The sequence below is a fragment of the Protomyctophum bolini genome, assembly GCF_963924005.1.
Source record: "Protomyctophum bolini genome assembly, chromosome: 6".
NCBI lineage: Eukaryota > Metazoa > Chordata > Actinopteri > Myctophiformes > Myctophidae > Protomyctophum > Protomyctophum bolini.
Window position 1 is genome coordinate 16,439,500 of NC_137867.1, and position 144,179 is coordinate 16,583,678.

Below are 144,179 nucleotides of genomic sequence, written 5' to 3' on the forward strand. Positions count from 1 at the left end.
TTTAGGATTTTCTTCTTTGAAAAAAATCTTGTTTCTGCTGTAAAATGTGTGCTCAGTCAATAAACTGATAATCTTGACAAATGCAAAATACAAAACTGATCTATGTAATTCACTCATCATTGTATTACTTCAGACAGAGATATAGGGCGCGTTCGGAAATGCGCCCTGAACGCACTGGTGTGCTCTCTTGTCGTTCGTTTATTCAGTGCACTCAGTGCGTTGTCGTTCGAAAATCCAGTGCGCTGCGCACCGGGTGTGCTGAGTGCACGCACCGGTGTGAATGGTGTGCTTACGTCACAGCTGTGTCTCTAGCGCTCCCAGGTGGCGTTCTGTACCTAGGTACAGAACGCACACAGTCAGTGGGCAGCGCTGTGATTAGCCCAAGGCTATAGTGCCTACTTTATACATTCTCAACTTCGCCGTCATCCTCGTCGCTGTCCACTATTGCAACAACAACAACGGCTGAACTTGCCAACAGAGAAACAACTGTAGCCATCGCTTCTGCCATGTTGCTCTTCTACAGTAGGCTAGGCTACTTGCTTGTGAAGTTGTACTTGTGCTGCGTTTCTCGTTGGCTGCAGAGACTCGAGTTTTAGTGCAGGCGTAGGATCAAAACAATCACAAACGTGCACGCCCCCTACAGGAAGGTGTGTTTGGTTGTAACTGGTCGTTCGTAAATAAGGCACACTGAACGCACTCTGTGACGTCACCGCCCACCACACTCAACAAACTGACCACATTCCCGGTGCGCATTTCCGAACGCGCCCGTGAATACATTAAAGACAAATCTGTATGATGACAAAAGTCTTTGGACCTTGAAACCATCTAAAAGCTGAACTAGCCTACCGATAGGCTATATATTTTTGGGGGGACTGAGGACTGCATACTGTTGTATTATAGTGTTCTGATACTTGGTACTGTGTTCGGATACTCGGTACTGATGCGTGCAATGTACTTGTATGTATGGTGTACTGCCTGCCTTAATGGTAACATAAGAGTGGAGCTGTGTTAGAGCACGCTGAAGGCCGCGGCTGGCAGGCAATGATTGTGATGTCTAGTCTGTGACGTCATTAGGACATGAAGTATCCAAGATATATGCTGCTGTAAGTGGAATAAACCTTGTGAACGTTTTGATGTGACCAAGTCTCGTGTCATGTTAATCTTCTCCCGGGCCGGCCTGTCTGTCTGTCCGCCGCCGAACCATGGAAATGCCAACCGGGTCGTCACACACCAGAACCAGACGAGGGTCCAATACGTAGAATACAGTATAACATAACAGTTGGTGTCAGAAACGGGACAGATAAGAGGTGAGTCACTTCATATTTTACTCTTCATTAGAGAAAAGTGTCTCTCCTCTTACCTGGTAATATATAGGTTATGATGCAAGGTTTACCTTAGTTAAACCTTGTCTTTTTGTAGTTCCCACATATGTAATACATGCTTCCAAATTTCACTGATTAAGACCCAGTTAATTTAACATTTAAGTGACTTATACAGTTTTTTTTGTTTTTTTTAGTGACGTGACAGAGTTAAGAGATAAGACTGTTTGGGTTCAAGCAGCAATATGGTTAGAGTCCATATATAAGCCTAATGAGGTTCATTAGCAAAAGACTGCGTAGTTAGATACGCGCAGCAATATGGTTAGAGTCCATATTTAGTCTGACGTTTGGTACGCCAGCAGAGATTATTACACTTTCCTTGTAGAGGTCAGTGGCCTCAGTGATGCATCGCAGCTGAGGTTATAAGCCGGATGAATAGCCTACTTTGTCCGCACAACAGCTGTGAGTATACGCTGCAGTCTGTTGTTTTTATAAATCTGTTAGATGTTGTCTAACAGGGTACGTCTGTGAGATAAGCGTACTAAGCCTGTGGTGTGTTTCCCACAGCAAACTTTAGTTACACTCTGGTCATAGTCAAAAGTCACTGCTAGATTTAGCTACCAATTTCAAGGTAGCAGAGATAAGGGCTGGTGTGTGAACAGACATCGTTTGAGCATTCCATGTGGTTGTCAATTCTTTTGTGTTTTATGTTTTGTGTCTTGTCGCAAATGGACAGTCAAAGTTAAGATACCCCCAGAAAGTGGGGTGGACATGTGCAAGTAAAGTGACGTTGTGTTTCCCTGTCACGCTTTAAGAATACACAGTAGTTGCTACATTCATCCAAATATGCCAAGGAAGTGGGCATATAAGAGTGGTTTAACGTGTTATCCCTGGGGTTTTCATATAACACTGGCATGCTGCTGAGCTACAATCTGTGTATTGAGTTGAATGTTGGCGATTAGGGAGGGGGATTGGGCTCCCCTGAACCTAGTTGTCAACAGGGGACGGTGGAATCGTGAGGTTCCGAGGGCACGTTAAAGATTTTCTATAGTGCTGGGGAGAGCTACTGAAGGCCTCCGTGTCTGATGAAGGGTGAGTACACCCTACCGTGGTATCCTCTAGTCAGCGCACTCGTCGGCAGTAACTCGCAGGCGATGCGTGGTACGTGGGCGACAGCCCACACCTAGCAGAGGGTTCGTACGAGACGGCCTCTGTGAATAGGCAAGGCCAGTGAAAACGGTCAAAGTTCGAATAACCCATAGCTACGTGGGCTTCGGATCAGACCGTCGGGTTCCTCCTGGGTTTCTAACCGTCACTACGGGATCAAGGAGCTCGCTATCGACTGCGTCTCTGGCCGGTGGGGTCACAATGGAATTAAGTCCAAGCCAGTTGCTTGAAAGATAGAACTGGTGGCTTCCGTGCTCCGCTCAATGTACAGTCAAGCCGTTGTTAGCCGAAAGCGAATGAGTTAGTAGGCGAGCAGCGCTCTTTGTGATCGGCTGCCTTTGAAAAGAAGGGGCCGGGAAGCAAGGAGGCTTGAGTTCTCTGTCCAGGGTTGCCTGGGGGGAGACCTCATGGCGGAAAGGGGTCCAGCCCTGGACAGCGCCCTTCATCAGGGAAGTCCGAAGGACCTAAGTGTACAAAGTTAAAACAACCCCTAACCTAAGGGGGCTGATGGTTTGAATAAGTGAAATATTAATCAGTATTCAGTGAGACAACGGCGCATTTCTGTTTCATTTCACTTAAATGAGTGTGTAAAATAGCCGATCTACCAGCGCTATAAATAGCCAAAAACTGAGTGTTAAGAAAGGTCTCCAGCCTATTAGTTAGAAGGCAGCAGAAGCTGCTATATATATATTGGTGTTTATATAAATCAAATATAAGCGCTGGAGAATCAAGTGTAAAATGTACCTTGTATGGCAGAAATATAGTAATCTAATGTTTGATTAGTGTAAAGTGTCTATTTAGCCTGCCCTGTGAGCTGGAAAAGTCATTACACCAAAACGTACTCGAAAGAAAAGGAAGGCCTTAAAGTAAGGACCAGAAGCGCATATAAAGTTCTGAGAAAGCTGTAAGCGTTTTGGTTGGTAGAGCCCTTTGAGACAAGGGTCATCTTTTCTGTTCAACATCGTGCCATGGACGGGAGAGCGCTGAGGCGTATCCATGGTAGCCTGTTGATACTTTTCGCCGGCACACAGGCCTTATCAGAAGAGGAGAAGCTATCTCTTTTCTCACTGGGCCAAGGGAGGAAAGCCGAAAGAGCAGTGTTGTGAACTTGTTTATAAACCTCCCCCACAGCAGTCAGCTAGTAAGAATCACTCCCTCACGAATCCAAGGTAATAGCAACAGGACGGGAGAGCGCAGAGGCTTGCGTAACCATAGCAATTTGGTGACCTGGCACCAGCACACTGAGGCCATAAGAGAGCTGTTGGTCTTATCTGTGGAATGCGTGGGGAGTACATCTCTGTACTCTGTTGGGGTGTGAGCGAGCCTATGTGTGTGCGTTTTTCTTCTCTGTTCCCCTGTCTGTCGGGGCTGTGATTTGGCTAGTGACAGGGGAGAGTGGGGGGGCGCGCGTGCGTGATTTCACCCCTGTGTGCGTATGGGAAAGCGTGAAGAATGACTGGTACAAGAGGGAAAGTTTGATCTGTCTGAGCGTTGGCGCTTCTCTCACACAGAAAAAGAGTCACTTCTCGGAGTATGTTATCTCTTATCTCATTAAGCCAAGGTCATATACATGTAGGCTCAGACAATAATAGACCCTTCATTATGCCAAGTTAGGAGACTGAATGGAATTCAGTCAAGATATTAAATGGGACAAATGAAAACATATTATGGCCATAAACATAATGCCACGACATTTAGGATCTAAATGTAGTATTCCCAAGAGCACTAAATGTACCTGCAGTAAAAGAAAGTTGGACTGGTAGTTCTGGTGACTTGACAGAGTTTGGAAAAAAGACTGTGCTTCACGCAGCAGTATGGTAACGCACAGCAGCTGAAAGTTGTCCCTGCTGTGTTTAGTTCATTTAATCTGTTAGATGTTTCTAACGGGGTACGTCTGTAATACAGGGATATTACAGAGTGTGTACTAAGCCTGTGGTGTGTTTTCTCACAGCAAACTTTGGTTACACTCTGATCATTTGTATTAAAAAGTCACGGTAGATAGAACATATTAGGGTCCCAACTGAGGTATCAGTAGAGAACTAGGAAGGGCAGTTCTAGAAGCTCGTAAAGGCCGGTAATGGCCTCATTTACTGTCGGAAAAATAGCAGATCTACAAGCTCGATAAATGGCCGTAGGGCCTCGTTCACTAAGTGTCATAGCTCAAAATTGGCCAGGTTAAGTACATTTAATTCAAGTTTAAGTAGTATGTATCAAGAAATGTAAGCAAATACAGGAAGGAAAATTAGTCATTATTCTGTTATAATGCAGTAATTTGGTGGAGTTCCAGTCAAAATACAATCATTAGACAGCTTTTTAGGTTGCACCAAATCCATGATCCCAGATTTAGTGTCCCATATGTAGGGGGGGTGTGTTGAATATGAATCAGACAGGCCTGAAGAATAGAGCCTAAGTGATTTTAGAACCTAAGTAGAGACCATAATGGAAATGACTCAGGGAGGTCAGGTCATATCTTATGTGTAGTTCAGCCTGTTAAGTGGATATTCGAGGCAACAGTCAGCCTTGGTAGGTCAGTTCATATTATAGGTGCAGTCAAAGCACGCCATGTGTGTACATTTCTCATACAACTACACACACAAACACACTAAAAGGAAGTGTAAGTTTAGTCAACATTTATGTTCAAAAAAAACATTTTAGTAAAACTGCCACATTCAAAAATATACCCAGTGTATTAAAAATATTTATTGTTCCCATTTTTTGTCACATCTAAAAGCTGAATCGTCATCTGCCCATGCAGCCAGCACCCACCCAGCCGAAGGGGGGGTGAACTTCAACCAGAAAGACAAATACAATGACTTTTTGTCCTAAGAGTGGATGCCGAAAGACATTTTGTGGAGTTTTACCACTGAACATGTGTTTTGCACTGAACTTTGGAGTGGTTTGTGTCGGGGGGCCACATTGATGTCATGCGGATTTTGTGTGTTGAGACCACACTAAATTGAACAATGAACATTTGGGGTTTTTGCATGTCACTTCTGCATGTCACTTCCATCACGTGACTACAGGAAGTGTTGGGGTCATATCTACAGCAACAGCGGAGTACGATGTGGAATGGGAATGCTAAATATTTATTTTACCAGTTTTATGGTGGAATTAGGAAAAGTGTGGCAAGTTATTTTTCACATTTAGAGGTGGAACAGCTCAGGGGCACATACTAATGTGCACACACGCACACACGCACGCACACACACAGAAAGATAGACAACAGGGTGTGTTTGGTCTAGGAAGAAGTGCCTGTTCAAAGGGAGGTACGCGCGTACGTGTGTGCATCAGGGTAGAATTGACATTTTCAGTATTAAAAGTCAATGAATCAAGCATATTATGACTCAAGTAAGGAAGGGCTAATTCATTCTTTAGCCCAGAAGAAGTTGGTGCAATTTATAAGCTCAGCTGTAGTCCATTTGGAGGGGAACTCCAATAATAAAATAAAATATAAAACCAATACTGCATAGATCCTAGGCCCAGTCAATAGTGAATTACAAGTAATTGAGTCCCATGGGGTTAGTCCAACGTTAGGCCTATAAAGTCCGGATAAGTAAGGGCAAATGTGGAGACTAGGGAGAATAGAAAAGTCTAAAATAATAACCACAGTGTATTAAATTAGTACAGGACTACAGCACATACACCCTATATAACATATACCGGTAGGTCCCATTCAGTAGATACACCTGTGAAGGAGCGGATATATGCTCACGAATAAATCGATCTTGAGACAGACGATTTTGTTTTGGTGTTTTGGGACAATGTTATGGTAAGGTTAGACAAAATAGTTGTGTAAGCGTTTGTGTAGTAAGATAGTCAGTGCACTAATCTAGTCAACAGGCCTGAAATAATTTGTATTAAACATTAAGTGTGGTTAGGAAAAAAAAACCAAGTCGAGTTTATTAATTACTAAGTTCAAGTTGTTAGGGTAACCCCAGAAGTGATGCTCAGCAGAGTAGGCAGCAGAGTAGGCTGTAGTGTAAGCTGAACGGGCGCTTCTTGTCAACCTACAACATGGACGCATGTTTTGTGGGAGGAGTGAGAGAAGGGTGCGTATTCAGTTCAAATAAATATTTAGAGATTTAAATGAAGTGTGATTCAGCATAGAAAAGGCCAAATTATGAAAGGTCCGTCAAGCTATAAAGGACCAGGGAAAGAATATGGTCAAAAGTGTCTGAGGTATGGACTGGTGTGTGTGAATTGTTCATTAGATATTTTAGGGGGGTCCACCATGTGTAGTCCATATAATATTCTGTGGTAAAACTCACGAGCGTGTTTAAGAGTGGACTGTCTAACCCCTAACCCTAATATATTTCTATTTTCACAGAAACACACAGGAATGCAGTCATGCTGAACCAGGATCTGCGTCAGGCTGAATAACTATCATTCATGTTTCTATCTCCCCAAACGCCATTTTTTGATGAAATGTGTCTGGTTAATTGTGTTTCAAGAGGGCAAATACAAATTGTATTTGCATGTGCAAGGGCAAATGGTCTGAAAGAATTAACAAATTAACCCATAACAATTGAGTGTCTGTGCTTGGTGTCTTGTTGTGGTAAAGCAAGGCCCTGTTAGCTTATCTTGTTTTGAGAACACAGAGAGCTCTGTAGAAATTGTTTTACACAGAGCAGGTGGGCAGACACGAAGCGGAGGTGTCAGGAAAGCACCAGTGTCAGGGGTCATTCATGTAAGTAGTAGACACGTCACATGCTCAAAAATACACATTTAGAAATTTTAATTGTATTATTATTCCCCTTGGATGGGTGATTGATTGATTGGCGGAATATTGATGAAGTAAAATCAATATAGTATGAGGATGGGATATGAAGCTCCCACGCACACAGTATGCGTGTGTATCTTTGTTCTGTTTGGGGGGGGGGAACCCAGTGCTTTTCAGTTTTGTCCACAGGAGACGGACAGCAGACGGGAAAATACAGAAATTGAGTGGGTTTCCGGCCCCAGTAGTGGGGTACACCAGGTCCAGAAGGCCTAAGCGTTCAGCCGGGGAAGGGAGATCGCCTCGGGCATAGACCAAGGGTCTGACAGCAGGGCCTGCGCACGGCCTACAGCAGGACCATCACATCGCCACTACGGGCCAGACCACGGCCTACAGCAGGACCATCACATCGCCACTACGGCCTACAGCAGACCAGCATGACGGTACTGCAGACCCCGGTAGGTCTGCAAGAGGGCCAGACCAGCCACCGGACGCAGGCCGCGTCCTGCAAGGGTCTGCATCTGACAGGTCACGGGCCAGGAGGGTCTGTGTCGGCCTAGACCGCAGTGACGCAAGTGTGCCATTTGAACAACGTCCTATGACCATTTTCCAGGTCTTGAACTCATGAAGGAAATAGGAAGTAGTCACATTGTGACGAAGACCTATTTTGCTCAGACTATATGAGACAAGCGTGGATACTGATCCTGGATCAGAATGAGCGCGAGATTTGTTTCGCGCGCGCGATGTTTATGGAGTAAGCGGGATGCTATATCATCAACAATGCACGGCCAGGTCTATATGACGCATGCTGGTGCGGCCAGGGCCATATGCATCTGCGCACTATCTGATGGATTCGGTACAGGACAATTGCGCGCGGTCGCCGGTATGGAGAACTGTTGCTTGGGCTCTGTGCCATATCGGTTCCAGTGGAGTAGGGTCGTAAGAGTGGACTGTTGGAGTAAGTGTTGGACATTTTCTGTTGAGTAAGCCAGTTCGGGAACATTTTCGGTTCCATTTTCTTTTGAGTAATGCCAGTTTCGGGAACATTTTCGGCTCTTGAACGGATGGAACATTTTGGAACATTTCCTTTTTATTATATTAATGACTGGTTTCTTGTGTCTCAATGTCAAATATGTGTTTATTTGCTGTCATTACACACTGTCCCTATACATGACACCCACACATTCCCCTGTAGGAATGAGGGCCTCCAGAGAGATGGTTGCCTTGTTCCAGTCCAGGTAAAGACAGGCTGTACTTCCGTCCCAGACAGATCAGCAACATGTGCTAGATAGGATATGACGAAGAAGGGAGAAATGCCAGTAAGCCTGCTAGACTGAGAGAATAGATTAGAATGGACTGATCCTGTGGTGTTGAAATTAAGTGTGATTATTCATTAGTTAGAAATGAACTAATTTAAACATAATCAGTGATTTCAGAGTGATTTCAGGATGATTTCAGGTTGAGTGTATATTTTAATGTACCCTTTCCTATCCCCACGTGTATATGTTGTATATTATATAGTTATATATTGTATTTATTGTTGATTTCTCCTCCTCTTTTCTTTCTGTTTCCTATTTATATCTCTCTCTCTCTCTCTCTCTCTCTCTCTCTCTCTACACCTATGTCTGTGTTTCAAGTGTACAATCAGGTGGCGTGCGCGTGCTTGCTCAGAGATTGATCAATGATTATTGATTAAGCAAAGAGATCACATAAACGAGAGGCTGGATACAATTTCCCTGGCGGAGTCCAGGTTTTTCGGTATCCATATTTGATTGTACACTTTTCCGCATTATAAATACAGTATCAGATGACGTTGTCCTTATAGGACAAAAGAGTGGGCTGTTGTATTATAGTGTTCTGATACTTGGTACTGTGTTCGGATACTCGGTACTGATGCGTGCAATGTACTTGTATGTATGGTGTACTGCCTGCCTTAATGGTAACATAAGAGTGGAGCTGTGTTAGAGCACGCTGAAGGCCGCGGCTGGCAGGCAATGATTGTGATGTCTAGTCTGTGACGTCATTAGGACATGAAGTATCCAAGATATATGCTGCTGTAAGTGGAATAAACCTTGTGAACGTTTTGATGTGACCAAGTCTCGTGTCATGTTAATCTTCTCCCGGGCCGGCCTGTCTGTCTGTCCGCCGCCGAACCATGGAAATGCCAACCGGGTCGTCACACACCAGAACCAGACGAGGGTCCAATACGTAGAATACAGTATAACATAACACATACGAATCCAGTTCACATTTCTGAAATACACAGGAACTATTCCTGTTCTTCTTGCTTGATTGATTGATTGAAATATGTATTAACAGTTTGCAGAATTACACTACATTTCAAGCACAAACTCAATACAAAGAGGGTCCATAGAATGGCTGGGTTCGGTTGGTTTTGAAGGGAGAGAAGATGTCTCCCTCCCAGCAGAAAGGACCACCCACTTTCACACAAGCGCTTTACAGACCATTGCTCCTCCACAGCACGAGGGGGAGCCAGCTTCTCCTCAGCGCCTCTCCATTGACAACAACAACAACAACAACCGGGTTGGCAGTTAGGAAACCAAGGGAACATCGTCAAAACAGTTCTAAAGATTCTAGGTGCTCTAGTCTATAACAGCAACAGGTAAGCAGTTTATGAAAGGATTATGGAGCCGTTAGAATACCATGCAACCACGCTACCCGGCGTTATTTGGGGGAGCTGGCTAGTATAGTTAGCCATTGAAGCGTAATCAGTTGACAGGTGTATTTATTTGTCAGTGTAACGTTAGTCCTATATTATCTCTCTCTAAACAGACAGGATCCTTATGTTTGTCTGCGGTGTGCCAGACGTTTTGTGTTCGTTAATATTAGCATAATAACAAATATATTATTATAAACCTTACTTGGGAATGGGATACTACTGTGATCATGTGATGGGATACTATGTGTGTGTGTGTGTGTGTGTGTGTTATAATATAATTATAGAAATAGAATAGAATTCAGCTCCTACTGCAAATATCAAGATTATAAAGAAAAGTAGTACATTGCTGTTTGTTCACGATTTGTGATATTGTCTATCTTTTTCTGCTAGATCTAAAATGATCCAAGACAGTGCACAGATTCGACGGCGTGGTGCCCAGGACTTCAAAGCGTATTATGACTACGCCTGTGCCAGACAGGACTCAGTACCGCTCCCAGCAGTAAATGTGAATCTGACTAAAGGCATACTGGACCTCAGTGCTGACAAAGTCAAAGTGACAGACTGGCTGCCCATACTCGGCTCTATCTCTATCAACAAACACCTGCACCACATTGCAATCCACAGCACATACCAAGCTGCTCTAAATGCTGGAGACGTAGGTAAGGTGGAGATGAAGGACAATAAACTAAACATTTATTTTGTTTTACGATTTATATTTATTATATCATAATTGCTATCAGCCGTGTTAAGTGGTCAGATGGGTGGTCGTGGTCCACGTGCATTTTCAGAGCATGTTTATTTTCAGTTGAAGGAAAATGGTTTGTGACTTACTTGGCCATCTCTTCCTCTCAGATAGCAGGTGCTACAAGTCCAGCTACAGGAAGAAGATACCTGCTATCTGCTGCAAGGACACGATACTGAAGTTGTGTAAGGCACTAAGAGATTGTCTTGCTGTCTCTCCCAGCCTTAAGACTCTGCAGCTTAATGGACTTCCACTGAGAGAAAGGGACCTCATCGCTTTAACAAAGGTACAACATAGGCTAAGTACTAAGTAGAGTACTGTAGCAATAAAGCTTGATTGACACTGCGCTGATTCATCACGGTCTCTTCTCTGTTCTATTCCTTTATATTCTGTCTAGGGTTTGGGGGAAAATAAATCCTTGGAAAACCTGTCTCTGGCTAACTGTCCAATTGGTGATGATGGGTTAGAGGGTATGTGTATTTAGTTTGTACCTTGTATAACTTTTCTCTTCATTGTAACAACTGTGAAAGTCTCTAAACAGTGAGTTATTGTTACACTACAGTATCCAAGTTTGTTCTCTGTCTAACTTTTAGTGATTTGCCAAAGTGTGAAGTACTCTGCAAGTATTAAGACAGTGGATTTTACGGGATGTAATCTCACCTGGAGAGGGGCTGAGCACATGGCCAACATAATCAAGGTATAATATCTTGCAACTAAAGCTAAAATGTGTATTTAAAAATGTATTACTTTTTGTATGAACAATTTCACAGTAGTTACATTTCTCCAAGGCAGCATAGTTTAAGCTGAGACTGGAAAGAAATCACAGCCTCTTTCTGCTCTTTCTGTGAATGCCATAGAGATGAGAATGGTACTGTCGCCATCTAGTGGCATGTTTGAATGTGGATACTTCATCTGAGTTCCCAGAAGCTGTCACCTAAAGGTGTTGTAAGCCTAAGTGTTTTGTTAAAATATTTAAATGTGTATTCTTATTGCTGTAGTGTTTGTTCAGTAAGTCTCTCCAGCTCTTTAGTAAACAGAAAATAAATTTTCTGGTGGGACACTTCACACTTATTTCATCCAGTCAGGAGAGAGAAACTCCTGTTACGGAACTAACACTATAGGGATGATTAGGAATATAGAGCTATTTAACAGGTATTTTAACAAACAAATATCATTTACAGCACCGTTAAAAACAGAAGAGACTATTAACCGTGGACTCATGCTGTTATGATGTTCACTGAACAATTTGATGATGATAATTTTTGATTAACATTGACACGTGTGGCATTATTCAAAACGTTTTGTGTACATGCATTTCCCCCCAGATTCCAGTCTCTTCATTCGATGTGGTGTTGTCCTGTTGTCCATAATGTTTCAGTCTCTTCATTCGATGTGGTGTTGTCCTGCTGTCCCTAATGTTTCTCCTCATTCGATGTGGTGTTGTCCTGCTGTCCCTAATGTTTCGGTCTCCTCATTCGATGTGGTGTTGTCCTGCTGTCCCTAATGTTTCAGTCTCTTCATTCGATGTGGTGTTGTCCTGCTGTCCATAATGTTTCAGTCTCCTCATTCGATGTGGTGTTGTCCTGCTGTCCCTAATGTTTCTCCTCATTCGATGTGGTGTTGTCCTGCTGTCCCTAATGTTTCTCCTCATTCGATGTGGTGTTGTCCTGCTGTCCCTAATGTTTCTCCTCATTCGATGTGGTGTTGTCCTGCTGTCCCTAATGTTTCAGTCTCTTCATTCGATGTGGTGTTGTCCTGCTGTCCATAATGTTTCAGTCTCCTCATTCGATGTGGTGTTGTCCTGCTGTCCCTAATGTTTCGGTCTCCTCATTCGATGTGGTGTTGTCCTGCTGTCCCTAATGTTTCTCCTCATTCGATGTGGTGTTGTCCTGCTGTCCCTAATGTTTCGGTCTCCTCATTCGATGTGGTGTTGTCCTGCTGTCCCTAATGTTTCGGTCTCCTCATTCGATGTGGTGTTGTCCTGCTGTCCCTAATGTTTCTCCTCATTCGATGTGGTGTTGTCCTGCTGTCCCTAATGTTTCTCCTCATTCGATGTGGTGTTGTCCTGCTGTCCCTAATGTTTCTCCTCATTCGATGTGGTGTTGTCCTGCTGTCCCTAATGTTTCTCCTCATTCGATGTGGTGTTGTCCTGCTGTCCCTAATGTTTCTGCAATCGCATTCCCACCTGCAGCACCAGGGAATGCGGCGGCATGGTGAAGGGTGGGCTCAGTCGCTGAGGTATCGCCAACCACAATTTGAGGGAATGGCAGGTCTCCGGCGAGTCACCCTCAACTGTAACCTTCTCATAGGGGACCGGGGGGCTGCAGCCCTTGCACACGAACTGGCTGAGGACCTTTGGGTTAAAGGTTAGTGTGTGTGTGTGTGTGTGTGTGTGTGTGTGTGTGTGCATTTTGCAGTTCCTTTCAGAGTCTAAATTTGCCACCAGTCTGTGTACATGGCTTATCATATATGATTATTTATCCAACAGCTGTGGACCTACAGAAGTGTGGTCTGTCCAACAAGGGAGCTCAGTGTCTATTGGAGTCCTTGAAGACTAACTCTACTCTGTGTGTGCTGGATATCAGAAGTAACCCTTTAGTCGGTGAGGAGCCACACGCCAGAATTCACTGGGGTTTCTTTTCTCAGGATGCTCAAGCTAATACAATATTACAATGTATCCAGTCCATATCAAATATTGGTCAACAAACCATTCCAGTAGATTGTTTGTCTATGTGTTGTTTTGTTCTCCTGCCTCCTACAGACAAGGTGCTCATAAAAACTATAATAGAGAAGATCCTGATGAACGCTGATGGACAGTCATCAGAGGTAATCTTTTGTGGTTAATGTTCAAGCAAACAATGTGTACGTGAATGAGGAGGTCTGTTCATGTAAATATGCTTTTTGTAGAAATACTGAATTAATGATTCACAGTTTTAGTTTTTTCTTTCTTTCTTTTTTTTTATTTTTCATAGCGTGAATGTTGACTGTTCTTTATTGCAGTACAACTGGATCAAACCACCCACCCACAAAGACTCACCGAAAACTGCTGGCCCTAAAAGAAGACCGTTGTCCAATTCAGCCAGAGGGAAAGCTGCATTCAGGATAGGTACATATTTATATTGTATATTCAATATACCTGTATATACCTGTACATAATTGTCAATTTTTATTCATAGGAACATCTTATACTTGTAGCAGTCATAATGCAAAATCAGAACACATAACTAATGTAATTACAGTTATAACTGCTGCATGATTTTAGCCATTTGTAGTGGTGTGCCCTTTTGCTAGAATTTGACAAAATGATAAGTACTAAAACCTTTTGGACAACTAATTATTGGGTCACATCCTCACTTGTTGAAAGAGTTGTGTGAATTATAAATTGGCCTTTAAACTCATGGTATAGTACTGGAGTGAAAGATTGTACATTCCAAGCTCTTTCTAGATTTAAAAAACAACAACATTTTGAAAAGATTTATAGCAAGATATTGTAATATCGGCTTCCAAGTGGACGTGCACCCTTAAATTGCAAACAACATTTGATCCAGTTTTGCCACTGACTAACTCCATAGCCTGCACGATTATAGCCGGGGTACAGAAGCTAGTACTCTGCAGGAAGGCAGCTGAGCCTCTGGCTTCAGCCGGAGTATTGAGGACGGCTACGATAGTAAGCCAGACCCAGGGCCTAAACACAGATTGGATAATTTAATTAGTGAGAGGAGAGACACTGAACTATTGTGGAAGGCATTGATAGTATAGGCTCAGTCTTATAGTTGGACTCAAAATACTTTTACAATTCTGTGTTAAATCCATGTTTATTTTCTCGCTGATTTCTGTTTTTAACCATCCATGGTCCTGTCCTAGCCACTCGGAGAGGGACCTCAGCTGGCAGGTGGAGTCCAGGAGTTGTCCAGCAACAGAGGCCCTCATGTCGCTCCAGAGGTGTGCCTTGGCGCACTGCTGCACGTTCCCAACGCCAGAGGTGAGGACATAGTCATACAAAGATCAGTTCAGTCAAAGGAATTCATATATTTGCAGCATAGTGTTCGATTCAGGCTGATCTAAATGAAGCAAAAACATAAAGAAAAGAAAAACACATCATTATAATTATTATATAATATGAATAAAAAACCAATATAATATATAAGTATACTATCAACATTTTATGATCAACTAAATGTTGATAAATGTGTTTATTTATTAAATGTACTAAAGTTACCTTTTAGGAACTCTAATCCTAGCCTTAAAAATGATTTACTAACCTTTTTGTTTTACTTAATTTGCAACTGTAATGTTGACATATGCAATGTATGGCAACATTCCCATGCCAGAAAAATACATTTGGCCCTGAGGCCTTTCATCAGGTCATCTAAACCTAAGACAACTCCATGAAGGTTTTCTTTGTGTAAAACAAATTATTGCATTTGAAGACTATGTGACTGAGTATTTTCTTTTAAGTTTGTCAACCCTAGCTTGGTGTTCTCTGATGTATTTTTTGTTTTATATTATGAAGGTGTGCAAAAGTCTTGCTTGTGAACATTCCAAATTCCCATGCCAAAACCCTGTCATAATTTAAATTGGGAAGACAATTAACTCTCAAATCTCCAGTGGAGTTTGTATGTGCTTAAGTAGAACAAAGTAGTCTGAAATGTAGTTTTGTTTCAGTGGTCTGTCTCCTGGTCTTACCATGGTGGAGCAGAGCTTTCAGGTATGGAAAAGCTTTTTGTTCTACTTATCTGAGTTGTGAACAGAATGTCCACCATTGCCTAATGCCTACACATGATGCACATTAATATGGTCTGACATCCAGATCTGCTGCCACTACTAATTGCATGGATCAACGTCGCCACGACTGATTTCAGTCATTTGGATTCCATAGAAGCCGGCATGTTTTCTATGAAAGCATGTTGTGCAGTGAAAATAGCCTATCAAGCTCTCAATGTGTCGCAGGTGCTTTGATAGCTTGTTGATAGGATATTTCATGTTAAAGCCTCAATCTGTGATTTCTTCACCTGATTGGTAGTATGCATACAGAACAGCAGAAACAGTATTACTAAAAATATCATAATTTAATTTTACATATTTTGTTAATTGGTTAGGACTCGGAGTCAATGCTAGTGTGGAGGGCTCCTTTCGTACTGTTTCACAAATCGCACAGTAGGACTTTATTTTTGCTTTAGTGAAATCCATGTAATTGTGTGTTGAGTTGAGTTATTTGTGTCATTCTCTATAGTGTTGAAGCATTCATAGTCTTACTGCACAATACTATACAGTAAAACACTACTATACGGTCTTCAACAGGGTGCAGCCTCTGTGAAAGTTACCTTGGAATCAGAGTTGGACGAAGAGGAGGAAGAGGAGGAGGTAGAGGAGGTGGTGGTTGAAGTTGAGCCAACTCTATCTGCTGTCAGCCGTCGACGTATGCAGGTAAGATCTGTGTGTGAACCGGACTGTGTTATTACTGGCTATTTCGGATCTTGACATTTACTTTTATACTGGTTTAAATTAAACTCATGCATGCACGTACACAGACTACACACACATTTTGACCCGTTTCAAGCATTCACATTGTGTGTGCGTGTGTGTGTGTCTCTCTGACTCCTACAGATGGAGCTAGAGGATTGTCGTATGAGACTGGCGGAAGAGCACAGAGCCAGACTGAAAGCTGAGTCCAGGGTCATGGAGGTACTGATACTCCTCTTCCAGAGTTTTCACATTGCTACTGCAGCAGTGTTAGCTGATCTCAGTGGTTGGTATTTAACTGAGGACCATTTGATAGCAGCAAGTATTTGAGTGTGGTGTGCTTGATTTACATAATAACCGTTAATTTGTGAGTTTCGCAGTCTTATGCACACCTGGTCGTCTCAAAGACGGGTGCATAGGCAGGGATCAGTCTTATGCACACCTGGTCGTCTCAGAGACGGGTGCATAGGCAGGGATCAGTCTTATGCACACCTGGTCGTCTCAGAGACGGGTGCATAGGCAGGGATCAGTCTTATGCACACCTGGTCGTCTCAGAGACGGGTGCATAGGCAGGGATCAACATAGAGAATAATCATGAAGTGACCCACACACCGTCTGCACTGGCCCAATAGGAACACTTTTATTCAAGTGTAGTTTACTCTTCTTCAAAGGTCTAGTTTTGACCAAAACGTTTGAATAAAAGTGCTGACAGTGTGCGGGTCACTTTATTCTAATTCATGACAGCCAGCTCCAGCCAATATTCTGAATGGAGTTTCATGTTGTCAAACATTGGAAATGCATCATAACTTAACTGCACCAAATGTATTTAGCACTGAGTAGTGACAGATTTAAAACCATTCAAATTCATTACCCTATTTTGCTGACATAGAAACTGCCCTATTGTCATGACACATCTCAATGACATTATATGCTTATCTTTTTAACAATAGATCCTGTTTTAAGTTCACAGTGTTTCTCAGTGTTATGACATAATGTTCTGTTGTAAAGAACATGGACGCCACATAATGTAATAACAGATCATTTTTACTCTTAAGCCTCCTAAGCCTAAGGAATCCTTTCTGACCACGTGTGACAGGCCTTCCTATGTGTCAGACTTCATCAAAAATTGTGACTAACCAGCAGAGCTACTGTAGAGATTTATTAGTCAAATGTTAGAAAACTTCTAAAGTGTAAAAAGAAAGAAGATGTTGTGATCTACTATTGATTTTATCCGACCTTGAAGATATTGTGATAACCAGGAGACAAATGGGGTTGGGTGTTTAAACATTGACTCCAATTTATGTCTTTCTGGCAAATGTTCAAATATTACATTATCATTAGCCTCATAATTGCCTATAGTAAGTAACTTTTTACTCTCCTAACACTGCTGCATCATTGTGCCTCGTTGCCTATGTCCTAAACTAAGCTAATCAGAATGCTTGTTACATTCCAAAGTCAGTTTCTGCCTAAGTCAAAGAGATGACTTGGGCAGATGGGCCCTCATATATCAATGGAGTATAAAATCTGCCTCAAATTCGAGTGTCGGTTTTGGAGTACACTGACGCCGGCACGACATTTTATTTATGAAGTGGTTCCGAGCGTTAATAAATGTGACGGCTGAAATCAATCTGGCACACCCTATGAAATCAAGCCTCGCCCTTGTTTTTGCGACATGAACAACTGCAATACGACAACGTATTAAAAGTCTTTATTCATTCAATATACAACAAGATATATTGGTGAACGAAAACCTGAACCTGTGAACCATGAATTAAATAACAATTATGTGTGGAGTTTGCATGTTCTCCCCGTGTCCCCTAGGGTAGGTACCCTCACAAAAAACATGTAGTAATCCTGTTCTTTAAACTTCCTCCCCCTGGCCAGCCGGGGTGCCTGATGGAGGGGAAAGGATCTGGTTGGAATAACGTGTTCCTTCCACGCGCTACGTCCAACCAGGGAAACTCCCCCTATCATGTGTGGCAAGCATGGAGCAACTTGGACGATCAGGCATGAAGGAAGCATGAGTTCAAGTGCGTTGCTCTCCCCATGTCCCCCATATATGGGGACTAGGTTGGCAGAGGGTGTGTAGAGCCCAGGATCACATTAGATAATTGACACAGGGGTGAAAAATGGGTTACAAAATCGTGGGATAAAAAAATAACGACCTATTTCTGATCTCACATATGTCATTGGAAATGAGTTTGGACGTGCACAGCCCATGACAACCGTGCACACACACGCTGCTGTTTTGCTGCATCTCCTCCTGTCTGTCTCTATGGTCCGTGACACCGTGACCATGCACGTTTATGACAGTCTATATTAGATTTCCTGCTGCAGTGGCTGGGCTGTCAATGAATGCGCAGCCTAAACCTTATGAGTACAGTGGTAGCCTACTGGTGGTGGTGGGCTGGCTGGGTTAGCCTACCTAAAGATGCGGATGCGGTCCCCACTTGCACTGGCTCGGCATTCGAGCGACGCGTCAGGTTTATCTTTAAACGAGGACGAGACGAGCTGCTAGGAGATTGCACATACCGTAACTCGAAAAAGACATGGGCCTGCAGTAGATTGCAGTAGCCTACCCGTATTAGTATTAGTGCGGTCCTGTCTTTCCCTAGTGGTCTGATCGAGGGTAGCTACTGGGACGTAAGTCGGGACTTGATCACCCCGGCTGGGTCACCCGAGTGAGGGGTATGATGTTCGAGAGACCCGAAACCCTGATGACCTTTGGATACATCACTGAGGATACGTCCCAGTTGCATCCAGGCGATGTTATTTTCGTTCATTAGTGAAAACATATCTTTTAGATGCTTGTGACAGCCTGTCAGCTGGTCAGACGATGGCTGCTCCGCTTTTCTACGACAGAGAAACAGGTGAGGACAAAGCCTACGACAGCTCCCAACCTGACGTGATATTTGGCCGGGCACAGGTTCAAGTTTAAGTTCATACGGGAATGATAAATGCAGAAAACTGCTGTGATTCCGGTGTACGCCCATATTTGGGCGTACGCCGCATTGATAAATGAGGGCCAAAGTGTTTTAAGAATGTAACAAGCAATCTGAGGACATAGGCAATAAGGCAAGGTGAAGCTGGGCAGATATAAATAAAGGCAGATCAAATATGACTTGTGAAATTACTGAAAGCACTTTTTGCCTAAGTCATTATCTTTGACTTCGTCTTTTCCGAGAACCTTAAAATATGACTCAGCAGTCGGCATATATGGTAATTACAGTATGCTATGAGGCCAAAGTTATGTGAATATTCTCTTAAACACGGCATACTGTAGTATAGGCTTAATACAATGTTTAAACACTGACACAAGTAGAACTTTGAGAGCAAGCAAGAGATCACATTTACAATCTTTTCTTCTTTCCTGTTCAGTATGAGATGGCGAATGCACGTCTTCGCAGCGTCAATCTTTCTATGTCTGAGGCGCTTGTGGCCCCTAACTATCGGTCAGTGGCAACTGCCTCCAGTGCCCTTGAGGACGAGGCAGTCCTGGATAGTATTGAGAACTCATTTACCAAGTTCCACGCCTTCCTGGACCTCCTGAAGGATGCTGGGTAGGTAATATTATAAGACAATAGAAACACATCTTTCCTCAAAACCTTAGACTTACCTGTTGCTTTAATACTTGCAACAGCACCTAACCTTTTAGAATTTAAAAGAACCCCAGGTTCACCTCTAGGCACATCCCTGTTTCCACATCCCTGTTTCCTTTTTCATTCCTTAAACAGCCTCAGCTGAAAGGCCCTTCTGTAAGTTCCTGTATTGCCGTGTATACCTGTAGCTGGGTGGCTAAAGCTGAATGGGTCCTGCTTTTCCGTGAGCAAGACACTTAACCCCTAACTGCTCTCTCTGAGCAGCCTTCAGCTGGCTGAAGATGAAACAGATTTCCCCACCGAAGGTCTCCCCTTTCTCCCTTTATAATTTAGTTCAGTGGCCATCAACATCACCTGATCCAGACTCGGACAAGGAGAGTTAAAAAATGAAAGGGTCTTTTTGTTTTTGTCAGTCTCAAAACGAAACTCAACCGATGAAGTATAGCTGTGAGGACGACAGCTGACCATTCCCGGAACGTAAACACAGATGTCAATGTGTTACTCACTCAGACTGTGTGCCAGTTGGCATATCCATAGATATGCCATATCCACACATATGCCAACTGGCCCAAACTGGAACATAGTGGATAGAGGTGAAATTAAAATGTAAGTGACCTATTTCTAATGAGCAACTAGAGCAAACTTAAATACTATATAATACCATAGACATAGAGTTATAAAGGATAGAGTGCGGACAGCCCCGCCCCCTAGTATTCATTTCAATGGAAGTTGCTCAGTAGTGTTTTGAAGCACCTGGAAGAACGCTCTACTTCCGCAAATGCGGAAGTGCAATGTTAAACCCCAGCAGTGCTAAATGCACAGTTCCAGCTCTAAACACTACGTCTTGCGGCTTCAACATTCGCCAGCCATTCTGGGGGCTTGGTCTATACTTGGCTCCCTCGTTTTTTCTCTCTATACCAAATCTCTTCACCGAAAGTAGCCAATCTACAAGCTTACAACGTGTTGCAATGTGATGCATTGTAAGCCTGTTGATAGGCTATTTTTGCAAAATGTTTGCCTATTTTCGAATGTTTGTCTATTATAGCATGCCCAGAACAAGGCATTGGCAAGATAAGTGAATGCAAATGAAATATATGCTAGTAGTCGGGGCCAAACGAACGTCTTATAAGGAGCCCCACCAAAGTATGACTAGCATCATTTGCAACCCACCCAGAGCAATCAATGGGATAGTGTGCACAACTCTGATTTGAAGTGGAATTGCAATACTTTAATCTTAGATTAAATGTACGTACAGTATGTATGTAGTTATGTACAGATAATTCACTTCAAAGTCAGGTTTCTTTTTTAATATTGATTTGCGATGGATAAATGCATATTTATCTGCCATTTTTTGTGTGGTTACAGAAACCTATAGGTTTCTAGCTTTAGCTACTGCTACACCATTGTGTAAATGGATCAATTTGACTCTTTATCGAATTACTATTTTAGAGATCCAGCATTGAGCTTCATTGGATTCATCAAGTTGAATGGGCAGATTTGATTTCTACAGTAGAAACCTTGTTGATCCCCGAGTGAACCAGCACACCCCTCAATCCCCCACTTATTTTGGAAAGCATGTTTGGTGGTGTTTGGAACGGTTAGTTAGTGGTTACTGTCATTTTCACTCTACTATTTTGACCAAACTAGTGTTCCAGTTTGGGAATTTTCAAACATTGATATGTTCTGCTTCTGCTGTCTGTGTTTTGTAAGCTACCGGTCAGCTGTCCTCCTAAAATATATTTCCCAGCAGTAGCTTAATTATCTAAAGCCCCTTCAGTTAAGTTTTGTTTTGAGACACTTTCACTTTCTCGTTAAGAGCCTTTCTTTTCCCCACCCCGGTCCCATTGTTTACATTGTGTTTAGGATCCAAGATGGCCGATCGATTTAGGATCCAAGGGGCAGCGGTGGCCAAACGGTCTTGATACCGGAAGGTCGCCAGTTCGCATCCCCGTACCGACACGTTAAAATTACCACCGCTGAAGTGCCCTTGAGCAAGGCATTGAACCCCTACCATGAAATGTTCTATGAGCAGGGTGTGGCTGTAAACAAGTCCTTGGCTTAGTCCACTTCCCTGGGTAAACAAAGAACTTTGCTTTGCCGCAGCACCAGGAGGGGGTAAGGCAGAGGGGAGTGGGGCAGGGTCGACATATGCCCTTACTGGGCTGCATTCACACATTCAAGACACCGGTCTTGTGTTTTGTATGTGTTTTAATGGCCACTCCAATGCATTTCCAGTGGAAGCTCAATGGTTTGACCAAACATTTGTTTGATGGGGGGAGGGGGGCAGAACACATCCATCAAAGCTGTGTTCAGACACAAGACCGGTGTGTACTTTTTCCAGAATGTGACCATGATTTGCAAAATGTACTAATGATGAAACATTGAACTTTACAGGGCCAGGTCACCTGTCCTCCCAAAATATATTTCCCATCAGTAGCTTCATTATAAAAAGCTCCTTCAGTTAAGTTTTGTTTTGAGACACTATCGCTTTCTCGTTAATTCATGTATCATTTCGATACTCAAAAGCCCCTTTCGTTTTCTCTCCCATCGTCTGGATTGGTTGAGTGTCTGGCTGGTCAGTTGATGGCTATCAACATGGGACATCAGTACGGTTTTGTTTTGAGACACTTTCTCTTTCTCGTTAGTTGGGCAGTGGGCACAGTTTATGATGGCATAAATACTGGTGTAGTTTTGGCCATCAGCCTTGCATTGAAGTTGCAACAACAACACGGGGGAAAAAAAGACCAGATCTATTCACTTCCTGAAAATGCAGCGTTGCATTCTGGGACAGCTTCATACTGTCACAGCTGCCATCTAGTGGACGAGTAGATGCTTGCACATTAGTGATTTATAATCCGACGCAAGCAACGCAATGCATGTATAAAATAACCTTGTGTTTTTTGTGTCCGTTTGACTCCCCCACGCAAGGAACAAAACGGACTATGTAGAGGCCTTTAGAGCATATGTCGACCCCGCCCCGATACCCTCTGCCCCACCCCCTCCTGGTGCTGCGGCCATCTTGGATACTAAACACAATGTAAACAATGGGAGCGAGGCGGGGCAGAGAAAGGCGAGAGAAAGTGGTCACCTCAGAATCGGAAGGATCCAGCTCCTTTTGACATCATGACCAAGTGTCCTTGAGCAAGACACTGAACCCCTAACTGCTGGACACTGTGTTATTGAACTGCTAGTGCTGTTCAATAACTATTTATTTATTTCATAGGGAAAGAGCATGTTAATGAACATCAAATATAAGCAAAAATGCTACTACCTTTGTTAGGCAGGTAACAAAAACAGACATTACAAGTCGTATACTGTGTAAACATAATTCAAACACACAGTACATGTATACACAAATGGAAAACAAAATGCATTGTATAACATGTATTACAGGTTAAAGGTGATTACTGTTTTGGTTTGCTTTGAGCAGATGGTTCTTTCTTAAAAGTGACATGTACTGTACTGTAGGGCACCATTGCAAGTGGTTATTAATTACTTACTTACACCAAACAGGACGCCTGATAGTCTCCTCTAGTGGTGGTCCTGGTGCCAATGCTACTGCCAGCCTGCATTTAAACTTCGCCTTCATTCAGTTGTCAATTGTCATATAACATGTTTAGAGCTTTTTTTACATAAATAATATTAATATAATAATAATATTTGTTGAACTTTACAGGGCCTTGCAGGACCTAGCTCTAAAGCAGGGGCTTCCCAAACTGGCGGTCAGGACTTTAACAACATGATATCATTGGTGTTGGTGCCGGGTCACCTGTCCTCCCAAAATATATTTCCCATCAGTAGCTTCATTATAAAAAGTTCCTTCAGTTAAGTTTTGTTTTGAGACACTATCGCTTTCTCGTTAATTCATGTATCATTTCGATACTCAAAAGCCCCTTTCGTTTTCTCTCCCATCGTCTGGATTGGTTGAGTGTCTGGCTGGTCAGTTGATGGCTATCAACATGGGACATCAGTACGGTTTTGTTTTGAGACACTTTCGCTTTCTCGTTAGTTGGGCAGCAGGACGGGGGCTCAGGAAAAAGAGTGGGCACCTCAGAATCAGAAGGATCCAGCTCCTTTTGACATCATGACAAAGTGTCCTTGAGTAAGAGACAGAAGTGACAGAACCAGGTCCCTGGGTGCTGTTCAATACCTTTTTTTTAATTTAATTTATTTGTTTATATAAACACCCTAGGGGGGTCCCCAAATGATTAGCTTAATGTACAACATTGTTTTCTCATCAGAGTATACAAACTTTGTCAGGGTACAGGTACAGTATCTGCACATTTCTTTTTAATGCCTCTAAAATGAAGAGGGGAAAAAGAGACCATTATGCTACTGCATCAAAAGTAACCAACAGACAGGGATGCACACGCAGATCCGACGCACCAAAGGTCGGACATGCGGAAACAACGGTCGGACAAGCGGTCGAACATGCGCTGCTCCCGTGCTTGCGGTTATGGTTAGGTTAGGGTTTGAGGTAGGTTGTCTGTCTAATGACAGTCGGACCAATAGTATGTCGGAACTAAAGCCTGTACCCCAACAAACTATACTAGACCTGAGGCCGATTGTAAAAATGTCATCTAAATCCTGACCTTTTCTTTTTTTTTCCACTTAATTCTTATTCAAGGAAGAACAGACAAACAAAAACTCAACTAACAAGACAATACGGGAAAGAAAAAGGACAAAAAGTGAAAGAAAAAAGGCTGCATTTTTCATATTACAATAAACATTCAATGAAATTCTATTGCAATATCGCTAGGCTGAGAGAAGAGATTCCACTTTTCCCATTTTTTATAGAATTTATCCTCTTGTAGTCTCAGTATGAATGTTAGTTTTTCCATAGAATACAGTTCCTCAATAATGTCCATCCATTGATCTTTCGTGGGTCCTGTTGGTACCAGCGACGTGTGATTGCTTTTTTACTTGCTAAGAGGATCTTGATTAAATATGTGTTAGAAACTCTTCAGGGATATTTCCCAACAGTAGAAAAGAAACAGACAGAGGTATCTCAAAACACAGAATGGTCTCCAAAGTGGAGTGAATTTCTGAATTTTAGGACAAGACCAGAAAATATGAGCGTGGCCCGCTTCCTTGTGGCCACATTGTCTCCAGCAAGGCTGTTCTGTTTTCAGTTGTCTTGCTTTAATTTTGGGAGTAATAAAAAAAACCTTGTGATTTTTAAGACTTTGCTATTTAACTCACTTTCTCTAATGGATGCACATTCTCATAAAAAAAAACAACAACATCCAATTGATTCTTTGTTCCTTCTAGCCTAGGTCAGCTAGCCTCCATCGCTGGGATTGACCAATCAGACTTCAGCTCTCTGGGGAAACCTCAGCTCTCCTCTTCCACTAGACAACCTCTGGGGTGTGAAGCATCGGTGCCTGTAGATGACGGAGGTTTTCAGAATATTGAGGCAGAAGCAGATGCTGCATATACAGTAAGTCTATTGGAATGTTTAGCAAACAAGCAATATAAATGTATGTCATATCGCTATTGGTTGAATGCTTGATGTAATCTCTTAGCTCTGTGTCCTCAGTACAAGTGAGATATTGGCATAGATACGATGACGGCAGAAGTATTATTTTGATTATACAACAGAATCATGAATCTTGCGCTGGTCATCATTTTAGGTTCTAAAGGCAGCTCCAGACAGCACAGACGGTCTGCTGTCGGGCAGTCTGAAAGCGTTTGAAAGCTTGTCGGTAGGAGACTCCTGATGACCATAGATATATATAAGAAAGCTAGATGGCTCACCCGCGCTGCTGGCCAATGAGAACGACGTTGCTACATGGCGGCAATCTTACCGAGGGGCAGCATAACATTGTGTCTATGGGCATGTATCTTTTAAATAACCATAACTTGCTTAATTTTCAACCGATCGGTTTGGTTTGTTATAAACGTCAGAGACGGCAAGATGGCCGCCAGGTGAACTACATCAGAGACTCCGCCTTGAGCCATCTAGCCTTTATATATGTCTATGCTGATGACAAGCTCCCGTCGCTTGCCGTCCATATCGCCTTCCCGACGTGTCGGAACTCGGAACCCATTGATGAAGAACCAAGCATGTTCGGTCGGTTGCCGACCTAGAGAGCCGACGCTATCTGTCATCTGTGTTGTAGTGATGAGGGGGTAAATTACTCCACTGTAGAGTGAGTGGACCCGTCCTCTAGTCTGCTCGTCGTGTTTCAATGCTGACTCATGTAGTGTGAACTAGATACCATATTCTCAATCTCAACTCTATACCAAAAACGCTGTGTGTTTTGTTTTGGTGCGACTGCAGAAGCTCCGTGTTGCCAAAAGAAGCAACCAGTTTCACCACTTGAGCCCTATTACATCAGCTATTTTCAACAGGAATTTGTGAAAGCAAGTCCAAATAAGCAACTACACTACACCCAAAATAAAGCAACACGCAACTATGAATATTAAGCTACAGTATGTTACAGAAAAACTAGCCCAAAGTCGTTTATAATAAGCAGAACTGGCAACACTGCAAACCAGCGCTGCATGCAGACTAATTTGCATGGGGGGAAATTATGTTTCGTCGGTTTGCGCTGATTAAAATGCTAGGCTGTTTCAATCTGACAGTTTTAAGTAGTCTTTGACTAGTCTGAACAAGACTTGATTGGTGTGGAGTCATCTTAAAACTCTGCAAAAGCAGAGTAAATGGTATGCTCCCTAGTCAATAAACAGGGTAAATAGTCAAGATGTCCAAGGTCAGCATGTCCCCGGTTCAATATTGTGTGTCATTTGCTGTGTCATTTCCATACTAGCACGCCACATTTCTTGTCTATATCCACTATCGCTGTTAAGTAAAAGCTCACAGCCATAGGCAGATCTAGAGATAAAGGGCCCCTCGGCCACAAATATGCAAAGGCTCCCCCCCCTTGTTTTTGGAGACCTCCCTCTGGAAGCCTTATGGATAAACTGAGGGTTTAAACACTTGCAGTAATATGTATCATAATTTAGGACGGGGGTTTTCAACAGGTCGTCCGTGGAGGTATTGCATGTGGTCCCTGACCATGCATTTCTACTAGTTGAGAAACAGTGAACTGAATGACCTGGTGACATTCATGACCGTCCATGCAGGAGGTCAAAAAATACAGAAAAAGTTAAAATCTCAAGAGGGGGAAGTTCACCGGGATGTCTGGATGAGTCATTATTGCGAACGCAGTGAGCACTAACTATGAGACCTAGCAGATCATGTCTGTCTGTCTGTCTGTGTGTCTATCCCGCTGTTACGTCACCATGACTCAGCCATAACCATATAAGGAGTCCCCAAAGCAGCTATACGTCCAAAACCCAAATATGTACGAGCTGTGTTCGCTTCCTGCGCTTGTGCGTCTTACTTGTTATTAGGAAATGATTAGTCAATGAACCATTGGTTGAGAGTTGAGACACAGTGGGAAGTTGTATACACATGGGGTCAGGGTGGCGGTCCCTCATTCTCAATTGGCTTATTTTATTGCCATGATAAGCCCATTATTGGCAAAAAGTTCAAAGGTAATAACTGTTATTAACTTTGCACTTTTTGGGGGCCCCTAAGCTTGAGCGACAGCAACACGGTCACGCGAAGGCTGAAGCTCAGGGGACCCCCTAGCTCAGAGGCCCCTGGGCCTGGGCCCAACAGGCCCGTTGGATAATCCTCCCCTGCTCACAGCGGTATATCTTGCACCCAGGTTGATAATCCACTTGCTGCCTCAAGGGACCCAGCGGCCAGCCTTGACCACAGACCACCAGCCTCGCCCCGGGGCTTCTTGCCTGCGGATAAACCAACTGAGCTTCCTCTCAGCCAGCCTAGTGGACCTGCTATAGACCCCCATGTGGATCTGGAGGGTGGTGGACAGGAGCCCGATGAGTACTCTAAACCTGAAGTGCAGCATGACTCTGGATCAGAGCGCAGTTTCCGTAGCCATAAATCTTACGGCAGTGGATCCCATAGCAACAAAAGTTTCCTTGTAAGTAGCTCTCATGGAAAGGCATCTAAACCAATCTCCCTCGGACACAGTAACAGCAACTCCCACCATAGCAACGGTTCCCATGGATCCAGCTCCAAGAACCGCAATGTTTACAGCTCCATCCACAGTGACGGGTCCCTCAGTGATTTGTCCGTCAGGTCAAGCGTAAGTGACATCATGAGTGAGAAGGCAGCGTCAGTGGCCTCCTCGGGGTCAAAGGGGAGTGGTGTTAGAAGGCGACGTACGGCAGGTTGTTCAGGGTCAGAGGGGTCAGAGGTGAAAGCTTACATGGGACTGGACACTATGGCACAGATCAGATCTCTGGGCAGTCTGGGTGGACAGTCAGACGATGACCGATCGTTCTGATTAGTTGACAAAGGAAATATTAACCAACCTGATGTCAACTCTTTCTGCCTCCTTTTCTCCTAAATCAAGTTCCCTGTCTAGTTGTTTGTGGAGTCAACAACCTTGTTGACTTAATAGTTCCATCCTATGAAAGCATTTCCCTTAGTTTTTTCTTGTTTTGTTCTTTGACGTTTTAAAGGCTGAGTGGTTAGTGGTCATGAGGTTTTAGTAAAGACCAACCCAACAGTGAAATAAGTTTTAATGGGTCCTAGCCAAAGTTATTTTTGTAAAAACAAATACTACTCTTGCTGAGAATAACGCTAGTTTGTTTAGATGTATTTTATGTTTTTGTTGAGACGTTGAATGACAAATTATTTTCGTAATTTTTGTACAAAGTATCTTTCTATTCCTTTTTTGTAACTCCCACCTTCCCCCAAATGTATTTTTGAAATAAACATTGAAACGTTACTTCTATTCAGTCTAATGGGGCTCTATTGTACTGCCAGTGCTGTGAAATGTTACATAATGTTTTGAGCTTTCAGAGATGACTTGTAACCAGGAATGTCTGTTGGATAGACAATGTTTTCTTGGCCTGTAGACATTGGTAAGTACTCACATTTTTGAGTGGTGCACACTGCTCCAATGACTGGCCCCGTGTGATTGGCTATTTTCAAATGGCCAAAATGTATATATAGTAGAGCTGAAGTGGTTAATATATGTTATATTATTACATTATTATATAATGTATGTTTTGCAATACTATATCAACAAAGTAACTAGTAACTCAAGTTTTCAAATCACTGTAGTGGTGAAAAAGTGTAATATTTGCCTCTTAGATGTAGTGGAGTACATGTAAAAGTACTGAAAATTGGAAACACTCCAGTATAGTAAAAACATCTCAAAATCTAAGTACAGTACTTGAGTACATGTACTTAGTTACTTTACACCACTGCCTGTAGAGAGGGAAGTAACGGGGTGAGCTCTCATCGTGGACTCTTGAATCAAGCTTTCAAAGGGTGTGTGTGTGTGTGTGTGTGCGTGTGTGCGTGCGCACATAAACAGGTTACACAATTACTAAGCAGGTTTGTTCAAAGGTAGCAGTTTGCATCCTCACATTTAATCACAAAATCCAGACTGCCATAGTTTAAGAATAGGTCCCAAGGGGAATCCGTGTTTATGTTTACTGCATATTCTTGTTTACTATCTTTTCTGGTGCCGTTGTGTCCCTGAGTGACACAAGGTAATGGGAACGAGGCAAGATTTGTAGCGGTCAGTCGGACCTTGGATGAAGTGTTCCGACTGAAGACAAAACACCAACCAGTAAAAAACCAAAACTATTTAGTCTCTACAACGGTGGCAACAAGTATAGATCATGAACCATGTGGTCATCTCCAGTGTCTCCTTCTGATTCACTTAAGAATGCTGACAGTGCTGCTAGTAATCATTTTACCAGTTTGCTCAGCATGTTAATAGATTTTCCAGCTCTACAGTTATTACAGAATTCAGTGGAGAAAAAGGGGAACAGTTACATCATTATGGAATAGCTACAGTACATGCTATCTGCCTTAGTAGTTGTGTTGAAAGTGGGGACAATGCAAAATATGTGCCCGGACACATATGTGCAAATGAAGTATATGGCTAAAATTTGAATTACTCAAATAAGTAATTTTGTAAGAGAAGGGAGCTTTCTTCTCACTCCCATGCTTGAGCAAGGATTTGACTTAGAGAATGGACAAATTAGAGTCCCTGGTTGGATGAGGGTAAACATAAATGTTTATAGTTGAAGGCCAGGCTCAATGGTATTGAGCTTGAATGCTAACTTGATGAGTTGGATCTGGTCCTCACAAGGAAATAAAAACAGTGTGCTATCCCCTCAGGCACCCCAGCTCGTGGGACTTAAACTATATATATACAGGGTACAGTAGCTTGTGTTTGTGTGCACAATGCACATTTGTGTTCAATATATAATATATAATTTATTGTATTATTATTTTTTCTTTGTTGACACCACATTCATCGTACACATTACAACCCCCACTACACCACAGTTTTTCAACTTGAGGTCTGTGAAGGAATTGCATGCGGTTCACAATCACTTTGAAAATCCTTGCATGCAGTCCCTCCCGGTTACACAAATCTACACAAACCATGTACAACGCTCACATTGCCCGCCCAGGGGGAAAGGCAAATAAACTAAAAAAGACTTCTTCAGTAGCCAAAATACAATGATTAAGATTAATAATAATAAATGAAACATCAGTTCAACCTTTTGAAGGAATTCAGATTCAAAATAAGACAGAAATGGTTTCCAGACCCTTACAAACTTCTGCTTTTCTCCTTGGATATTGATCATAAATTTTATATTTTTAGGTAGGCTATGTCATCGCCTCTTCCCCCCATGATTTTTGGGTAGGTGGGACAGCCTTCTTTCAACTTAACAGAAAATAGTTATGTCTAGTAATGAAAAGAATGCTATGTCTCTGGTAAAACCAGAACATAGGGTAAAAAAATCACACCCGTGTGAAGTGAGGGCACTCTTATCATTGTACATCATCATGACGTAACGTGTCGATTTGCTCGTCCACATATGACGTACATTCTCCATTCATTGTCGATGGGAATTTAATTTTTGTGTAAGACGAAAATCTACACTATTAGGTGAATATAGGAGGGGTTAGCGTTTGCAGGAAGAAAGCAAAGGTGACATTGGTTAATGTTTATATCTGTTAAGTTTCTACTATTAGAGTACGCACAAAAGTCATGCAGTGTTGATAATTCTGTATAGTATATGATAATGTATGGGACTGACCCCAGTCAATGTATAGTATGCAGGCAGCCTATATAGGCAAACTACTGTGGATAGCAAGGCATTGAAGTTTGCCGTTAAGTCTGTGTCAATTGATTTCCACAGTTTTACTTTGTAGTTCATAGCAATCTGTGCCCCAACCAGAACAAAAGATCATAAATCTTTCAATTTATATTTTATGGGTATTGTCACAGCTGGTTGTATTAAAGATATGATACTGGTGGGGGTGCGGGGGGGCAACATGACATTCTGTGAGGAAGAGTGGGCTGAAAAAAAATATTACAAAATACAAGCAGCAGAACTGTTTACATTTAACCTGTTTAGAAAGCTGACAAAGCATGAACAACAACTTTTTTATCACTTTGCTTCATGATGGGATCCAAGGAACAATAAAGCCTGGCTGCTTTAATTATAGCATTCCTTTAACGTGGAATCTTTCAGTAGCTTTTTCATCCTGTGGCTGAATTTTATGGTTTTCATTTGAATGTTGCAGTGAATTGTGTCCATATGTTGCCCAGAAAAGCCAGGGTAATGCCTTAGGATAACTAATCAAACAAATAAAATCAAATGGGACATTATAGTACACTAGGAACAATTTGGCTATCACTTAACTCAGCTTGTCATTTGAATGGATTTAATTATCTCAGTAGTTCGCTGAAGACACGTGACCCAAGATCCATGCTTTTTCCCATCTGAAATTCACAGCTGAAATGTACCACCAGGTATGAAAAATATTTCATGGCATTGGTGCCTGGGATTGATTTAAATGATACAATGTCAAGAATAAGAATAAAATGTCTTAAATTGCATTACATACGAGCATTTATCATCTATAATATCGAACTTGTAGCTAAATTTCACAGTCTATTTTGGATTTATTTATTTTTACTGTGGAGGGACTACACACTACAGCAATGACATAGCATTTTATGATTTCACTGTTTTGTTTTGGTGTTTTGAAGGCATGCAATTTTCTTCACATACTGCACTGGGGGGCATTTTATAAGCTTCTCCCTTCTGCTTTACTTGGATAGAGACAGTAAGAGAGACACATGAAAGGCGTACAGAGAGGGAAGGAATGAGCCACAGGAAACAATCCTGGAGTCCAACTGATGGGCATGCTGTATGCTGAAGAAGGCATTTTGCACCAATGTGGTTTGGGCCCTATTTAACTATCACATTAACTGAATCTAGGCTAAATTGCTTACTTTGAGATGTTTACTGCTTACCCAGTAAATTTGTCTCAGTGATTTAAAACTTGTCTCCCAGTGACTGGCATATTATCACCATCACCTCTTATAAAAAGGGGAAATGTAGAAATAAGCCCATGCTGTGCCTTCATGACTTTTGCCCATCATGTCCAGTTATATAATACTGGCCATGGGCTGGCATGGTTACAACCTGAAGAAGGTTTATATGACAAACTGTTCTTTCATCAAAGGGAACTGGCAATGTTCTGATGACGCATATTTGTTTTTTAACAAGTTTTTGGTCAATGAGTGCAAAACAAACTGGAGTCCTTATCTCAGCAGGAAATGTCCCAGGAAAAGGTACAAGACCAGTGCAGTGTGGAGTAGCAGTGCGAAACCATGGTCAACCCTGACCGATGGACGCCTATGATGACACTGACAGGTCAGTTTTGAAAGTAAATAGTGTATTAGTTCCCTTCATCTGATTTTAAAACACAAGTTCAAAACTGGCCCCCGTAAAATCTGAAATGCCCCCCCCCCCCCATCCGCCCTTTTCCCCCTCATTGTATATGTTTCTTTTCCCTTTTTACCTCCTTTATGATGAATTCCTGTTCTGTTCTTTGGCTATATAAAAGTGTCTATTTGTACGTCTCTAAATGTTTTGATGAATTGAACAAGGTCGACCCTCTTGTAAACAAGTGTAATGCTTTATTGGGTCGTCCTCTCACAGTTAAGTCTTTGTATTGAGTTGTGCTTTAAATGTACTGTAATTCTGCAAACTATTAATAAATATTTCAATCAATCAATCAATCAAAGTTGCCACATTCCTGCAGGTAGTTGCTGCAGTACTATTAGATCATTGGGTTGTGACACCAGTGTTTCTAAAAAAAATATATGATTATTTAAATAATTTATTTTACTTATTACTTATTTAACACATTTTGCACTTGAAGTTAATTCTGAAAGATACATTAGACCAGTAAGACGCGCAAACGCGGGAAGCGAACGCAGCTGAGACCCTGCAGATCATGTCTGTCTGTCTGTCTGTTTGTGTGTCTGTGTGTCTGTTCCGCTGTTACTGTATATGTGGACCTGGCCCCTTTTGTGCCCATATATGGAGCTGAGTGGACCTGGCAACTTTTGTGCCCATATATGGAGCTGAGTGGACCTGGCCCCTTTTGTGCCCATATATGGAGCTGAGTGATTGCTGATGCAACACACTCCATATTTGGATAGCGGGACAGACACACACACACAGACAGACAGACAGACAGACAGACAGACAGACATGATCTGCTAGGTCTCATAGTAAGTGCTCACTGCGTTCGCAATGATTAGACTGAACTCATTCATTGTGGTATTTGGCCCTTGGATTTGTAACATATTAGGAGTATACCCAACTCCTGATTTTTGCGTTGGCATCATCCTCATTTAAAGTATAATAAAGTATAACAGGAGGAACGGAGTAAAGTATGAAGTTGAAATGCTCTATCCATTGTCTATTGACTCGTACATGGTAATTAAGGTCATTGCACACACATTTTTCTTGCCCATACACATACAGTAAACACAGTTTACACACACTATTAGCCAATAGTTGCTTGCCAGTTGCCAAGCAAATGCAAGGTGGACAAACATAATGGGCTAATAACTGGTACCATAATACTACTATTAGCACATCATAAAACCATAATGTATTGATTGGTCAAGATAACGTATGCTGAAAAAACAAGAATTATTGCACGTATACACTTCCATGTAATCCCAACAGCTCCCTCCTCACAAACACACTCCAGACTCCATTGTCATTGATCAACCAATATGGTGCCATGCTGTGCCATAAAAGTCTTGCTTGTCTGCATTGCCATCATTATGGTACATCATTATCCACCATCCAATGATGGGTGCGCCTTGCACACAAGTAGACCATGTATGGCCTTGTACTTGTGCGCAAGCAGAGCATGCCATGAGGTGTGCTCACCACTGGCATCACCGCTTCCAAAAAACCCTGATATATTATGATATATTGTTAGTTACGTCACCAAGAATGGTGGTCCCTTATTGGCTGTTGGTGACGTAACCAAATGATGTTGGTCCATGATTGGGCTACAGTCTTAAACAAGAGAGGACACCGACATACATACTGTAGTTACATACATACTCAGCCGATCGCAGTACTTTGAGCACTCGACTTGTGCAAGTAATAACTGGGTGTTCTGACATCTGCATAGACTCCATATTTGGGCATGGCTGACAATGAACTCCATGGGCATAAAAGGGACACAGACATTATAACTGGGTGGGGCATTCATTTCCAACTTGCATTGTTCCAAGTAGGCCAGTGCCCAAAGGGCACCGCTCTAGTATAAATAAAGAAAACAACTGGAAACATTGGTTATGACATAGGTAAAAGTGTTTAATGGTCTACAGTCAGGGCCAGATTTGTCATTTGACATATAGAAATCATGCATGCAAATTACATTCCTATAGTAGGTGCTATGTTGCAAAACTATAAAGTATATAAATACAGCTATAATTAAAACAAAGGGCCAAAATCCTGAGCAAAAGTAAGAGCTGTGCCCTAAAGACATGTCTGCATAGAAAACTAAATCTCCCCTCCCCCAGACTCTTGTCTAATAACAATTGCATTCAAACAATTGGAATGACATTAAAGTAGCCTGCCGATTAAAACACTTGTCAAAGCCCTATCAACAGAATAGTTCGCAAATAAATTACAGGCATAGCATTTACAAAAAATAACACATCTATAAAGCTTTAACTTTTTGTCAAAAGAATGCAAAAAAGAAGCTCACTTTCTAATTAGACTGTATAAATACATCCGCTGTTACATTTCATCACAATCTTCAACAGGTGTTAAGACAGATTTTGAGTGGCATGAATCAACAGTAAATAAGGCTATAAAAGTGCTCCACTTTTATCACAGAATGCTTTTCCTCTCTAAAGTGGCTTTTATGTGACTGAAGAGAAATACTATAAAGTAACATTTCCCCTCTGAAATTCTAACACCCTTCCCTTCAACTACAGGCCGTAACAGTACAGAAGTGTGGTTGTACAGGTCATGGAAACACAGGAATGTTGTTATTGGAAAAGGGTCTCCTCTGGCCCAACAAACAAAGGGCAGATTCAATCCGTGGCCGAGCCTATTCATGCATTCGTCCTGTGCTCATCAGTATTTGCCAAGCTCGCACTGGGCAGTGATAAAGCCATTCTAATTACTGGCATGTCCTTTTGAACTGGGCTGCTCCTGATTTTAAATGGGTTGCTTAGTCATAGTACAGTTCCACATTTCGCCTCCTCTGCAGTTTCCCTTACTCTCGATCTACAGCATTGTCACTTTAGATGTAACTGCCATCTTCTGCTTCCTTCAGTGGGGTTAGTTGTTCTCCTGTGACAATGTGTTCGCCTATGGAAATAGTAAAAGAAACAAAAAAACAGTTAACACCTTAGTTAGCACCATGACTCTGTTAATTTACTGTACTAATTTGCATCCACATGTATTCCTGTTCTTTATGCCAGCACTGCAAGTGTACATAGAAAAACGCACGCACGCACGCGCGCGCACACACACACACACACACACACACACACACACACACACACACACACACACACACACACACACACACACACACACACAAAAGTCAGACTTCATAAAATACACACACACACACACACACAATGAACTTCAATAACACTATTAGAGCGTAGAAGTGATGTGTGTTGAGGTAAGCAGGTGGAGTTCATTATGTACTAATACTATCTTATCTTATCTCTTGTGTTGAAATATGATGCGCAAACTAGACGTAACTGTGGTCAAGGTATACTTATGCAATTGGTAGATTTCTGATAAGGCCAGTGCTTTTGGCACATGACCAATCTACAGTAGGCGTTTTCAACTGCAAAAGGGCACCTTAGTCCAAGAATACAAAAACAAAAATTAGACCTACTGTAACATCCTACATTCTTAAAAAATAAGATAAGAAATGCTCCATGTATTAAGTAATTTGCCTTGTGGAATGTTATGTAACGTTCCAGTTGAAACATCTGGCAACAACTGGAAACAGATTCCCAGCATGAGCATGAGTAACTTTCCATTTGTCCAGTAAATGTTCACTGTGTCTTATACTCTGGGGCTGCCAAATTTGCTTATAGAGCAGTCCTTAATGAGGTTGGAAAGACTTAATGATAACCACAGATTTCCGGCATTATAAAGCCTTTTTAAATGCTGAAGTTCATTATTATTGTTCATATTGAGTTAGATTAAAGGTTTGGCTTTAGCTTGGACAAAGTAAGCTAATTTAAAGTTTAGAATAACTAGATGATTTTGCTTTATCAATGCAAAGTTGATTGGGTGAATAGACTCAACTCCAGCTTCTTATCTCAGCTTACCTCTAAACATTAACTTTAAACACTGAAGATTGCTGTGAAATGTACAATTTCATGTCAGCCAATGAAAGCTGTGGCATGATGTTTTACAACTTTAAACAATACTTTGCCTTTGTTATTACTGTCTGAAACTATCAAGATAAGCTCACTGTCATATAGTACATCAAGCTCTTAAATACATTCTCATTTGAGAAAAGGTTAATTCATTAAAGGTCCCTGCACATTTCGGACGTGAATATTGGAACGAATCTCAGAGCCGCTGTTTTTTCCACCGTCTTTCCAAAAGACGCACCAGTTTGCAATGACCTAATCCGAAAAACGCATCAGTGATGCTCCTTAAATGACAGGTGATATAGGTGATTTGTTCAATTCAATATGCTCTTAAGTATGTCTCAGCTTTTAGCCTGCACTCTCCACACTATGGACTTTTGAACAGAGACTTGTCAAGTGGCTAGGTGAAAAGAGTTTATGATTTGCACGGGATATCATCACTTGCATCACAGAAATTTGATTATACATCATATCATATCTATTCTGTACTCAGCCATGAAACCTACGTACCTATGTTTAAACATAGGTACATTAGTCCGACCCATGCTAACCCCATCCCAAACCTGAACCATAACCACACGCGGAAGCCACAGGGTGAGTCTTAACCGGCCACGTAGTCGGACTAACGGGATGTCGGACTAATGCGCAGTCCCCAGATACTGCAGGAAATATCTCCAACATGATCGGCACTCAGAGAAGCTTGTTAAATCACAACAACCTGTTGAAAACTTAAGTCAAGGCAAATTACTACTAGTAGTGTTTGGAGCCCACTTTCCTAAGACAGCATAAGAACAGAAGAAATAACAAGATCGAACATATCCAACGTCTTAATGCTGGTGGTTCGTTAGTTATGGTTAGTTAACACGCTGGAGCCATGTGTTACATAAGGGAGGGAGGTTAGTGGTTGATTGTGTTAATGCTCAGGTCATCTAGAGTTTCTGACTTCATCACTTCGGTTTGCTCCATGACTGTGCCGTTATGATATATTTTGTCCTCTTGGTAAAAAGCAATGCTTATGCAACCTGGTGAGCATGATAATTTATAGCGCCGCAATTTGCGGGCGGACTGTACCATTATCAAAAAAGGTCGGCGCCCACTGAACAATACAATTCGAATAAACTTTGAGATATGCACAATACTTTAATTAATATCGGTAATTATTTCCATATACCTAATCATAGCAGATATTTTACAAAGAAATTGGTTATGCTTTAATTAAGAGTCGTTGTTTATCTCACACATTAAGGACTAATCCTCTTTGTGCCCAATTCCTTTCACCACGTTCTCACTAAAACATTCCCTTCTGTGGGATTCTATTACATGGCATTTCATCCCCAATGTTTTATATTTTGTGATAGATATTGTAACTCAGACTTCTTATTGCAATATTAACATGTCGTGAGTATTCTATATATCATTCGTTACATACATAAGGGAGATGGACGAAGTAGGGCGCTTATGACCTATCTCTACTACGACTGTGGGTAATCCTAAATTGGTAGAGAGAATGTCTGTGACTGGTCAAATTTCACAAAGGTTTCTTACAAATGGAGTCCTTTCTCCATATTTGCTCCAGAAGGTCATCTTGACGGTGTTCTTGTGTCCTGTCCGCTGGTCAAAGGTCTGGCAGCTATCGAACGGGGGACTGTACAGGTGCAAACTGGCGGCGCACTCTGTATGGCTGACATTCTCCACCCGATGCAAGCCAACGGAGTCTACACACACACACACACACACACACACACACACACACACACACACACACACAGCACACATTTATACAAATGCTACAGGAATGTAAAGTATTGACATGTCGAATAGCTGTGAGATGGGGGTCAGGGGCTTCGGGTCAACAGTCAGTTACTGACCATGCCCTCACCAAAGACACACCAAACAACACTAGGGCTCTGTCAGCTTTGGGCAAAATAGTTGGTCATAAAAACCTGAATACCTTTCAATGCATTGGACAGATTAGTGGCTGAGAACGTCAGTGGTAGTAAGTACCAAGTATTCATTGCTAGAACCCTGACTGGACTGGATTCAATTCCTGTTTTAATTTTAGAGCAATTCTGCACATGTCTTGAGAGACGGATCAATTGAAGCCAGTTGTTTCCTGTGGCCAAATCAGTACCAATTCAGAATTCTCACATGATCTGCAGCACTTATCAAAGGTGTCATTGAGATTTCATTTGAATCTGATCAACTTTGTATTGAAAACAGCCTTGGATTCTGACTTTTGTTTTTTGTGTGCCGGTTGTGATGGGCCGGTTTGGGCTAAATGTCAGGGACACATTTTTGACACAGTATACAGCCCTGTCCTAAGTACAAAAAATAACAAAGTCTTGAGTCTGATCCTGTTGCCATGGATGTTAACTCGACTTTAGGAACCTGTGTGCACTATTAGTCTGTATTTTTCAATAGATTTGTGATTTAATTGTTTGTGCCTGAGTGCCATTATTTTATTTCCTCGTCTACATCCTGTTTACATGACATGAGTGACGAGTGTAATACCGGCTTTCACCTGATGCACCCCTCCACTACCTCCCATCTATTATTACGTAAGAAAGCAATAAGAATTGTCTACTTGACTATTAATATTATACACCAACAAACCCACTATTCATTAACATTGAAACTAAAAAATGTAGTCAACCTTAACACCTACAATAATTTACAAGGTATACAATAAGTCACTTCCAATATGCAGGAGCTGTTTTAAGTGTCAAAATGTAAAACTGGTGACAAATTATGCATACTGTGGAACAAGAAAAGTTCCACAATTCCACGCACAATGCAAATAAGCACAATGAAAATGTTAGTGCAGCTTTGTGCACAGTTCTGGTCGCCAAGTCATAGACCATGACGTATGCAGAGTATGCAGAAGTGCCGTTTACACCTGTGCTTTTTGGCCATGATACATCACACACTCTGTGTCTTCAACCCAGCTGGGTGGGTGTGCGACTGCTGGCCTTTCCTGCAAGCAGCAGTTTGTCACTCCGTGTTGAAAGTGAATGTAAAATTTTTGCCTTATTCTGTAGGCATCGAACAAGGGAAAGCAATAACACCCACTTGGATTATCTCTGTCTCTCTCTCTTATTCACGGAGAAAAAACAACACGGAACAACACGGTCAGTGGCCAAATACACAACGTCTACCTTTGTTCAATATGTACGGTTTGTGTGTGGGTCTCACTCGGACACACGATATTCACGGAAAAACAACAACAACACAGACCACGTGGTGTAAGACGTGAGCATGCCACAGACGCGCAAGATTCTAGGTATACAGGAACTTCCGACATACGGGACACAGGGTTAAAACTCATATGTATTGAAAATTACGGAATGATACAGTGCACACAGGTTCCGAATGTCAAGTTCACATCTGTGGCTACAGGGTCAGCAACTTTTTGTGCGGATGTCCAGTGACTGTTAAGCCCTAACCACACCAACGGGTCACCATGCAACTCCTTGGGTCAAAACGGTTGCAAGGAGTTAACGCTAAAACTGTGGGTTAGAGGGGTAGAGACAGACAGGCTGTCATAGATATGAAAGCAAAAGTCAGACTTGATCAAATACACACACACACACACACACACACACACACACACACACACACACACACACACACACACACACACACTCTTACCGTTGATGTAAGCCACAGAGTTTTCCTGTAGGATTCTCTGTGATTTCTGCACCATGGTGGATTCATGCTCGGGCCACTCAAAAAGCGTCTCTTTCAGTTGGCCCTGCAGCAGCTTCATGAAACAGTGGGAGTCTGTGTGGTCATGGATACTACTGCAAAGTGTACAACGCACGCACGCACGCACACACACACGCACACGCACACACGCACACACACACACACACACACACACACACACACACACACACACACACAGACAGTGATACAGTGTCAGAGTTTGTGCTTTACCTGAGTTCCCCTCTGGGGATTAATACAGGTTCATTCTAAGCAAGGCATCTGATCTGCCAAACAGGCATTGTTGCTGCATGTCAATTAAAAACACCAAAACTCTTATCTGGTGCTTTATTGCCTTGGTTTGCTTTTGTTAGGATCAAATGTAATGGTTTTTTTTTTTTTATAACTCTTTTTACGTTTTCACATAAAGATGAATCAAATGTATAGATAAAGTGAGACAACTAGAATCAGAGTAAGTTGGATCCAGTCACTACAGTGAAAACATTGTTATATTAAGAAATGCATTGATATCCAAAACTGTAGTCTAGGTTTTTTCAGATGGTATACCATAATTATTCCCTGTGCGACATGCACACGTAGGCTATGCAACTTTTTCCAAGTACTTTGGCATACTAGCCTACATATTATAGCATATAACAGTAGACTACACCATTGTGGATATCAGTCTAAAGATTGGGTATTTTCAAGATTATGTAAGCATGTTTTTATTAGTCTGACAGACAGGAAACCTGGTTAATTTTATGTCTGGCTGGCCCTTTTTCAAACAAGACAGGCCAGGCCATGCACAAATGCAACTGGAAGGTTATCAACCATGCTCAGAACCATTCTTTGTTGCAGTGGCAGAGGGCCTTTAAGACATGATAATTTGCAAGGCATTTTGCAGGTACTACTACTTTATGTCTTAATAACAACAATAACCAATACAAAACTACTATTGACCAATATACTCTGTTCAAATCATTTGAATTAGGGTCAACATCTCACCTGCCATGACCCTCTCCCCAGCACAGAATCATGAGATTGAACTTCCCATTTCCTTCATCCACCAAGTTCCTTGTGTACCTGCAAAACACAACGATTTCTGTAATAATGCAGCATATAGTAGTATACAGCTTACAGTAAGGGAAAACAAAAACAGTGTGTACAGAAAATACAATTTAAAGGCGCACAGGGACCTCCATATATCCATGTCTACTTCAAGATGTAACACTATTTCAAGCTTAATACATTATAATTGTGATGAGTGAGAATCTTGAAGTCACATTAGCTAAACATAGGCCAATAAAATAATCTCAAAGTAAACCAGGTTGTGGAAGAACACGTATACAATAGCTCTGCCTCTTTGGAATGTTTTCAGGTAGCCAGAACTACCAGGATATTGCTAAGTAATTGCTTCCCCACAACGGTGTGAGAGGCATTGCCGAATTCTACATCAAAATGTACATGTAATAACAAGTAAACTGTACCAGGAAAAGCTGTAGGCCTACTATAAATAACAATCAAAATGAAATATCCAAATATCTATTAAAAACGTGTAGGCCTAATTCATGCTTGTATTATTTGGTCACACAATTGTTTAAATTACCTTTACCAATAATTACCTATTACTTTTAATTCCTGCATAGATAGTAGGCGCCCAATTGTTTTTCTCGCATTACTTAAATTGCTTTAATTGGCGGGTTCCCTACATCCACTGCATTTGCGTGTTTGTATCATCACATCAGTTTCGTCTAGAGGCTTTCTTTTCGACTTCGAGCCGAGCCAGCTGCAGCTCCCTGGAGGGCGATAATACCAGGCTTCCCAGCACGCACATCAGTTTTTCTTTTCGCAGATAAGTAAGCCTGGGACCGAGGCTAGCTAGAACATCAGCGGGTGTGTCTGTCTCTAAATGCTGATTGGATAACCCAGTCAGCCACCCACCTTCCTCTGTACTCCTCTCTCATCAAAACACTTGGATTGGTGAAGCAAGCGAGGTTGCTTTTTTTCTTTCGAATTTTTGAAAAACATTTTGCAAAGTAGCCTACCACACTTTGCAGAAAAGATACATTTGCATAAACACCACGACTGAAATCCTGGGATTTGGTGTTGTGGAATGGAATGTGGCTAAATTATCAATAGGTTTTTACACAGAATTTGCTATAGGCATGGCTTGGAATATCAATCATGTAAAGTTGTAAACAACTCGATCGCGCAACAAGATCTTAATAAGTCAACATGATACCATTAAAAACATTATCTTATGGAGTCTACTATCTAATAAATGAACAGAATACATATAGACATATTTCAACAATTTTACATAGGTTTATTAAGTGGAATCCCAAAGTGGATTGTATAATCACTGAGTAACCGCATGCAATGTGGGCTAGACTTAATTAAAATTAAAAAGTGTTTACCTGTACTGGTCGGATTTGGCGTATTTCTTCCATTCCTGTGGCTTGCTCTCATATGCTTCCATTACGTGCTGAACCTCTTCCACATTTACATTGTCACTTTCAAAAATAGCATGCAAAATCTTGATCAGGTCATCCAGAGTTTCTGGCTTCATCACTTCGGTATGCTCCATGACTGCGCCGTTATGATGTATTTTGTCCTTTTGGTAAAAGAAAAAAGCTTATGCACCCTAGAGCGCGGTATACTTTTATAGCGCAGCAATTTGGGGGCGAACTTGTGTTGGACTGTACCATTATGACAAAACGTGCTCGCCCACCAAACAATATAATTCTAATAAACTTTGAGTTATGATTGCACAATACTTAAAATAATGTTGGTAATTAATTCCATACCTAATCATAGCCAAAACATTTACCCATATTTTCTGTTGTTTTAAATGAAATGGGTTGGTTTAATTCACACATTAAGAACTTGGACTAATCCTCTGTGCCCAATTCCTTCCACCCATAGCTTCCAGCCTTCCACCACGTTGTCACTACAGCGTCACAACAGTCCCTCCCTGTGGGATTCTATTACTTTGCCATTTCACTCACAATAGAGCTGCTGCTTCGTTTTGTGCTCCTTCATACACTGAATTGGACAATAGAGTAGCCTAGCCTATAACATGTTGGCCCTCATGGGCCACAACAACAATAGTAGCAGTTTCAACAATGAAAGAAAGACCATAGAAAATAGATAAGAATAGAATGCAGCTGTTTAGAGATAGATATAGGCCTAGTCGACCTAAAGTGTCCATTAAGGATGGTTTAAAAGTCACATTAGGCCTACTAAGGAATGCTTGTCGATTTCTTACATTTAAATTACAATTTACAATTTAGGCATTTAGCATAATAATCCACTAAATCCAGAGAGATTTACAGTCAGCAAGAACATGTAATAGGCTACATTTTAGTATAGTGCTATATCTGGCATTTGACAACGTGTTAAATATAAATAAATGGCCAACATTAATATGAACGTTGTTTCCTTATTGCAGGAAAATAAATTGTAAATTAACATATAGTTCTATGGAAGAGGATGTGTTTTAATATACATAAAGTGGTTATCCATTAAGATATGAGTCTTGGTTGAGTGGTTTTGTTAAATAACTGTCAGCTCAACTCATAGGGAGTCTTAGGGACCAATGACAATGGTAACTATACTGCCCTGAATGGCATTATTATGAAAAAGAAAATCTGTCAGTGATCGTTTTTTTCTTCTACCCCCAAATGAGATAGTCAAGCCTAGCCTACAAGTTCTGTTTTTATTTGGAAAGTTGGTGCCAGGTTTTGGTCTGGGCTGCCACATCATCAGTACCAGATGTACTTTTGCTCCACCTTGTGGCTGATTTCCATTGGGACATCTTTCATTGTAGTAATTATGGATGAGATGGACCCTAAACAAATATAGTGAAAATAGAAGAAAACATTCTATTCATTCTATTTTGTAATGATATCGTGATATGATATAAATATAAATATGTCTCACTCAAGACAAAAACAGAAAACAATATATCTCTCCCTCCGCAGGTTCTTTGAAAGGTATGAGGAAAAAAACCTACTATATCTCTCTGACACACACACACGCACACACACACGCACACACTTTCAGGAAGCTTGCTTCGCATTCTTCTCAGCCGTTCAGTTTGTTCCAGTACGGCAGCTGTAGATGGTGGAAATGAATGGTCGTTTGACGTGGAGGATTGTTTCCGTGGACAGAGGATGGAGCAGTAGCCTGTAGCTCGAGCTAACTGACCGTATTAATCCTCAAATCGAGATCTGGTACCGAATTCCAGATAGATTTGGGTTCACGGGGGTTGACATACACCAGTCTTTAATAGACTGATCCCGTTGTGCTTCCCCGCCTCCATCCGACTACAATCATCATGATAAAAGCCATTCTAATTTTCAACAACCATGGGAAACCAAGGCTTTCTAAATTCTACGAGTACTATGTGAGTAACATTATGTGTTTCAGCCACGCATGTTTGATATTACACGCGCGTCATGTGTGATTGATACGCCGAATCGCCGATATTAGATTAGCTAAAACATTCTGTAATGTTTTTGGTTCTCTAGAGTAAGCTACCTTTTACATGTACATCAATCACATACACTAATAGTAATACCATATGTAATCAATAGAACAAGCTTTTATGTATAAAAAAAGAAGCAATCTGAGACATTGCATGGGTAGAACTTTATTGCATCCATGGTGTGCATATTTTTGCATGGCGTCATTGATACTATTGTATAAGATGTCAGTCTCCACCGCACAGTCCATTCCGCGATGAATAATTAAACATGTGCAAGACAAAGCTGGCCTATATTATTTCCTAGACGGCGCGTGCAGACGTTTCATTTTGTTGTTGCTCTGCTCAGTAGAATATGAAGTTATAGAGCTATCATGCAGACATGCATATCAGTGCAGTCCGTTCAGTCTGTTTATGTCACATGACTTAATGATGCCCTTGTGATTGACTCGTGGTTCCACATGGATTCAACGATATGCGGATCCTGTACCGTGTATTTATATAATACCTGTTTTAAAAAATTAAAAAATCGAATTAATCTTATGTTACATAATGGATCATCTACCGTATCTTGCCTGGCAAGGCTGCGTTGGTTTATTTTTGTAATTAGATTTATTGCCCCGGCGTCCTTACAGTACCACAGGGAGTGTGACTTTATTTGTAGCTGACAGGAAATGTACCCAGCTGTTCTCTAGCAACTCAATTACGACGATGTCAATATAGAAATTAATTTATTTTTAAATAGGCCTGCCTATACATCTATACCTACCCACCACCTGGGGGCTTTGAAACCTGATTTATAGGCTTAGATGGATATCAGACATACAGATGACATGTGTGAATTATGATTCATTTCACACATGTATTAGTATTACAGTCCAGATATAGGCTACTGACACTGTACGTTTTATAATTCAGGTTTAGGTATTTCTATTGATTACTTTTTGATTTATCAAAAAGGCTAATTGTGAAGCACATAATTAACTGCTACTTAAATAACAGTGGCACCCCTAAGGTATTTACAGTGTTATTTACAAGTTAGCCCCTCTCGGACCCCCAGTTGAGCTCTTTTCATCGCTGACCCGTGAAATCCTTATGGGAATTATGGAATACGGACGGACTTAGCGTCAAACGCCCCTGCTGGCGCAGAAGCCGTTAAGTATTTTTAATCTGTGTTTGACCGTTTTGGTAGATCTGAAATTCTCTCTTCCTTCCTTCCTTGACTTCCTTATTGACATCTCATTGTACCGCCTCCAGCCCCGACACATGGCTAGCTGGCGTACCTACGTTCCTGCCTCTGATCTGCTAGCCACTGGGCTGGAGGCGGTACAATGGGATGTCAATAATGAAGGAAGGAAGAGAGAATTTCAGAGCTACCAAAACGGTCAAACACAGATTAAAAATACTTAACGGCTTCTGCGCCAAAGGAAAATTCGCAGCCGTTTCTGTTGTCTCCTATAGCTCTTATATGCTTCTTTTGAAACTTATCACGAGTTCTCACACAGCGCAGCACGGGCGTTTGACACTAAGTCCGTCCGTATTCCATAATTTCCATAAGGATTTCAACTGATGAACAGGGACCCCACGGGTCAGCGATGAAAAGAGCTCAACAGGGGGGTCCGAGAGGGGCTAAGAACAAGTGTAAGTCTGTGGTTTCACACATTGTCGCACATGCATAGTTGCATACATTGTCTGTATAGAGACAGAATCAAGGCTGCTTCTGTGCTTTTTGCAGGTTCAATTCTTCAAGTTTTGTCTAAGCCCATAGATCGATCGATCGATCTATCTATCTATCTATCTATCTATCTATCTATCTATCTATCTATCTATCTATCTATCTATCTATCTATCTATCTATCTATCTATCTATCTATCTATCTATCTATCTATCTATCTATCTATCTATCGCATTCACACACAGTCACACAATATGCACTCACTTACCTATTACTAACTCCGAGGCAAGATAACACCCCTTGGGTGCGTTCAGAAATGCGCACCGCCGCACCGGGAGCGCACTTGCCTATAGGGCAGGAGGAGTTTCGCTCAGAACGGGTTATTCTGGTTGCCATTTTCCTGCCTACCAGTAGGCTAGTAGGCTATAGTAGTAGGCTGCTGCTTAATTATCAAATAATTAAATACACGCTGTATGGTTTCTTTGATTTGGGTGTCAGGCTGACAAAATAACATAATCTTCAGCAACATTCCCAAACACATGTATGCTCTGCTCTAGTCTATGAGGAAAAATAGAGTCTGCAACATGGTATGAAAAACTCAGCTCCACTGGTTTATCTTTCGATCCCTTAGGATCTTCTTCAGAAATAATGTGACAGGGAATGGGTGTGCACCTATATACAGGAAGTTTAAATATACATATACAAAGTTTAAATATACACAAATACAACAGTCTGTTGTATTTGTGTATATTTAAACCTGTCATGTTTATTATTTGTGTATATTTAAACCTGTCATGTTTATTATTATTGTGACATTGGAAACTGGTTAATTGGTTTGGGCTTAGGTGGCATGAGTCACCACCCATCGTTAGAGCCAATCAGTTGTACCACTTCCTGTATATAGGTGCACACCCATTCCCTGTCACATTATTCCTGAAGAAGATGCTAAGGGATCGAAACGTTGAGTCAAATAAACCAGTGGAGCTGAGTTTTTCATACCAGTGTTGCAGACTCTATTTTTCCTCTTGTACTACCTTTTGTCCAGCACCTGGGCTAGAGTGGAGGTGCATGCTCTATTTCCTTTGTTAGTCTGCTCTAGTCTATACCTTTCCTCAAACGAGCATGACAGTGTAATCAAAATATTAATGGTCAGATCGCAGACAGATTAATTATTTACTGCGGAGAGAACACATGTTTGACTGATCACTCGTCACTCTTGTGGTGTTTCTCCCCCTCTCCCTGGTTCCATAAGGATATGTCCACATGTCCTCTCGGCAAGTAATATGTAAACATTGAGATCTAACGGCGAATAATAATAATGCCACCAGAGCCATAGAGTAGAAGAGTTGTGACAAGTCAAAGATAGGAAGATAGTGTACTGCAATGACAGTATACACACCAGCGTCACTGACAAGCAAACTTAAGAACTACAGACTGGCAGCCAAGTAGCCTACATGTAGCCAGGACGATGGTGCCCAAATAAGCCAAAATCCTACCGAACGCGTCACTACTCTCTCCCCCTATTAGTTTGCATTGCACAGTGCGCTCAGTGCGCTATTTCCGAACGCGCCCTTTATTGCAGCTGGCTCAGTGTTGGATAATTAAATGCAGATGCACAGTACATGATTTTAAACGGATGTATTGTTTGTACTCAATCCCCTGTGTATTGTTTTCAATCCTGTGTAATGATAGGCGTCAAATTATCTGACAGCAGCTTGCCTCATAAATATATGGTTACAGTGAGGTTTGCGACAACCTGTATTACTAGGCTAGTTTTCACATATACTGTATAGTCTCTGACTCAGTAACTCTACTGGCACTGGCAGTGGACGGTTTGTTTAAATACGACAAGGGTAATGGGAAGGATAAAGGATATGGCTTTCCTCCTTCTAAAACAAAGCCTGGCTGAAGGCAGAGCTTTACATCTGGCCCTTAGAAGCCAAAGCCAAGTTGATGTCGCATGTTGGCTCACCTTTTCTACTTTACATTGGTTGGATTCTATCACAACATCTATAGATATATTCCTTTTGTCTATTGTTCTCATTCTGGCCAGGGGGGAATAAATGCTCCACTGCGTCTAATGAGGTGTATATTGTTGTATCATGCCTTCTCCTGCCTATTTTCCTCATCCATTCCACAGAGCGAAGACACAGAACAACAAATCATCAGGGAAACATTCCACCTGGTCTCGAAGAGAGACGAGAATGTCTGCAACTTCCTAGAAGGAGGAATGTAAGTGTTGGGGATATATCATATGTACGTTTTATCAGGCCTGTTCGGTGCATCCTCATCACTGAAAAAGTACGTTTTCTGTAGTGGTTCAGCCTGACTAAAGTCTTAAGAGGGAGGCAGCGTTCTGAGAATATTATGGCATTAGTATTTAAGGAAAATGGCTTTTTCAGTGATGATCAATGGCAGTGGTAGTTTGATATTCATTTATCATTAATGAATATGGTCCCAGGTGTTAGATTACCAGCAAAACTATCCGTCCTCTCTCTTGCTCTGTCTGTATCTCCTTCTCCCTCTCTCCGTGTTCTATGCTTTCTTTGACACTCTTTCATTACAGGACATTACATGATTACATCAGAGACAGCTGACACAACACCTGATACACTGCATTAATTAATTAGGTGCAAAAGCATTTTGCCTTTAGAAGTATGCTACTGTAAGTACTAGTTTCTTTAAAACCACCTTCAGAAAGCTACACGTGGGGTGCTGAAAGAACTTTGTCTTCTTTGAGTTTTCCTGTTTGCTTGTTTGGTGTTCTGCTTGTTTGTTTGCGTGCAAGGTTCAAGGTTGTACTTTATTGTTACATCTTGTGTACAGGTACATAAGAGTAAAACTTATTTTTGTTTGGCTTCCTTACAGACAATGCAGCAGCATATAGATAGCATACCATTCAAACAACAAAACACAGCAAGCACAGCAAACAGAGGGATAGAATAATGAGTGCAAGAAAGAGCATTCAAAGAGTTAAATAAAATGAATGAATGAAATAAAATAAAATGGTAACATATGTACATGTGCATGTTTTCCCTTAGCAAAAGTTAGGTAAACTTTATGTGAACAGCTTCACAGTAGGTTATGTTCCATATACAACACAATTTAGAAGGTGCAATGTGTTTGTTCTGTGGGAAAGCGCCTTCTGCAAGGAGACTGTGTGATAAGACTAAGGCCAGTGTGGTCTTATCGTACCTAGTCCTAAATAGGTTAGTCAGGGGTGATGTCTCCATACCTCAACCGTGTTACCATATCATGTGCCCTTTACACGTGAATATGCTGTGACCTAAAACATGCTGTTGTTTAGGCCTATCTAGGTATCTCTGGATGTTTTTGTCTGTGCCTTGTCTATAAAACACGCTGCCTATGTTGGGTAATGTACTGCGTAGTAGAACACTGCTGATAACACCGTCATGTCTGTCACGATCATGAAATCTTACTTGAATGACCATTCATTGTCATACAAATTATTGCAACTAATGATTTAATTGTTTTTCATAACAGGGCAGTTATAACAATGAACTTAAATTCAAATAAATATAGTCGATATTTTATTATGTATTACAAAATTGTGGAAATAGCCAATCTACAAGCTCACAATGAGTCACATCACATATTTCAACATGGAAACGATTCGGATTCTGATGACTGGTGGAGACAATAATTTTGATCAAATAATTGATTAGGTGATAACTGTAATAATAATGACAGGCCTAATGGGTTATTGTTTTGGGGATTCATTTTCACAGCTTCTTACATTCTTCTTACATTCTACTTTACGGAATCTTCAAGTGTGAAGATATAATCTCCCCCCATCTGGTCCTTGGTCTCCCACAGGGTCTCCCAGCGGGACATGCAGCAATATAGTGTTATAGCAAAATAACTTTTATGTTTTGGTGCACTTGAATAAAAAAATATTGATTTGGGTGAGGTTCTGTCTCCAACAATATGCTTTTTAGTTTTGACCTGTACTCTATCTTATCTATTACTTTAGGTTAATTGGTGGCTCTGAGAACAAGTTGATCTACAGACACTACGCCACACTGTACTTCGTGTTTTGTGTAGACTCCTCAGAGAGTGAACTGGGAATATTAGACCTAATCCAGGTAAGAGGTCCAGCACTTATTGTATGTTGTGTTTATTTATTTGGCATCACATTGCATATTATTGCACAATAACACTATAGTCTAAAATCCAATTAACCCATTCAGACCTACAAGTTCATAGCGCGCCACTCTGTGGCGTGCTATGAGCTTGTAGATCTGCTATTTTTCAATAGCTAAATTATAACATAATGTTTAAAACACCAAAAGGGGTTCACGCCCAAAATGGGTACAGTACAAAAAAAGAATACATCGTTGCTGTCCGGAGGATACCTCATAACTCCAAAATGTTCATTTTTCAGGAAATGAAAAAATGTAAAATTTTAAGGAAATGAAGAAAACCTTATATATATATATATATATATATATATATATATATATATATATATATATATATATATATATATATATATATATATATATATAAAAAAGAAATACTGCCTCATAAAAGTTGGTGTTGTGACTTTAGATATTGTCAATTACTTGCATGAGAAGGAGAGAGGTGGTGGAGTTAGCTCTTTTAGCAGACAGTTTGAGGGTCCAATGGAGTTAAGAGGTTTTGTCCAATGAGTATTTTACTACTTTCCATTGGTTCAATATTTTCCAAACAAGACACAGACATAAAGGGTGTTCAATAGCACTGATTTATTGAGGGGGAAAAAAAAATCAAAAACCTGGAGTTATGAGGTTTCCTCCGGACAGCAACGATATACTATTAATATTTTACAACATCAAAATCACACCCATTACATTAACTTGTGAAACAAAACAAGATTAGACATAATCATTCAGGTAACCAGTCAGAAACTATACATGTTAGCACCATTGATTTAATTTCAACCATAGTTTGAGTAAAACACATTACCATATATATATTGCTATATACGCTCCTGGCTGGTGACTCCACATGTATCGGAGGAGGCATGTGGTTGTCAGGGTTGCCAAGTCCGCTTGCTTCCCGCAAATGGTTCTTTTCCAGAGTTGTGTTTTTTTTTCCATTTCAGGTTGCAGGTTTTTGGGCTTGTTTATAAAAAATCGCTGGCTTGTTTTGAATATCAAACAAGCCAACATTTCTGTGATGTATAAATGGTGCCTGGTGTCTCTACTATGTGTGTAATAGTATAATAAATGACCAAAACCATATGGTAATTATAGACATACATATTATTCATAATGATTAATGCATGACATTTGTATTTATTAGTATTATATGGCTATATTATTGGGCTTATTTCTCTCGCCAAGAGGTGGCTTGTTTTGGGCTTGTTTTTGGAGGTGGGTTGGCTTATTTCTCTCACAAGAGTTGGCAACGCTGGTGGTTGTTCACAGTTCACACCTTCCCCAGACCAACAGTGGAGCCTGGCAGCAACAGAGACTGTCAATGCAGTGCTCAATGGGAAATTGAGTGAATTGTAAAATATTATAGCTGATAAAAAAAGGTACCTTCTTTGTAGAGTCTACTGTGATCAAAACAATGACTTGTATGCAATTTATCCATTTACAGGTATTTGTGGAAACGCTGGACAAATGTTTCGAGAATGTCTGTGAACTTGACTTAATTTTCCACGTAGACAAGGTAGGAAATTTCATTTTATTTAGACCTTCCCTGTGAGCAATTGTGATGAACAGATCGGTTGTGAAATGTTCTGAATTCAGGAACCCGCCCGGTTGGAGTGTAGCAAGTAATAGTGTAATGGTGTATCTACATATTTGGTATAAAGCTAAACATGGCTTTTGTTACCAGATCACTCACATTATCAGAATATTACTACACGATGGGTTGTTGTATATTAAGGCGTATCTATGGTGCAACCATAACATTGAAAGTTAACAAGAAGTTCACTTCACTTGAAATAAAAACAAAAACTGAACTTCGTTCATCGTTTGTGTGTACCCGATTGACTTTTTCTTTAGCCTTTTTTTCTTCTAAAAAGTATATTTTGAACTGCAATATTTACCTTCTTCGCTGATTTGGCAGGTCCACAACATTCTGGCAGAGATGGTGATGGGTGGCATGGTGTTGGAGACCAACATGAATGAAATCATAACACAGGTGGATGCCCAGAACAAGATGGAGAAATCAGAGGTAAGTGTGACCAAGTGTGGCCCATCATATATGTATGACCTCATGGTATTGTATATGCAGGCATGTGTGAATGCTGCATCCTGCATGCTATTCTCCAGTGCCCGTGTGGATGCACCGTCCCGAACCCACTCTAGACTGTTTGTGCCTTCTCTGAAACCTACCTCTTGCTACCGCACTGCTGACTGCTCTCAGCACAGAATACACAATATCCAATGCTATTGTCTCCCTTGTACACTGGAAAGTCCTTATAAGAGTAAACAAATTTAACCAACATTTGTACAGTCTCTGATTTACAAATGTATAAATTAACACTCAGGATTTTACTGTGTACTGCTCAGTGTATATACTGTACATAGTTTACAGTATCAATATCACCAAGTTGTCATTTCTGTGGTGTGTGCATTCGCCCATATGTTATCCAATGCCTCTCTGGAATCTTGATCAAAAGTCTCCCGATCAGTCTTATATTTTACACATTGTCCAATGTCCATCTCACTTTGACATGTTATGGGCTTGGAAGTGGGTTGTATGTTTCTTTTGTGAGATGGTAATGTGGTAATTGCTAGCAAATATGGTAATTTAATGGTAATACATATTATGTTAATTCGATAAGCCTTCAGTTTCATAGTCAACCAGACCACAAATGTGATTTTTAACATCAATGAGCTGATATCTCGCTGTGGACCATGCATTAGATATGTGGTACTGTACTCTAAACTAAAGAAGGATGTCGCTTTGCTTTCCATACAGCTTCTGTTGGTGGATAAGTCTTGAATTCATTACCATTTGTTCATCCAGTGCTCAGAAACAGCCAGAGACAATTTCATGAAGTCATTTCTATTTTTCATACTATGGATTTTGAAAACCAAAAAGCGTAGCTGTGCTGATGAATTGGCTCTTTTTGTTTCTTTATTTTTATTTTTGCTATTTACTAACAATGTTAGCACTCTTAAATTGTGGGCTTAGTATGGAAATGGTGAACTATAGTATAACCACTAATAGGTTTGGGGGTTAATACCGCTTTCTCAGTGACTATCCTATGCATCGGAGGGAAGCCACAAAGTCGTAACACGTGTAATTGTTTCTTTCAGGGTTAATTTGCTTGGCCTGTCTAATGTTAAAAGTGCTGAACATAAGGGTTAACTCGTGAGTGATGAATGGTCAAAGTATCTTTGATTTCCTAACTGGCTCATTTATGACCAACGCATCTGTTCAGTTTTCAACATGAATGACTACAGAAACTGTACACTGCAGAGTAGTGGAGCATCTGAGCTGTCCTGTGTGTTTCTTTTTTCTGACGTTTTTCCTTTTTTTTAAATAAACATAACCTCCTCTATGATCGACATGGTGTAAGACAAGGCTTTTATTGTTCAACAAACATCAGAACTGCTCTGTCTCTTTCCTCTTGAACCTACCCTAGACCGCAATGTGTGCTTTACAACGCACTGATGCTAATTCCAAGTTCCAAGATGTTGGACCAATTTTAGAGCAATCATGCAATGCATAATACTAAATATAGCTGTTCTTCCCATTTAGTGAGGACTGATATTTAATATTTGTTAATGAACATACATTAACTTTTTCATAGTTCGAATTGTGGTTGAAGAGTGTTAAGATCACATATCTTTTCTATAAGTGCGGTTTATGGTAGGTTCCATCACTACTTCTATGGAGAAAAACTGTGACTATTTTTATCTGCTTTTTTTAACATTCCTCATTCCTCTCTTTTTTCCTGACCCTTTCTAGTTCTTTCCATTCTTCTCTCTTTTTGCAGACGTTTATCTTTCAGTCTACCAGACAGGACAGGTAGACACAGGTACTGCTAAATTTACAACCGAGTACTGTAACTTCAACTAAGTTTACTCCCTCCCCCTGAGCCGTACTGTCGTACAGTATCCTACCACGTAATGGCAAAACAATGTCACTAACATATTAGGAATCTTTTAGGTCAGACCCAAAAATGTATCTCAATGCTTTTGTTCCATCAAATATTAACATTTTTCATGACCAGTGTTAAAAAAATATCTGAGATCAGATTCTAAAAATGTCTTCTACATCCTGACAGTTTTCTGAAAAAGCTATGTTTCTATGTCATTCGTTCTTCGAATTTTCAAAAATAGCAGACCTAAAAGCTCGTAGCACGCCACCGAGTGGCGCGCTATGAGCTTGTAGATCTGCTATTTTTCAATAGCTAAAGCATAACGGTTCCCGCCCAAAATGGGTTAAATGGTACAACTACATGTAGACATACAGTATGTACTAACTCATATGTACTAACTAGGTAGACCTATTTATGGTGTTGAACCCACAGTGTTTCCAAAGTCGTGCCTTGGTGTAGCAATTGAGAAAAACCTGAACGCTATAATCTGCTAGTTCAGCAATGTATTAAATCAGCTTGCTGCAGTTGTTTTTACTTAATTATCGCTTCCTGTGCTATGCATTGCCATTTGCTTTACCATAGTTAATCGCATCGGTAGGCAAAACATGCTCAGAACTTCCAAGATTGTCACTGTTGTGATGTTTTTTGTCAAATAATTATATTACAGCTATTGGCCAAATATTACAGCTGGACTTTGTTTTTCTTCCCGTGATTACACAAAAGTTGCACATGAGATTATGTCAGATAAACTGCATAATGCACTACATCTAATGGTAGTAGCATTAAGAACCGGTCATCTCTAACCTGAGAAGAAATTGTGAAGCTCCTCACTTTAGAATGAACTACATGAGCAATGTGATCCTAAACCAGCATAGGCTCAAGGATTACAGAGCCTTATTGTCCTCAATTTTATATTAAGCAGCCCTAAATAATCTATAGGCGCTCTGACTTTATATACAGTAGAGAACCAGAGACCTGTTGCAATGTGTTATAGGTGTTAGCATGGTGTGATTGTTTACACAGCCATGAGTCAGTCTGCGCTTTACCGGAAGATCTTGTTGCACTATCACACCAAGAAGCAAAAGGGAAACCCGTTAACCTCAGTCTGACACTTGAACATTGAGCCCATGTGCAGGATCAACATCCACCTCACAGTGGTCCCTCTGTCTAACTCCACTCACTAGATACAGGATTCAGTGAGAGGAATGCCCAAAACACAGAGAGTCTATTGAAATACACCAGGGGTAAAGAACTCATGGCGATAAATGAAGATCATGTGCCTTTTTTTTTTGTCATTGTATAGTCCAGCAATTGTATATCATCAGAAATATGACCCACTGCCAGAGCTACTGTACCATGAATTGGTTGTGGTATATATGTCCACACATCTAATTTGTTTTCTTACAATCGTGTGTTAAACGAGAACACCGGAAACTACTGTACACAGCTCCCTGGATTAAGCTACCTACTTATCATTTTTGGGTCTGTCTGCTAAAGATTCATGTGGGAGATCTCTAACTGCAGTGATTCTCAAATGTCCTCTTATTTTAGGCAACAAGTAAAACAAATCGTCTCTAATTGTATTAACTGTACAGAAAAACTCATTAATACCAATGGGCTTCATTGGAAATCCTATGTGTGTAATACATTGAGATTCACTGTGTTAGAGTGAGCTACCTCCATTGTCCCTCAGAATAGATGTCCTGTTGTAGCGCAGTGTTAGGCATTCAAATTTCTCATTGTTAGATAACACCTAAACATAGTTACTTGTGTCCCTGCAGTAAACGTATGTTGTGTACTGTAGACGGCTAAATTGTAGAAGATTTTCATTCTAGTAGGTTAGTGACCCATTCCACCCCACTAGAGGTCTATTAATGTTCTAATCAACGAAGAACGCAAGCCTAAATATTTTTCCTTATCTTTTTGCCATTGAGGTTTTCTGAATCTATACAAACATTCTATGCTGTCTATCTAAAACATCATTTCCCTTTCCACACTCAAACCCATTTTTTCTGCTTTACCCGGTTCTCTCCATTTTTACCCCATCGGTCCTCAAGAGTCCAGTGGGTTCCAAGCAATGTTCCATATGCCTTTTGATAAAAGGTCCACTACTCCTGAATACGCCAACAATAACAATGTCCTTGATTCATAATTGGCTCTGGTTGTGATGCAAACCATTATAGAAGCCAAATGCATGTGCATACAAAGCTACATAGGCATCTGAATGTACATTTTGCACATTGTCTCTTCTAGTAGTTGTCAATGCTTTTGCATCTGTTTAGTATGTTTGATGTGTTGTGTGCGTGCGTGCATCTGTCCAATGTGAACGTCACATCTGCCTTGTGTAATTCATGACATACGTAATTTAAGTGTGATGTACTGCATGTTTGTTTGACTGTTCATGCAACCCTTGGTAACCCCGCTTGTGTGTTTTGTTTCGTGTGTGTCTGTATAGGCCGGTATTGCAGGAGCACCTGCTCGTGCTGTATCAGCCGTTAAGAACATGAACCTCCCGGAAATGCCCAGAAACATCAACATTGGTGACATCAGCATAAAAGTGCCAAACTTACCCTCCTTCAAATAGTGGCAGCAAGATTCTGAACCTGCAGACGTCAGCCAATGTTTACTGCGATGCAATCTGTTTACCAAAACCTGCAAAGACAAAGTTTTGTCAAAAGTATTTAATCTCAATGGTACTGTGTGAAGTAAAACTCCTTCCTTTTTGGGCGTTATCTCTCTCTTCTTCCTGTTTTGAAATGAATGTCTTACATGTGTCTTTTTTTCTGTTTGAGAGAAAAATATTAGTATTTATTTTTCAGTGGTACATTCCTTGTGCCTCAGCTGGAGGCATGCCCTTAACGTTGAGCTGCTACAGTGCAGACCTGGCTCAGTTTTGAATGGTTTGAGTGTTTAGGTTGTGAATTTCTGGACAGGTTGATTGGTTCTGATGCACCAGGCAAGAGCAATGATTGGCGTGTAAGTGAATCCATTTCAACAAGCAATTTGAAACTGGTCTGCTTACAGTGTTGGAAAGTCATCCCTACAAGTGGTTTGTGAAAGGTATACCTACGATGCAGAAAATTGTGTTCTAGCAAATATGCTGTTTGATGAAATTATATATGCTGAAATTGTATTTTTTTTCCTTTCTTATCTGTATGCAAAACAAATATTTTAAAAGAATTTGTCTTATATAATTATTTTCTTTTGATTTTAATCTGTACCTGTTCCAACTTTTGCAACATATAATAAAGTATTGAATGTTTGTGTGGGGTCTATTGTCTGTTTATTGAATGATGCCCTACATTATGTCTACATTATATAAGCTATATTTGAGTTTTGAGACATATTTCCTATGCACATATATGAACCTGAATGCAGAATAGCCTACGCAGCATTTATTCTGCATATCAGATATTGGAATATGTTCATATTGTCTAAAGAACCAAAAACAATATCTGTCTGGTCAAGCAGTAGATCATGTACGATTTGGTATTTTTGTTAGTAATATGTCTAAAAAGTCATTGCTCATAGTGGTGCGCAAATTGGCATGTGTCAAAGTGCTCTTTGTTAAACTATATTGACATTCTTTTTCAATTATATAAAACATTACAGTTATAGATCTCTTGTTAATAAAATGTCCAGAAAAATACACAAACATAACAGATACACAAATACAATAACAAAAAAGAAAAAAGAAATACAATCATAACAAACACAACTCAATCAAAAACAAATAAAACAGATATGGTCCCCATTTTCCTCCCCACATTACTGTGGATTATCTAATACAGGTCCTAATGGATTGCTTTCCATAAAACGCATGAACTGTCCCCATATTTCTTGAAAGTAATCAGATTTCCCTTTAGTGCAAGACAATTTGACAGTTCTTTCAAAGTGCTCATTATGCGCAGCTTTTGTGCAGCCATGACTGTGACTGCCTCGGCCATGATTCCCTAGTCATTGATCCGGGTATCTTTTATTATTATTTTATTTTTTACAAAAGCATTTTTTCATTCATACAACAATTAATAATATGATATATATGCTGATAGACTCGCGTCACCAAGCTTTACATTTACATCTTAGTGCACTGCTTAGTAAATTACACTTACGTGCACGCACCTATGGCACGCACTGCACGCACGCACGCACGCACACACAGAACTCGTTTCCATATCCGCTCCAGACAGGATCTTTAGCGTATGTTTTACGCAGCTTTGACGCTCACGTGCATTGTCTTCATGTCTTGTGACAGCAACAGGAAAGACTGTCTGTAGCTTTATGATGATGCTCTGACAAAATTAAACATTGTTTTAAAGTAACTGAAGACAATAAGTGGCAACAATGGCAGCTGTTATTAAAGAAACACAAAGGTAGGATGAAAATGAATCGCATATTCTATAGCTCCTCGTCGCATATTCTACAGCACTGTAGTATAATGCTATATTGCTATTGCTATGGACGCAGTGCATAGTGTAACTGTAACATCCATCCTGCATAGAGTTTTTCTCTGCTCCTGTTATCGGTTTGTAGGCTATACTTGGGACCCAAATCTGAGTCGCTACTCGATGGTCTTGGTTGCCAACTGGCCATTCGCACTTAAAAAGCATTAGCCCTGGCTGAAACATGACTGTCATGTGAAGTTGTGAACCATGGCTAAAAAAAAGCATCTAAAAAAGCCCATTATTTTTGTGTCCAGAATTAACCTCTGCAAAGCCAAAGACGAAATTACCTACCTGGTTGTATTTTAGAGGACAATCTTTCCAGTGAAAGCCAAGGCAACACAAAGTAATCCGAGGAAAGTCAACCAAAGAAAAAGTTTTTTTTGCAGGGTTGGTCAGTAGGAATACACTGAGGGCACAGCCTGAGCACTCATCCAATGTCACTAATTTTGATTATGCATGCACTCTAGCACAAAGCAAAGCAAAGTTACCATGTTTACCCAGGGTAACTGGACTAAGCTCAAGAACTTGTTTAGCCCCTCTCGGAACCCTCCATAAAGCTTTTCTGAAATTTGGATGTCGCTTTATGTAGGGTCCCTGTGCGTTACTTTAACGGACATAAACATCCTCCGCATAAGTCAATCTGCGCTCTTTGAGGACTTTTTTTCTTGTGAGGGCTTCTGAATGTGTGAACTATAAGTACCTATACATACCGCTGCGAATATCTCCTGTGTCGCTGAAGCCGTTAAGTATTTTTGTTTGACCGATTTGGTCGCTTTGATTCTTCTTGTTTATTTACCGTTTATTGTACCGCCTCCGATGTGCGGTTGGCTTGTGCCGGCTACGTTCCTGCCTCTGATCTGCTCTGTCATAGCTATAGTGCCACTAGCTAGCCAGATAGGCGGTACAATGAGGTGTCAATAAACAAGGTAGGAAGAGAAGAAGCAAAGCGACATTTTTAATCAAACATAGATTAAAAATACTTAACGGCTTCCGCGACACAGGAGATATTCGCAGCGGTATGTATAGGTACTTATAGTTCACACATTCAGAAGCCCTCACACGAAAAAAAAGTCCTCAAAGTGCGCAGATTGTTTTTTCCGAACGTGTTTATGTTTATTTATGTGTGCGTACCTGGTGGCAGGGTGGAGATGGAATAGGACCCAATGCTCTGGGTCTAAAAAATGTCAGAAACTTCAGTAGCATTGGGTTCTGCTTGTAGGGCTAGAACTTGTTTACAGCCAGGCCCTGCTCATAGAACATTTCATGGTAGCGGTTCAATGCCTTGCTCAAGGGCACTTCAACGGTGGTAATTTTAACGTGCCAGTCCGGGGATACGAACTTCTGATATCGGCCACCTCTGCCCCCAGGCTTGCGGTGCACCACAAGGGCATTACAAAATAAGCCCACTCTCAAAAAAACTGGTCAGGTTTTCTTGGCCAGTCACACCTAGAACTCACCTAACCCCTGCTCATTATGCTAGGGTGGGATGGCTCAACTGATTGTGAACCAGGGACCACCACCCTGAATCAACCTTGGGCTGGGGACCACTATTGTGTTGGGTGTGGATATGGGGTAAGATTTTTTTGTCAGGTGAAACCTGACTAGTTAAACCTCATGTAGACGACAAACAGTGTAAGCACACCTATTCCATGCACGGACAAAATAAACTGTCTGCCGGTGTCTCTTCCGGGTTTTTAGACAGCTGGTGGATGGAAATGAAGCTCCACCCACGAGGCAGATTTCCGTGTTGGCCAGATTCCTGAAAAAGCTTGCCCCAGCGCAGCGGCATTCTGCCTCGGGGGTGGAGCTTCATTTCCATCCACCAGCTGTCTAAAAACCTGGAAGAGATGACGGCAGACAGCTTTTTTTGGCCGTGCATGGAAGTTCAGCTGTGCCCAGGCTGTGTGTCAGATTCATCACCCTAGTCATGCTGACGTGGTGACGTGATTGGCTGCATCTAGCCAATGGGACAGTAAGCAACGGCAAAGCTACCTCTAGCCAATGAGAAGGGGAGAGGCAAATATCCCTGGCAGCCACGCAGGCTGCAGAGAGATGCTTATTTTCCAATGCCGGAGCGGTTGTGCAAAGCACTGTTTAATGCAATTAATTTTGTTGACAAAGTTGTAAAGTATGTATATCCATAACATAAGCAAACAGCACGCTAGCAGACAATACACTAGTTCTGTCTTTCAATCATTTTATTATTATTATTTTCACAATTACATTACCTGATCATCTTCTTAATTAAATACACTATAGTTTAAGCTCGTCACATGAAACTCTATACCGTCATATGCATACATCTGTCGCACGAATTATCAAAACATTAGAAAGTAGCTGGCGTATCAGTGTATCAGATTGTGAAAATATAATAACAATAACAATAATAATAATAATAATAATAAAATGATTGAAAGACAGAACTAGTATCTATAATTGTAATATATATTTCCTAATAATAATGACTGAACTTCCCCTTCTTGAGATTCAAACTCTCTTTTTCTGTGGAATTTCTTCACCTCCAACTTCCAAGTAAATTACAACATTGAGGCCTCATCATAGGGCACCAGATCATTTAATTTCTCAAGAAAAAACTAAAAAAACTTCACTTTCCTATGGCCAACAGTTGAAAACCCCTGCCCTGTTGCATATGATTGTATGTCTTGATGAATTAAATACACAGGGCCACAAAGGAAACAAGCCCTTAGGGCTTTTTGTGTTATCATTTTAGCATCATTGTAATCGTACCACTGTACTTTTTGCTGACTGTTAATAAAGTATTCAATCAATCTAATTCTAGCATTTTACATGATAAGCGTGGACCTCAGAGTAGCAAAATTAATATACCAGAGTGGCAATACAATACATTATTTATTATATATAATATTTTATGTGTCTCTAGGCAGTGGTGTTATCTGTTGCGTTGGGATTCATGTAGCTAAACAATGTTTAATCCAAACAGCATAAAAGAAGCAGTGGCGTTCATCAACACGATTGATGTGAACAAGCTCTCCAGACTCATCTCCCGCATCATTCAGAAGCTTCATCTGAAGGTGTGTTATTATGCCTATGAATATAACCCAGACCAAAGATATATTTGTAAAGAAAGATAGGCTAAGTGATATATTTTTGTTAAAAGATTAAAGCACTATTCTGATAGTAATCATTGCTACCGTATAGAGTGTTAAGGCTCATTCATAGTCTGGATTTTCGGTGGTGAGGTGACCACCGAACTACAACATGACGTCACGAGCCGCGGTGAAGAGCAAACCACTGCCACCGCCCCAGCCCTTCTCTCTGTTTTTACTCACCACCGCTCAACGTTATTTCAGCTCCGGTGGTCACCTCACCACCGGAAATCCAGACTATGAACACCGAAAATCCAGACTATGAACACCGAAAACCCAGACTATGAATGAGCCTTTAGTGTTTGTTTGTTCAGTAACAGCTGGGTCTCCCCGTCTCTCCAACTCTTGAATAAAGAGAGCATACATAATTAGGTAGGTAGGTGACACATTTTCAGCCAATCAGCTTAAGTGATCAGCTAAATTCTTTATAGGTGGTGTTCCAGTTCCCATTTTGTCTGCTCATTTCTTTGTGTCATTACTTTCACTTGTTTGATCTGTATCTGAGTTTTCTATCCTGATTGGATAAAATTGGTATCCCGACCTGAAAATACATTTTCTGTTTAATGAAGAGCTGGAGAGACATGAACAAAATAGCAATGAGTACTATCCGAATATAGAGCTCTTTAACATTTATTTTAACCAAAGAAAATCACGTACCCAACCTTTAACTCAAGAAAAGTATGCTTTTAAAATGTTGTTCTCGTTGTTGACATTTTGAGCTGGTCATGCCAGCATCTTTACTTGAACTGAATTACACCAAGCAAAAGCAACCTATTTTAAAATGTATGCTAAATCTTCTTCCAGGGTGAGCGTGTGTTCAGTGAGGAGGAAGAGAATAAACTGCAGACTGCTCTATCTTTGGACAAACAAGCTCTGAATCTAGTCCTGGAGACATCAGCCTTTATCCTGGAACAGGTAAGGAGGGTCTGCATTTCTATAGCGCTTCTTTCTAAAGAGCTTTGCAATGTGTGTGTTGAGCACACACACATTTGTCATACAAATAATTGCTATTAACGATTTAATTGTTTTTGGCATTTAATATTGGAACATAAAGAATAAAGAATACATTTTTGTTTGCCTGGTAATAAAGAAAATGTGTACAAGCTTATAACACCTCATGAAGCATAACCCGAGCACACAGCAATAATCAGAAGAGGGAATTATGCTGCTGTAAGGAAAATATTGAAATTTGATGGGGCCAGTGGCCACCTGGTGTCACTGTTGTGTTTTGTATTGTGTTTTGAAGGTTTGACTGCAGTTCTGAGGAGCTGAATGTTACCACACAGTCACATTTATATTTAAAGTATTTTTTACATTCTATAGACAAGTAGACCATACCATACACACTATCATCATCACACACAAACAAACACAAACAACCAATCATTTCCACACCTTATTCCAACACAACCATTATCCCTGTTTGTGGGAAATATCAAATATCAACAAAAACAATTTGACAGCTATCCATGTTGTACAGTAATTGGTTTCAAGACAGGGAAAGTCCAACAGTGGTCTTATCTTGTAGTATTAGAATTACCCATGATATCCCAAACTGGAGTAGATACTTTAATAAGAGCCCCTAGAGAGCAATGGATTCTTGGATGGATTTTTAAATCTTTAATATGATGGTTTTAGTAGCAGATTACAAGAAAAGCAAAAAAAGATAACAATAAGGTTCTTGATCTTACTGGCATCCCCATGGACTGCTTTGTTCTGTCCTACCAGTGATAATACTCTCTCGTCTCCTCTCCTGTATGTATGGTCTCCACTCTCCAGGCAGTGTATCATAATGTGAAGCCGGCATCTCTTCAACAGCAGCTAGAGGCAGTGCATCTGAGTCCAGACAAGGCAGAAGTGTTCTCCCAGACTTGGGCCACTGCTGGCCCTGAGATGGTGGAGAGGCTAAGGCAGAACATCTTTGCCCCAAAGAAGGTGAGGCTGATAAGCATAAACTATAAAATCTTGTCATAATAGGGTGTGTGTTATTTTTACACAATGAGTGCCACCTGGCGGACAAAAAGGTGGAGCTTGGGGCCACCGGATCAGAGTCTGTTTTAGTATGATGCATGTCCGGTTTGTCGCCATCTTGGATGCTAACTGCAATAGTGCCAATGCTAGCGAGGTCCATCCTTATTCCTCCAGAATACGGCAATATTACAATTGCGATCACCGGAATATTTGGGGGGGGGGGGGTTCTCTCTCCTGATTGGATGCAATCGGTATTCCGACATGAAAATGTATTTTCTGTTTACTAAAGACCTGAGGATCAGGTGTGCGACTCCCTACCACTGACAGCGTGTACACATCGGACAGGCTACAACCGATTTTCTACTTATTGTCAGATCTTGTCTCTCCAAGTTGTGAGTTTACCCTCAACTATTGCTTACTTACTAATTGCCTGCCATGTTCTTGTTTTGTTCTCTGTGTATTATGTGCCATCCTAGACTTCATTAGGCTTGCTGCAGTGCAATTGCTTCTGAAGGTTCATCAATGTATAGTATGTGATGGTTTTAGGTCCACATTTAGGATGTTGAACCCACTAGTAGTAAGTCCTCATAGCAGCCTTAAGCCCTAACCACACCAAAGGGTCAAGACGGTTTTAGCGTTGTCCCTACGGTGTGATATGTCTTGTTGCACGTTGACCCACGTTGACCCTACTGATTCAATGCATTGAATTCAATGGCCCAAACCACACCAGATGGTTTTAGAGTTAACTCCTTGCAACCGTTTAGTCCCATAGGAGTTGCATGGTGACCCTTTGATGCTTGCTGTGTTTTGCTACAGACTAAAGTTTTGACAACTCAACTTCAAACAGTAGTAGTAGTATTGTGGCGCCTGCTTTTTGTAACTGCCAACTTTTGCTTAGAGTAGTTGAATTAGAATAAGTAAAAATCAAGTAGTGTTAATCTTGTCTTAAATAAATCATGTTTTGAAAATAACATTGTATCTGTAAAATCATGCAAAATTCTAAAATAACCTAAACAAAAGAAGGTCATTAATAAAACACATTTTACTTTCCAACACTATGTCGCAATCCTTCTTCGCCTAGACTAAAGGTACTAGTAAAACAATTTATTCTAGGTAGTAAGGGGGATCAGTGATACTCATTGTGAATAAGTATGCATCATGTTACATAATTTTTAATTATATAATCCCACAGAGATGCCTTATTTTAGTCATGGCCACCCAATGCTCTATCCTTCTTGTGGAAGGAATTCAAACACCCAGAGCCACAGACGACATTAGCATGCCATAGACAAACTGCCTCACATTTTCACAGTTTCATTCTTTCTGTTCAGTTACTACTTGCTAATCAAAACATTGCCAATACAATACTATTAATTCTGCTGGACTGTTTTCTATTTGACAGACACTCATTTCTAAATTAAGTTTGTGTAATTCAGCATTCCATCGAAACCATTTTGTACAGCTGCAGTTCTAAGGTCTTTAAGCCGCAGCTAAAGTTGTTGTAAATAATGTTACAACCCCTTCCTGGTAGTCTGGTACCTGTCTACCGATGCATGGTTTATTAATACAGCCTCTCTCGCATCATAAAACACTTACCTTACCTCAGCTCAGTACTTCTAATCTATCGGTGCTACAGTTGACGGGTGTGGAAGCACATGGTAAATCAGCCTGCCAGTCAGTAAACCGGCAAGGAATACTTGTACACATATCTTAGCCACAGTAAGCAGCAATTAATGCTGATTCACAAGTTTAGACACAAAGCTGTTATTTCTGTATATTTCTCAGCAATGCATGCCTCTGCCTTGTGTTCGCTTTGAGTAATTATTTTGGACAATGGCTATTGGGGTTGTAGCTTAAGACATCTTGTAGTTTAAATCCACCTTCAGCCGGTTAGTCTTCCTGAGCAGCTTACTCATTGAACCATCAATGAGTTGTTTATTGTTGTTATTTAAAAAATGTTTAGGAGGGGATTAGTTACTAATGTTGTTTCACACTTTTGACTCATTCAGATTATGTTTGCATACGTGTGCGTGTGTGTGCGTGCGGACCAAGTATAGTAGAATGTTTTTGGTTGGTTTGGTTTAAAAAACATTCTTAGAGTTAGGCTTACAAGATTCGACTTGGTTAGAGTTAGGATTAGATTTTTCTAGGTTAGGGATGAGGTTTTGCCAGATGTTTACTTAGTGTGCGTGCGTTGGGCTTGTTGGACCAAATGTCCCACATCTGTGGCTCAGTAGGTAGAGCAGGTCGTCCAATGATCCATGGGACGGGTCGGCGGTTCGAATCCCAGCTCCTCCTGTCAAAGTATCCTTGGGCAAGACACCGAACCCTACATTGCCTCCATTGACTCGGTTGGTGCTACCTTGCCACCATTGTTGTGTGAATGTGGAAAGTGAGGACTTCCCAATGTATGAATGAATGAACCATTGTATAGTGCTTAGTGCTAGTACTTAGAAAAGTGCTATAAAAATGCAATTCATGTTAATGCATCAATATCAACAAGCTGAAAATAGTCCTTTGAAGTACAATGGAGAAGTGGCGCCCTGTTCTATTCGCTTCCTTAAGCTATTAGGGTTAGGGTTGAAAATAGCATTCTTAAAATTGGCATCGTAAAAAATGTGATGTCCTCTCAAGTAAGGTGTGTGTGTGTGTGTGTGTGTGTGTGTGTCTGCCCTGTGTGTGTGTGTGTGTGTGTGTGTGTGTGTGTGCGTGTCTGTCTATGTGATCCAGCTGGAGCATGTTGGTTGGCAGTTGAACCTGCAGATGGCCCAGTCTAGTCGAGCCAAGCTGAAGTCTCCCAGCGCCGTCCTTCAGCTGGGACTTTCCACTGAAGATTCTGAGGTATGCACACACACACACACACACACACACACACACACACACACACACACACACACACACACACACACACACACACACACACTGATCGGGCCAGAACGGACTTGGCAGACGCTTAGTTGTTAGCAACTCTATCCAAAAATGTCTTTAGTGTTTTATGCTTCCTGGACGGAACTCTCCGGTCCTTCACTTCATGCTGCAGTCCAAGCCCTCCAGTGGTGTATCTATCCGTTGATGTGGAGGTGAACACTGGTCCAGAGTCCTGTCCAGAGACCTGTTATCCGAAGCCCCAGGGCCCTCTACTCTCTGCAGGGCACTCCCCCCACCCCCCCAAAAAAAAGAAAATAAATAAATAAAACAAGAAAAATGACATAACAGATTATGAATAGCAAGTGTAGTGTGTTTTTTAGCGTAGATGATACAGAGTTATCTCAGGCAACTGAGAAAACCTTCCATGGAAGACTTTCCATGGAAGATTTTCCTCACTGTAGATGCCTGTCTACAATGTTTAGCAGATTAGCACTTTGCCCACAGATGGGGCCAACTCAGACATGTAATATAATTTTGGAATGACACATTTAAATGAATGTCGTCCTTAAGTTTGGCCTGTAGGCTTAAGCTAGAGAAAACCTTTATCTTTTTGTGCATGTCAGTGGGAGGATATTCTTGGTTGTTTTTTACCACTATGTTCTCTTCAGGCTAATGACAGAGGAAGTCATTAATTTAAATCCACATACATGATGGAGGGCGGAGCTGGAGATAGCTCGTGGGGGCTCCTAAAAGTGTGGTTTATAGTGCAGCGAGAGCAGCTACAGTTCACCAACAAATAATCTTACCAAACACAGTGGAGGTACCTTTGGTAAACAGCAGGGGTCATTGTTGCCTCACAGGAGGAACTGGCTCTCAGAGCTAGTAGACAGAAGAACTGGAAAGAAAAACAATCTGATTTATCTTTGTATTCAGAGAGTTTGAAATTACCAAGAGGTTTTCCTTTCCATCTGAGTTCCATGATTAGTTAAGTTTGCTTTCTGTCACAACTGTTTGTGAATTGCACAGTGCATGGTGCGCTGTTACTTCCAGACTGCCAAAACATTGTGATGACTGAGAAGTAAATACATCCATAATAGCAATGAAAAACAACTGCAAGTCTCATTACAATGCAGAGTCATCATCACACCATCTCCGCTAAGTTGGAAAAGAGCGGAAAAGGGAGAGGAAAGAGAGGGAAAAGGAGGCATGAGGGCAACCAAAGTGCAAGTTGAAAGAAGAATAAGGAAAGGAAACAAGGAGGAGAGAAAGGCGACATGCTGCCATCTCTATTCTGTATATTTTTGATTGTGTGGAACCCAAGCAGGTTTAGGTTTAGGTTTAGGTTTAGCAGAAAGGAGTCTCTCCCATCTGACCATCCTCCTGCTCTCCCTCAGGAGGATGAGAGACAAGGCTCTTCATACCTCCTTCATTAAATGGTATGGGACGTATAGTTTCAGCATGTTGGAGATCTATTCTTATTTAGTTATCTCGTTCTATTCTTTTGATCTTTTATCAAAACCTTCTCCCAATTTAAGGTGGTCCCAAACTACAGGAGTTTTGAAAATGGGTTGCATCATCAACATAATAATCTTATAAGATTGTTTTCTCTATTACTATGAAAAGGTGAAACTTCCGTTAGTTAGTCTATCACCAGGCTCGTGACATCACGAGCCTCTGTCACCAGCCTCGTGACATCAGGGATGGAGATCCCTGATGACATCAATATTAAGCCCATATATGAGATTACCCATATATGGAGATCCCTGATGTCATCAATATTGGCCAGCAACTCTACATCTGACCTCAAACCCATAGATCTCCCTATATGGAGCTGACCTGTTCTGACATTCCATATGTTGATCCTTCCCCATCCATCCTTCCTTCCTCTTCGATGTCTCCCTTTTGACTGATAACTGTCCATTTAAACTCTAGACGGGCCTGCCCCAAAGTTATTAGTGCAGCCACGCCCAGGCAGCCGGCGAAAACTAGAGTTCTCAACAGGCCGGGAACCTGGGCCCTCATAAAAAACCCTGTACACTCAAGACACTGCCCCCGCTGCCACCCTTAGATATATGGAGCTAAAGGCTCCGTAGAGTGGACCTCTCGTTTGCTATTTACCACTGCAGAAGCAAGCCTAAATAAGCCAGAGACGGTCATATTGCCTGTCGCACATTTGAACTAGATACCTGTAGCCCCGGCCAATCCAGTCAGGGGCCTAATTGAAGTATTCAGTCAAACACTGAGTGTCTATTTCTAGCTATTCCTAAGGTTGGTTCTTGAACAGGATGGATGAGATATCAATCTTGAGCCTTGTCGTTGCAACAATACCTATTGTCAATCTTAACTCACCATCTTTTGGTGTAAACATTGAAGCCAAAAGCGAGGACAGAAAAGTGAAGACGCAAATTGTGATTGGCCGGAATGTGTTGATTGATTGTGATGATTTCATTGGTTGAGCACGGAATGTGATGTATATGATGATGTATGACGATAAGAGCGCCCCTCACTTCACATGGGTGTGATTATTTTTTTTGCCTGGAGGTTCCAGTGTTGCCAGATTATGTCAGTGAAACAAGTTAACAGGACTGTGATCACTTATAATGAGCACACCTGGCAACACTGGCAGGTTGTTTCAGACCAGCGCTGCAGACTACTGCCGCCTCCTGGTGTTTAGAGTTATGTCATCAGATGTTTGTGCTGAACTAAATGCCAACAGTCTGTTGTAGTTTGGTGGAGAGTCACCTTAAGATTATCGTGCCTCATCTCAAGTGATCACATGCTGAAGCAGATGTAAACAATGGAGCTGGGTAAACTTTCTGTGGCAAAGGACAAACGATTGTTATGCGTCTGGGAAGACAGACACATTGTATAGAGTTCTTGCAACATATTGACAAGACTCTTTCCAACAGGTTGTTTCGACCGGTCACCATATCAAAAGTCCTCTCATTCACTTCACGTTTGTCTCATTGTAGAATTGTCTCTCTCAGTTGCTTGCCACTCCTGCCCTCTGACTCGGACAGTAGTGATGTAATCATCCAGACAAACGGGTTTACGTTTGGATCTTTGAAGCCCTCACTGTACAGGACAATCTGTCCAGATTGTCTGTTTCAATCAGCCTCGGACAGGGCATGACCCCCTATTGTCGGGAGGGGCGTTTCTAATCTCACCAATTTATCCTGTAGTGTTAGTTCAGCTAGCATTAGTCTTTCTGTCGATGACCAAGTCTCCCTGTACTGTAGTTCCTTACCGCTGCTGATCCCTAATGGTTGGTCTTAAGGAGAGTGCCAGTGAGCACATATGTCTCCTCCAATACATGTGATACCCCCTGCCTGCTCCTTTTCACTCCACAGAAAAGAGTTTCACTGGGAGCATGCGATGCAGTGCGGTGGTACACGCTATTCCCTGACCTGCATGTAGGAGTCACTAGTGCAGCAACAGAGTCTAGTCTCTGTTTTGGGGTGGGCAGGAACTTTTCTCCTGCACCACCCGAGCGCCCCCCCTTGGAGGAGATTATAAGGAGACCATGCCATGTGAAGCTTGCACGCTTGCTTCTTTAGCAGAACACATTTCCATTTTTTGTCGTTACAATTTAATTTATCTTCCTTTTCAAACTTTCCATTTTCCACCCCAGGTGTCTGAACCAAGAATACAGAATGGGAATTAAAGGATCAATACACCGGTGTTTCCCCAACCATGCAATAGGTTTACGGGAGCTGCTCTCCCTGAATTCATTTTTATATTGGTTTCCTTGAAGAGTCATGGTGTATTTGGTTTTTCTGCCGTTGCACCATTTTGTGCCTCTTCACACTTGAAAAAACTGAAAAATGCTGTGAGGGAACACTGCAGTGAGTGCACACAGAACAGTAAATATCCTCAACCCCAGCCCTTAACACATTTAGTACCGGAACTGCATCAAAATAAAGGCGCTGCTTGCGCCAGAGTAATCGCCAGAGTAGTGATCGCTTCTATTTTGAAAGCCATGAACCGGAAATACTTTCTTAAAAAAGTTGACTGACAAAGTGCCATCACAATCTCCGATCATCTTAATATATTTATATACGCTCCAAAAAGAGTTCATATTTTGCGGGAGAGACGGATGAGGAGCAGAAACGCAGCGCCAGCATATCGATCCATTCATCACCACGGAGAGCGCCCTGGATGAGGAGATACGAGTCATTCTTTCCGCCGCGCTAACATGGGAGTCAATGACAAGCTAATAGTTTCACAGAGCGTTAGCATACGGCAAGCGAAAAGCGAAATGCCAAAAAAAAAAAAAGTAATTATTCTGAATATTATTATCTCGCCCGCGTCGTTTGGACGTCGCTAGGACGTCCACAGACGTCTAAGGCACCTCTCGGTTCCAATCCTTATGACGTTTCAGGACGTATTATGTACAAAATGTGTTAATGGGATGAGATTGACCTATATTAACCTTTGGCAACAGACGTGAGACAGCCCTCTTTTAAGTGCAGAACTACAGTATGCAACGCGTCTGCGTGCATCGCACAAGGGACCCTGTCTCCTGGTTTAGAATATAGCCCTCTTCCACTTCTGCCCAATGTAGCAGATCTATAAACTCACAACGCATAAATCAGGCTTACTGTATAATGATTAGCCACTGCGATAGGCTCCCGTATCCTTCCTATCAGCATCTATTGAGGAAGACGAGATTGAGATGCAGTAGAAAAAGAGCATGGATCTGAGGAACCAGTAGGGGTAAAATGGATGAAGAGTTGATTGATTGAATACTTTATTAACAGTACAGCAAGTACAATTACGCAAGCAATGTTAAAAGGATAACGACAAAATCCCAGAGGGCTAGTTTACTTTGTGGTCCTAAGAAGAGGAAGAGAGTGGTTAAGGGAGGAGGTGCAGGACAATTAGGGCAGAGGGACTTCACTGTTCATTGTGGGACATTATATACCCCATTACATGTAGGCTAAGGTCCATTTGGGTCCATTCTCACTGTATTCAATTAACACAGATGATTTTACTGTTTACAGTATGGGGGCGTTCCATTAGCACAGACAAACACAGGATGCATTCTCAATGACATGCAGAGCGTGGTGAGATGGCATATCCAGTCCACTATCCACAGACGAAGCATAAAACTGTGTGCTGTGTAGAATTTTGAGACTGTGTTTCTGTTTGCTGCACCTGTCAGATGGAATGACAGAAACCTTACTTTGCCCACAAATTAGCAGATTGTAGCCGTTTCCAGTTCTATGGTCTGCCTTCCCAAGCAGAACAACAACTCAGACTGTGGCAGGCCGCCTTATGCCTTTAAACGGTGCACTGTCTTTTCTTATTTTGGTTTTTGGGCATGTATTAAGTCGAGCTAAAATGAAGAATGTGTTTTAACCCTTTTAGAGCATACCCCCAGTCATATCTGGCACCTATTTAACAATATATGCCCAAAAAATGTATTCAATTTTTTATTTCTAATCCGATTGATTACTTCCATAACTAAATATGACACTTGCTTACAAATGGTACTGTAGGTTCCATTTGTACACTCAGAGTTACAAATGGAGGCCTTTTCCTTTCGCCCATAAACCATATATAATCACCACCATCACGGCATTGTACTTTTTGTGGTATATCGGCTCCGATATGTCCAAATTTGGGCATGCCCATGATGTATGGGCATGATGAAAGAGGGGATCTCCATATGGTGGCATAATAAAAGGGACACAGACAGACAGACAGACCGACCGACTAGTCGACTGACTGACTGACTGACTGACTGACTGACTGACTGACTGGTTCAACGGGTACTCTTGACAAGGGGTATTACAAAACCACACATTCAACGGGCACCAGTCAAATGTTCCTAAATTAAGCGTCTATGTCATATTTTGTATGGACAGCCATGCCTCCTTCAAGCCATTGAAGCAGGAGATCTCTTCACAATTAAAATGGAGGGTCAGATGGAAACGTCACAGACTGGAAACGTCACAGACTGGCCACAGGAAGTCTGAGAGCTATACGCTGTTATTTGTCTTGTTTGTAGTCTATGGCTACAACAACATGCTAACACGCTTGACGCTTCTAGTGAACATTTGTCGGTAACCGCTGCAGTGATTTAAAAAAAGGGGTTTCAACTATTTGACCAATACCTCATCAAAAACAATTTTGGTGCCTCAAACCTGGATCATCACACTCACAAGGACCATATAGCCTACTGTCCTTAGACTCAGTAGAATGACTTTAGTAAATATTTTCACATCTGCTTGCCTTCATTGACTTTTAGTGTCCTGAATGTTTAATGATGTGCAGCCTGTGTCTAAAAGAAACCTGCATGATACTGGCATGCACTGACTGGACCTTGAGGACTGATGACAAGGCATAATGAGTTGTAGCCAATGAGGAACTAATTCCTACAAGCATCCATCTTGCATTATAGTGCCACCCGGTTTGGCAAATAATGATGTGAACTACACTTGTGTACAGACACACTTTTGCCTTATTTATACTTGGTTGTGCATTGCCAAATAATATAATAATATAATATATATAAGCTCACAATGAGATATATGGTCTCTACTAGCAATCTCCTCTGTGTGTACAAAATGGACGAGCACCTTGAAGCACTCGATGTATTGTTGATTCTCTCAGTTCCCCTCTTTATGTCAGTCAGTGTCATTCTGTTGGAGTCCTCCAATAGCCTGTTATCTCTCTCTCTCTCTCTCTCTCTCTCTCTCTCTCTCTCTCTCTCTCTCTCTCTCTCGCTCTGTTGTGCAGTTACAGTTTTGCCCTCTCTCTTCTGTCCTATAACATAAAACGGAGCGGCTGTTCCGTCCCTAAGGGACACTGACATTCATAATGCAGTACATCAATATCAGTATTTATTATAGACATGCTAGCCTCAAAAGCCCAAGATAATGACTACTGGGATGATGACTGGGCCCATAGACGGGTATGGGCCGGGGCCAGACATCAAAGAACGTCTTCAGTTGATAGTCTCAGGCAAGCTTGATAACAGTTGATGAGGCCCTTTCTAGTTTTGAATTGCAATCAAGATCAAATTGACTCCGAATGATTATTTTCTTTTTAACAGGAAGAAGACAAAGTTTTATGTTCCTTTGATCGAACAGGCATTACCGTTACTGAAAACTTGTTCCTATGGAAGTCATTGGAGAGAGTGGGGGGGGTGTTATACTTTGATACCCAGATGGATATCACGCAAACCTGTCAATGTGTGTGCATCACATCACTCTGGGTGATGTTACTGTGTCTGTGGCGACAGGTTGGCGTGTGAGAGTTTGCTATCAATGGTGCAGCACCAGATCTCGCTAATGATATTCAGTGACAGTCGTGTCCCTCCTGTTCAGAGAAATGTGTTCACGTTGCCAACATACAACAGACCATCCAGTGTAGAGTATATAGTCTTTAAACAGAGTTTGTATAGTACTGTTTGGGGTATGGCTGTGTCATTCATGCTGGTGTGAACCATAACTTTATCTGGCTTTAGGCACCACCTTGACGGCTGACCTGAGTTCCACATACCTGCCACGGTGACAGATGGCTGCACTGTCGGTGGTGTTCATCTAAATGTGTCACTGAATTATCTGTGAGATCAGTGTGTAAAGTACAACTTGTTTGACACGGTTTCATTTGGAGCCCTCCACCTCCGCATTGTTTCTCCCCGGTGTCTTTTTCACAGATCCTAAAAATATATAACACCAAATATAAACGCCATCTTCCTTTCCCCTCATTTGTGACTTGAAGTTATTCATGAGAGAATGTTCCATTTGGTTGGGTGCGATTTCATAAACTTGTTCCCCAGCTATATAGTGTAGACTTTGAAGGCAACTAATTCCAGTTAGCAGAGACCTGCTTTTTTTCTCTTTAGTTTTTTGTTATCAAAGCATCAGACATGAAAGTCTTCTTTTCTTGTTATTATAATTTATTTTCTCTGTTCTGGATTTCGGCTTCTGTGCTATAATCACTGAGGAGCAGAAGCTCTTTGTTTGAGCACACAGATGCACACATGCATGAATGTGTGTACACACACGCACACGCACACACACACACACACACACACACACACACACACACACACACCACGTGCGGCTATTGAGCCCTCCCAACGAAGGCTGCGACCTCATTTACCAACACCAGGATATGAAGACTGCAATTAAACTCCACATTGTGACTTGTGCGAGGAGGTGCTGTGATCAGCGCCTCCCCAAACACTTCCCTGCTCCCCTCTTCCTCACGTGTCTCTGCCGACTCCGAGCCAGCATCACAAACAGCCGGGGAATCTTTGAACACAAGAGCAAAGCCTCACTGCAAAGTTACATAAAGCCCTTCTCATTCTCCTTTCTTCTCTTCGTAGGCCTCTGTGCTGTCATGCAGCCCTGATAAACAAGGCTTCCAAAGCAGTTCAAATCTTTTTTGGTGCTTTTCTTTCACCCGTGGAATTACATGACCAGATCAATATATCGGGGGAGCTCCGATGTGAACGAGGCGGGCGGTTAAATCCCTCACATGGTGCCACCCACTGGTCTGACAGGACAAAGACTGCTCTGTTTCAAATTCTCAATTCGCCTTTGCTGTACATGGCCCGAGATGCTTTGTTGCATCTATTTAAGGCTCTCTCTCTCCCTCTCTCTTTTTCTCCCTCTCTCCTGTGGGATTTTGGATCCCATTCATTGAGAGGTTATTGTTCAGTCCTTATCCGTTCCTTGGGATGGGCCCCGGGAGGCAGGATGGCTGGCTGTTGGTCCTCTGCACATTCTCTCTCTCTCTTCTCTCTCTCTCTTCTCTCTCTGTCTCTGTCTCTGTCTCTCTCTCTCTCTCTCTGTGTGTCTCTGTCTCTCTCTCTGCCCCCTCTCTCTCTTCCTTCTCTCTGGGTCTTTGCGACCCCTCTCCTCATTCTGTGCCATACAATGATGTCATGGCTTGTATTTGCTCCAAGCGTAGCCTACCTATTGAACGCCCCCCCCCCTTCCCTCTCTCTATCTCTCTCTCACTCACTCTCTTCTCTCCAGCTCTCTCTCTCTCTCTCTCTCTCTCTCTCTCTCTCTCTCTCTCTGTTCCCCTTCGTTGTTTTCTTCAGTCCATTCTCTCCTAGATTCCTTTGCCTTTCAAAAGGCGCCTGGGGGATTTGGGGATGTTTGGTTGTTGTTTAGCACACCCACGGTACATGTTTGACACCCAGATAGGGAAGCCATCAGCCTGGCAGATCCAAATCCCCCCCGCCCCATTTAAATTCCATTGAGTTAACATCTCCCCCTGTTTTTATGCTCAAATCTCCTGATCCTGTCATCAGCTTTTATTTATATATTATTTAGCTCATTCTGTTTCACACCGTTTGTGAGTAACCACCACACACACACACACACACACACATCCTTGTTGTTTAAAGTATGTAGTATGTAGTTTTTCTTCAGACCAGATCTTATTTGCTGATATTTCGTTGCTTGGCATTGCATTGCATGTTGGCTGATCTATGCAGGAGAGTGAAATGTATTTCAGCTGAAACAAGGCTCACTGATTACAGCGCAGTAGAGCCAAATCACATCCATTCATTTAATTCCTCCGCAGGTCAGCTGTTAGCTTCAAATGAAAAAAGAAATACAAAATAAATTCATTCTCCACCATAAAAGGGAAATGAATAAACAAAGATCTGCGTTAATGGAGACATATTCAATGCTGTGGGCTTTTATTCATGAGATGTTCAGCTGGGTTAATGCCATTTTGTTTAAGACATCCCACATTTCATGCTGTGCAGAATTGTTTTTCTCTGCTTGTATTGTCCTGTGATGATATACATGTAATGTAATCATATATCATCTAATGGTAGTGAGAGCTGAGAGGGATACTCCGCTCATCCACTCATTTATCAATGGAGTGTAAATTCTGCCTTAAATTCGAGCATTTATCAAGTGATTGTAAATACTGGCGTAGATTTGATCTGAGCTTTGATAAATGTCACGGGTGAAACCTAACGTCACTTAAATAACACGCCCTTAAATATTTCTTGAAATGCCCTGATTTTACGACATGAGCAACTAGAATACGAGCAAACAATATATGGGAAGCCAATAAGAAAAGAGTTTCCAAACACCTCCCGCCTTGTTGCCTGGTATGTCTATCCCCCTTAAGCAAGTTAACCGTTTCAGCGCTAGCATTTATTGAAAAAATTAGGATCTAATTTACGCCAGCATTTTTTTTAGTCGAGCTAAGAATAGAAATAGGGCGGTAGTTGCCGGGTTCTAATTTACTCCCTTTCTTGTACTTTGGCCAGTTGATGGAGAGGTTTACTATGTGGGCGATTATTGGAGCTATGGAAATGTCTGAGTCTCTGAGAAATTTGGAGGGAATATTGTCATGGCCAGTGGCCTTGTGGGGTTGGAGGGCACTCAGTTTTTTAAGTACCTCCTCAGTTGTTACCATTGCCATTTTAAAATCATCTTTACAAACACCTAGGTTTTTGTAGAAGGCTTTGATGTGCTCTACAGTCTACACCGAAACGCCCAGAGTGGGAGGGCAGTTTGTTAACCAGCGTTGTTGGCTACATCAAGCTTGTCAGTGATGAGGGTGTCATTCGATTTGATGTTTATGTTTTTTAAACCTGGTTTTTAGTTTCTGACCACAGCCTAGTTGGCTGTTTAGTAGCTTCCTGAGCCAGGTGGGTGTGCTGACTGGGCTCCAAACTCTTTTGAGATTGTCAACTGAGCCCTGATCCAGAAAAGGTTGGGAACTGCTGCGCTAGACTAGAGCCAACCGTAGGCCAAACTCACTAGCACATAATGTAAGAATCGGTCAGAATCTAATGGGCATAATGCCTTGAAACTTGCTGAGTGCATTTCATGGTTCCTGGAAGATGAACTATAGGGTTCATTTACCCTGTCCCTGCTATTGTCAACAGACCTGCAGTGATAAAGCATGGGGAGCCTTCTCACACCCATTAACAATTGTCAGCAACATTTCAGCCAACATATTGCTGTAGTTTAAGAATACTGTCTCCTCCTTCAGTGTGGTGTGATTTGCTCCACAGGAGCACATACTGTAGCGCCATAGCCACCAGTAAACAAAATTCCTAAATGTTGGCCTCAGCCAGAGCTGCTAACTACATCTCCTTAACCCATTCAGAACGAGAACCTCAACCCTTTTGGTGTTTTACCTGGCCTTCTGGACGGGAATCCCGGCTTTTTGGGTTCTTGTTGCCATGTACAGGATATAGCAAAATAACATTTTCGAAACCTTTGAATAAATATTGGAACATTTTCAGAAATGTCAGTATTTAGAAGGCGTTTAGTCCTAAATGAGTTAAGAAAATCTGTTGTTGTGTATATTCTTTTCATTTGGAGTTGACCTCCCATCTGTTGGATGCAATGTATCTGTTGAGGGGCTTATGCTGTGTCAGGTCAGGTTTTATCTTCCATAAACACTACTGTAAACTGGAGGACTCTCACTTACTCACACATGCCCCCCTACCCAGTTTCTCACTCAGTGTGGATGCCACAGTGTCTACATACCATAGGGCACAGGCTGGCTACCGTGGCAATCTTCTAGGGTTGCCACATACTGGAGTCTGGAGAGGAGGACTGCTACACTTATGAATGCAACCACCACCCGTCCCCCTCTCCCATGCACACCACACACACACACACACACACACACATACACACACACACACACACACACACACACACACACACACACACACACACACACACACACACACACACAGAGAGAGCCCCAGTGCCATGGCCCATACATTAAAATGCACACTGTTTCAAAATGGGCATCTTCTTGGCCGAAAGCTCTTGAATGCCACTTATCCAGAAACCTGGCACATTGCTACTTTAGTTAGGGCAGAAACACTCTACAAGACTTCAGCCAGCTTTAGCACTAATTAAGTTGCCACATACCCTTAAACATTGGGGCAAAAGTCCTGTATCACCACTTTTCCCAGAGACTTTCTCAGACTCAACTCCTAAGCACACGTTTGACCTAAAATGTCTGGGAAAGTATTATGAAAGGTTCTTTAACCTGGTAGTTTAGTGATTGAAATGCAACAGCAGGCTTTCAGATATTTCACTATTTAGATTGAAACTATTTAGACCTTTAAACTTTAAAAATATTTTAACTACCCTTAAATAATGTTAACCCCTAGAAAACAATGCATAAATGTAAGTATTAACATAACCAAACAAATCATAATTTAAGGCATAGAGCATCGGGTTTCTCTGCCATTTCAAATGTCAAATTTCAGTACTATCAAATGAAGGAAGTCTTGCTTCCCTGACTGGCTCCAGGATACTTTGATACTGAAAGTTTGACGGGGGAGGTAAATTCTGTGCTTGTTCAGTTTGACAACTCCTGTAGCGTGGGTCCACTTGTTGCTCTCCCATTTTGCTTCACTACATGGCTTCTATTTACAACTTCACTCTGGCATACAGCTAGTCTGTGCTATTCAGCTGCAGCACACTGTCTGTTCTCCCCAACTCCATTAGAAGGCAGACACAACTCCTCTCCTTGGCAGCGGTGGCTGGTATATGACTCGCCGCCTTCTCTATCTTTGTATCAGACAACGCTAGCTAGAGGATACCACCATAATCATCTTTACTTGTTATGGCTCATGCTCACACACTGCCCGACGTACGTACCTGTGTTCCTCTGCCTGTTTATCTTGGCGTGTGGGAGGATTGTCTCCAAATTTCTTCCTGCTCTGCAGTGTCAAACCTCTTGATTATAGTGTACTATACTGTACATGAAACTGGATCGAGTGCTGTCACCAGTGACAGTTTGAAAAATATCCAAGATGGCCAGGAATGCTCTCTGATTTGGAACCGACACATACAGAGATGTCCATACATGGCCATAAAAGGGACAAGGTCTGACAGACACACAGATCTCCATGTATGGGTATATCGGTCAGATCTGCGGTGGCACGTAGGTGTCGAACTGTATATGTGAGGTTCACGTAGTGGCCCGAACTTCTATTATATAACAACCCCCCAGGGTAAACCCTAAGGGAAAGCAGAGCCCAATGGTGCTTGGGTGTTGGTGGAAGCAACGTGAATTTGATAAACTTGAGGTTGCCTGAACTAGCTCACAAGCTATATGCATCTTTGATGAAAAGCTGATCCTCCGGCTTTTCTTATCTCCTCATCTCCACAATCACACATTTTTCTAATTTATTTCACCCAATCCTGTTGGCTTTGCTCTACTTTATTAATTTACCTACCCATTTTTAAGGTCTTTCATGTGTTTCTCACTCTCCCCACCCTCGTCACCATTCCGCCCTCCTTCCATCTGGTTCATTTTGGGTGAGCGACGTTAAAGACAGACATCACGTTGAGCACACAGTAGTGTGTGCCACATTATGCTGTTAAAAGTGCCACGTGTGTCTGATGCCCTTGCAGTATTTTAATAAGAGGCCACGTGCATGTCCCAACAATGACAGTAATGGAGATAGAAATCAAGGCAAATGACACCAGATGCAATCTAGCACCTATGATGGATTTCTTAAATTTGTCCCGTTACAGTGAATGAATTGAATTGATGTGCTTTCTGTCACATGAAAAGAGAAAGCCCATGTGATGCCGGTAAGAGCAAGAAAATGAGTCTGACTATTGCTGTTGTTGGCCAACAGCTCCATTGTTCTGTACAGTCCTCTTTCAGTGGAAGTCTACAGACAGCCTGTCTATCAACAAGTACCAGGCTATACTAAACTGAGCTTGTCTAGCAGGATCCTCATAATGTAGGCCAGATATCCATCAATTGACAGACATACAGGCACACACACAATCTTCCTGTCTGGCAATATTCAGTGAGACACAAATGGACGTAAGAAAAGGGAGGCTTATGTTAGGAATTGTCCATGCAATTTTCTTACCCAACGTGCCCGTGTGCGTGTCAGTCATTCACACCTTGTAATACTTGTTAGTGGTTGCGGGTCTGAGCTAGCCCGCTATAGGAGGGATAGAGGGATTCGTGTTTTTGCCATGCGAGGCGAAGTCCTTTGTTTGGAACCTGCATCATGAATTATAGATACAGGAAGCAACAGTAGACATGATGCTTTTTAGGCACTGTCTGCAGAATACGCTTAAATGCATAGACGAGCAGATCGGATGTGTCCTAAACTGTATGTAAATGAAAACCAATTTACCAACAAATGCAGACCTAAATACAGCTAAAGGCATACACACTGTCTACAAGCACATGCAAGCAAACGCACACAAACGCGCGTGCAGTTGTGTGTGAATAAGAGTCTCTCAGAAATGGCCACGTGATATGAGAGGATGTGTGCTGGCAAACCCGATATAATCTTAATTACAATCCTGTTGTGTGTGATATATTTTTTTAATGTTGTAGTGTGTGCATGTTTAAACTAATCTTATAAGAGAATCTTATAATAATAATAATAATAATAATATGATTACCGTGTGGTGTAGGATGCTCCAGATTTCCAAATCATTTAAGATTTTAAAAGTCTTTGTCTGTAGTCTGAGCCAAACTTTAGAAATTTGTGATGAGAGGTGAAAAAATAGCGCCACCCTTTCCAGTCATTAATACAAAAGAATTGTCATTCCTCATATGGAGCAATATTCATATTCATCATAAATTGCTTACATAGCGCAGTGCATTGAACTGTGTCACTAATTCCACCACTACTGCAACATTTATTTTTGAATTGAGTTCCATTTCCACCATCAACATCTGCAGTTTGAGTAATGGCAGGCGCTGCTCGCTGTGGCGTTGTCACACCATTCGCTGGCGGTGATTCAATTTTTTGCACTGCGACTGTTTTCTCCGAGTGATATGGGAGGTGAGCCACGGAGAACGCCGGAGTAAGCAGTACGTATCATCTCCTTGTCAGAGCCTCCGCCAAACACTAGAACTCCATTACACGGCTAATAATAGAGGCCCGTCTCATCGTTTGCCCAATCCCAGATCATACATGGGGACCCAGAGACAGGCCGAGGGAATGGCAACGACAGGAAATGACTAGAGAGACAGACAGACAGACAGACGGATGAATAGAGAGAGAGACAGAGACTGATGCCTGAGGTCTAAAAGCAACACGTTGCCATGCATTTTTGACTGGCACCTGGCATGGAAAAATATAAACAATGTGTATATCTGTACGCATTCTGGCTATGCTTTTGACATGTGTATACAGTACCAGAGTATGTTTTTAGATTCCAGAGCTATGTACTATACAGTACACAGTTTTTGATTGATTGATTGGTTGACATCTTTATGGACAAAATGTGTATGCAACTATGCATATACTTACTGTAAATGTGTACACATGTATGTGGAAGCTCCCTCTGGTGGAGAATACCCAGTGTTGGTACATTTGTCGGTTAAAGTCGGGAAAGCATTTTACATTTTAGCTGGGGTCCGCGGCTATACTGTAGGGGGTCCTTGACACGAAACTACTCAATTAGAAGGCATTTGTAGAACCGGCCTCAGGTCTTAATTTGTTAACACAGATGATTTTAGTTTGTATGTTCCCTACTTGTGTCCGCTGGGATCTGATATAGTCCAGCACCAGAGTATTGTGGTCTACTGTTAGATAGTCTGTAGTAATCTGGGAACCCATAAAAAAATAGGTTAGGTCTAAATAATGCCCCCCCCCCAAAAAACAAACAGTAAAACGCTTTGTTGTTAAATCTCGGGGAGGTGTGTCTTGAAAACTAAGGCCTTTTTTGAGGACTTAATTTGTGCTAGGCTAATCAGAAATGGATTTCAATAACACAGGCAAAGACATAACGAATAGTCAATGCAAAGTTCGCTTTGGGCCAATCATTTCTCAGTTAGTAACAGTATGGAGAGCGGCTGAAAAATTGCGCAAGATTGAATTGAAATGGAATTCGTTTTCCCCAGTGTTCAACAATGATGGTTTGCTTTTGGACAATCGTCCTATTCGTTTTCCCAGATGGAGTTCCAAGGGGATTCATACTTTGGGTGATTTATTTGATGTTAATGGTTTACGTTCTTTCCAGAATTTATGTGATATTTTTAACTTGCCTGGTAACTCTTTTTTTTCTATTTACTGCCATGAGGACATATATGGGGTTCCATGGCAGACCCCCCTTGCAATGCACCCTTTGCATAGACTTATCTGTGATGTTAGGTCAAGAGGTTTTGTTTCCATATTGTATGATTATTTATTAGAATCTAGTTATGGGACCTTGACTGTCGATACTGTATGGAGGAATGACATACCAAATCTAGATCCAGATTGGAGCTGGGATACAGTGTGGTCTAATGTTGCCCTATCTTCTAGGAATCCTGATCATCAACAAATTCATCTAAATGTTGTTCATCGGACATACTTAACCCCCCGCAGATTGTGTGCTATGCGGATTTTAAATAATCACAACTGCACTTTCTGCACTCCGAACACCATAGGTACATTCTTTCATATGGTGTGGGAGTGTCCGAGTGTCCTCACATTTTGGAATCTGGTTGCTGCTAATCTTTCGATTATTCTACAAATTAACATCACACCCTCCCCATCTCTATTCTTATTAAATGATGTATCCCAGTTACCATTAAATTATACCCGTATTCGTGTCTTCTTTGCTGGCGTAACGGCCGCAAAGAAGATGGTTGCTTCGCACTGGAAACCTCCTCATACATTGTCATTTCGCTTTGACCTTTCTAGATATAATTTATTTAGAAATGTCTACAGCAAGATTGCATGGTGCAAAAGAGGAAAACATTGAGATTTGGTCTGGTATTGCAGATTTGGTTAACGGCATGATTTAGTAATTATTATTATCATTATGTATTTTTTGTTCCCGTTGCACAGTAGTAGAAGTACTGATATTTTGTGGCATCTTTGGTCTCGGTGGGAGGGGTGGGTGGGATTTTTTGTTTTTGTGTTCCTTGCTTTTGCTGTTATCATTCATGATGTTAACATGAATTGACATGATTTTTTGTCTTTAATAAAAAAACATTTGATAACAAAAAAAATAACACAGGCAAAGGGGAGTGGAGATTGGAGCCCATTTATTCTATCAAGCCAACCTCTCCTCATATCAATGCCAGATTGCATCTGATCCCCATGAAGCCGCGGAGGCAGGCTTGATATGGAGGTAGCACAGATAAGCTAGGTGGCGACACAGATATTTGTTTGGTCAAAACAAAACCTCCCATATTGAAAGATGATTACCGGTGGATAAATGCCTTTGTTGTGACTTCAGAGGGTAGATCTTGACGTGAAAGTGGCAGATTGTTTTGTAAAGAAAGATGTTTGAAGTTTTTAGGGAATTTGTTATGAAATTGGGAGACGCCAGACTGCATAGCAGCGTTTTGTTCTACAGTTTACAGTACACCGTATAGTTTAAATTGAATCTAATATAGCCTGTTTCCATGAATGACCTTTGACAGATACTTGTTTCATTGCTTGTAGATTTGCATGCTTGTCATAATTGTCAAGTTCACAATAAGATACACAAAACCACATGTACACTGTCATTTATGTCAGTCTCTAACTCTTTTGTTATCCTTGCTCATGCATGCATCAACAAAAACACACCGTCTTCTCTCTCATTCACCCATTATTGTTATTGTTTATTATTATTATTGTTATAACGCCCTCTGGTTTCATATTCTCTTTGCTGTGTTTTGCAACCCTGTGAATACACTGTGTGACTAGTTTTGTCTGTTGAAAGGGACCGCGTGCGTGCGCCATGCGTGCGCCATGCGTGCGCCATGCGTGCGCCATGCGTGCATGCGTATGTGTTTGCGCTCACAAAATTCCAAAAAGCATGTATCTGCATGGGAGCGCCCTGACCTGTCCTGTATGCGTTTCTATCTGTGTGTGCGTGCGCGTGCGTGAGAGAAGCACGTTGCTCAGAAAGTTTCTCTTTGGGTATAAATAATAGAGAGCCGAAAGCCCAAAGTTAAAGCAGTCAAACCACCAGTCTGCTCGTTGATGGTGTGGTCCTTTTTAAACATTGAAAACCAATTAGCTAGGTCAGGGGCTCAGGGCCCAGAGCCAACACTCCCACCTCACTGGCTGTCACCGGCTTCAAACAACACAAAACAACGCACGCACGCACGCACTCACACACACACACACACACACACACACACACACACACTGCAGACAGTGTCGATTTAGCAGGAGCCCATATACCTGCTAACAGATTATAACAATAAAACAACATTAAGATAAAGATTGATATATATATATCTTTTTTAAATAGATAATGCCTAGTCCTATAGTGACAATGGGTTGGGAGTCTGGGTTTATAGCAATAAGGCATAACATGTATAGATAGATAGATCTTTATTTGTCATTGCAACGTGTACAACGAAATTAAAAGTGCCAACCAATCAGTGCATCACATCACAAAACAACATACTGTACAAGCTAAAACAAAACACACATGACTTCTTCTTATTGCACAACCCCAGTATACTCGTGCAATAATGTGAACAATCTGTACAGGAATGATTATAGTTCCAGTAACATTCATTTGATTTGACCCCCCCCCCCCCCCCCCCCCCCCACTTCAGGATTTTCTTTGATAGCGTGAATTTCCAATGCTCATTCTCTGCACTGGTATGTATTGTGTAGGACTAATGCCATTCTTCAGAGAAGTCCACGATCATCTCTTTGGTTTTCCTGACTTTCAAGAAGAAGCTGTTGTGTTGGCATCATTGCGATAATTCTAGCACCTCATCTACGTAGGCCCTCTCATCATCATTTGATATCAGTGAGTTCCATCACCACTGTACGTTCTATCAACAATCTGACAATAGTGTTGGAGCAATTCTGGCCAAACAGTCATGGGTGGGTACAGCAGAGGGCTCAGTACACATCCCATGCTGGACTCTGATGCTGAAGGTGAGGGTGTTAGAGGTGTGACTGCGCACCCTGACTACCTGTGGTCTGGCATTAAAAAAACACAATCCATGCCACCTGTTATAATAGAAACGCTGGCCAGGTGCCAGCGTTTCTATTGGCACAGGGGGCTTTTACTGCTTAAAACGTAACCAGACGTTCCTGGTATTAAGGAAGTCCAGTACACAAGCACACAACGGCGTTCAGACGACTCATCCAGTTTGCTAGCCAGCTTGGTGGGGAATATGATGTTTGAAGACTGAGCTGTACTCAATAAATACCAGCCTGGCATATACTGTATATCTCTCCTCTTTGTTTTACCATCTCCCAACTAAACATTGTGCACAATCATTCACGGAAGTAACACCTTTTGTGGAAGAGTTTCTCTGTTGTCCTCATCTGTCCTCTGTGCACTCGTTATGACGGGGACATCACAGTTTGTGTCGCATAACAACTACAATCAAAAGATCTTTATTCCGTCAAGTGATGCTGGGAGTCTGCCTCACCAACAACAACGGGCCTTAACCCATTCTGACCTGAGATCAGATTCATACGAGGTTTCCACCGGACACACACTGGTCTGATTAACCCATTCTGACCTGAGATCAGATTCTAAAAATGTCAGTCGTTCTTCGAATTTTCCAAAAATAGCAGACCTACAAGCTCGTATCGCGCCACTCGGTGGCGCGATATGAGCTTGTAGATCTGCTATTTTTCAATAGGTAAAGCATAACATGATGCTAACACCAAAATGGGTGCCCGGTCAGAATGGGTTAACGTGGTTGTCAGGGCTGCTGAGGTAAAGTCTTGAGCCTTCTGACAGCTAGAGCAAGAACAACGCTCAATTATGCAAACTGTTATGCATGTGCAGGTTGGGAGGGGGCGTAAAGGAGTATAGTAACACACTCTTGCATGCAATTGCACCTAGAATGCAGGTTGTAGGCCAGTAGGTTTCATGATCCTGGCCCAATTTTCAATTCAATTTATCCCCCGAGCAAGCAGGCTTTATTAGCTCAATGGCAAAAACATCTTTCAGTGCTAACTATATCCAGTCAGTTAGCTAAAATAATGTGCCAATCTTGTCAAGGTGTCCTGCCTGGCTCTTTTCAATAATTCAGACCCAAATTTGCAGCAGGGGCAATTGAGGTTTGTTCAACAGCTTGCTGTACAGCCGAATGTGCCTTTTAATTAGAGTGACAGGCTTTCGCTGCCTGTTTGGTGCTAAATGTCATTAGCTGCGCAGCCAAATACCATGTGTTGTTGGAGGCTAAAGCGGTGTCTGCCGGATTGGAAGTGGCAGCGTACACTATGGCTGACCTGAGAAGGAGGGAACATGATTCCAACTGGAATGTGCACTCAGTACTGCCAGGATCACTTTGCATACATGAAGCTTGGTGACTCATGCTTAATTCATGCAACGTCGTATGACGGTGTTGCACAGCAATAGCAGCTACGAGCTCACAATATTTGTAGATCGGCTAATTTAGGCACGTGACACTGGCTGCAAGTGGCGCGACGAGTATTTTTACTGCACTCTCTCCCTTTTACCTCATTCATTTCTTGCATTGTTTATTCACGTGAGAAAACACACCAATTCTAATGAAGCAAGACATTCTGAGCACCTATATATTCCTACATCCTCTGCTGCCCAACTAACGCTGTTTAGTGTTGTTTTCCTGGAGCTAATTAGAGATACGCACGCATGCACACACACACACACACACACACACACACACACACACACACACACACACACTGACTGTGCACACATACTGAATACGCGTACTCTTAATACCACAGAGAGGTGTAATTACAAAGTCTAATTCCTGTATCATTTTGCATTATTTATGAAGTAGTGATGTTTGTGTCGCACTGACCTTCTTCTAATGATGCTTCAGTCTATACACACGCGTGTTCAGACACACGCGTAACACGCTCACACACATGCACACACACACACACACACACACACACACACACAATCTCTTTTTCTTTCTTTCTCTCTCTCTCTCTCTGTTTTCGGTATATCTGGCCTGATCTCAAGAGCAACTTTTAAAAGCCATCCAAGTTGCTCCCAGCTGTGTATTGGTGGTTATATGGCAGCTTGAAGGTTGCATTCATTACAGCCTGAATAATGCATTGTTGAAGGCCAGCTAAGTGTTATTGCTGCGTTAAGCACAAGTTGCTTTTAAAAAGTGCATATACGTTTTCTGGCACTAATATTAGCATTGTCCATTTAGATATGAATGGCGCCGGATTAGCTTTTCAGATTTCTAACCGTGCAAACATTACATTGTAGTAATCCCATTGTGACTATAGCCATACATTTTATGCCTGAGTTTGCTAATCATATTACTGAAAATACCACCAGACTTTAAGAATTTGTTTTATTTATCCCCGCTAGTCTACTGTACACAGCTGTTTGTAGACCTCTCTCTCTGTCTCTCTCTCTCTCTCTCACACGCACACACTCACTCACTTACTTTACCCCACCATCCAAAGGCACAGAGAACAGTAGCAGTATAGTGACAGTCTGTCAGGTAGGCCATAACAGTGGTAGTGTTCTCCATGTAGTCCAAGTGTCTGAACTGGCTTGTTTATGTAGGCAAGCTCTGCTCTGTTTGGCTCCCTCATGCACGCAAGTTTACTTTCTCACTGACACCCATTCACCGCACACATGCACACATGCACGCATGCACACACACACACACACACACACACACACACACACACACACACACACACACACACACACACAGGGACTTAACTTTAATTGTGGTTTACAGGTTTAAAAAGTGGGCGAAACCCTGTCATAGGAACTCCCATCATTTGCCGTTTCAAACTCCTTGCTGTTGCTGTCTGGGGTCATCACTTTGACTCCTGTACTTGGCTTCTATAGCTTGCAGTTTTGTAGGTGGGGAGTAGTGTTGTAGTCGAGACCACCTAAAGCGAGACCAAGACAAGACCAAGACCTAGGAGGGTCGAGACCAAGACCAAGACCAATAGCGATGCGAGCCTATGGGGCCGAGACCAAGACCAAGACCAAGACCTGGAGGGTCGAGACCGAGACCAAGACCAAGACCGCTGCTAGCCTAGGGGGCCGAGACCAAGACCAAGACCAAGACCTGGAGGGTCGAGACCGAGACCAAGACCAATAGCGATGCGAGCCTATGGGGCCGAGACCAAGACCAAGACCAAGACCTGGAGGGTCGAGACCAAGACCAAGACCAAGACCGATGCGAGCCTAGGGGGCAGAGACCAAGACCTAGGAGGGTCGAGACCGAGACTGCCGCGAGGCGAGACCGAGTCAAGACCAAGACTATTTTTCCCTCTTCCTGACGTCTCAGAGTATGATTTTCCACAAAACTTGCACTTTGCACTGTGCTTTTTCCCCCCATTATCCTTGAAAATGTAATTTTTGTGTTCCACAAAGCCAAACCTTATAACAGCTGAATTAGCCGACATCTTATTGACCAGTACATTTGTTGTTCCCCCAAATTAAACCATGTGCATTGCGCATGCACTGAATTAACCTGTGAACTGTCACTGTGACCTCACCTGTCACACTGTCCGTCACTGTCAGTTTGACAGTTTCCGACCAAAACCTTTCAGATTAATGGCTATGGGCTATGGCTCACCTTCAAATTAAAACAATAGTTTATTAGTTGGTTTTGGTTGCTGCTGTTTGAGCCTTTTAGTAAATAAATCGGTAGTGAACCAACAATGTCAATGAGGCATGCATGCACGTTATACAACAAAGGATTGTTTTTATGATCGTTTTTATTATAGCCTGACAAGACATGATCACATAAGGTGGACGATGGATGGATTTTAGTTTACTTTAGGTATAGATGTAACGTCAGGTAGGTGGTGGTTCTTTACTCTTCTCATGATGAAACTAAACCGAGGCGATGCTTCATAGTTCATACATATGTCGCGGTCGCGCTGCACGGCTGCAGTGCAACGCGTTGTGATAGTTGTAGATTGGCTATTTTCAGATCAGTATTCAGATCACCGCTCAACCTCGTTTATTAAAACGACTACAGGCTACAAGTTACAACTTACAACACAAAAAGAAAGCTTGCAGTCTTGCACTGTTGGTAGAATATATTGAAATGAAAATGCCAGGCTGTATGCCGGGCGCTGCATGCGTATTGCCGTCAATGCCGTGCGTAACTCTCCGCCTCCCGGCCGACACTTTTTTTATTTAAGCCCATTGCCTGAGCCTGATATAATTTCATGATAGAATGATCATAATAACATCAACATGTGCTCTTCTTTGGACCTGTATGAACGTCATGCAGCGCTGTTCTCCTTAACAGCTGTCTTTAATTCATTAATGTGAATGGGCTCCTCTCACTCTCTCAGTCCTTGCGATCGGGTTGATATAATAGAACGTTTTGCATCTCGTCTCGAGTGGTCTCGGTGGGGGAAGAGACCCGAGACAATAAGTCCGAGACCAAGACAAGACCAAGACAAATGAGGCGCGAGACCGAGACGAGACCACAAGACAAAAAAGGCGAGAAGCGCGAGACCGAGACAAGACCAAGACAAATGAGAGGCGAGACCGAGACGAGACCACAAGACAAAAAAAGGCGAGAAGCGCGAGACCGAGACAAGACCAAGACAAATGAGGCGCGAGACCGAGACGAGACCACAAGACAAAAAAAGGCGAGAAGCGCGAGACCGAGACAAGACCGAGACCACGAAAATTTGGTCTCGAGACCGGTCTCGAGACGAGACCAGGTGGTCTCGACTACAACACTAGTGGGGAGAGACACCATAATCGTAGCACTAACTTATCTTTGTAGTAAGAAATAACATATAATATACTCTGTAGAACCATTTTTTAAAATTTGTTTATAACAATGTGAAATCAATTAGGCTGTTAGGCTTTCATTAGAATAGTGCTGATTACGTTTTCTTATCTAAGTCAAGAAAAACAAGCCAGAACTTCAACATTTCCATATAGAGTAACTACATAGTGTGGCACTATAACATGCTGAAATTCTTCTTCTGTTGTGTTAGATTCATGTAGCCTGGGTTCCAGCCTGGTTCGCTGCGTTCTGTGGATTGGTTTTGTCACTTCGCTACTCAGTCTGAAAAGGGTCCTATCTCCAAGTAGTCTGTGAGCCAGGACCCCAAATGTGGGCTCATTGGTACCAATGGGGGAATAATTCTCATACTGATTTTTGGGATGGTATATAGAGTATATCTATAGTGCTAGGAAATATGTGATAGCATTGCAATGGTGATAGCTTTCTGTGTGTTATCACTCCATTTATAACCACATGCCAAAACACAATTTTCAAAATCCAAATTAAGTATTCTACTTCAAACTCTCTTATTATTGATATTTTCTCTTTGAAAAATGGTTGGGATACAGCTCAGATTATATATTTCCCAGATAAGTTGTTACATATACATAGTGACTACATGAGACGTACTTCTGTTTTCATGAAATAATCGATTTAGCTTGGTTGCCCAAACTCATTGGCCACTGAGCACCATGGTGAAAATGTGTATATTAGCTATTTATTTTATATCGGGTCAATCTTGGTAAGGTTACATTTCAAAACAACAAATAGAAACAACTTGATGAATGTTCATGATTCACTTAAAATAACTGTCCACAAGAACTGTTGTTGTAATAATAGTATAATATTTATCTTTTGCAACTACATTCAATATATCTGTAAGCTCATCAGCACATCAGGGTAGCCTGTGAAGTTCCCTGGCAGCAAAGTGTTTGTACTCTGAGCTTGCCTTTGCACATGGATATCACGTTGCACAGGACTGTCCCATACTAATGCTCTATCTGTACTTTATACTGTAAGTCCACCCCAATACACCAACAAGACTCATCAGTTTATTCACTGAGCATGCATATCATATCACACCCTGCATCAGGGGCATATGAAGTCATTCATGGTGATGCCTGCCGCATCATGACCAAATGCAGTAACCATCATCAACACTGAAGGTGAACACTATGTTCACCTGCCTCTGCACAATGTTCTTGCTCTTCAGGACATCTTCACAACATTCACAACAGAGTGGGGACAATTTAGCCAATGTTGGAATTGTTGAGAGGAGGGTGGTGATCTTTCAGTCCTCCAAGCGTCCTTGGGTTTCTTGAAAGGCGCTATATAAATTTGTTATTAAGTTATTATTATTATTACTCCAGCAAGGAATAAGTACTTCATTGTGTGCTCCATGAGAGAGAGAGAGAGAGCTATATGTCACCTTGACCTTGTCTCTCTGAACACTCAAACTGGTAGATGTGAAGTGTAGGAAGAAATTGTCTATACCCACTGTCAGCCATTAGGATGGAGATGAGGAATGTCCAGGTATTGTCCAGGGGTATTCAACAAGATTAGGCGCAACAAGGGGGGCGCCCACAAGACCATGTTACCTGGCATGGAGGTGTCTTTGTGAGAATATTGGAGGCAGGCTAGCATGGTGAAGTGTTTATATGTTCGTATTAAGGACATGTTTTTGCTTTCTTTTTAGTTTTTGAGCATCTATAGCTGATGAGGGCACACGCTCTTTATGATGGAGACTGCATGAGAGTTAGACCTTGAGGATGAATGAATCATATTGTGTTAACCTTGTAACCTAAGCAAACCACTCTAAACTCAGAAATACTGGTAGCTAAAAAATAAATAAAAAATGAAAACTGAACAACTTGAAGCTACATTATTATGAAAGCACAGAGAAGTACATTTGACGTAAATGGCTGCTGCATGCTTGGCTCCTTGAGCAAGACGCTGAACACATATTTAGTATTTTGTTCATAATTGATGACCTATCACATTTTCGGGTATAGAGGGTATGCGCATGCTTAAAGTGAATGGCACATCGAGTGGCAAATCGAGTCGAAAAGCAACAGGCAAAGTGTGAGTTTAACATTGTTTAATGTTGTTTAACGCAATCACATAGGACTTTTCTGTTTGGATGCATGGGCTGTCAAGGCAGAAAGTAGTTTTTTGCCACTCAGTAGGCGTTCCTGCATAACTTCCGGGTTTGATGATGATGTCACGCGCATACTCTCTATTGTTATAAAATAACATGCTTGATAGCAGCCATGCAGCTACGACTGGTGTATTAGTATTTTGTTCATAATGAATAACCCATCTAATTTTCGGGTATTGTTATGAAATAAAATGCTTGATAGCACCTATAAAGCTAAGCTACCACTGGCCCAAAGGTAGGCGGCCGGGACATGAAAAGGGTGAAATGGATCTGTGGCTTCTGGTCTGTGCCTGGTGCGGGTTGGGGAAAAAAACACCAGTTTGACGTATCAATGCGCACCGTGCAGCTACTGCTGTTGCCCTGCAACGTCCCCTTGACTGAACTCACTTCACACAGCCGTCACTTTTTTTGTACTACTGAATCTGACAGTGGACTACTGAATCAAATTAATGTTTACTTTTTACCGTAGGTTTAGTCTCGAACTGGTGCTATTTTTTTCAGCAGTGAGAAGCATGGATAGAGTGGCGCTGGCTGATGACGTATCGTCAACGTAACGGGTGACGTTATGGAATGCAAGTTTGCTGCCTGCTGGCCAGACTGAGTAGCGACATGACAAAACAAAACCACTGAACGCAACGAATCAGGCTGGAACCCAGGCTAAAAGTTATGGCTGAAAGAGCTGAACTCGTGTGGACAAAGGCTTTTCCCCAAACTTTGTTTCACAACATAGCCACATTCAAAAAGCAAGTAACAACTAAAAGCATGAACATGTTTTTATTTATTTTTATATATATATATATATATAGTTTTCTTTCTTTTAGCATGTACCTACAAGACGAACAAGAAAGTCTCATCACCTGGGAGTGCCACTTTTGACAGCTGCTGTCAGATATGTTAATCCTATGACCTCATTCAGTTCTGTCTCTCATTTATTTTGATGACATCACTGACTCATAACCTAGTTGGCACATTGGAGGTTTTACATGCCTTGGTATTTAACCCTATACATAGTTGACCCACATCACCCAGGGCTCTGTACTAACTGCTGGTCCCATGAGGATGGTGGTACGGTACGTGGTGGTATATCATTCTGATTCCAAAACTGTTACACTACAAATACGTTCACTTCAGTGCAGCTTAAATGTGATTAAATATATTCATTCATGTACAGTTTACTTACATTCTCCTTTTTTCTTTTCACGTCCTCCAATCCCTACACAACACAACACGCACGCACCGGCACCCCTCAGGTTTCTAACCCAAACAGGATAGCCAGAGGACATTTTCCTGTCATAGCATGTTATGTTCACCAGTCACCACAGCTGTGTGTGTGTGTGTGTGTGTGTGTGTGTGTGTGTGTGTGTGTGTGTGTGTGTGTGTGTGTGTGTGTGTGTGTGTGTGTGTGTGTGTGTGCGTGTACACTTAAATGGTAGTGAGTGCATGCGTTTAATCCTGAATCACTGATAAGAACTACAATGCAGGTGGTTTATTGAATTTGTGTGTTAATCTCCTCTGCAGAGACTGAGAACAATGAACAGAGAGCTAGGAACTCCTCCTAGAACCACATAACTCTCTTTGTCATTGTCATTAGTCTTACAATAGATGTAATGTTCTAAAGTTTCGAACACACTTTTGGACACATTTCTTTCCCGTGACATGGCTCCGAAATCTTTCTCCGGTGTTGCCGATACTCTGTTCAAGCCGCTATGCAATAATAAACATACCACTAGATTTTGTAACAATGTACTTTAACGTTTGAATAACAACAATAGTCGTTGGCTGGGCAATGGTTGGGAAGGAAGAATGAAAACACAAATACAATGATTCATACAAGAACATGGTGATGGCTTGATATGCCGTCTGCGTCAATATTTATGTGACTTCGAGCATCACTGGATCTGTCACCATCTTATGATCACTTCTCCCCTAAAAATAAACTGCTTGGCGGTATAATGAAATTCATGTGAATCCCTCTCACCGCCTGGTTAGGATTTGGATGTGTTTAGCCTCTTATTTAAATAAGCTGTCAGTTTGTTGTGAGCTTCACCCAGACTCTATTTACTGTGCCGCTTTCTCGTGACACTTTGCATAAAGCATTTTACAATTATGTCCATTAAGCACAATTTTTCTTTCTGCTAAAGTCCTGTTGGAATATGACTTGAGTCGCCAACCAAGCTTTTGTTTGGAGCTGATAAACATGCGAGTGTGTGCGTGTGTGTGTGTGTGTGTGTGTGTGTGTGTGTGTGTTTGTGTGTTCACTTTCGCATGCCTGCTTGAGTGTGGATGTCGGCTTCATTGTGACTGCTAAGGGAGTGATAGGAGAGAACAGGGTTTGACAGCAGCTTCTCTTCAGACAGGCCCAGAGACCTGGGAAGCCTTGATAAGACGCCTAGGCTCTGAAGCCTTTAAGCAGACACATCGCCGTGGAGAGCAGAGTGGAGAAATAGGACGGCGTGGAAGAGCAGACGAAGAGCAGAGGGTGGAAAAAATCCTCCTTCGCCTTTGGGCAATTACTCCCGACGAGGCAGTCCCCACCACACACCCCTCGGTGCCATTACGTCAAAACCTCCCAATCCATTTAGTCACAGCTGCGATGGGAGAAACACTCAAAGGGAGACAATTACACATGCACACACTTTTCCGAGGTTCCTCCTCATCTGTGACGCTTTTGAAACTTTTTCACTAATTCTGTCCACAGGCGACCGGCGGTCTTGCCATCGGCTGTGGCACGTATGTATAAGATGTCTCCAACTCCAGACAACCATGCCATTGAATATCTCAGTGTGTCGTCTCGTGGAGTTTGGGTGCTTACAGTGTCAGTCTGAGGTGTTAGATTACACCCATGCGACATGGGAATACAAGTTGTCAACACATGAACTAGTTTGACTTTAAAACTGATGCTGTAGCGCCACATGGGTAAATGGACAAACTGAACTCTGGTATTGCATATCCAGCAGGGGAAGTCCTCAGTGTCTCACTCTGAGACGAGTTAAAGCATTGAAGTCCTCAGTGTCTCACTCTGAGACGAGTTAAAGCATTGAAGTCCTCAGTGTCTCACTCTGAGACGAGTCAAAGCATTGCAGAAACACAACTCATGCATATCTGGCGGCATCTTGGCAGCAGTGGATTCAAAATTCCTCTCAAACTGTCATAACTTGAATACAAAGACTGTGTGTGTGTGTACGTGTGTGTGTGTGTGTGTGTGTGTGTGTGTGCGCGATGGTTTAAGTGTGCTATAGCTGGGTTTGAAGACAGAATGGGGTTAAACGGGTACAATGCATGTGTACACGTATGCTTGTATTTGTGCATGCATTCATGCGTGCCTATATGGAGGAATGGTAAAAGAGTGTATTTGGTTGGCTATACAGACAATAGCCTGTATGATTTCTGGTCTAGAGGTTGGGTGCACGTTGAAAACAGGCGGTGGATCCTATTGGTTTCACCGATCTGAGCACCTGCCTCCGCCCCCTCCTCCCCTCCCCGGTAGAAAACAGCGGAGAACACTGACGTCACCAAATTTGGAGGGATGCTCCTCTTATTATTGGTCATTATTGGTTATTGGTTAGCGAGATACAAGGAAGTGGGCTTACTATGCCAGGTTTTCCAATGCGTTTCTCAAGGCTTTCATTTTTGAGTCTGGGTACCAAGACTATACAGAGGAGGACAGACATTGGATCTGTTTTGAATGATGCGCTCATAATATACTAAAGGATGGTGTGAAAGCTGGGAAATCAAGCTGACACCTGAAGCTTCTGTTCCACGGTTGACATCCTCTTTGCTTCAGCTCCCTAAAGTACATCACTTTTTTCCCAGTGTTTTTTTATTTTACATTTTTGAAGAATGTCAAGAGAGCGAGCCGAGCGCACAATCTACTATTGGCTGGGACGGAATCAGGAGGAATTATGCCCGATTTATACGTTCTTGTGCACCGTGTCGCACACCGGAAATAGACGATCCACTTACAATAAGTCGCTTGTGAGTTTGTGAGTAGCATGGCATTGACACACCACAGTATAATGAGGTTTTTAGGTCTCTGAAGTTATTTTTCCACGGTAGGGTTATTACTTCAGGGCCTGCATCGCTTTAGTGCACACAGATATGACTTTATTGTAATTTGTGGCTCATCTTGTTTGCTGTGACACTGACACACCACACTCGTTGCTCGTGTTGCACTGCATTGCAAAGGGACGGGTGATAATGGCACACTTATCATGAAAACACACTCAAAAGCATCGTAATTCAGTCTTTGTAAATTTGTAATACAAGTACAACTTACAGACAACTACTGTATGTCTACTACCATTTAGCTTGCTCAATGACTGATCTGCACCACAGATATTGTACATCACACAGGGCTGATTTTCAACTGTGACTGAGCTTCATGGCACAGGATAAGTTCATAATACTGTCTCAATGCTCTCACCATCAACAGGAGTCTAGGTCTGGTCTGAATTGCACATCCATTATTTTCCCTTCTATTATCTTTAAACATGAAAGAGTTAGAGTAATATTAAATGTGTTTGTTCATTCATTCAAGGAGTATTGGAACCATTTATAATTCATGTCACTTGCATTGGGTGCGAGTTGATAATCAAAATAAATGACATGAACCGTAGACAAATGACAGTGTAAATATTTACCCTGTCATTTGTTGACTATAGGGTTCATGCTGTTTACCCTGCTTTCGCACACAAGTCAAGTGTAATATTTGACACTCTAAATGATTACATATGTACATATGTGACTATTTAAACTCGTTGTTGGCTATAGGATTCATGCCATTTACTTACATTTCGTACATGTAGGCTTATTTCTACCCTATAATGTTTTCAGATACATCTTTTAGTGTGATGATTAAGTTGAAACCGAGTAATGCACTGTCTGGATGTTATCTTGAATGAATGGGAATAAAAACGGAGGATTTCTGTAGCAGCTGTGTTGGACGGACACGCAGATATGGGGAATAAAACGGGCGAGCTTGATTCTTATTGGCTTTTATCGATGTGGGCCTCGACACGTAGTACGTTTTCGTTTTCAGGAAGTAATTCAAATTCGATCTTTTGATATAAAAATACACAAAAATGAATGTTCAATTTTTTTTGGCATCCATTGTTAGGCATGCTCATATGATAACCACGGATGTGGTTTAAAAGTGTGAAAAACATATTTTTCATTTCACTACGCCTTTAACACTAAAATATTGCCGGATGAAAAGCTGGCTGACACCCCAAAACTCCATTTAAAGGGAAATCCGCTACAACAGGCATTGGTCTCAATTCCTTCCTGGACTACATACTGTCTGAGCAAGACAGCCCTCCCCTTCTCCACAAAGAGGAGCAGTGCACCAAAGCAGTATGGTCATTGTAGGAATTCAGCATTCCAGTCAAACCCTAGTCAAACACACTACATTATTTTTCTGGCCATAAGGGGCCAAATTGTGCTACTGTCAGCTATGCAAATAGTAACATTGAGTGACTGCAGTTTCCAACAGTAAAATGTCCCTTTGAAGAGCATATTCCTGTAAAACAGAGAAACGTCCAAATAAAGTTTCATCCTGGTGTAAAATAACTTAGCTGACAGGGCTGCAGTGTGCCTGGGTTCATGGCAGTGCATTGTGTTTAACACAGGCTATAGAAGGAATTACACCTCATTAGCCTACAGCACCGTGTTCACACTCTGAGGGGCTCCAGGCCAAAGTCACCCCAGTCTGTGTAGGTAATGACCCTGCCAACCTTTAGATAATCATCTCCCCACTGCAGGAGCCCAGGAAGTGGAGAGAGCAGGTGTCAGTGGAGATCAGTTATAGACTGAGGAGAAAAGGAGGGCACAGCATTTGACTAACAGCCAGAGAACTACAGTATATTATTTAACTATAGCAGGAGGACGGTGATGAAACGTGGAAGTTCATGTGCAAACTTTCCATGTCGGTCTCCTATAGACCGATTCAGAAACGGGTCTCATGGTCGCAGGTCACATTTTTCTTTATGTTGCCACTACTGTTGGAGCAGCCATAAACTACACAGTTTCATCCCGATGTTCTGGGAATCTTTGTAATGTTAGTGTTAATACAAAGCAGGTAAAAGAGTAATGTTTGAGGCAGACTAACATCAGTCACTTTTCCATTCACTGTAGTAGAAGGAGGTGTGGGCGGGGAAACCGCAGATATGTCGTCTCCGCCTACAGGAAATACGTTGCCATGAGACCCGTTTCTGAATCTGTCTATATCTGGGAGATTCCAGTGGAAGGTATACTTCACTAATTAGGCCTTAGCTGTTCTGGGATCAGTTGGGATACCAGAGGAAGATGAAAAGTTCAAATCTCTTTTGTTGTACTCTATCTTGCTGAGTGCAGTGGAAGGTAGCCTCACCAATTAAATGCCCCATAAAGGTTCAAATGTTCTGTTTTGGGCCCAGTGAGAGTCGGGTGTGTTGGCAGTCAGGTGGTTCTAAGTCTCAGAACAAGGGTGGAGAGTACAAGAGACATTACAAGTTAATATCTCCTCCAATATTCCTGTATGAATCAGGGTTACCCCTGCCGAATTGGCTGCAAAGATATTATATTTCCGAAGTTTTAATTCATAGTTTGGACAATTCTAAAGGTTAAAAATGATACAGTATGTGGAATGTAATACTATGTAACTCTTAACTTCTGTTCTTAAAGATGTGGGTGACTGGCAACTCACACGACAGGACTGCATCCTAGTTAGGCTGTCCACAAAATGCTGGCAGATGGCGGCCATATAGATGAATCTAGAATAGACCTCCCGGGAAACAGAAGGTCGCCGGTTCACATCCCGGCACTGGCTTATTGGTCAAAGTGTCCCTGAGTAAGACACTTAATCCCTACCTGCACCTGCACCCACTGCTCCTGTTGGGTTAAATGCAGAGGACACATTTCACCGTATATGCAAATATACAGTGGCAAATACCCCAAAGGAGTGGGAGCCAAATTATTATCATGATATTATCAGCAACAGCCACTGTAAAAAGTTAGCCGCGGCTAATTAGATGTTCCCATGCCGGTGCACCTGTGCCTACCTTGCTTCCTGAACTTTGTGTTTTGAATATGGATGAACAGAAGGCTACCGGAACCACCTTATCACAGAAAACAGGGTTGAATAAACATGAACTTGCTCACGGTTGCACATTCAAAGCTCTGCACATTGGTGGTTTAGCGAAGCACGTCTAAGGGGCTGACTGGAGATATAGTGGCCTTTGGGGAGTTTGCTCTGGCCTACAGGTCATTGTATTGTTCACAGCACTGTCCCACTGAGCCTGCTTCCTTTTTTTAGCATGGGGCTAATTAGCAAGAGGGGAAGTTGGCCTTTCCTGATGTGGGTGGTACTCGAGTCATTAAAAACAAGAACCAGTCCAGGCCAGACCAACTCCCCTAGCCTCTCTTGACAACTAATGAAATTCAGTGACACCTTGTGTGTGTGTGTGTGTGTGTGTGTGTGTGTGTGTGTGTGTGTGTGTGTGTGTGTGTGTGTGTGTGTGTGTGTGTGTGTGTGTGTGTGTGTGTGTGTGTGTGTGTGTGTGTGTGTGTGTGTGTGTGTGTGTGTGTGTGTGTGTGTGTGTGTGTGTGTGTGTGTGTGTGTGTGTGTGTTGGAGGGCATTTAGGATGTCAATGTCATGATGGCAAATCTTATGCCGTGCATCGATTTTATCTTCCACCAAATTGAGTCCATCTCCAATGCCGCAGAGTGCAGACCCCTACTTATCTTTAACTTGTGTCTCTGCCTGCCTTTCAGACTGTGAAATGGAGAGTGGAAATTTTGCCCTTCTTCTCTCTGTATGTTAATGAAGCACTAATCTGTTCCTGAGCGAGTGCCTTAATGAGGGCGACGTGCCCCTCGCTCTGCCGACTAGCTCCTGCGTTAAGTCACCATTATGGAAAATAGTTTGGCACCGCGTATCGTCCTGGGACGAGGCTGAAATGTATGCCTTATTTCCACTTTTAAAGCTTTCTTCTCCCTCCTTAACAAGGCTGGGTCGCTCCTCTGAGAGTGCGAGCGGCAGATAAACAAACATGGTAATGACTAGCGCGGGGAGGGAGAGTCTTCGCACGGTTTGAGGTCTGCCGCTTTTCAGATGCCAGAACGTTGGATGGGCTAAATAGGCCACACAGGACACAGTTTGTTGGGGAACGGGAGCGTAGCATGGGCTCAGCATCAAAACCCACCCACTAGTTCAGATGCACACTTTCTCAGCACCTGTTTCTCAGGTGCTGTAGTAGATCCTGTAGTATTCCCTCGTGCTGTGGAATGTAAATGCTGACATGCATACATTATGTGTGCGATAAATTGAATTAATTGGGGATTAATGATATTATTTTCTGCTAAATTAGCCTGTTCCATTGAAGGTGTCATATCCCCCTATGCGTAACGCCTGCTGATGACGATCACACTTGGCTGTATGTAGAGAACTACCCTAACCAGATTAAAACCAGGAACAGATGCAGCTTTAAGCTGTATGTGTTTCAAAGACTTGTATCAAAGGATATTATGGCTTTATTCATTTTGCATGTATCTAGGCCAGCCCCAGCCCCTGCCACTCCCACAGACCACATATGAAGGCTGCTGTGGTGGGTGACTATGAAATGGATTAACTATTCCCCCTCTCTTCTGTCATGAAGTGAAAATTCTTGTCTTTGGCATTCCAACTCTAACTCCCTCACTAAATTAACTCACCCCCTGTCTTGTCTCCTCTCCTCTCCTCTCCTCTCCTCTCCTCTCCTCTCCTCTCCTCTCCTCTCCTCTCCTCTCCTCTCCTCTCCTCTCCTCTCCTCTCCTCTCCTCTCCTCTCCTCTCCTCTCCTCTCCTCTCCTCTCCTCTCCTCTCCTCTCCTCTCCTCTCCTCTCCTCTCTTCTCCTCTCTTCTCCTCTCCTCTCCTCTCCTCTCCTCTTCAAATATTTGGTAATAGTAGTAGTAGTGTTCCCCGAGAGCAGTATTCCTCAGTTCTGTGCCTCATTCTTTGAGATGTGTTGCATTACAGTATGTCGGGACTGGAACCTTGTTTCTCCTCGTGGAAAGGAATCACAGCACTCTGCCGTGTTTGATTAAAAGTAGCACCTCTTGTGATGTTGATGGAGCATCTTTCCAGCTCTCCATCTGCTCCTTTCCTGTACTCCAGCACCCCTTGGCTCAGAGCTCAAACACGTACCAGATTGCAGCTCCAATTGCTAGTTAACTTATCTAGAGCAACTGAACGATGAATGCAAGATTACTGGACAGCAATAAAACACGGGTCAAGAATACAAGGCTAGAAGTATTTCAAGTTTTTAAGGAAGTATGCTCGAATGATCACGTTACACAATCAGGGTATCAAGATTCCTTTTGAAAATATGTTTATAACTTTTCCCAGGTGAAACCTGCTTAGTTTTAAAGACTAGAGTCGAGAGGTTCTTTAAAGGACCACTTTACCACTTTTCAACCTATCTTCATATAATAGGTCCTCACTAATAATCATGATAAAATGGTGCAATCTTTTCCTACTCGGTCTGTGTCTCATAGGAGGTCTGTGGGCAGTTTAGAAACCGTCCTCCAGTGACATCATTGATGGGGAATACAAGCTAATAGAAACTGCAGGCTTTCTAGTCCTGAAAAGTTGCAATGCGAAAATGGAAGCCATCATTCTCACGATAATGAAAATCTTTCTTTTTGTAAAAAAATCTCGTTTAAACAGAATTCTGCCTATGATGATGTCACTGGAGGACGGTTTCTAAACTGCCCACAGCCCTCCTGCGAGACACAGACTAAGTAAAAACAATTGTGCCATTTTATCATGATTATTAGTGAGGACCTATTATATGAATATAGGTTGAAAAGTGGTGAAGTGGTCCTTTAACAAGTTATCAAGTCTATACAGTATTCATATACAGTATATAAATGTAAATGGTGTGGTCATGCAGCAGTTTATGAGAGAAAAGATGGTGATGGTTTGGAAGCGAGGGAGCTGGTTTGGTGTCGGCTACGCTTGATGGCTCACTCCTTCCTCCCTTCATCCCATATGGAAAGGTTTTATAAGAAAGCTGCATGTGTGATATGGATTATAAACGCGTATTATAAGAATCATTCCTCATGCACTGCGTTTTAAATAGAGAAAGATTACAAAATTCTCTGGTATGTCATAATGACAATGAAATGTAATTGAAAAGACACAGGACACATTATTGTATGTATAATGTACGTATACTGTATTTAGCACATACAGGTCTTAAACGGTAAACGGTAAAACGTCTTGTAAAGCATCAATACCAAAGTGGCCATGTGCTCTATAAAACATCAATAAGACAGTGCACTGTATTCAGGCATTTCAGTACCGTATAAAAGAATGCCTAGTGCCTATAAGCCTTAAAGGCTATTTAAGTAATAATACCAACATGCCCTGTTTGGTTCTAGTTAGAGACATGTATTGATGTATCTATCCAGATATATTAATCTATCTATTTATTAATGGAAACAACCTTGATTGATGATTTCTTCACATTTTGAACAACTAACACATGGATCTCCATGTGTCAATACGATTTGAATGTATGAATCATCAATGCTAGGAAAGAAAACTAAATAGAAATGCAATATTGGCAGATGATCTGTCGTCATACATGGATATGGCCTTATAGGCCACGGAAAGAGCAGCGACCACAGCACATTTCAGATGACGCACTAGTAGTGGTGTGGGCTAGAGCAGGCTGATCAGTACCAGACTGGTCTGTATTCTCTATTCACTGCAGTCGTGTGGGCTAGAGCAGGCTGATCAGAACCAGACTGGTCTGTATTCTCTATTCACCACAGAGGCAGAGGGGGAAAAAGAGCTACCTCACCCGGGGGGACGGGGGACGGGGGGTGTCCCCATGTGGTTGTATGGCTGCTTCACCTCCACAGCGAGGGAGAAAGAGGAGGGCAATCTGTCATGGAAGACCCGCCATTGAAGTTCAGAAGCATCAGAGTTGCACCGCAGAAGCTCCAAAGCTTAGTGGCCCTGATGAAACCGGGGCGCGTGTGTGCGCGCTGGCTCTGCACGCTTGCACGCTAGTGTTTCCGATTAAAATTCGATACATGAGTGGCGTCCGCCTTCAGAGCTGCTAAGTGTTACGACTCTTACGAGGACGGCGCGGCGGATGTGGTGGTGTTGCAGCAGTCTGTGTCATCACCAGTTAGCACATCGAAGACGTTGAAGAGCACAGATGTCCAACACGCTGCCTCACTGTGGAAGCATGCATGCTGGATGTCTTTGACCCACTTTTAGCCCCAATTTAAGCATGGCAAATCTGTAATTAACTCAAAAGGTTTGAGTACTGAGATGGTGAGCGTAACCCTTATTTTATGACGTTTTGGTCCCACTGGTGTCGTTGTTTTAAAGAGGGTCGTTTGACATGGAGGACACCGAGGAGCCCATTACCCACCTCGTGTTCATCTTTTGAGGTGCAATCCATATTCAGCAGCGAGAAAGAGAAGCTTTAACTCATTATACCAAAACCAATCCTTTTGAGGGTGGATAACCTCATTAGGAAGATTGTAGAAGTGCCTCAGTCCCTGTGAGTCTGCTCCAGACTAGTTTAGTCTAGCCTGAGTTGGACTGCTTTTTAAAGCTTCAAAGTTCGTTTGATCAGCAGACTTTAAGTGAAGGCTTTGACACAGATAGATTAGGAATGAATCACCGTTGTCTGATAGCATATCAGCACTGCTGAATAGAGAGACTTTTTGACGCCGCCATACACCATGTAGTGTATTGTGTCTAAATGGCAGCAGTCAGAGAATAGAAAGCAGGCAGGTCTGACAAAATACGTTCACACACTTGCTACAGAAAGTGCAGTGTGATAACCTTTTTTGTATATAATTTCATTTTTAAACTTTTTTATACTAAAAGTTAAACTAAATTACCGGTACTTAATTATAAAACACACTGTTAGTGTGGAACATTAAAGGAGAATTCCGGATTACCCCTTTTCTTACCTTAATCTGTTCTTATTATATCCAATATTTATTTATTTATTTATTTGATAGGGACAATGCTCATCAAAAGGCAAAAATGTAGAATATTCTTCTCTCGCCTGATATCATTGAGGATGCGCTAGGACGTGTACACACATCCTATGCATCTGTCGATTGGATTCCCTATGACGTGTGGACATGTCTGATGGACGGAACCTGTTAATGATTATATCTGGTTTCAGTATTTATTTTCTCTATTATTAAGGTTATTGTAGAGGTCAATTTGTATTAGGGGGGGGGGGGGGGGGGTGCATACTTAGTTTAGACTATAGTCATTGGTTAGACATGGGTTAAGGTTAGGTTTTGGTGTGCTGCCCTGTGGGAGGTTAGGTTTAGGGTGAGGGTTTGAGATAGGTTGTAGTTGTACTGTAGGTAGGCCTGGAATTTCATCATTTTAGGGTCAAGGCCACTTGGCCTTTAGTGTGGTCAACTTTTTGAGGGCACAAGGCCAAGTGCCAGGGCATGAAGGCCATCAATTAAAACAATGATTTTAAGTCATTCTTATTTTAGCTTAAACATTGGTTCAGAACAGTGCTTCTTAAATAAATAATCACAACTTTAAATAACAAAATAGAAGTAGCTACTGTTGTAAAATATTGTAAACATGTCTGTAACATGGGGTCCCAGTGCAGAGATGAAAATCATAATGAAATGGCCTAGGACCCTGTCACCCTAGGGCCCTGTCACCCTATAGGCTAATTCATATACATTTAATTTGGGGTCCTTGAAATTAAAATGGCTGCGGATCAGTGGATTAAACTGAGTTAATTCACAGAAAATACAATGACAGACAGCCTACATTCATTTTTTAGCCCTATGTTTCTGTTATGCCTTGTTTGTTTTTGTTCTGCTATATTGTCACAACTGTGTGATATGTTTTTCATTTTTCAAAAGGTGCTTTAAATAACATTTACTTACTTACATAACTTTTGAATGAGGGCTTGGTTTAGAAAAGCCTATATTTTGTGCTAAAGTAATATATTGAATAACATATAAATGTAGATGTTAAGGCTAGACTGGCATAGCCTATGGCATTGTGGGGCTATAGGACTGAGCACTCTGGAGATAAGTCAAGTGTAAAAATAATTTTGTACAAGTGTGTGCGTATGAACATTTACCACGTTATGTCCGCATTGATACAGAAATGAATGATTATTAAGCAAGCGACGCGTGGTGTACAGTGAGCGCGCTCTGGTGCTTGGCTAGCGTTTGGCTAGCGATATTAGCCGTGGCCAGCTTTGGCTGTTTAAACAATTTACTCTGTCAACTAACGTAGCAGACGATGGCGTGGTAAATGGTGGAGGAGTCCTGCAGTCTATGCTGTTGCGTGGTGTTGTTTTGTGAGTTTATATCCATGAAGACGAGTCACGTTGGTCTTAACACACGGGCTCTGTGTGATAATAATCTTGAAGCACCGCGCCAGCCGGGCCGAGTGTCAGAGTGAGAGGCTGAGCTGTCAGTGCGTGCATGCATGCATGGAGCGGAGGAGGAGGGAGGAGGCAAAAGAATCAAAACACTTGACAAATGGCAACACAACTACAAATTTGGGGAAAGTTACCGTAATGACTGGAAAATTGCACAGAGGAAAAACGGTAAAATTAACTGCTGTGGGCGCTGGGCGGGGTACATGGGCACCACGGCCACTGTCATTTTTCGAGGGGCACACGGCCAAAGAGAGGGGCAACGACGGCCATGGCCGCCGTGAAATTCCTGCCCTGGTTGTAGGACTAATGACTGGTCTAACCAATGACTAGTCTACTCTAAACCAAAAACTGTCTAAACTAAGTACTGCACCCGTTCCGGGGGTCCCCAGCCAAAAATGTTGAGAACCCCTGCAATAACGAGTGGTACAGGACGGTGAAAAATGATAACTTCCAGAGCGCATCGCGTCTCCGACTGTGCACGCTGGGTCTTAGGCTAAAATCGCTTATTTGAATCACTCGAAAATGATTTGTCTTTCAAAATGAACAAAGTCGTTGCAGTGTTTTGTCCCAAAGGGGCTTCTGTAACAAGGCGAATGAGCCTATAAGACCCAGCGTGCATTCTCTGAGCTGCGGTCTATAAGACCCAGCGTGCATTCTCTGAGCTGCGGTCCGGTCTGACATTTTGTTTTCTTTCTCGCCTCTACCACTGGTTGTTGGATACGGTATAATAATTAATTACATAATTACATTACGGTAAGAAAAGTGCTGGTCCGGAATTCTCCTTTAATAAATTATAATGACTAGAACTACATGTTCTGCTGCTGGACAGAGGAAGATGGATATGATATCGTGTAGCTCCAAAACCACCAAAAGAACACGTTCCAGTGGATCCAATGTAGAAATAATTGGATCCCAAGCTCTTTCTAATACTTTTTATTGGTTAAATATTCATAAAACCCACAGACTGACTTAACTACATTAACTTTCTCTTTCAACATTAAAAAAAAGAAGTAGTGAAAATAGCACAGCTACAAGCTACATGGTACAACAAAGTTTGTTTTATTGAATAAGCAGTTACAAGGTTTCTGCCTGCCGGCGACGATGTGGCTCGTTGGGCTGTTTATCCATTGTTTGGATCTAATTGCTATGCATTCCACTAAATAATTCAAATTAAATTAGCAGCCAGTAATAGTTTTATTTCCAGTCAGGCTGGTTAATCTTACATAGAAAACCTCTGGGTACTCTTGAATTGAAACTACAGAACACTAACGTGCCTTTGCCTTGCCTCTCTAGAGGCTGCAGTGTGTACACCATAATATATAGAACTTCACAAACAATAAAATGAATCCCTGGTTTATTTGGGCCAGAGTGTGTGTACGTGCGTGTACAGTAAGTCCATTTCAGCACGGACGGTGGCACTGTTGGGCGGCTAGTGCTGTGTGACCTGGGCTTTGCACTTGAGTTCAGTACTTATATAACAATATAATAATATACTGTAGTAAAATTATATAATAATATAATAACAATAACAATATCAGCATAGTTGCCCCGCTCAGTTCACACAGGTGTGATTTATTTTAAATAAAATAATAATAATAATAATAATGCAAGATATTGCGATATGTAAAAGACAATAAGGAGGTAATAAAACCAGTTTAGAAACGTTTACCGGTAATATGTTTTTCTTGATGTACTGGGTGGAGGATGTTAAGTGTTTAACAGTCGTATATAGCCTCTGGCGAGAAGCTGTTGCACATTCTGGTTGTTTTTGATCTTATGGAGTGTCTTATAACATTCTCTAATGTTCTTCTGCTGGGTGGCATGACGATGCAGGGGCTTTCCTCTTACATCTATCCGTATAGATGTTCTGAATGGAGACGAGCAAGACGCCAATGGCCTTCTCAGCCACCTGCCATATAGCACGAAGTGATGCTGCAACTGGTTATGTAATAGGTAACTCGTTACTCGATAGGTAAATCAGTTTGTTCATGGGAACATAAGCAATACTAAATGTTGAGCCTGATTTATACGTAGTCGTACAACGGTGTATAATTAAGGCTTCAGAGTCTGTAGACCTCTGCTATGTAGATGAGGCCTGATTGTCCGGATACAGAATGTGGTGGGTGTCGCGTACTCATAGTGGCATGTGTATGTCCCCTCCATTCTAGGTCAGTAAGTGGCCCAGTGCACCCAGACAATCCCAGCCTTTGTGTGTGTCGCTGCCAGGCAGTGTACAGTACTGAATGGATGTGTGGGGACAGAGGCGTGTGAAAATCCCACCCTGGCCCACCTAGGGACAGTCAACTGTGTGTGTGATGGTGACAAAGACAGAGAAAGAGTGAATGAGTAAATTAGTGTGTGTGTGTGTGTATGTGTGTGTGTGTGTGTGTGTGTGTGTGTGTGTGTGTGTGTGTGTGTGTGTGCGCGCGCTCGCGTGCGTGCGTCCGTGTGTGCGTGCACTCTTGCCTTTCTGTTCTTATGAGGACATTTGGGGTTTAAAGTTGGGGGAATAGAGTGAAAAGTGAGTACATGTTGGTGCCCCTTTCCAATTAATTTGTGGATTAAAGGTGCAGTAAGTTATATTCTTTGTTAAAATAAGTGTTAGATAGCTCTATATTCCAATGTCAGTTATGTCAGAGTAACTGGACATAGTTGCACACTAAAATCTAGTGTGTAAGTGTAAATGTAACTCTGAGTGTGTGAATTCAATTGAATTAACCTTTTTGATGTTGTTACTTTAAATAACAATTTGATGTTACTTTTTACGATTAGAGTTGATATGGAAGAGTGAATGTGGAAAGTCTTCACTTAGTAGTTGTATAATAAGTGTGTGCGTGCGTGTCTGTTTGTGCGTGCGTGCGTGCGTGCGTGCGTGCGTGCGAGGACATAGTGGCTTAGCAGGGAAACACCACACTGTTCTCTGTGTTGGAACACAAAGTTCTTTGTATGTTTTTAATTTCATTAACCTGGGAACTGACTGGCCTGACCCTGAGTGGGTCAGTGTCTGACGGTCTGTCCTAACTGTATCTCTGTATTATATATATTACGTATGTCTTGACATTGTATTGTCTTGTGTGTGTCGGATGTCCTATGATTTTGTGTTGCACCGTTGTGCTCTCGTGCACGGTGATCGCTTGTATCCCGTATGGTGATCGATGAACATAATTTGAGGTGCTGTGTCATAACTGTGTCATCTCATCCTGTGTGTAGTGTTGATCGATGGCCATAATGTGCCGCGCTGCGGCTGGCTGTATCATGTCATGTACTTGGAGTGTCACCTCATCTCGCGCATCCTGTTGTGTAAATGATGCATGTCATATCATAGAGTCATATTGTGTAGACCACGTGAGGACGTCAGGAGTCGGATGTGGAAGCCACATGCTGTGGTCGAACCCCAGCCGTGGTCCCCATTGTTCCCCACCACAACACAGGATGTGGTGTGTTGTAATCTGGGAGGTACCGTAGATGCACAGAAACACACGCGCCCACAACCACAGGACGCCATGTGTCCTCCTCGTCCACGAGAGATGAAACCCCGTAGGCAAAATGGTCATTGTGCTATCCCTCTGACCGGCGAGGATGTTATTTGTTTAGCCGGATCAACTGCCTCCTGTTGCTAAATAGAACAAAAGTCATGCTATAGTTCTTCAGGTACAATATTAATAACATTTCTATGAGACTCTGTAAGGTCTTTGTACTGGTTGGCAGTTAAATAAAGGCACTGTCTGTTTAGTAAAGACTTTATACAGGCACTATTATCTACCCAAGACGTTATTAAGTTACAGAATTCTTTCATTAGCGTTGTTGAACCCAGTCTGTCTTTCTCTTTCTTAGAAAAGCCCACTGTTAATAAACTGCCTAGTTAAAGGACCATCCTTCTCCACTCCTCTATTCTGTGCTCTTCTCCATCTCTCTTCCCTCTCTCTCTCTCTTGTTTCCTTTCTCCCTCTCCCTCCAGCCCTCATCTGTGGGTCTGTGGCCCAGACTTTCCAGAGCATGTAGACATATGCCCCGCTCCTCTCTTAATTGGCTCTCTGTATTCATGTGGGGATGCAGAGAGAGGGGGAGAGAGAGAGAGACTGCAGGCAGCCCTTCTCTTAAAATGCCGATCCACAGCCAAGGAAATGGATGGATGGTTTGCTGATGGGCTGTTTATAACGCGGGGGTGTCACTGGATGCAAAGAGACCCTGAGCCATTGCAATACTGGAACAGGGGCAGAGACCCTGCCAGAGAGAGAGAGAGAACCTCGTGGGTTGGTGGGGGGCTGGGGGACAATAGAAAGAGAGACAGAAGGGGTGAAACGGGGAGCAAAATGGAGGGAGCTGAGAGGACAAGAACGAGACAGGCAGATGGGATCATCGTGCCAAGAGAGGAGACATGGAGACACCTCCCCTCCATTCTGTTTCAACCTGCAGGCAGAACCTCTGAAACAAACAGCAGACTGTGTGAGAGAGGTCACAGAAGGTACACGTGCGTGTTACTCACAAGCCCCTCCTGTCAGGCTTCAAACCTGCGTCCTCCCAGCTTCTATCTCTAGTCTACAGTCTACACACAGCAATACAAAAGCCCCGCTTTGTTTACTGCTTTTGCCTGCCTAGTTTTTCTTTTGATTGTTGTCGAAGTTCTCATGGTCTCCCCTGGTGTACACTCATAAATACCATGCCTCTATTTTCATTCTATTTATGTATTTTTTATTTTCATTTGCTCCCTGCCGTTTGTTTATTGGACATTTTAGAATTAGAAGGCATCCAAAACACGGAACAAAATGACAGGATGTTAGAAATGTTAGAATGATGGAATGTTCTAGGTCGCCTGCCTCTCAGGTGATTTGCCAATCAATGGAGATCAGAGTGGCTCAGTGACGTATTGGGCCCAGCTGCGTAGATCCGCAGGTGGCCCCTTAGCAGAGGGGAAGAGTTTCCAAGATACCATTCCATGGATGCTGTGATTCTGATGGCAGCCTGGAAACATGCTGGGAACTTTGTTTTAATCTCTATTCTTTATAGCTCTCCCCTCCTCTCCTTCTGTTATTATCTTTTCTCTAGCTCGCCTCTCCTCATATGCATATGCTTATTTCCATTACAAATATGGGTAGGTGATTGGCAGGATCCAGTGTTTGAGTGTGACAGCTCTTGTTCATTGTAGTCGCCGGGCCCTCGGTGAGCGGCTGATGTTTAATGGCCACAGGGCACTGCGGTGGCGATGGGGCCCAGTTCTCTGTGGCTCCTTTTAGTGTTGACATCACTGCACAATGTATGGATAACATTAAGTGTGTGTGTGTGTGTGTGTGTGTGTGTGTGTGTGTGTGTGTGTGTGTGTGTGTGTGAGAGAGAGATGGGGGGGGGTAACTTACCAATTAACCTATCACTTTAATATTATTAAATTCATGACAAATACAATTACCAGTGGGAGGAGCAGAGTAGTAAAGGAACCCTTGTAGCTGACAGAATGTGTAAACAATAATAGAAAGAATATATATCAGCACAACCTGGAACTAAAATCAGACTAAACAACCGCTGAGGATAGAGACACCAGCACGGAAATACAGCAGTCCTAGTGCTGAAAATTGGGATTGGTGATTAATTAACGTGTGTGTGTGTGCGCGTGCGGATGTGTGTGTGTGTGTGTGTGTGTGTGTGTGAGAGAGAGAGAAATAATTCTTTGGCAAACAGCTTCCTAGCTCACTACCTCTCGAACATAATGTCGCTCTCATGGACTCGTGGCATGGTATACTGTAGATATGGTAGATATAGACTACTCCGGGTGATCACGGGGTCAAAATTGACATTGTTGGTATAAAATACTCGACGACGCATGCACGAAGGGATGTATTCAGTGCTTAAAGCACCGCCTCTGGCGGTCATTCGGGACTCATAGAACCGTAGTTACATACGTAACTTTCGATTTAAAATATGGGCTGTCATCCACATTCCTGCTGATTGATTGACAAATGAGCAAACAACCTCCTGTCAAGAGTGCCTCTTGATACATCAGCAGAATGTAGCATAGATGGATGGAAGGCAGCTGCAAGGTTGGCATATATATGGAATGTCTGAAATGTAGGCAGGTACATGTAAGAAGATAGCAGACAGACGTGCCCCGAGCTAGACCGGAAGGCAGATGAACATAATGCCAAAGGGAGAAAGGATAAGTTAAGATAGATAAGATAGATAGATAAGATAGATTAAACAACATACAGTTAGCCAGAAAGTTGGTATTTGATTAAAATGTCTATACAGTCAGACAAGAGGAGGTGTGTGTGTGTGTGTGTGTGTGTGTGTGTGTGTGTGTGTGTGTGTGTGTGTGTGTGTGTGTGTGTGTGTGTGTGTGTGTGTGTGTGTGTGTGTGTGTGTGTGTGTGTGTGTGTGTGTGTGTGTGTGTGTGTGTGTGTGTGTGTGTGTGTGTGTGTGTGTGTGTGTGTGTGTGTGTGTGTGTGTGTGTGTGTGCACTCTGCAAGAGTGGATAGGAAAGATGTATGGGTAGTTGGGGAGGGTGACAAACCACAGCTGCTCAGCCTCTTAAGCTCATCTCCTTTTTCTCAAGTTTTTGTCAAGAGGCAATCTCAAAGAACACTTCCAATTGGATAGCCAAACTGTCCAATAACTCAGCCTAACAGAAGACATGTTATTTATAATGTTCTTTTTTCTATTTTTGCAGAGCACTCATTTCTGAAAACATTATTAGATATTTTTTAAAGTACTTCTGTGAAAAGGTACCACCAAGGACCAAGCTGTATCTCGTCTTGTCTTTAAGGGCTTTTAAACAGGATCTGCAATGTACTAAGGGCTTAGGATTTCTATAAGACTGTACTGGAGTCCTACTATGGTATACTATGCTTGACTATAATAATATATCTAATTTATATTGCACTTATCCAAACAAAGTTACAAAGTGATTTACATAAACAAACGGCAATAGAATGTATAGTATTTTTTATAATACTCAAATATTTAGTACAATATAAAATTATTACTAGAATGCATTGTAGCGGTTGTATACTGTAATATTCTATATTATACTTTGCAGTTGCTAAACAGTATGAAGGATTGATTGGCACTAGTGAGACCCATATGGGCCTAATTTGTGGAACATTCCTGTTATGCATCTATTATGGACTTTGACATGTATATTTTGGATTTTGCCCTGTGGCGGAGTGCCTCAGAGAGGAATAATTGGTATTACTGATAGAAAGTGAACGGAGTACGGGAGGGTGAGGAAAGGGGAGATGGGATAAAGCAATAGAGAGACAACTATAATCCAGGAGTGCTTTTAGCGCCATATATACATTATAATGCACCTCGATCGGCCTCACATCACAGGCTCAAAACACTTGTGGATCGTCAGAATGCTGGAGTGGAGTCTACATCTCCAGAAGAACATTGTATAATGAGAGAGAGAGGGAGAGAGGTTACGGAGTAAGGGGGAGTGGATTAAGAGACAAGGCAAGCTACTTTGATTAGTGTTCCAAATCTGTGCTATAATGCTATCATACTGTTGGACGCGAACACAAATTATTGATGAGGAGTTCCTTTTTATGTCCACCCCCACCTCAGTCCATCCTGTTCCACTCAGGCGTGCTATCCATGCGTTGGGAATTCCAGTTACCTGATGGAACACAGCGGGGCCTGATATATTGACGTTAATGATGATGTTTAATTTACAGCAGCAGGCCTGGAGCTCCTGTGTTCAGTGACCTCTCGAGGGGCAAGAAGGAGGAATGCCTGTCGATGATGCCATCTTAAATAACTGTCATATAGTCTGTACCCATGCAGCGTTACTGTTAATGTATTGTATATACCTGTATGCAATGGTGGAAAAATAACTCATGGTTTACTTAAGTAAAAGTACCAATACTGCGATATAGAAATACTGTTACAAGTAACGGTCTGTAATTCAAAAATGACTTGAGTAATAGTCCAAAAGTATTGGCATCAAAATGTACTTAAAGTATCAAGAGCAGAAGTACTCATTGTGCAGAATGTCCCATTTTTTTCAAATAGCATATCAAATAGCAGATCTACAAGCTCACAATGCGTCGCATCGTGAGCTTGTAGATCGGCTATTTTCAAATATATATAGGACTGAAGTGGTTAATGTATGCTACAGGGTTTGATGGAGAGATGAGGGCCCAGGTAGGGCCGAGCCTGTTGAGAACTTTAGTCTTCGCCGGCTGCCGGGCGCGGCTGCACTAATAACTTTGGGGCTGGCCCGTCTAGACATCGAAGAGGAAGGATCAACATATGATCAACATAAGAGAGGCTGGTCTGCATTTCATGCGAGAGCTATAGACGCCATCGGTTCCATAGCCTTAATGCAGGGTATAATTAGCATCAGGGCTATGACCAGAGCTAAGTTAACTGAGACCTGTATTGGAAACTGGAAATACTCAAATATGGTACAAATTCCACAAAATTGTAGTTAAGTACAGTGCTTGAGTAAATATACTTAGTTACTTTCCTCCACTGCCTGTACTGTATGTGATACCTGACTTCATGTCTGAACAACCATACTGATACTAAAACTCTCACACACTGTATTCAGAACATAGATCAAAGAGGGAGTTGTGACTCGTGCGAGCTCTGAATGGTTCAGTGTCTGTCCTCTGAAGTAGAATGCCCCAAAGTCGTATGGCCCACCTTGTCAGTGGATCTGCAGGGGAGTTCTGCTGGAGATCCTCTCTCTGAACTCACTTTGTCAAATTAGATGCCGTCAACCTCCTGCCAAGAGATGTAACAGAATATTTAGGGCTGTGTTTCATACATTTTTGACGTCTAGAATTAGATTGGGCACAATCTTGTTTTGTGTATTGTCTCCCCCGTGTGAGCTTGGTCTCCCTCTAGTATTCATAACTATATATGACTGTATGATTATGTGCAGTGGTAGCGAGTATGTGAGCAAAATGCGAATCTGTGATTATCTTTGCGAGTTAAGCCTGTGTGTATCCCTTGAGGTAGGTGTGTGTGCGTGCGTGCGTGCGTGCGTGTGCACTGTTAGTTGTGATGATGGTGGTGATACAGCCTATCCCCATTAGTGTTAGCCTAGATCTGTCAGAGCCCTGTCTGGTTGCTTGGCAGGCCCTCAGAACTGCTACGGCTAATGCTGCCTGCCGGAGGAACAATGGGATGGACACACACACACACACACACACACACACACACACACACACACACACAATGCATATCCTCCCTAGCAGCATAGCTGTCTCTCATACATCGATACCGTGCGTACGCACCTCACCTCAGCGCCTGTAAAAACACATTGATCTGAACGTACTCGTATTGTACATCCGTACATTCATCATCATCATCATCATCATCATCATCATCACACAGTCAGTCGGCAGAGGTTTCTTTATTGTGGTTTCATCTTGATAACTAGGCTGATGTTATAGCTGTGACCCTATAGTAAACAGAGGAGCATTAACTATTTAGGATGACCCAAATAACCAGTCATGTAGGACTGCTCTCTACCCTCCTTGGTTTGTAAATAACCAGTCATGTAGGACTGCTCTCTACCCTCCTTGGTTTCTTGGAAGCAAATCATAAGCTGCATCTCCAACCCATGATGTCAGATTACAGATTTAGCATGGTACCCAGTTCCTTTATGGAATTGCATTTGTTTTGTATGTACTGGATTTCCTTCACTTTGACACATTTTTCATGCTGGATGATTACATAACAGCATTTATACTCAATTATACTGCTTATTGGGCTGTACAGTACTTGTGTCTCAAAATAACCACACAAAGTGGTGTTATTTTTGTGTGTATAACTTCTCATTTACACCAGGGAAGAATCGGAAAAGACGTAGGCCTGTCCTGTGCGTGACTTACACAGAAAATGTAGCATTTTTATTTCAAGGCCTTGCCCCACATTCTCCTCAAGTTCTGGAGCTGTAAGCAGGGGCATGGACGAGAGATAACATTCCCCCTCTCTGCTCTCCATTATGAATGATAACGTTGCTTCTAATTATTATCTCCGCCATTAATTTGCTGTGACACATGGCCTCGCGCCATACACCCACCCATCCAAGCAGCCAGCCTGCCAGTTGGCTTCCAGCTCTAAGCCCTGTGTAGTGCCCAAGCGCCAAACTGCCTCACAGTAAAGCAACTGTGGTGAGGGGAATATTGAGCTAGATTCTGACGCCCTGACAACTCAAATTTGTTATCATTTTATACAAATGATCTTCCTTTCGGCTTTACTTCCTTCCTTCACCCTTGGTTTGTTTTTCCTCTAGCTCTCCTTCTTTTTTTCCTTCTTTCCTTGGTTCGTACCCTTGCCCCCTCTGTCTCATGATGATTCATGGTGGTGCAGCTGGACCAGTAGCTTTGTTAATTTGTGCCATTCCAACATTCAGCATGATGGCACTGAGTGTACTTTGCTGCAAGGCTCATCCCTTCAGTCCGGGTTGTCCTGCCATTCAGCCCGCGTGCTGCCGATGGCGTGACAGCATTATGACGTTAATAGCGATACAGTGACGGCTGCCCTTCATGGTTTCTCAGTTTAATCTTCACCAACTTGAGTGATAAGAGAGAACAGTGAAAATGTAAGAGTGAATGTGTCATAAAAATGGAAAGTCTCAAACGGAGTTGATGTTTAAGGCATGACTCTGAAAGAGGTAGCCATCTACAGTATAAGAAGGTCTCTGTGTCTGTCAGGAGCTACAGTATAATCAAACAAACGGCCAGACCTATAAATGCCAGATTGCCAAATTCTTGTCCTGACTCCTCACTGTCACAAGGTTAATGTAATCTCACTAATTCCTTTCCACATACAATATATTTGAATACATTTAGAAATCCGGAACTTTTATTTTATACATGAAGCCACACTGTGTCACATATTATGCAAACAGGAGGTAGCCTATTATATATTTATATGCCCGTAAGCAAGTACTGCATGCAATTGACTTTACTGAGAGGTCTGCCGTGGTTCCTGTGATAAAATGGATCAAACCAAGTAAAAGTTAACCTTACAGAGAGTGGAAGGGTTTTCTTCTTTTTTTGTTCTTGTTATTTTTGAGGGGCGCTAGCCCCTCCTATATTCAGGTTTAATGTTTGATTTTAGTTCAAGGTTTGTTTTAAAAACGCCATTGACAATGAAGGGAAAATGTACGTCATATTGTTCCTCATTACGTCATATTGTCTCTTTATTGTTAACGACATTGGTTTGTGTTGGCACCGTTTGTTTGACCTTGAGGGCAAAAAGCCTTTTTTCTGCCTTTATTTGATAGTGCTGACAGGTAGTGTCGAAGTGTCCCTGAGCAAGACTGAACCCCTAATTGCTCCCGATGTGCAAGTCGGTGCTTTGCATGGTTTCCTCTGTCATCGGTGTATGAACGTGTGTATGAACAGGTGAATGTAATGCACAATCTCTGTGGCGCTATATAAATGCACCATTTACCATTTTACGAGCGACACCCAGCAAAGGTCATCGTGATTCGGAGTCGAACCCGCAAACACGCTGTCAGGTTGGATTAGCAGCCTAGGTGCCCGGAACCGCTAGGCCGGCCCGAGCCAGTGGAAGGGTTTTCTCACTGGGTTGTTGCCTGCTGCTGATGGATCCGTCTCAGTGACTGGTACTATAGTATACATTATGTGTCCGCTCTGACTGGACCCAAGAGCAGGAATCATTGGTGAAAGCACACCAGAAGCTGCCTGAATGGCGTGTTGTGGGATGAGGCTCACACTGTGCTCTCATCTCTGCTCGTCTCCTTTGCTCTATGCATGTCCATTTTGACCTCCTTGTTTGTTGTCTGTCTGTCTGTCTGTCTCTCTCTCTCTCTCTCTCTCTCTCTCTCTCTCTCTCTCTCTCTCTCTCTCTCTCTCTCTCCCCCTCTCTCCTGTACTACTTTAACCTTTTCCCCGTCTCTGTCACTACAGGCTCGGGAGAATGTCTTTGTTGAGTTCAGCCACCAGGAGCTGCTTGACTTCTACAACAAGGTATTGTGTGTGTGTGTGTGTGTGTGTGTGTGTGTGTGTGTGTGTGTGTGTGTGTGTGTGTGTGTGTGTGTGTGTGTGTGTGTGTGTGTGTGTGTGTGTCAGTCATCGTCCAGGCGTGCCATAGTTCAGGGGACATTATAATATGTATTTACATTATCTCCTCTGGGACACAGACGGGAGATACTGTCAAACTCATGGCACGATACCACTGCAGGAGACAGACAAAAAATTACGTGTTTGCAGAATGCTTAATAAACGTACGCAGTACTGATCAAATTTTATTACACTCAGGGGGTCCATAGAGTCGACCAGGGTTCCCCAATATACAATATATATATATTATTTTTTACTTTGTTGTGAGCTTATCTTACCATATTCTATCATATTCAAGAGCTTTTGGAGATAAATGAGACTCCAGTCACGTTACTGCAGGAGAGGGGTGTGGGGTGTGTGCACGCTTTATATCAAATATGAAACGGTTTATGTTACACGACTGATCCACCCAGGTGATGGCAATAATACTAATCACCGCAGTCTTACCGTGATTACATGAAAACTCCTGTCAGGCAGTTGTAAGTTGATTCAGGAAAGTCTGGATGGCAACCGAGGAAGGTCGGAGATGCTGGAGAGACAGGAAAGCCTGTCACACTGTGAACTCTGTGACACTATAACCAAATATTGCTGATCCACAAGCTCTGGCAGTGATTAACTACAAACCTTGGCCGTCTCCTTTCCATGGATCAACGCCTCTCAATGAGAGGCTCTCATCTACATTCAAATGTTCCACTGCCCTTCATATAGCGTAGTTAATGTTATGGTTATGATTTGAACTGTGATATTGAAGAGAAAATAATAATGTTAATTGGAACATGATGCTGTGATATTGCCGCACCAAGGCTAGCACAGACACACTTTTACAAGGGAGCTGTTGTGTAAATGGAGGAGACATTGTTGATTAATCGATTGTTTTAATGTTTCAACTTTGGCATCTGGATAAAAACCATAATGTTTCCAAGTTCCTTTTTTTTTTTACACTAACGCCTATCGTCCATGCTGGCAGAGATCTGTGTTATGACATAACTCCCCCAGTGAAAGAAGATGATGGGACAGAGGCTTTTACTCCAATAATGGTCTTTTATTAAAGTTTAAATAACAGAACTCAAAAAAATAATAATCTCTTCATCTCTGCAAACCACACAAAGACAATTATGCAGGCACTTTCCATTGTTGTAATTGCTCTCTCGTGCATGGTAAATCTTGATCATAGATGGCACTACTTCCCACCGTCCCCTGGCAATCGAGATTTATTGTGGCCACAATTCACAATATGAAAATAGGATTATCGAAGCATATTTGACCAGCATAAATAATGATACAAATAGAAATACATTTGTTTTTAGGACAGGTCTGAGGTCCCTGGGAGCCCTGGTACATGCGTGTTGGTGGGGAGGTTGAACTTGCATGTTTTATTGCATGACATTAGATGTCTCCAAAGGCTAATTTCTGCCTGACTGCTACTGTGACATCCCTTCCCGTGCGTGCATGCGTGCGTGTGTGCCGTGCGCGCACATCTTTTCTCTTAACACAATCTCAACCTCTGTGTTTTCTTCCAGCTCGAGATCGTGCAAGGGCAGTTGGATTCCCTCACTTGATGCCTGGTGCTCATTGTACACGTACACACACGCACACGCACGCACACACATGCACTCATGCACGCACGCATAACATGCTCTAATTGTGTTGCTGACAGCTATGCCAGCTGCTGAAAGAGTCCTGTGACACTATAAACATTCTTTGAGGAACCGATTTATAAAAGAAGCCATCTACATAATTAATTGCGAGGCAGCAACTTCATGGCAACATGAGCTCCTTTTGATGTGCCGTCTGTCTTCATAATGGGAACATCTCAACTGGAGGAATATGAGCATCATTTCAGCTTTTCTGATGGATCACAAAGCTTGAACTCCACATTCATATGACTGTGTCCAGTGCCAAAATATAGCTGATCTACAAGCTCACAATGCTGTTGCTTTGTGAGACATGACATAACGTGTGGGACACCATCACGTGACAGAGTATAATTAGCCATCATTGTCTGTGTCTTAAATTAGCCAGGATGCAGTGAGATTTTAATATAGACCGTGCTTACTACCTGTCCATTTGAAATGTAATTTACTCTTACGAAACTGTTCGTCTCTACCATAGAGCAGGTTTTCTCAATGTTTTTGGCTGGCGACCCCCGGACATGCTTTGGCCATGTATCGCGACCCACGCCCCGCCCCACCTCCCCACCCCCAATACAAACTGACTGCAAAAATAACCTAAATAATAAAGAAAACATATCATAAATGAATACTGAAACCAGATATTATCATTAAGAAAATGTATGCATGTACTATGTGTACTATATGTAAACTCTTCATTTCCATTTTCCAGCCATTCAATTGCAAATAAATAATAATTTGGGGACCCCCCAAAATAATTTGGCGACCCCTCCCCGAGGGGTTGCGACCCACTGGTTGAGAACCCCTGCCATAGAGGACAGAAGCACCTTGCATACTGGTGGCCCCAATGAAACTAAACTATACTAGAGCCTGAAATGTATTGGCTTCTCTGACAATTGTGAGACTTAACCGTTTGCCTACGCCCAAGGAAATGTCAATGAGGCCATAATGAAATGTCAATATGCCACTCAGGATGAAAATAAATCAGTCCACTCTGTAGCCCCGAGAACGAATTGAATGTCTGCGACTGCGAGATTTCAATAAAATGTCGAGGTGGAGGTGAAATCGGTCCATGTTGTTATGTTGTGAAGGCTCATTATTTCTCATCAGCGCCAACCTGGTCCACTGGTTCACCAGATGGGATTTCTTGGAGGCACAGAGCACCTCCAGTTTGCTTGTAGGAGTGTGTAGTGTATGTGTGCACGTGTGCATCCTTGTGCATGTCTCTCCTCCATCCATGTGTACTATACAGTATACAGTGTCTATTGCGCATCGGTACGGTATTTATACGTGCATGCTAGCTTTGTGTGTCTGTCTGTCGACAACTCTGCATGCTTTGTTGTGTGTGTGTGTGTGTGTGTGTGTGTGTGTGTGTGTGTGTGTTTTGTTTCTCTCAGTCTCTGTAGAGCAGAAAAGAAAGGTTAACAGATTCCCAGCTACCCTTCATTCTACCTGGTACTGTTGCTGAACCCAGCACCATTCAGTATGATCCCCTAACTGGATCTCCTCTCTGATTGTATCTACAGTATCAGTGCTATTGAAGCTGTAACATTATTATAGGATTTCAAGCTTCACTCAGTGTAGCTAATTATTTCCCAGCATTCCCTTGAAACCTGTGATTTATATTCCCTGGTAAGCATTCGCCTTGATATGGAGTTCAGCGGTTAGTAAGATTTGCTTAGCATTGTTGCCGGCTCTCCCAATAAACCTGTTACTGATGATGTTGTGGTTTAACCAATTAAATAAGGTTTCTGTGGGTCCATTAATATTCAGATTTGGTTTGGAGCTCTAGAAATGTTATATGGGGACCATATTTTGGTCACTATGAGTATGCTAAACCTGTTGTAACCTATACAGTATACATGTCTTGGTCGGTAGACTGGCAGCACTACACTTATGACGCAGATCAATCACAATGTTGCGTGAGTTTCACCTTTTATTTCTGCATCTATTTATTCTACTAGGCATTAGGGATGGGAATTATCGGTTAAGAAATTCTTAACTGTGATTAATCGATTAACTAGTAACATCCCTACTAGGCACAACTACACACCGGCTTGTCTGTGCTGCTACTTGGGAATGATACCTACTGTAGCATAGGTTTCAGCTACTCACTGGTTTTCTGAACCGCCTCTGCTATTTCTTTTTTGGTCAATCATAGTACTCCTTCAAAGAAGTCGCAAAAAGGCAGGGATGTTGTTGCCATAGCTCAACACACTTTTCCTCTGTTTCGGAGGTCCACCTGACAGCAGAAGGAGCCTTCCTCTTTCTCTTCGCCTTCGGCAAGTTTATTGTGTGCACCTGGGTAGTGGGCACCATGCCATCTTTTGGTTATTCTTTTGTTCAACAAAATGAACAAATTATAGCAGTTCTCACAGCAGGCAGGGAAAAAATCTGACTTTTCGTTGTGGTGCTGTGGGGCGACATGTTCGTCGCTCCCGACATTCATATTCGGGCCTGGTGCTAGAAATTTGTCAGCAATGGTAAAATAGGGCTGATATCGGGCTGAATTTGTGTAGTGTGTAGTTGTGCAGTTAGTATGATGCCAGCATTACAGTACAGTAGAGAACAATATAACAAACACTTCCACATTTGTGCCCTCTAGCAAGGTGGTAATGTGCCATTGCTCCGACTGCTCATTAGTCCGACCATTTCTAACCCTTACCTAACCATAACCACACGCGGAAGCCACAGGGTGAGTCTTAACCACGTAGTCGGACTAACGGGATGTCGGACTAATGCGCAGTCCCCAGTGAGGTTGCCTAATGCCTATACTTCATTCCTAATGACAGTGGTCACTAGCCAAATGCTGTGGGTGTTCTGTGATCACAAGTATGAAAATGAACATGCTTTGTGGGCCTTCCACCATGTTCACAAAGTCAGCGTTTAGTAGAAACATCTCTCATTTAGCTGAATCTTGGCAAACAACTTTCCATATGGCTTTGCTGCTGTTACTTTGTACCTAGCAGCTGTGTTAATAGTATAGTAGGTACACACAGTCAGACGCACACACAATTGCCCATTGTAAAATGGACGACTTAGTCTCAAATTTCAGTTTTTACATCTGCCTTCCTCACGGCAGAACAAGAAAGATAAGCCACTGAAAAAGAAATATACCTTTAAAACACCATCATCCACGTGAACCTTGCAGCAGTACACATGCAAACAAACAGACATACTCAAGTTGGAACATTTGGACCTCACAAGATGGTACAAGCAGTGATCACACTCACGAACATGAAAATGTAATTTATCTTGTCCATTTTAAATCGAAAGTTCTCCTCACTTTATGAAATGCCCTTGTCCTGGCTTTTGTGTGTATATTTTTTATTTCAAGCCTGAAGGGCCCTCTTGATTTTGTTGTGTTTTTTCCTTCTCCTGCCATAGTTTTGCATATTACCGGGAGATGGTAGACATTTTCACCAATGATTGGAAGTTGTGCGCAATACTGTGCACAACTACAGTATGAACCCAGTGGGCCTGATGGGAGTGATATAATGAAATTGAAAAGTTATAACTCTTACTCTGAGTCTGATTTACACACCTGCTACAGACATCCATCTATCTTAACGATGTTTTGGAAAAACATTTTAGATAAATAGGTCCAGTGTGTTGATATTTTATTTGGTTTACAAGGGTTCTCAACATTTTCCACATTATCCATCAATACAACTTATCAAAACCCTTTTGGTGTACCAATTTATTTATTAAACTTGAAATGAATCACTGGTGCTTTGTAAACGCTGCTCTGGGGTTTCAATGCTCTGATACAATTGTGGCCATAAATCAACCACTGTTTGCCCAAACATTACCAAACTTGCTGCATATGTGTTTAAAACTGAATAGTAAGAGGAGGGGGGGGGGTGGCCTTGTTGCAAAAGAGTGGCACTGTACAGATTTGGACGTGAATGAGTGTCTGTCCGATCGTCATAAAATATTTAATACAGGTGTGAGTACTGATTTCTAGAGCTATCAACTTCTAACACTTTGTGTTGGCTTGCATGCCTGAATCGCCGCTTTGTGGAAGTTTCTTTTTTCCTCGATCTAGTCAATTGACTTTTTTCCTTTCCACCACGTGAAGACGCCTGCAGCCAGACGGAGTGCCGTGTTCTGCAGCATGGTGAACAGATGGCAATTCCGAGCAGAGCCCCCCCTTCTCTCTCTCTCTCTCACACACACACACACACACACACACACACACACACACACACACACACACACACACACACACACACTCAGCAACACAAAGACACTGAGAGACTCACACTGAGACCAGGCACAACACAGTACACTGAGTCCCAATGAGAGAAAATGACTCCATGTGTTCTGTACTGTCAGAACTGTGCATGCATGCGTGCGTGCGTGCGAGGGAGCCAGACACATAGACACAGCCGCTCACATCAACAGTAGCCAGCAGGTTTCACAGGATGGCTGCTGGTCAGTGTTACTGTGCCCTATCCAGCTCTATCTGGTGTCTAATGGACTAACGTCAATACAAGGCTGAAGTCCCAAAGGACTCAAAGTGCTGGGCTGCAGAGAACACATTCATTCATATACATAATTGGCACACGCACGCACAACTCATGCATTCACACGTAAACCAAAATAAGCTGACAAGAAAATGAATTCACTTAACGCTTCACAGACATGCCTACGTATATGACAGTAATTGTGTGTGTGTGTGTGTGTGTGTGTGTGTGTGTGTGTGTGTGTGTGTGTGTGTGTGTGTACGCGCGCTCTCCTTTTGATCTCCTCCCAAGGATAAGTACAAGGATGTAATTGTACATACATACATTTATTTTTGATTGTTTTATTTGACACTCGCATTGGCAATGTAAACATGCCAATATAGCATCTTTGAATTGAATTGATAGATACAGTACATGGGGAAAATGTGAGGACATTTTTCTGGTCCTTATCATGAGTTTGATTTAGGGTTTAAGTTTAAGAGCTGGTTCTCCTCAGGCTGTTATCGTCAGTCTGCTTCACAACAATGAGTCTGCACTCAGGAAGGTCTTCGATTGTATTGACTGGTGTGAAGCTTCTCATGTAAAGATCAATATAAGCAAAACGAAGGACATGCTGATTGATTTTAGAAAAGAAAAGCCACCCACTCCATCTCAGACCGCCATAGTAGGCAACACAGTCGCCATTTAAAATACCTACAAATACCTGGAAACAAAACACAGTGTTTTCATAGAGATTTTATTGAATCAACATGGACAAAAATAGTTACACATAGGTTACACATAGGTTGGTGAACCAATAGGGAGCTGGCGTCGATTTCCAGTGCAGGTTTGAGCCGCCCCTCTATGCCAAGAAAAGCTTGGGTACAACTTGCACTAAGTTGCACGTTGTATAGTGTCATCTACTTATTGCACTTTTTAAATCATTGTACTTCAATACTTGTTAGTGTGTTTAGTTGTTGTTGTTGTAGTATGTGCATTATGTTTATCCCATGAGTGTGATTTGCTTGCTTTTTGCTGCTCTAGAATTACCTTCTGGGGACAATTGAATTTATTGTAATTCAATTTTGTCAATGGAAATCACTTTAAAGTCCTCACAAGTGCAGTACTGTATAGCGGTACAAGTACTGTGTGTGTGTGTGTGTGTGTGTGTGTGTGTGTGTATGTGTGTGTGTGTGTGTGTGTGTGTGTGTGTGTGTGTGTGTGTGTGTGTGTGTGTGTGTGTGTGTGTGTGTGTGTGTGTGTGTGTGTGTGTGTGTGTGTGTGTGTGTGTGTGTGTGTGTGTGTGAGAGTTGGGAGAGAGAAAATGAGATGGGTGGTTCTCATATAGCTGTTCTGTATGTGCTCGTGCCTGACAATCACCACTTCCCAAGGCATGGAGTGTCTGTAAAAGATAAACAATAGTGAAGAGTCTCAATAATGTTCCTAAGTGGAATAGATGGTACGAGTCTGCTTTCATAAGCACCAGCTCTTCACAAGAGACAAGCCAAGCTGACCACCCACGAGAGAGAAGCTAATACATAATGGACAACAGCAGCACAGAGGCAGTCAGGAGAAATCTGTCCTTCAGTACCACTATATTAGCATCACTTTTTTTATTACAGTCTATGAGCTTTTGAGTGGGTACTGAAAGGAAAATTGCTGAACACGGAGAGAGAAGTATTACCTCTGCCCAGTATTTTACACGCCGGCTCATGAAATCCACTCAGAATTTGAATGTGAACTAATTGAGAGCCAAAACAGCCAAATGACCCAATGACCAAAAGGCTTCAGTTCCATTATGTGGTGCAGCCAGGTGTAATAGTATTACACTATACAACAACTGTCTGGCGTCTCCAGAATAGACAAGCGTAGTCAGCAATATGCACCCCATTATCTGATGAATGTGTTGCACAGCATAATTGCAGGTGATTGTTTGTGGCACAGATCAGCATGTTGCAGTAATACAGTAGGTGGATTCCCTGAGGTATGCTAAAGCATGTTGATGCAGAAAACCCAATGCAAAATACCCCCAAGAGACTGCAGTTGTGAACAGTGTCCTTCTGACCGCTATAATTCAGGGCCATGTATTGTAGTAGGTCCGCAGACCACTAGTGGTCTATCTATCGTATACTATAGGTAGTCATGGGAAAATGTTTACATTTCTTACTTGTATTGGATTAGTGTCGAGACCGATTACAGAAAGACAGTCAGCGAGTGCCACGTAGCAAAGGTCCGCCAGAATAGAACCTGGGGACTGTCTGTAATCAGTGCTCCTCTATCTATCAGTCCATCACATTTAAAAACAAACAACAAACAACTCAAATTAAATTTTAACTGTTAAAGGCGGCACCGCCAAAACATCTGCAAGCTTAGCTCATAATGCATCGTATTCTGACCCACTTAAGATAATTAATGTTACATATTTATTAAAATATTTAGGTTAGGCATTCTTATATACAACATATTATTATTCATATAATTATTGAGTTTTCAGTAATATACTATACATACAGTACATACATCTACTCTATACAACATCAGAATTCAATAACAATGGTATCAACAACAATGTATAAAACACATTATTATTGCAGGGAGGTGGTGTGGGTGGTCCTCAAGGACTGTTTGAAATACGCTAGTAGTCTATGCAGAGTTCAACAAAGTTGAGACCCACAGCTATAGTAGACCTCATTGCAAGAACAGTTTTTTCCACCACACGTGATGCATACCGGTATCTAAGACTTTGTGCAAATGTGATCCACATTGGTTTCATTGTTCTTGTCACTCTCTGCCCCCTACAGCAGGCTCTATTGCCCATCTAGATTAATTCAAAATGTGCACCACGGCCTCTAGACTATGCAGCACCACTAAATGGTACCAGCAGTATAGCTGGTCTTGATGACAAGCACATTTCTAAAGCCTAAGTATCTCTTGGGGCAATAATTGTACCAAAGGAGACGGCAGCCTCTCACATCAGCACCACCATTATCTAGGGACAATGCTCTGTCAGAGTCGGATAATAGGCGACATTAGTTTGACAAGTGGTTAATTCATGTTTAACAAAGAAACCTCGCTGAGGGAGAACAAGCATTAGGACATGTCCAATGGCAAGACTTCTAAAACTCATTTTGATAAGATTCTTTTTTTCCACAATTCCGAACCACCGTTCAATAATTTATTCCAGATCAATAAATTAATCAGCCCAACAGTTTATTGCTCCATAATCCTGAACTGATTTACAGTCTGACCTATTGCCAGATTTGAAAAGTGGGAGTCATGGGAGTTAGAAAGTGTGTTCCAGATGTACTGCAGAGTAGAATATTTCAGTGTTTAGTTTAACGACTTTGCATAAGTCTGAATAACTGTTAAATGACACCTGTGACACTAATAACTTACATTACCAGATACACCCGTGGAGTTACAGCATTGTGACTCATGGTGGTAATAGCTTTCTGTACGCCTGAAGGCCAATTTACCCTTTATCATTTCACTTCGCTAAAATGATGGTGGACTTGATCGAAAATCCGTCATTTTCGTAGAGTGCTTATTGAAAGGTTTGTGCGTCATGAATTGTAAATTGGCTTCAAGACAATTGTTACAGAAAGTTATAACGCTGCTCTAGTTCTAGCAGCATAACTATACCAGCAGCAGGGCAAAGGGATTGTACTGTATATATATTTTGACTGGAAGAAAATTTACCCGCCCCAAAAAGACTATAGGTTTTAGTTATTTTGAATGTTGTAGTTATTCTGAGCTTGAATGTTGGAGCAAAGGCATGTCATTGGGGGTTACCAGTGGGCAACTCACATCACATGTTTTCTTGAACAACACCTCCAGGCGCCTTCAAGGCTTAGGCTCTGTAGTAGGCAGTAGCCTACCCAATGTTTATTTTCCAGGACAAAATTCTATGGCTGTTGTTTAAATCATCATTCTGCTTTCTACCCCTCTGACTCATTCATCCCCATGACAAAAAGAGTTTGTTGTGTCTGCTATTCTGAATGCTTGTTCAATATTCATCCGTAGCTTACTATCTATTTTTGGCTTTGTTTTTTCTGTATTTCCGTTATCTTTATAAAGACCTATAGCCTTGCCACATGGGCACACGAAGGATACAACACCCATAAAGCCATAATACCATTGTCCCCTCCATGTATATTAAGATTGTTGAATTCATATTTTCTTTTTGTTTTCACCCTGCTCCACTGCAAAGTTTGTCCTTTCTTCTTCCTGCTTTATGATCCTAGACACTCCACAACTTCTCAACTTTATTATCTGTTCTAGCCAGCCATTTCCTTCCACTAGACTCTGCCATCTCCAGTCTCAAGTGCCTATCCACTTATAGACACATCTTCCCTGTTCTACGAAAGCCTCTTTTCTCTTCTGTACCTCTGTGACCAATATGCCTCAATGGCCCGCGTTAGTATCTATCAGATTTTTACTCTATCCCTTTGTGTGTGTTTCTTTTGGACACTCAACTCTGTGAGTGTGTCTTTGAGTTCTACCATTTTCTGTGGTTTCTGGAGATTCTTAGCCTTCAAACAATGTGCGATGTGCTCAACTAAGACACCTGTCAACATCAAGTATAATCATTTATTTCGGTAAAAATCAAAATCTTCTGAAGTCAGGAGACTCAGGACTGTTTTTCATTTGCTCTTGGTTACTCAGTCATGCAATATGTTTATGATTAGCCTAACAAACACCCTTATTGCTTACAGTAGTCACTTCTCTGTTCACAAATCATCCACAGAAAGGATGAGTCCAAATTATACGTACACTGTAACATCAAACTCTGATGTTTCTCTGTGTCTCTCTGTGTCTCTCTCTCTCTCTCTCTCTCTCTCTCTCTCTCTCTCTGTGTGTGTACACTCATGCGAGGGCATCATACTGTAGGTGCACTGGGTATGTTGTCTCTCTCTCTGTTGGTGTCCAATGCCTGTGCATGCATGAACATGACATTACAATGTTATATCCTAATACATTGAAATGTGTGTGCAACCCTCCCAGCTCCAATGTCACTAGATTCAGCATGCATGTACCGAATAGATTGTTGTCATTCAACCAAACTACACGATATCAGACACTGATATCAGAATCAGTTTTATTGTCACAACACTGGTTTACAGGTGTAAATCAGTGCTGTGAGATGTATTTTTGTATTTTTTACGTTGTTTTCAGGAAGATTAGTCATAAGGTGCAAAGAGTGGTAACACATTGGTAGATCCACATAAGAAGATAAGGCGGAAATTTCACAGCTAAAGAATCCATGTGGTAGATCAGCAAAGTAAGTATTAAGTATTCAGCATAGGGGAACAAACCACATAGAAAAAACAAAGGAAAGTTTGCCAGTGCTGCAAGCCAGCCTGGTGACAAGCCGTACCAGACAGTCTGGTAGCCAGGTGGACAGTCTGGTAGCCAGGTGGACAGTCTGGTAGCCAGGTGGACAGTCTGGTAGCCAGATCGGTGGAAGCTGTTCAGAAATCTGGTGTTCCTGCCTTTGATACTGTGGTAGACCTTCTTGCCTGGCCGACGTTGTAGTAGTGGGATGAACAGTTCTTGACTGGGGTGGTGAATGTCCTTGACGATACAGTGAGCTTGTAACTAAGAGATTTGCAGATCTTTTTGTTTTACATGCTGCATACTTCAACTATACAAAGCAGCTGAGGCTAATGCCTTAGCAGCTGAGGCTTGTGGTGGGGGCATTGCATGCATGCATTTGACTAGCGCTGGTACAGTACATCCCATGAGCCACACGTACAGGAGTGTTGTTGTAATTCGCTATAAGTTATTAGTACAGATTCCATAAGGCGGATGCACAGATCGTGCCAAATTGCCTAGTTCTAGCCATAGCCTCACGGAATGCGTATCTCATAGCCTGAAGGGACTATTGCTCTGCGATTATTTATTCACCTAAAATACATTGTTGTCATAGACCGTTTTGAAAACTATTTGGGTATTGAGTTCCTTGGCCTGCTTGCAGTGTGCACAAGACATATGATGCTAATGCAGTTTGCGAAAATAGCTGGAAAGTCACTAATCTATCTAGCAATATCTACACCTGGTGATGAATCTAGATATGCAATTTTTGTTAATATTTTTACTCTTAGTGTTACTGTAAATTACTTATTTAGCAGCTCAGCTTCTTGACACATACTGTACAGTGAACATTGAACTCTCTCTCTCTCTCTCTCTTTATACTATATAGCTCTCCCTTCCTTCCTCTCTCTCTCTCTCTCTCTCTCTCTCTCTCTCTCTCTCCATGCAGTCAGTGCCTAGTTGGCAGTGCAGGGAGCTGAAATAAATGGGCAGGCACACGGAAAATTGTTGCTTCTTTTTTTGGTCCTCTGGCCCGGGGGCCGGGTGGCGATGCTGGGCATTTACTGAGTAAAAATGAGAAAAAGGCCGCACACTCGTAGCCACCATGCTGTATATTTATTGACAAGAATCCAACGTTTCGACCTTCTTCATTCCCTGAAGAAGACCTCCTAGGTCGAAACGTTGGATTCTTGTCAATAAATATACAGCATCGTGGCTACGAGTGTGCGGCCTTTTTCTCATTTTTACTCAGTCACTGCCTTAGGCCAGCACCTCACCAACGCTGGTGTGCGCCTGTTTTGGATGCTGGGCATTTAGCCTGGTAGTCTCCACTACCAGACCCCAAACAGGGCTGGCCAGGGCTTTATTCATTATTCATTTCATACCCCTCCACCCCCCATTTCAGCTGCATCATCTGTGAGCTGCTTCACATCTCCTTGCCAAATTATATGCGTAGCCAGCTGCATGGGCAGATTTTAAAATAAACAAGTGATTGTATTAATCTTGTGTTATGATATTATTTAGCTGACCAGACCCTCGTAGTCTTTGTTTTTTGTCCTGACGTATGGCAATTTCTGGTCTAACTCCCTCCCCGGCCTTCTCATGTGACTTTGATGTAAACTCTTTTTTTTTGCTTAAATCTTTGTACTGTATGTATGGTACTGTCTCAGGAGGTTATAGGGAAAAAGCATGTTAGCTGTAAGCAGACTTTCTTTCTTTCTTTCTTTTCTCCTCTTCTGTCTGTTAGGTCAGTTGGTCTGTGGTGTATGTGGTTCTGCTGAGTGTCTGCCGAAGACGTCTCCAGAGTTTGAGCTAGCTGGCACCACCAAGATATGACAGCACTGTCAGCACGCACTAGCTTCTCTCTCTCTCTCTCTCTCTCTCTCTCTCTCTCTCTCTCTCTCTCTCTCTACTCTCTCTCTCTCTCCACTCTCCATTGGTCTGTCCTCTTTTGCCATTCTTTACCCCAGAGGTCTCTCCTCACCAGCTTTATCTTGCCCCTCGTCATCTTCTCTCTCATTACATATGACATCACTGCTCATGTTGTTTGTTCTTTGTTTGGTCTTTGCTCTCTCTCTCTCTCTCTCTCTCTCTCTCTCTCTCTCTCTCTCTCTCTCTCTCTCTCTCTGTGTGTCTCTGTCTTTGTGTGCAATGGCTGCAGAGATGACAAGCACATTGTCGTTGGCCTGTTGTGTGAGACTGTCAGGTTGTGACGGAGTGGGATTTGGTTATGATCGCTCTTTTGTGTGTCATGTGGGGTGTGTGAAGTTCAGGCAACAGCTGTTGGAGATGTTTAGGGATTGGTAGTATTTTGCTATGTTGTCTAGAGTAAGATCTTTGTGTGTGTGTGTGTGTGTGTGTGTGTGTGTGTGTGTGTGTGTGTGTGTGTGTGTGTGTGTGTGTGTGTGTGTGTGTGTGTGTGTGTGTGTGTGTGTGTGTGTGTGTGTGTGTGTGTGTGTGTGTGTGTGTGTGTGTGTGTGTGTGTGTGTGTGTGTGTGTGTGTGTGTGTGTGCAGAGCACGGGCGTAGGCGGTGCTTCCGCATACTGTGTGCTCCGCATGCGTCATGGCCTATGACCTCATGGCCTATGACTTGCACAACTGAACTGTGCACGAATTGTGCGTTCAAAACTTTTACCATCTCAAATATATGAATAGATTGTTTATTTCATTGTCCTTTTCCTTTAGATTAATATACATGTGTTCTGACCTTTCCCAGTGATTATTGTTGTATAATACTGTACATGCAAAGCTGTGAGTGTCGCCCCACCTTCCAAAAACCCCCACCGCAGTATCAGTGCACAGCAGTAGTATGGAGGTCATTGCTTGTACCCTGTCATTCATTTTGTTACTTGTACCATTGCTCTGTTGTTGGCAGCGTGTATGACTGCCCCACTCTGTGATGTCCTTACCAAGGTGGTACCATGGTGTGCGTGCGTGCGTGCGTGCGTGCGTGCGTGCGTGCGTGCGTGCGTGCGTGCGTGCGTGCGTGCGCGCGTGCGTGCGTGTGTGTGCGTGCGTGCGTGCGTGCGTGCGTGCGTGCGTGGAAGCAGCGGTGTGGCAGGTAAACCGTCTCTTGACACAGATGGAGCACATGGCAGCTTCAGGGCTACAGAACCCCTCAGTTGTCTGTCTGTCTGTCTGTCTGTCTGTCTGTCTGACTTTTCCTTCACTCACTTGAAGTCACTTCTATCTCAAATCAGTCCGTCACACTCTGTCTTCCTCTCTCCCTGTCACCTCTCTCTCTCTCTCTCTCTCTCTCTCTCTCTCTCTCTCTCTCTCTCTCTCTTTGGCGTGAGCTTGCAGATCTGTTATTTCCGGTGCATTACACCTCTGAACGACGAAGTATAAACCAGGCTGCCTCCGTCTCTGTGTCTCTCAGTTTTGCACCCTGCTCTGTGTGAGTTCAATCGACACTCAGGAATGTATCGCATATATACTGTACGTACGGTTGTCTGATCATCTCTCTGTCTGTCTGGCAATCCCCTGACGGCCTCTGTACGGCACCATGACTTTATTTATTCATTTACGTAGCTTTTTCTGCCCATATACTTTTTGTCTTAGACCAATTTCACACTCTATAGAGCTGGACCAGCAACTTAAAAGTTGAATAGACTCAAATGAAAAAAGGATGTGAGGATGCATGCAGGAAACTTCTGTACCATCATCAAAGGAACAAAATGAAATTCAGCCAATGAAAAAGTTTAAAATACGTCTTCTAGGAAGTTTTGTCTTCCGAATAATACTGACTGCTTACTGATTTATATTTACTGCCTGTTTGTTTGGAGAGATGAGGGAATTGTTTGGGTAGCCCTTAAGTTCAAACTGAAATCCATCCAAGTATCAGCTTTTGGTTGCATAAGCTTTATTTGGTTATATGCACATACTAAATCCCCCAAATATGATTAAAATTTATTATTTCTTAAAAATTGTTTTATTTTTTCCGCCTTTCCAACCTTTGTGAGCTTGTAGGTCTGTTATTTTTAGTGAAGAGATTTGAAAACAGAGGACCCTTTGGGGACCCCGATCAACAAATTAGGGTTTAAGTGGTTAAGTGCTATTTCATACCGGCTGCAGATACACCATCAAATTAAAATTCTGCAATTGAATAGAAATAGATGATAATAGTTAAAACAGACAATAGCTTCCCGCTCTGATGGAGGATATTATTCAATATTGGCTGAAGCCAGATCGGTCAGTGCAGGGCAGGCTCCCATCTGCCCGCCCCAGTGTTCAGATTGGCCCGAGGAAGTGGTGGACTGTATTTATATTTGATCGATAGCACTCGAGAGCTATAAGCCCAGCACTTCTATTTTTTCCTCGCTACGATGGCAGAGTGAGATGGAAGGATTGGAAGTGGATGGTAGGAGGATGTGAGAGGAGGGGGAGGATGAAAAGAAGAAAAGTAGGACAGAGGGATATGACTGGTAGCCACAGGCCTGCTTGGTAATTTGTAGCAGTAGCCACTAGCCAGCCTTGTTTAGGGAAGATGATAAAGCAGTTCTTCTGCTCCATACAACAACATGTTCTGCTGAAGGCAGGGATAGCACATCAAAATGTATCTCGTAACAAAATACAATTACCTTACCAGCAATAAATACAAAACATGCAACATTTCTTCACGCCTGTCAATTAGAAATGACAAAATACATATTTCAAATCTATGGTAAAATTCTCCCCATCTCTGGCTGAAGGCGTGGATGGAACATAACATTCTGTGGCATGGCAGAGAATTAGTAACGGCTTCTGCCCAAAGTGTCCCAACAAGCCTGAAGTCACAAGCGCACAAGATTAAAAACCACAAAACCATTTTATTACCCAAGAGAAAGTTTTTTTTTTAACTCTGTAAAAGCTTGGTGCAGAAAACATGTGTACATCACGCACGCACACACGCACGCACACACACACACACACACACACACACACACACACACACACACACGCACACGCACACGCACACGCACGCACACACTCACACATACACCAAGTTTATATTAACCACATGAAACTTTACCTTACCTGACATCCCTATTTTGGCCACATGTTAAAATGCTAAACAAATAGTGGAAAAGCTTACAACACGTTGCATGTGTGACTGTGAGCTTGTAGATCGGCTATTTCCACTGTGTCGTGCATATAGGACTTACAGAGACACTATGGAACTTTTTTATGGATAACATCTCATTTTGTACTTTCTGTAGTGTACGGTAGAGTATGTTAATTCAATATAATTTATACAATCGGGGCGGTTGTATTTGTTCTCCCTGCTCTTCTATTGAGACATTTAGATCGTGTCAAAGGTAACGCCTCACCATAGACAAAGGGACCTGGTAAGAATTATTTCAGCACTGAATTTCAGAAACCAGGTTCAACTCCTGGGTAGAGGAAAGTTACATATAATGCAGCTTTGAGTGGGTAATATTATGTATTATATCACAGAAATGAGCAAACAAGCACTTGACTAGACTGTCCAACTCCGTAATGCCTGTGAAGAAGTGCACCGTTAGGCGTGAGCAGCCACCGCAGTGATCCAGAAATGAGTTACATTTCACTTTAATGAAGTAAAAAAAAAAAAGAATAGTGAAGAATAGCAGATAGTGTCCTGTCACTGGACGCAGCACGGAAATGAGCTGGCAGGTCAGAGGTCACAACAGAGAGCAGTAAGGGGGGGGGAGTACTCTCCTGCTAACCTGTCATCTCACATCTGCGCTCCTGTTACTGCCGGACAACACTACGGTGCACACTGTGCAGTCCTGATGAGTGTCAAATTAACTCAATGGACCCCTATATGGAGCTGCAGATTTCACAGTGCACCAAACATCCAGCATGCTAAACTCTACCACTCTTTTACTACAACTGTGTATTCATAAATGGTCTACAAATAAACATTATATACATTACATTTTGCATCTGACCATGTGCTGCATATAAGTAATAGTCTAGTCGCTGGAGGGGGGTCTCCTGCACCCCCCGGAAATATACTTCTAATCAGTGTTTTCTTATTGGTTTTTACACAATAGCTTCATCAGCTACATCAGCTATCTGGCAACACGATGGTTCTCTTCAGAGCAGATTAGCATGGAGGAAGACGAGCCAGGTCAACTTTAGATTTAAGAAGTGAGTTTGTCATTTGCCCCCACCATTATCCACAGCAACTTGGCACGGGTGACGTCCACTGGGGCGGCGGTGGCTCAGGGGTAGAGTGGCTGGATGGTAACCGCAAGGTTGCCAGTTCAAACCCGGGCTCCCCCAGAGTTAGTGTCGAAGTGTCCTTGAGCAAGACACTGAACCCCTAACCGCTCCTGGTGTGCAGTTTGGTGCCTTGCATGGTTTCCGCTGCCATCAGTGTATGAATGTGTGTGTGAATGGGTGAATGTAATGCACAATCTATGTAAAGCGCCTTGGATAAAAGCGCTTTATAAATCCACCATTTACCATACTGAAGACACGCAACTCTGTCCATACAGCAGACAGATGAATTGCTCCAACTATACTAATTATGGATCTGTTCCATATAGTGTAGCACAAGGCACATTTCAAGGACCCCCATAACCCTTACAGTTCCATTTGTACATTCAGAGTTGCACACCCGTATTAAGGGGCCCTGCATATCAACAGCTCAGTGGCCTTGTGGTCAGAGCATTTGCCTTGAGCCTGGGAGGTCGGGGTTCAATCAGAAAAATGGAACCCAGTACCTCCCTGCTTGTCCCTGCTTGGTACTCAGCATCAAGGGTTGGATTGGGATAAGTCCCTGCATGCTACATACTAGTGTCATGTCCAGGGGGTGTACTTGTACATCAAGCTGTCTCACGCTACAGAAACAGGAGATAGGCTCCTGCCCTATGGGCCTCATGGCTCCGCAAGGCTTACAGGTCCATTTGGTTCCATTTTTACACTAGAGTTACACACCCGTAAGAGGCCCTGGATATCATCAACAGCTCAGTGGCCTTGTAGTTAGAGCTTCCACCCTGAGACTGGATGGTCAGGGGTTCGATCCCCAGCTGGGTAATACCAAAGGGTCCCTGCGACATACTAGTCATGCCAGGGAGTGTATTTGTTAGGCTCCTGCCCGATGAGCCACATGGCTTGGCTAGAGCTATTTGAATTGTGAGTCTTCAGTGAAAGAGTGGTGGGGGCAGATGACAAACTAATTTCTAAATCTAAAGTTGACCTGGCTCGTCTTGCTCCATGCTACTCTGCTCTGAAGAGAACTACCGTGTTGCCTTATACAAGCGAGCTGATGAAGCTTTTTTGGAAAAAACAAAACCCTATGATGAAGGACAGGGGTGGTTGAGTTTTTTAATCCAGTGTGTCCTGCGGTGCAGTCCTACCAACCTCACTGGTTGATCTCCTTGACACTGTCTGGAGAGCATGGACAAGAAGCCGACGAGATAGATATTTAATCGGAACTGATTTGTACACCAGCATGCCACGGGCACATGTGGTCACTTTAAGAATAGTTTCACTGAGATCCTTGACCCTCAAAACATAGGTCTAGACACCTTATTTTTTAATTTAAGTGCAATATTGGCTGAGATATAGTGAAAATCGATTATTTTGATAATGGAGGCACTCATTTGCATAAAAATGGTAGATGGGACACTTTGCAAACTTTTTAACATAGCTTATTCAAGTGAGAAATATTCCATGATGTGGACTCAGTTCAAACTCAGTCATTCATTCATTTATTCCAAATGTATAGCTGATACTGACTAAATATACAATTTTCACCGATTTGAGGTATAGTTCAGAATTTTGGCTACAGAAAGAGTAATTTACAAGATAGAAAGGTTATCTTGGGCACAAATTGAAGCTTAGGGATATGGGAAGTTTTCTATATACAAGTGAGGCAGTGATACTCACCATAATGTGTTGGAAAATAACCATCTTTGTTGTTATTAGCCAAGCGGACACCATATTCTTTTGTGTTTTTGAGGATGATGTGGGTCATATTTAAGAATATAATGGTAGCAACCCCTCAAATCCTGTTCTGCTACTTACCCCTATGTGTCAAGATACTTCATGACCAATTTCAGACTACCATGTCTATTTATGTCATTTTAGTGAATTAATATTTGTCTTTACACAATTTCGCCAGAGCCATATACCAAAAAGGGGGTTTTGAGGTAGGTGGGACATTTTGACAACTTTTTATCATAGCTCATCATGTTCAGCACATTTTTTCCAATAAGAAAACACTGATTAGAAGTATATTTCCGGGGGGTGCAGGAGACCCCCCTCCAGCGACTGTACTAGTAACTTTTGAATGAATTGTCTGAATGTTGAGTTCAGACATACAATGTTTAAATTAATTCCATGACAATACAACGGAGAGCAGTTGCAGCTAAGGCTTGCTGTATGCTTTATTTATACAGTAAGAGTGTGTAGTTTAATACGCAGGCTTGGGTTTATACAGTAAGAGTGTAGTCTAATACACAGGCTTGGGTTTATACAGTAAGAGTGTGTAGTCTAATACACAGGCTTGGGTTGCCACTTTAATGGCATCTGTTTGCTGTAGTGATGCACGACGGTAGTGTCGTGGATCTAAAATATAGGAATAACATTGCATCTCCTTTTCTCATTTCATTCTAATGTGACCACACACTGGTAAACAGAAATAAATAAGCTGTGTCTCAGAAATATGACATTTCTTCTTTATTGGATCCAGTGCTGAGCAGTAAGAATGTAATGCTTAATTTATAGCCTATCTACAAGCTCACAACTCATCGCGCTACCTTGTAGATCGCCTACTTTATTTTGATTTATTTATTTTTTGCACCCCCCTTTCCTCCGGAATTTAGATGTACAGTGTCCCTGCATGTCATTCTTTAATGTGTGGTTGAAACGCGTCCCGTGCTCTGTCAGTGGAGAGGTCAAATAAATGTATGTGAAATGTCCATTTACAGTGTGTTGCTGTTTTCTCAGTTTCATGGTTTAAAATTAAATGAAGAACCTAACTGAGAATGAGCATGTGAATATTAAGTTGATACATTAAGATATCACAATGTCTCTAAGGCGTAAATGAGACATTAGAGCAGGAAGACATGGTTCCGAACTGCAAGTCCCAATAAGCCAGCAGCAGCATATCCATATTGGTACATGGTCCACCCATATGGGTACATGGTCCACCCATATGGATACATGGTCCACCCATATGGGTACATGGTCCACCCATATGGGTACATGGTCCACCATATGTGTACATGGTCCACCATATGGGTACATGGACCACCCATATGGGTACATGGTCCACCATATGGGTACATGGACCACCCATATGGGTACATGGTCCACCATATGTGTACATGGTCCACCATATGGGTACATGGACCACCCATATGGGTACATGGTCCACCATATGGGTACATGGACCACCCATATGGGTACATGGTCCACCATATGTGTACATGGTCCACCATATGGGTACATGGACCACCCATATGGGTACATGGTCCACCATATGTGTACATGGTCCACCATATGGGTACATGGACCACCCATATGGGTACATGGTCCACCCATATGGGTACATGGTCCACCCATATGGGTACATGGTCCACCCATATGGGTACATGGTCCACCCATATGGGTACATGGTCCACCCATATGGGTACATGGTCCACCCATATGGGTACATTGTCCACCCATATGGGTACATGGTCCACTTCTTGCTGACATTATTATAAGACAATATTAATGCTGTTCCCGTATAATAGATGGTTGCACGCTTTCAATTCGCATATGAGCGAATCCATTTCTTCAGCATAAAATCAGTCATGTTTCCAACTTGCCAAATCTGCTATTAAAAAAGCAATGCAGCAGGCAGGTGCACCTGGCTTTTATAGAGAATGGGAGATGACTCTGATTGGTTTAATAACATTACACCCAAAACACACCCATTACAAATTCAGAGGTTAATTACAATCCATTTGCAATTTGTGCCCACATTATCTGCCGTCTAACAACCAGAATGCCATGCACTTTAAACTTTTCTTTAACAAGTTTGAGTGACAGACTGCTTTCAGTATTATAATAGAATGAGATAGGATGATAGGAAAAATAGAGATGTGTCAAATTCCATAATGTGTCTGGCAAGCAGACACATTATGTCAGACCCCGTAGGAGTGTAGGCCTATCATTTTAGCACATATTGCATTCACCAAGCAGGTGATACAATTTACAATTTTGGCATTTAGCAGACTTAATGCAGAGCAATTTACATTAAGCAATAACAAAAAGCATGGCATACAGCTCACTGAACTGCCGCAGGGCATCAGCGAACGCCTAATGACGGTCAGGGTAAAACTGGACAACAGCCGGATGGCCACTTTTGTGAGTGCATATGCTTCCACAATGGATTCACAAGATGACATCAAGGAAGCCAACATCCTGTCAGGCATCCCCAAAGAATACAAAGTCATCCTTCTGGGGGACTTCAATGCCAGAGTTGGTAGGGATCACAGAACGTGGACTGGTACCATTGGGAAAGAGGGCGTAGGGAACATCAACTCCAACTCCAGGATCTCCTCCTGACCAAGTGTGTAGAACACAATCTGACTATCTAACACCCTCTTCAGACAGAAAAACAAATTAAAAACCTCCTGGATGCATCCCCGCTCCAGGCATTGGCATCTGATTGATTATGTCATTGTCAGAACCAGAGACAGGCGTGATGTACATCTGACAAGGGCAATGATCTGTACTGATGGATGCTGGACAGACCACCGTCTCATCCGATCAACTGTGGAGTTTGCATGTTCTCCCTGTGTCCCCTAGGGTAGGTACCCTCACAAAAAACATGCAGTAATCCTGGTCTCTAAACTGCCACCCCCTGGCCAGCCGGGGCGCCTGATGGAGGGGAAAGGAACTGGTTGGAATAACGCGCTACGTCCAACCAGGGAAACTCCCCCCTGTCAGCAGGTGTAAAGGAGCAACTTCGACACACTCAGGCATGAAGGAAGCATGAGTTCAAGTCCGTTGCTCTCCCCATGTCCCCCATATACAGTATGAGGACTAGGTTGGCGGATAAGGGAGCTTTAAAACCAATGGTGGAGAGAGAAAGCCAGTGAAATTCAAGAGCTTGCAGAAGCTGGGGACACAAAGAGCTTCTTCAATGCCAAAGCTGTATATGGACCCAGCCACCCACACATATCAAGCCCCCTATGGTCCAAGGATGGACAAAACCTCATGAAGACAGAAGATGAGATCAAGACCCGCTGGAAAGAACATTATGAGGAGCTCTTAAACCAGAGAACAACGGTTGATAAGGAGGTCCTTGACAGAATCCCACAGTGTCCCGTAAAGGAGAGCATGGGTGATGCACCAGGTCTGTTGGAGGTTCAAGATACCATCTCAAAGCTGCGGAACAACAACGCTGCTGGTCCTGATGGGATTCCAGCCGGAATCCTGAAGGCCGGAGGGGATAACCTTCTTTACCATATGCATGCCTTCATCACCAAGATCTGGGAAAAGGAGGCAATACCTGCAGACCTCAGAGATGCACTCATTGTCATCCTGTTCATCCTGTGCACGTGTGCCTCATGCGTACGTGTTTGCCTGCGTGCATTGGTGCTGTAAAGGAGAGATAGAGAAAGGTCTGCTCACCTGCTAACTCAAGCTGCCTCATTCATATTTAATTAGAACCCCAGGTCCTAAAATTAGGGCAGTCACATAAATTCTTTAAACTGGATATAGAAGCAGAGACTATAGAGAGAGGAAGAACCTGTTTAATTCTTGAGATCTTTCTAATCCCTGTCTCTGTCTCTCCACCCCTACTTTCTCTCTTTTGCCCTCCCTGTCTCAGTGTTCTCTCTCTCTCTCTCTCTCTCTCTCTCTCTCTCTCTCTCTCTCTCTCTCTCTCTCTCTCTCTCTCTCTCTCTCACACACACACACACACGGAGGATTCTACCCCCATCACATCCATATTATTACACAGCAGCTAATCCTGTTTCCCAAATCCCAGGACCTTGGACTCCACAGAGAAAATCCCATTGCCGCTGCACTTTTCTCAGTACGGTTTAGCAGCGAGGAATCCTCTCTCCCCCAGACTTGCCTTTGTGCTGTACTTTTGTTTGTTTTTTCCTGCACGCCCTTCCTCCCACAAACCTCCCTCCAGTCTATACACCAACCGCCTCGTCCCTGATCAACAATGTTTCAACTTTATTATATCTCAAACACACATGCATACAAAAGGGGGCACACTCCTCCCGTCCTTGTGTGTCTCTAAATGTGTGTGTGTGTGTGTGTGTGTGTGTGTGTGTGTGTGTGTGTGTGTGTGCGCGTGTGTGTGTGTGTGTGCGCGTGTGTGCCTGTCTGTCTGTCTGTCTGTCTGTCAGTCAGGGTTGCTGTAAGTAATTGAGTGGTTTATCTATTGTTCTGCTGGTTTATTGATGGCATCATGGTTAAGAATTGATGGCAGTGTATTCTGTCCTTGTTGTAACCTGAGTGTATATGAGAAACAGGAGGGATGGTACTGGATTGATTGTCAGATTGCCTCCATTCAATCGGTATATGGCTTGCTTAATAATTAATTGTTTGACTGTGTGTGCGTGCGCAAACGTGTGTGTGTGTGTGTGTGTGTGTGTGTGTGTGTGTGTGTGTGTGTGTGTGTGTGTGTGTGTGTGTGTGTGTGTACTCCGTGCAGGCATGTGTGTACTTGCACTGTGAGTACTGAATGTCCTTACAAGGCTATTAAGATGTGATCGTGCGATAAATTATGGAAAGTGAGGACTTTCCATAATTCACTTTCAAGAGGCGAAGTTAGGTGAAGTTTAAGGTTAGGGTTAAGGTATGTGATGCCTATAACTGTGTGCATGTTTAAGGTTAGGGTTAAGGTATGTGATGCCTAACTGTGTGCATGTTTAAGGTTAGGGTTAAGGTATGTGATGCCTAACTGTGTGCATGTGTGTTTGCAGTGAGGCAGGGAGAAGTGTGCACGGTGTGCATGTGAACTAATACGATTCACGTCAATCTTATTAGTACACTATACAGTGCTGGTAGGAGCTACGGCACAGCATGCTCGGCTAGGACACACACACACACACACACACACACACACACACTCACGCACATGCACACACACACACACACACACACACACACACACACACACACACACACACACACACACACGCACAACCTGCATATACTACACAAATACGCACCAAGGAGACACACCCAGCAAGGACACACAAACACTCAAAGCAAGGACACTTCACGTGCGTCGTAAAGGGCACATGGTAAAAAGGGTATACTGTAGCACGTGCGCAACACGCACACATGGCACACACACACACACACACACACACACCTTGATCCTCGATCACAAACATCCCATCCAATCCCCTTTAACCTGGCTTTACTCAGAGCTCTCAGAAAGGCAATTATAACAGTATTCATCTCATTATGCATGAGTCACTGACACATGCACGCACGCGCACACACACACACACACACACACACACACACACACACACACACACACACACAGAAACACACACAGAAACACACACAGAAACACACACAGTTTAGCATATAAACACGTTGCAGCTTTAACAGATTCATCTGCATTTCATTGACCTTTGCGTAAAAGATTAATTCGTTAATAGGATATGCGGCAGTTGCTATGCACATATAAAAGCTTTTCTGTCAATTGGCTGTGAATTGAAGAAGATGAATGGTTATTACGCCAGACAGTCTTTCATAATCACAAGCATTTTATACTTTTGGGGCAGACCACTATAGCTGCACTGATCGTTAAATCAACATTTTGGGGATTTTTGCAGTGTGCTGTCAACTAACACCAAGTACGTCATCACTTTCTTTGCCCTTGGATCTCACGGTTAAATATTTACCTTCATGGGCAAAAGGGCCATCCATTCAGTATATATCACTTTGTGTTTGTGTTTTGCGTACACGTTTCTGTTTGCATGCTCAACGGTGAAGAAGAGGTTTCTGGCTATGCGTCACCCCATCCATCAGAGCTACTGTGCTGTGATCACCTTCACCGACCCGTCACAATATTTACACCACTGTGAGAGAGAGAGGGGAGGAACTGCTCCGTGCTTGTTGTAAATGAACATATCTCCAAGGAATAGCTAAACATAACTGTTAGTTAGAGTTACAGTGTCGTGTGTTTATAAATATGTACAACGTGTGTGCAGTGTGTTGGCCCATATTGTGTGCGTGTGTGTGCGTACGTGCGCGTGCGTGTGCGTGTGTGTGCGTCACGCCTCTGTCTGTGTTGTGTTGTGTTAAATGTTCTTTCTCAAACAAACCCGTTTGCTCTTCCAGCCTTATATGAGGTGCTTGGCAGCGCGGATGTGTTGAGGTGTAAGTAATACTGGGAGCATGACGGAGAACGCCTGGCAAGACGCGTGATTACCTTTCATTGGCGCAGCGTGAGGCGCTGTAGCCACGCGCTCCATCAGCTAATGTGCAGCGTGCGTCAGAGCCATATGTGAATCCCTGAGGAATACACACTTGTATTGTGTGGCTCAGGCTGTACACACACATCCTGTGAGATATTGTATACAGCCGTATGTCAGTGGTAAAGCTGCGAACACAGTCTCTCTGTGTCATCCCCGATTACCCAAACGTGAAAGGTATAAAATCTGTTTGTTCCAACATGATGTGATATTCATGAGGTTCCCTAGAAATATGGACTTAAAACCTATACCAATACAACCAACAATTTTCAAAGTAGTTAGTCTTAGTCATCATAGCATCAAAGTCAGTCAACCACTTT

General features: G+C 42.2%; 4 protein-coding genes across 7 annotated transcripts; 3 read left to right on the forward strand and 1 right to left on the reverse strand.

The window, feature by feature from the left end:
- Positions 1-9,815: 9,815 nt before the first annotated feature.
- On the forward strand, positions 9,816-28,416 carry cep78 (centrosomal protein 78). The gene is made up of 16 exons (XM_080765975.1): positions 9,816-9,826; positions 10,274-10,542; positions 10,736-10,911; positions 11,023-11,095; positions 11,219-11,322; positions 12,817-12,991; positions 13,114-13,227; positions 13,387-13,451; positions 13,626-13,731; positions 14,490-14,607; positions 15,291-15,333; positions 15,927-16,052; positions 16,233-16,310; positions 19,467-19,648; positions 24,959-25,127; positions 27,367-28,416. The coding sequence occupies exons 2-16, from the start codon at positions 10,281-10,283 to the stop codon at positions 28,009-28,011; spliced, it is 2,436 nt and encodes an 811-aa protein (XP_080622101.1). The 5' UTR covers positions 9,816-9,826; positions 10,274-10,280; the 3' UTR covers positions 28,012-28,416.
- Positions 28,417-34,381: 5,965 nt separating this feature from the next.
- On the reverse strand, positions 34,382-42,790 carry cdo1 (cysteine dioxygenase, type I). The gene is made up of 5 exons (XM_080766087.1): positions 42,564-42,790; positions 41,152-41,229; positions 40,093-40,244; positions 37,990-38,159; positions 34,382-35,410 (listed from the first exon to the last, which is right to left on the reverse strand). The coding sequence occupies exons 1-5, from the start codon at positions 42,731-42,733 to the stop codon at positions 35,381-35,383; spliced, it is 600 nt and encodes a 199-aa protein (XP_080622213.1). The 5' UTR covers positions 42,734-42,790; the 3' UTR covers positions 34,382-35,380.
- A 1,475-nt stretch (positions 42,791-44,265) lies between these two features.
- ap3s1 (adaptor related protein complex 3 subunit sigma 1) lies at positions 44,266-57,638 on the forward strand. Of its 2 annotated transcripts, XM_080766703.1 has the most exons (7): positions 44,266-44,554; positions 48,449-48,540; positions 50,303-50,414; positions 51,916-51,987; positions 52,390-52,497; positions 54,272-54,313; positions 56,832-56,962. In XM_080766703.1, the coding sequence occupies exons 1-6, from the start codon at positions 44,486-44,488 to the stop codon at positions 54,305-54,307; spliced, it is 489 nt and encodes a 162-aa protein (XP_080622829.1). In that variant the 5' UTR covers positions 44,266-44,485; the 3' UTR covers positions 54,308-54,313; positions 56,832-56,962. The 2 variants fall into 2 exon arrangements, with proteins under 2 accessions (XP_080622829.1, XP_080622828.1); XM_080766702.1 differs by lacking the exon at positions 54,272-54,313 and having other exon boundaries at positions 56,832-57,638.
- Positions 57,639-58,619: 981 nt separating this feature from the next.
- Positions 58,620-120,745, forward strand: commd10 (COMM domain containing 10). Of its 3 annotated transcripts, none has more exons than XM_080765006.1 (7): positions 58,620-58,749; positions 61,784-61,874; positions 62,754-62,864; positions 63,729-63,884; positions 66,651-66,761; positions 117,891-117,950; positions 119,564-120,745. In XM_080765006.1, the coding sequence occupies exons 1-7, from the start codon at positions 58,721-58,723 to the stop codon at positions 119,600-119,602; spliced, it is 597 nt and encodes a 198-aa protein (XP_080621132.1). In that variant the 5' UTR covers positions 58,620-58,720; the 3' UTR covers positions 119,603-120,745. The 3 variants fall into 3 exon arrangements, with proteins under 3 accessions (XP_080621132.1, XP_080621134.1, XP_080621133.1); XM_080765008.1 differs by having other exon boundaries at positions 63,768-63,884; XM_080765007.1 differs by lacking the exon at positions 58,620-58,749 and adding an exon at positions 60,309-60,393.
- The last annotated feature ends 23,434 nt before the right edge of the window (positions 120,746-144,179 follow it).

Coding starts and splice junctions, on each gene's coding strand:
- commd10 (XM_080765006.1), top strand. CDS start 58,721: ATGGCAGCTGTTATTAAAGAAACACAAAG. Junction 58,750..61,783: donor GTTATTAAAGAAACACAAAG/GTAGGATGAAAA, acceptor TAATCCAAACAG/CATAAAAGAAGCAGTGGCGT. Junction 62,865..63,728: donor CAGCCTTTATCCTGGAACAG/GTAAGGAGGGTC, acceptor TCCACTCTCCAG/GCAGTGTATCATAATGTGAA.
- cep78 (XM_080765975.1), top strand. CDS start 10,281: ATGATCCAAGACAGTGCACAGATTCGACGGCGTGGTGCCCAGGACTTC. Junction 14,608..15,290: donor GCACGTTCCCAACGCCAGAG/GTGAGGACATAG, acceptor GTTTTGTTTCAG/TGGTCTGTCTCCTGGTCTTA. Junction 19,649..24,958: donor GACCTCCTGAAGGATGCTGG/GTAGGTAATATT, acceptor TGTTCCTTCTAG/CCTAGGTCAGCTAGCCTCCA.
- cdo1 (XM_080766087.1), bottom strand. CDS start 42,733: ATGGAGCATACCGAAGTGATGAAGCCAGAAACTCTGGATGACCTGATC. Junction 40,245..41,151: donor TGGGGAGAGGGTCATGGCAG/GTGAGATGTTGA, acceptor TACACTTTGCAG/TAGTATCCATGACCACACAG. Junction 35,411..37,989: donor ATGGAGAAAGGACTCCATTT/GTAAGAAACCTT, acceptor CTATTTCCATAG/GCGAACACATTGTCACAGGA.
- ap3s1 (XM_080766702.1), top strand. CDS start 44,486: ATGATAAAAGCCATTCTAATTTTCAACAACCATGGGAAACCAAGGCTT. Junction 44,555..48,448: donor CTAAATTCTACGAGTACTAT/GTGAGTAACATT, acceptor TCCATTCCACAG/AGCGAAGACACAGAACAACA. Junction 51,988..52,389: donor TAATTTTCCACGTAGACAAG/GTAGGAAATTTC, acceptor CTGATTTGGCAG/GTCCACAACATTCTGGCAGA.